Source organism: Histomonas meleagridis (genome assembly GCF_020186115.1).
Source record: "Histomonas meleagridis strain 2922-C6/04-10x chromosome Unknown contig_32, whole genome shotgun sequence".
Lineage (NCBI taxonomy): Eukaryota > Parabasalia > Tritrichomonadida > Dientamoebidae > Histomonas > Histomonas meleagridis.
Window position 1 is genome coordinate 519,355 of NW_027150863.1, and position 144,179 is coordinate 663,533.

The 144,179-nt window shown below is 28.0% G+C and overlaps 41 protein-coding genes across 41 annotated transcripts; 19 read left to right on the top strand and 22 right to left on the bottom strand.

The window, feature by feature from the left end:
- Nucleotides 1-882: 882 nt before the first annotated feature.
- On the bottom strand, nt 883-3,435 carry GO595_005185 (viral A-type inclusion protein; the record flags this gene model as incomplete). Its single annotated transcript, XM_067918400.1, has 1 exon — nt 883-3,435. The coding sequence occupies one exon, from the start codon at nt 3,433-3,435 to the stop codon at nt 883-885; it is 2,553 nt and encodes an 850-aa protein (XP_067774735.1).
- A 151-nt stretch (nt 3,436-3,586) lies between these two features.
- On the bottom strand, nt 3,587-5,155 carry GO595_005186 (ABC transporter family protein; the record flags this gene model as incomplete). The annotated part of the gene is made up of 1 exon (XM_067918401.1): nt 3,587-5,155. The coding sequence occupies one exon, from the start codon at nt 5,153-5,155 to the stop codon at nt 3,587-3,589; it is 1,569 nt and encodes a 522-aa protein (XP_067774736.1).
- A 1,025-nt stretch (nt 5,156-6,180) lies between these two features.
- On the top strand, nt 6,181-7,371 carry GO595_005187 (ABC transporter family protein; the record flags this gene model as incomplete). Its single annotated transcript, XM_067918402.1, has 1 exon — nt 6,181-7,371. The coding sequence occupies one exon, from the start codon at nt 6,181-6,183 to the stop codon at nt 7,369-7,371; it is 1,191 nt and encodes a 396-aa protein (XP_067774737.1).
- A 290-nt stretch (nt 7,372-7,661) lies between these two features.
- Nucleotides 7,662-8,573, top strand: GO595_005188 (Serine/threonine-protein phosphatase ppe1; the record flags this gene model as incomplete). The annotated part of the gene is made up of 1 exon (XM_067918403.1): nt 7,662-8,573. The coding sequence occupies one exon, from the start codon at nt 7,662-7,664 to the stop codon at nt 8,571-8,573; it is 912 nt and encodes a 303-aa protein (XP_067774738.1).
- An 835-nt stretch (nt 8,574-9,408) lies between these two features.
- GO595_005189 (Drug/Metabolite Transporter (DMT) Superfamily) lies at nt 9,409-9,915 on the bottom strand (the record flags this gene model as incomplete). The annotated part of the gene is made up of 1 exon (XM_067918404.1): nt 9,409-9,915. One exon carries the CDS (start codon nt 9,913-9,915, stop codon nt 9,409-9,411), a length of 507 nt encoding a protein of 168 aa, XP_067774739.1.
- Nucleotides 9,916-20,050: 10,135 nt separating this feature from the next.
- GO595_005190 (PIKK family atypical protein kinase) lies at nt 20,051-20,872 on the top strand (the record flags this gene model as incomplete). The annotated part of the gene is made up of 1 exon (XM_067918405.1): nt 20,051-20,872. The coding sequence occupies one exon, from the start codon at nt 20,051-20,053 to the stop codon at nt 20,870-20,872; it is 822 nt and encodes a 273-aa protein (XP_067774740.1).
- A 3,771-nt stretch (nt 20,873-24,643) lies between these two features.
- On the bottom strand, nt 24,644-25,878 carry GO595_005191 (putative importin beta-1; the record flags this gene model as incomplete). Its single annotated transcript, XM_067918406.1, has 2 exons — nt 24,644-24,648; nt 24,756-25,878. 2 exons carry the CDS (start codon nt 25,876-25,878, stop codon nt 24,644-24,646), a joined length of 1,128 nt encoding a protein of 375 aa, XP_067774741.1.
- A 420-nt stretch (nt 25,879-26,298) lies between these two features.
- On the top strand, nt 26,299-26,562 carry GO595_005192 (uncharacterized protein; the record flags this gene model as incomplete). Its single annotated transcript, XM_067918407.1, has 1 exon — nt 26,299-26,562. One exon carries the CDS (start codon nt 26,299-26,301, stop codon nt 26,560-26,562), a length of 264 nt encoding a protein of 87 aa, XP_067774742.1.
- A 168-nt stretch (nt 26,563-26,730) lies between these two features.
- GO595_005193 (TIR domain-containing protein) lies at nt 26,731-27,501 on the top strand (the record flags this gene model as incomplete). Its single annotated transcript, XM_067918408.1, has 1 exon — nt 26,731-27,501. One exon carries the CDS (start codon nt 26,731-26,733, stop codon nt 27,499-27,501), a length of 771 nt encoding a protein of 256 aa, XP_067774743.1.
- A 274-nt stretch (nt 27,502-27,775) lies between these two features.
- On the top strand, nt 27,776-28,633 carry GO595_005194 (transcription initiation factor TFIID subunit 8; the record flags this gene model as incomplete). Its single annotated transcript, XM_067918409.1, has 1 exon — nt 27,776-28,633. The coding sequence occupies one exon, from the start codon at nt 27,776-27,778 to the stop codon at nt 28,631-28,633; it is 858 nt and encodes a 285-aa protein (XP_067774744.1).
- A 333-nt stretch (nt 28,634-28,966) lies between these two features.
- Nucleotides 28,967-29,323, bottom strand: GO595_005195 (uncharacterized protein; the record flags this gene model as incomplete). Its single annotated transcript, XM_067918412.1, has 1 exon — nt 28,967-29,323. The coding sequence occupies one exon, from the start codon at nt 29,321-29,323 to the stop codon at nt 28,967-28,969; it is 357 nt and encodes a 118-aa protein (XP_067774745.1).
- Nucleotides 29,324-33,273: 3,950 nt separating this feature from the next.
- GO595_005196 (DNA repair protein XRCC3-like) lies at nt 33,274-34,293 on the bottom strand (the record flags this gene model as incomplete). The annotated part of the gene is made up of 1 exon (XM_067918413.1): nt 33,274-34,293. One exon carries the CDS (start codon nt 34,291-34,293, stop codon nt 33,274-33,276), a length of 1,020 nt encoding a protein of 339 aa, XP_067774746.1.
- A 159-nt stretch (nt 34,294-34,452) lies between these two features.
- GO595_005197 (Protein transport protein Sec61 subunit gamma) lies at nt 34,453-34,671 on the bottom strand (the record flags this gene model as incomplete). The annotated part of the gene is made up of 1 exon (XM_067918414.1): nt 34,453-34,671. One exon carries the CDS (start codon nt 34,669-34,671, stop codon nt 34,453-34,455), a length of 219 nt encoding a protein of 72 aa, XP_067774747.1.
- Nucleotides 34,672-35,043: 372 nt separating this feature from the next.
- GO595_005198 (small GTPase) lies at nt 35,044-35,625 on the bottom strand (the record flags this gene model as incomplete). The annotated part of the gene is made up of 1 exon (XM_067918415.1): nt 35,044-35,625. The coding sequence occupies one exon, from the start codon at nt 35,623-35,625 to the stop codon at nt 35,044-35,046; it is 582 nt and encodes a 193-aa protein (XP_067774748.1).
- A 12,331-nt stretch (nt 35,626-47,956) lies between these two features.
- Nucleotides 47,957-48,364, bottom strand: GO595_005199 (uncharacterized protein; the record flags this gene model as incomplete). The annotated part of the gene is made up of 1 exon (XM_067918416.1): nt 47,957-48,364. One exon carries the CDS (start codon nt 48,362-48,364, stop codon nt 47,957-47,959), a length of 408 nt encoding a protein of 135 aa, XP_067774749.1.
- A 2,571-nt stretch (nt 48,365-50,935) lies between these two features.
- GO595_005200 (GAF domain containing protein) lies at nt 50,936-54,286 on the bottom strand (the record flags this gene model as incomplete). The annotated part of the gene is made up of 1 exon (XM_067918417.1): nt 50,936-54,286. The coding sequence occupies one exon, from the start codon at nt 54,284-54,286 to the stop codon at nt 50,936-50,938; it is 3,351 nt and encodes a 1,116-aa protein (XP_067774750.1).
- Nucleotides 54,287-55,965: 1,679 nt separating this feature from the next.
- On the bottom strand, nt 55,966-56,568 carry GO595_005201 (Ras family protein; the record flags this gene model as incomplete). Its single annotated transcript, XM_067918418.1, has 1 exon — nt 55,966-56,568. The coding sequence occupies one exon, from the start codon at nt 56,566-56,568 to the stop codon at nt 55,966-55,968; it is 603 nt and encodes a 200-aa protein (XP_067774751.1).
- A 2,442-nt stretch (nt 56,569-59,010) lies between these two features.
- On the top strand, nt 59,011-59,943 carry GO595_005202 (uncharacterized protein; the record flags this gene model as incomplete). Its single annotated transcript, XM_067918419.1, has 1 exon — nt 59,011-59,943. The coding sequence occupies one exon, from the start codon at nt 59,011-59,013 to the stop codon at nt 59,941-59,943; it is 933 nt and encodes a 310-aa protein (XP_067774752.1).
- A 686-nt stretch (nt 59,944-60,629) lies between these two features.
- GO595_005203 (TBC domain containing protein) lies at nt 60,630-61,751 on the top strand (the record flags this gene model as incomplete). Its single annotated transcript, XM_067918420.1, has 1 exon — nt 60,630-61,751. The coding sequence occupies one exon, from the start codon at nt 60,630-60,632 to the stop codon at nt 61,749-61,751; it is 1,122 nt and encodes a 373-aa protein (XP_067774753.1).
- Nucleotides 61,752-78,808: 17,057 nt separating this feature from the next.
- On the bottom strand, nt 78,809-80,146 carry GO595_005204 (nucleoside phosphatase GDA1/CD39; the record flags this gene model as incomplete). The annotated part of the gene is made up of 1 exon (XM_067918421.1): nt 78,809-80,146. The coding sequence occupies one exon, from the start codon at nt 80,144-80,146 to the stop codon at nt 78,809-78,811; it is 1,338 nt and encodes a 445-aa protein (XP_067774754.1).
- A 564-nt stretch (nt 80,147-80,710) lies between these two features.
- GO595_005205 (haloacid dehalogenase-like hydrolase family protein) lies at nt 80,711-84,269 on the bottom strand (the record flags this gene model as incomplete). Its single annotated transcript, XM_067918423.1, has 2 exons — nt 80,711-83,260; nt 83,418-84,269. 2 exons carry the CDS (start codon nt 84,267-84,269, stop codon nt 80,711-80,713), a joined length of 3,402 nt encoding a protein of 1,133 aa, XP_067774755.1.
- Nucleotides 84,270-84,403: 134 nt separating this feature from the next.
- GO595_005206 (uncharacterized protein) lies at nt 84,404-84,835 on the top strand (the record flags this gene model as incomplete). Its single annotated transcript, XM_067918424.1, has 1 exon — nt 84,404-84,835. The coding sequence occupies one exon, from the start codon at nt 84,404-84,406 to the stop codon at nt 84,833-84,835; it is 432 nt and encodes a 143-aa protein (XP_067774756.1).
- Nucleotides 84,836-87,464: 2,629 nt separating this feature from the next.
- On the top strand, nt 87,465-88,097 carry GO595_005207 (uncharacterized protein; the record flags this gene model as incomplete). The annotated part of the gene is made up of 1 exon (XM_067918425.1): nt 87,465-88,097. One exon carries the CDS (start codon nt 87,465-87,467, stop codon nt 88,095-88,097), a length of 633 nt encoding a protein of 210 aa, XP_067774757.1.
- A 371-nt stretch (nt 88,098-88,468) lies between these two features.
- Nucleotides 88,469-88,684, bottom strand: GO595_005208 (uncharacterized protein; the record flags this gene model as incomplete). Its single annotated transcript, XM_067918426.1, has 1 exon — nt 88,469-88,684. One exon carries the CDS (start codon nt 88,682-88,684, stop codon nt 88,469-88,471), a length of 216 nt encoding a protein of 71 aa, XP_067774758.1.
- A 1,943-nt stretch (nt 88,685-90,627) lies between these two features.
- Nucleotides 90,628-92,442, bottom strand: GO595_005209 (uncharacterized protein; the record flags this gene model as incomplete). The annotated part of the gene is made up of 1 exon (XM_067918427.1): nt 90,628-92,442. The coding sequence occupies one exon, from the start codon at nt 92,440-92,442 to the stop codon at nt 90,628-90,630; it is 1,815 nt and encodes a 604-aa protein (XP_067774759.1).
- A 5,013-nt stretch (nt 92,443-97,455) lies between these two features.
- GO595_005210 (uncharacterized protein) lies at nt 97,456-98,160 on the top strand (the record flags this gene model as incomplete). The annotated part of the gene is made up of 1 exon (XM_067918428.1): nt 97,456-98,160. The coding sequence occupies one exon, from the start codon at nt 97,456-97,458 to the stop codon at nt 98,158-98,160; it is 705 nt and encodes a 234-aa protein (XP_067774760.1).
- A 2,854-nt stretch (nt 98,161-101,014) lies between these two features.
- Nucleotides 101,015-104,098, top strand: GO595_005211 (uncharacterized protein; the record flags this gene model as incomplete). The annotated part of the gene is made up of 1 exon (XM_067918429.1): nt 101,015-104,098. The coding sequence occupies one exon, from the start codon at nt 101,015-101,017 to the stop codon at nt 104,096-104,098; it is 3,084 nt and encodes a 1,027-aa protein (XP_067774761.1).
- A 79-nt stretch (nt 104,099-104,177) lies between these two features.
- Nucleotides 104,178-104,723, bottom strand: GO595_005212 (uncharacterized protein; the record flags this gene model as incomplete). Its single annotated transcript, XM_067918430.1, has 1 exon — nt 104,178-104,723. The coding sequence occupies one exon, from the start codon at nt 104,721-104,723 to the stop codon at nt 104,178-104,180; it is 546 nt and encodes a 181-aa protein (XP_067774762.1).
- Nucleotides 104,724-106,599: 1,876 nt separating this feature from the next.
- GO595_005213 (histone H3.2) lies at nt 106,600-107,016 on the bottom strand (the record flags this gene model as incomplete). Its single annotated transcript, XM_067918431.1, has 1 exon — nt 106,600-107,016. The coding sequence occupies one exon, from the start codon at nt 107,014-107,016 to the stop codon at nt 106,600-106,602; it is 417 nt and encodes a 138-aa protein (XP_067774763.1).
- Nucleotides 107,017-107,170: 154 nt separating this feature from the next.
- On the top strand, nt 107,171-107,476 carry GO595_005214 (histone H4-3; the record flags this gene model as incomplete). The annotated part of the gene is made up of 1 exon (XM_067918432.1): nt 107,171-107,476. One exon carries the CDS (start codon nt 107,171-107,173, stop codon nt 107,474-107,476), a length of 306 nt encoding a protein of 101 aa, XP_067774764.1.
- Nucleotides 107,477-107,732: 256 nt separating this feature from the next.
- Nucleotides 107,733-108,728, bottom strand: GO595_005215 (CAMK family protein kinase; the record flags this gene model as incomplete). Its single annotated transcript, XM_067918434.1, has 1 exon — nt 107,733-108,728. The coding sequence occupies one exon, from the start codon at nt 108,726-108,728 to the stop codon at nt 107,733-107,735; it is 996 nt and encodes a 331-aa protein (XP_067774765.1).
- A 508-nt stretch (nt 108,729-109,236) lies between these two features.
- GO595_005216 (uncharacterized protein) lies at nt 109,237-110,706 on the top strand (the record flags this gene model as incomplete). The annotated part of the gene is made up of 1 exon (XM_067918435.1): nt 109,237-110,706. One exon carries the CDS (start codon nt 109,237-109,239, stop codon nt 110,704-110,706), a length of 1,470 nt encoding a protein of 489 aa, XP_067774766.1.
- A 369-nt stretch (nt 110,707-111,075) lies between these two features.
- GO595_005217 (uncharacterized protein) lies at nt 111,076-112,578 on the top strand (the record flags this gene model as incomplete). Its single annotated transcript, XM_067918436.1, has 1 exon — nt 111,076-112,578. One exon carries the CDS (start codon nt 111,076-111,078, stop codon nt 112,576-112,578), a length of 1,503 nt encoding a protein of 500 aa, XP_067774767.1.
- A 4,537-nt stretch (nt 112,579-117,115) lies between these two features.
- Nucleotides 117,116-120,223, bottom strand: GO595_005218 (uncharacterized protein; the record flags this gene model as incomplete). The annotated part of the gene is made up of 1 exon (XM_067918437.1): nt 117,116-120,223. The coding sequence occupies one exon, from the start codon at nt 120,221-120,223 to the stop codon at nt 117,116-117,118; it is 3,108 nt and encodes a 1,035-aa protein (XP_067774768.1).
- Nucleotides 120,224-120,989: 766 nt separating this feature from the next.
- GO595_005219 (putative beta-amylase) lies at nt 120,990-122,261 on the top strand (the record flags this gene model as incomplete). The annotated part of the gene is made up of 1 exon (XM_067918438.1): nt 120,990-122,261. The coding sequence occupies one exon, from the start codon at nt 120,990-120,992 to the stop codon at nt 122,259-122,261; it is 1,272 nt and encodes a 423-aa protein (XP_067774769.1).
- Nucleotides 122,262-123,183: 922 nt separating this feature from the next.
- GO595_005220 (vacuolar protein sorting-associated protein 4B-like) lies at nt 123,184-124,683 on the bottom strand (the record flags this gene model as incomplete). Its single annotated transcript, XM_067918439.1, has 1 exon — nt 123,184-124,683. The coding sequence occupies one exon, from the start codon at nt 124,681-124,683 to the stop codon at nt 123,184-123,186; it is 1,500 nt and encodes a 499-aa protein (XP_067774770.1).
- A 549-nt stretch (nt 124,684-125,232) lies between these two features.
- GO595_005221 (uncharacterized protein) lies at nt 125,233-126,315 on the top strand (the record flags this gene model as incomplete). Its single annotated transcript, XM_067918440.1, has 1 exon — nt 125,233-126,315. One exon carries the CDS (start codon nt 125,233-125,235, stop codon nt 126,313-126,315), a length of 1,083 nt encoding a protein of 360 aa, XP_067774771.1.
- Nucleotides 126,316-126,874: 559 nt separating this feature from the next.
- GO595_005222 (DNA-directed RNA polymerase II subunit J) lies at nt 126,875-127,252 on the bottom strand (the record flags this gene model as incomplete). Its single annotated transcript, XM_067918441.1, has 1 exon — nt 126,875-127,252. One exon carries the CDS (start codon nt 127,250-127,252, stop codon nt 126,875-126,877), a length of 378 nt encoding a protein of 125 aa, XP_067774772.1.
- Nucleotides 127,253-127,908: 656 nt separating this feature from the next.
- GO595_005223 (GTPase KRas) lies at nt 127,909-128,499 on the top strand (the record flags this gene model as incomplete). The annotated part of the gene is made up of 1 exon (XM_067918442.1): nt 127,909-128,499. One exon carries the CDS (start codon nt 127,909-127,911, stop codon nt 128,497-128,499), a length of 591 nt encoding a protein of 196 aa, XP_067774773.1.
- A 4,499-nt stretch (nt 128,500-132,998) lies between these two features.
- GO595_005224 (vacuolar protein sorting-associated protein 52 A) lies at nt 132,999-135,077 on the top strand (the record flags this gene model as incomplete). Its single annotated transcript, XM_067918443.1, has 1 exon — nt 132,999-135,077. One exon carries the CDS (start codon nt 132,999-133,001, stop codon nt 135,075-135,077), a length of 2,079 nt encoding a protein of 692 aa, XP_067774774.1.
- Nucleotides 135,078-136,353: 1,276 nt separating this feature from the next.
- On the bottom strand, nt 136,354-137,076 carry GO595_005225 (uncharacterized protein; the record flags this gene model as incomplete). The annotated part of the gene is made up of 1 exon (XM_067918445.1): nt 136,354-137,076. One exon carries the CDS (start codon nt 137,074-137,076, stop codon nt 136,354-136,356), a length of 723 nt encoding a protein of 240 aa, XP_067774775.1.
- Nucleotides 137,077-144,179: the final 7,103 nt, after the last annotated feature.

Sequence of the window (144,179 nt, forward strand, 5' to 3'; positions counted from 1 at the left end):
CAATAAACTAAATTTAAAAAATATAAATAAAAAAGTATACACATTCTATTCAATGAAATTATCTTAACCAAATTTTGTTATCTTATTTTTTTATTAGCAATCTCCAAAATTTCAAAATGCTTTTTTGGGCTTTAGGATTAAATACAGAAGTTCAAATTAAAAAAATATATAGAACTAATAATAGTCAATATCAATTTATATAATATTTCTATAGTTTTCATTCTGTTTTTAAGTTATACAAGATTTTCTATATCTATAGACCAGAGCAAAAATTCAAAAATCTGTGTTTGCAATTTTTTATAGTTTATATGTGTTATAAAAATCATAATTCTTGAAACAATTTATTCATTATTGAAGGCTCTAAACGAAGAAAAAAAAAACAACTTTTTGAATTAATTTTGCGGTTACAAATCCATCAAGATTCGTTCCTCCACAAGTAAGAGATACTCACAACAAGGAATCACAAAATTAAACAGAAGATAAAAACATTTTAAACATTTTTCCAACAATACTTGTATATACTGGTTTAGATGTGGTTAATTGGTACATCCAGTCTTTTCTTAGATGACCTATTGTGTATTGTATCGTACACGAATTTAAATGGAAAGTGACTAAATTCAAAGGAAATTTTAAAATAATTATTATATCTTAATAAAAATTTGTCTACTGTTCTTATATGTTAAAATCTGATATGTATTAAATACATTACAAATAATTTTAAAATTAAAAAGAAATCTATAAGAGGGAAAGTTGGTTGACCATTTAAGTTTCATATTTTAAAATGAATGGGCCAAAGTAATAATTAGAAACAAAAAAGGAAATGATTATAGTGTTCAGTGCGCCACAAATTCCAATATATATTTTGTTTTATTCAAATATTTATCAAAACAGTCCAAACATTTTTGTTCTTTTTGTATTTTTCCAAGCCTTTTCAGCCTGTTGTATCTGTATTTCCGAGCATCCCACCACGTTCAGTATCACTGGCACCAATCTTTCTTTAGCTGAAGCATCTTGCAAGAAGAATTCCATCATCAGTCTTTGCAAATACGGCAAAGAAACTTCTTCTTTTTTATCATTATCATCATCATCGTTTTTAACATCATTTAAAACGATTTCAAATTCATTCGATTTCGCTTCGAATAACATAATCGAATCTCTTTTTATTTCTATTTCTTTTAGCTTTCGCTTCAATTCGGTATTTTTTTGTTTAATCGATATAACTTCCGCCGAATGATTAGAGCAAGCTTTTCTCATTTCTTCTAATTCGATATTATTCGAGTTTGCTTTGTTTTCAGCAGCTAAAAGCGCTGATTCGATTTCTCTCATTTGCGTTTCATTCTCTTCCATTTTATGTAGAAGTGAATCCGATTTCGACTTTTCCATTTGGAATTGTAAATCACTTTCATTACAACGTTGTTGATAATTATTAACTTGCGTTTGTAAATAATTAATTTTTTGTGATAATACAACTTTATCTGCTTCGAGAATTCTTTTATCTTCTTCTAATAGTTGTAACTTATCAAGAATCGATGCTTTCTCTGATTCTTTTTCTTTTTGCGATTTCAACAAATTATTTATCATTGCTTCGCGATCATTATTACTTTCTTCAAGTGTCGAAATCTTTGTGTTTAATTCGCTTTGATTCGATTCGACTTCTCGAAGTCGTTCATTTTCTTTTTGTAAGTTTTGAAGAAGTTTCTTAAGTTTTCCGCCTTGTGTACGATGTGTTTTAAGTTCTGTTTCATATTCAGTAAGTTTATTATCTTTTTGTATCATATTATCATTAAGTGTTTCGACTTCTTTTCGAAGTTGTTCATTTTCTTTTGTTAATTGCGATTGTATATTTGCTGAATCATTTTGTAATGATATAAATCGTTGTTCAAGTTCGATTTTTGACGAGTTTTCTTCACGTAATTTTTTGTTCTCATTTTGTAATTGGATTTTAGTTTCTTGAAGTGTGGAAATATCAGTAGACATTTGATTTATGGAAGAAGTAAGTTGTTTGTTTTGTGCTTCAAGTGTTGTAATTTGCTTTTGAAGTGTTGAATTAGTTGTCGTAAGTGTATTAAGTTGTTGTGTGTTATCTTCTGTCGTAGATGTATAAAGTGATTTAAATTTGAAATATTCATTTTTGAGTTTTTCGATTTGTTTATTCTTTTTATTTAGTTCAGTAGAAAGTTCATTAATTTTTGTGTCTTTAGATTTAGTATCGTTGTTAAGTTTATTTATAATTTCTTTGGATTTTGTGATTTGCGTTTGTGTTTCTTTAAGTGATTTTTCGAGTTCATTAATTTTTGTTTTAGTTTCGGAGTTAATATCATTGATTTGTTGTGAGTTTTGTTTAAGTAATTGTTCTAATTCATTAATTTTCGATTCTTTGGATTTTATTTCGGAATTTAAATTGTTAATTTGTGAGATTTTTGTTTGAGCTTCTTTAAGCGAGTTTTCTAATTTAATAATTGTTTCATCTTTTTGTTTTGACTCGGTATTTAATTTATTAATTATTTGATCATAATTTGAAATTTTGATTTTCGATTCATTTAATTGTTTTTCTAAATCGGTAAATTCTGAATTTGTTTCATTATTTATCTTCGAGTTAAGTTGTAATATTTTTGCTTCCAATTCTTCAATTTTTTTGTTTTTTGTGTTTAATTCATTTTGTTGGTTTTGTAATGCAGTAATTTTGGAATCTTTAGTTTTGATTTCTTCTTTTAGTTTTTCGATTTCATTAACATTATCATTTTGTTGATAACCAAAAAAGTTATCCAATAAATTCGGTTCAAACTTTTGTTGACTTTGTTGTTGTTGTTTTAGAATATTTTCTAATTCATTAATATGCATGTATTTAAGATCCATTTCTGCTTGAAATTCTTTGCGTACTTCTTCTCTGATCTCTTCAATTTTCGATTGGGAAATTTCGTCACTTTTTGTTTGAGGTGCATTCTGTTGTTGAAGTTTTTTGATTTGGTCTTCAAGTTCAACAATACGCATGTACTTGAAGTTCATTTGTTCGGTGAATTGATCTTCGATTTCTTTTTTGGTGTTTTCATTGGCTTTTTTAAGAGATTCAATTTGTTTTTGTAAATCACTCCTCTCTTCATCAAAAGCAGAAACAAGTTCATCTATTTCTTGCTCTTTTTGTTTTGCCATATTTGCTTCCTTAATTTTAAGTTGGTTTTGTAATTCTTTTTTTTCTTGATTTGATTTTTGAATTACATTTTCTAATTGCTTAAGCTTTTTTTCTTGAGCTTCCTTTTCAGCAATAGATTGTTCAACCAATGGTTCAAGTGTTTGAATTTTTAAATTTTTTGCTTCAATTTCATTTAACAAACGATTTACATCTGCTTCAAGTTCTTTTCTTCTTTCAACAGCTCTTTTTAGATATGCCTTAAGTTTACCTTCATTTGGGGAACTTGGAGTTTCATTTGTTTCCATTTGGACATACCTGACATGGCATATTTATTTTGAAATTTGTATGCCATTTTTAATTGCAGTCAAAAAACCAGTTTGGGCTCTTTATAAAGCATTCAATTTTTTGAAAAGATTACTTCATTTTCATTTTAAATTTAAACAAATAAAAACATTTTTATTGTAGTTGATTCTTCACAAGATTTGCATAAAGTCCGTTTTTCTCTAATAGCTCCTGATGTGTTCCTTCCTCAACAACAGTACCATTCTGGAACAACAAAATTCGATCTGCATTAACAACTGTTGCTAATCTATGCGCCACCAAAATTATTGTTTTCTTATGCCTAAACTTTTCTAACGAGTTGTGAATTAACTTTTCGCTTTCTGTATCTAAAGCTGAAGTCGCTTCATCAAGCAACAAAATTGGAGTATTTGCCAAAATAGCTCTTGAAATACAAATTCTTTGTTTTTGTCCACCGCTTAAACTTGTTTGATTAACAATTGATTGATAACCATTTGGTAACTCCGTGATAAATTCATGTGCATTTCCTATTTGTGCTGCTTTTATGATTTCTTTTTTCTTTGCGTTTTCTTTTGAGAAACAAATGTTATCTGAAATCGAAGTCGAAAATAAAATTGGTGTTTGTGGTACAGAAGAAATATAAGAACGTAAATCAACACCAGAAACTTTAGATATGTCTTGATAATCAATTAGAATTTGTCCGCTTTCGATTTCATAAAATCTTTGAAGTAATTGAAGTGTTGTAGTTTTACCACAACCACTTTCGCCTACGAAAGCTACAGTTTCGCCTTGATTTATTATAAAACTAAGGTTTTGTACTGCATACTTTTCAGTGTTTTGATATTTAAAGAAAACATTTCGAAATTCGATTTTCCCTTTTACATTTTCAAGTTTGCCGCCTTTTTTACGATCGATTTCAGGTTTCATTTCAATAAGTTCGATGATTTTTTGTGCTGATACTGCAGATTTGTTCAAATCATTAGAAATCGATATAGCAAGTGTTAATCCGTCGACAGCTAAAAGCATTGAAAAGAAAGAAATGAAAATTACACTTCCACGATAACCATAATATGATTTGTTAATTGCTAAATCACCACCAATATAACATATACAAGCAACAATTAAGTTAGAAAGAATACAAATAATTCCATCTTTTATACCTTGTGCAATTCCAGTCTTTAAATAAATTTGATCAATGGTCATTAATTGATTTTTATAATTTGATGCTTCATAAAGTTCATTGTCAAATGATTTTATAGTTCGAAATGAAGAAATTGCTTCTTCAACTTTATTATTTGCTAATGTTAAAGATACATTATGTTTAACCCAAATGTTTTGAATAATTTTGTCACCAATAACATATATTATAAGACATATTATGATGATTAATACGCCTGGAAGCGTGATTTTCCAACATTTTACAAAAGAAATAATAATTCCAACTCCTGATTGCCCAATTTTTTGAAATGTAATGAGGAGCTTTTCATAATATGTGCCTTGTATCATGGTGATTTCTTGTGATAAACGTCCAATAAGAACTCCTGTTGGTGTTCGATCAAAAAAATCAATTCCTTGTTCAACTAAATTTTGATAAACTCTGTCTCGTAGATCTCTTACAAATGTTGAGTTGCAGTACGTCTTAATTGCATATGCAACGGATGAAGCTACAAACATGCCTATTACATAATATACCATATTTAAAATTACTGGAACAAAATCATCCATAAAATTGGTACTGGTGAATACATCAACCATGTCTCCTACTAAAATAGTTATTATATCATATAATGCACCAATTGCAAAATATAAAAAAACTGTCAAGATCACTAACCATTTATTTTTAACATATTTCATTATTTTGAAATATTCGCCACCTCTTGTATATTTAATTTTGCTTGAATCTTGAGGCGAATTGCTCATGAAGTGATCTGACTATGGATTTTATTCACATCACATGTCGTGCTATCGTTCTTGTTTGATTTTCTATGAGGTAAAAAAGATTTTGGTTTGAATTTCAATAGCCTTTGAATACATTGTGGAACGTTGAGAGTAAAAAACCCAAAAAACTCCCTGGGATGTCTGAAGATTCTTCAACATCCCAAAATATTTCAGAGAACTCAGATCATATTTTTTTAAACCAGCAAAAAGAATCAGATGATCAACAAAAAAATGAATTTCATTTTCGAATTAGGTTATATAAAATGTTGTTAAGATATCCAAAAGCAATTTTAGGTATACTTCCTTCACTTGTTGCTGGTACAATTCCTATTATTACATTTTATTTTGTAGGCCGTGTTATCAATACAATTAGTGAATATGAAACTTCATATGGTCAACAAAGGAATTTTGATGATGTAAAAAAAGATGCACTCTATCTTGTTATTGTTGCGATTGTTACAGGAATTTGTAAGTTTCTTGGAGTATTTTTATGGACGAAAGTTGGCTCTGAATTTACAAATGGATTAAAATCCGATGTCTTCGAAAAAATTATGAAGAGCGACATTACATTTTTTGATCAAACACCCAATGGTAAAATGTTAACATTACTTGGGCAAGAATCCGAGTCTGTTCAAAATGCATTTGGTCAAACGAAAGGACAACAATTTCAATATATTGGTCAATTTTTAGTTGGAATAATTTTTACTTATTATTATTGTTGGAAAATAGGACTTATCGCTACGTGTTCTATTCCATATTTTATATTTATTGTATATATATTAAGTAAATCTGTTGATCAACATCTGAGTCTTATGTTTCTTCATACAAGTAACTCTATAACTATTGCAGAAGAAACATTATCATCGATGCGAACAGTTCGAGGATTTAATCGAGAAGAATCAGAATATCATCGATTTATGGAAGAAACAAATAAAGCAGTTAAAGAAGATCAGAAAACCGGATTTTATATTTCGCTTATGTATGTTTTAATTGATATTGGGATTTGGTCAATTATTGTTGGGAATTTATATTATGGCGGATTATTAGTTGACCAAGGCGAATTTCAAGTAAGTAATTTAGTATCACTTTTTGGATTTATATTATTTAGTTTAAATGGAATTATTGTATTACAAATGCTTCTACAAGGTGAAGAACATGCAATTCATTCTGGAAAAAATTTGCTTAATATATTAGATAAAGAAACATCAATACCTTTTGATGAAGGAGAAATAATTGAAGATTTTAAAGGACATATTGAATTTAAAAATGTTTCCTTTAAATATCCGACACGTGATGTTTATGTATTAAAAGATGTTTCATTTGAAATTAAACCAGGTGAAATTGGTGCTCTTGTAGGGCATTCAGGTTCAGGTAAATCGACATGTATCCAATTATTAGAACGATTTTATGATGTTAATGAAGGCGTTATTTTATTAGATGGGAAAGATATTAAAAGTCTTAATCCTCATTGGCTTCATCAAAATATTAGTCTTGTTTCACAAGAGCCAATTCTGTTTCAATTATCAATTAAGGATAATATAAAATATGGTAAAAGAAATGCAACTGATGAAATGGTTATTAAAGCTGCTAAAAAGTCAAACGCTTTAGGATTTATTGAAAATTTGGACAATCAATTCGAATATTTTGTTGGTGAAAAAGGTGACGCTGTAAGTGGTGGACAAAGACAAAGAATCGCAATTGCAAGAGCTTTAATTAGAAATCCAGTGATTTTGTTGACAGATGAAGCAACTTCAGCACTTGACGCTGAAAGTGAAAAAGAAGTTCAAATCGCATTAGAAAAGGTTATGAAAGGAAGAACTTCAGTTGTTGTTGCTCATAGATTAAGTACAATCAAAAATGCAAATGTTATTTACGTTTTTGATTCAGGAAAAATCAAAGAAAAAGGAACACATTCTTATTTAATACAGAAAAAAGGTTTCTATTATAAACTTGTTAAAAGACAAATAAAAGAAGAAATAGGAAAGAAAAATAAGAAAAACTAAAATTAGTTACTAAACATAGAATATATGTTTTGAATATATAGTCATGAAATTTGGTAAAAGTATCAGAGTAATATTAAGTTTAGTGGTTGAAAATAAAATAAAAAATGATAATAAAGTTCCCAGAATTGTCTGGGCAAAAATTGAGGTCACCTCACTAATTATCGTGGAATGTCAAAATACGTTAAATCTTTTTTATATAAACGTCTTTTTATTGAAACACTAACTTATTACACACAAATATTTGAGTGTTTTTCTGAGCATTATTTGACATGTGTAGTGAAATTATACAGATGGAAGTTGATTCTTTACTCCAAGAAATTGAGAATGGAAACCATTTACCTGAAAAAGATCTCACACTTATTTTCAAAAAAATGAAAGAAATGTTGTTTGCAGTCGGAACAATACAAAAACTATCTCTTCCAATTACAATATGTGGTGATATCCATGGACAACTATATGATTTATTTGAGCTTTTCCGTGTTTCTGGTGGAGTTGAAAACAATACATATCTTTTTCTTGGTGATTATGTTGATCGTGGCTATTATTCCATAGAAACATTTACATATCTTTGTTTATTAAAGATCAAATATCCAGACCGCATAATCCTCCTTCGTGGTAACCACGAGAGTAGGCAAACAAACCAATGTTATGGCTTTTATGACGAATTTATTCATCTATACAATAATGCCTCTTTATGGAAAACATGTAATGAAGTCTTTGATCTACTTCCTCTTTCAGCCCTTATTGAGAAGAAGATATTTTGTGTTCATGGTGGACTTTCACCAGATATTCATTTAATCCAACAAATCTCCACATTCGAAAGACAAACAGAACTTCCATGTAGCGGTCCAATCTCTGACCTCTGTTGGAGTGATCCCGATGAAATCGAATCGTGGGGAATTAACCAACGTGGCGCAGGATGGCTCTTTGGGAAGCGTCCAACAAATGAATTCTCGCACATGAACAAGCTCGATTTGATTGTTAGAGCTCATCAGGTTGCAATGGATGGGTACAAGTATCATTTTGGAGAGAAGAAACTTATAACTGTTTGGTCGGCGCCAAACTATATGTATCGGACGGGAAACGACGCGTCTGTTTTGAAGATCGATAAAAATATGAACAGACAAATTGTGGTGTTTAAGGCTGTGGAAAATGATAAAAGAGTCATTCCGAATGAACAAATCCCACATTACTTTGCTTGAAAATAAAATGTAAATATGTTTTTGTTGTATAAAAATTAATTAACTAAAATATATTTTTGTTATTATTTTGAATTATAATAGATGGAAAATTTTCATGGAAAATATATTTGGTTATTTGTTAATCTTTCTTTTGGTTATAATTGCTATTCTTTTTTAATATATGAAGCAAATCATGTCTTTGTTATTTTTTCACATGAAATACATTTTTTTTTAATTTTATTCAATCAATTTTTAATATTTTTATTAAAAATTATCTAATTCAATTATCATTTCTCTTATTAAATTGATCATTTGATTCGTGTATAATTTAATGATATTTGTTTTTCCTTCATTTCATTTGAAACATGAATATATATCCGGTATTTTTTTAAGTTAGATTTGTGATATTTCAACTCTGTAAATGTGTTAATGAAATCATATTGATTCAAAAAAAATTGAAAAATTTCCATAGAGTTTGATGTCAACTAAATATTAACTGTATCTGTAAATTGAAATTAAAATATTGATAAATTAAATATTTGTCATGACTCTTAACCTTATATGTTTTAAGACAATTTTATAAGAAATGGATCATTCAATAACCAGAATGTCTAGGTAAAATATATACGAAATTCATTATAATTTTGGTATTCAATGATTAAAATTTAAGATGGACTTACATATCTCAAGATGTTTAACTCAATAAAACTTAATAAAATCATCACAAACAAAAAGATGAATATGATATCATAAATATATATCATATTTATATAACAGAGCAAAATATGACAAACAATATTGTGAAACACATCAATAATCCAAATATTAATACACACAAACAAATTTTATTCTAATATTAAATAAGTGGAGGATCGTTGTTTTGCAAAAGCCTTTCTGTGTCTGTCTGCTTCCGCGCCGGTATCTTCACAATTCCTTGGTACACGTAAGCGCCGAACACCATTACAGCGAATCCGACCATTTGTAGCCACGACCACTTTGTCCATTCTTCGCCAGCTTTTGCGTATTTTTCCTCGTATTCTGTTCCTGTTATAATCCAATGTATAAATATCTGAATTATCCAAACAATAGCAATTGTCAATTGATCGAAAACCATTCGCGCAATTGCGGAAGCGTTTTGCGTAATTTTCAGCGAAAGAATTGTCCAAATTGCAAATATCGCAATGCTTACGATGCTTAATATTAATATAATAGAATTGTTTTTAATCATTATAATTGTATCATATGTATCTTCCATTGTTAATAATAAAAATGTGGAAAACATAAAACTCCAAATTCCACTTAAACCACTGACTTCTGATGGAGATAAATTCATGGAATCCATAACCTTTTCTTCAATAATCATGGAAATGGCTTGAAGTGACTTAGACATAATACGAACAATAACAAAAATTGCAATTGTTACATTAGAAGCAGTTTTATGCGTGGTCTTGGAATTGCTAAGTAATGCAGAGAGAGAAACTAGAAAAATGGCGATAAGAGTAAATATAATACCCATAAATTGATGATCTTGAAGGGGTTTGTGTAAGTAATATTTGGAAATTAAGCCACCAAATATGAGTGTAGATGATCGAAGCATTAAAGAAACAGAATAATCAAGATAAAGTGATGAAACATTTGATAGAGTCCCAGCTACAAGATTAAAAAATGTGGATATTCCAAGTTTTAAAAATGGTTTGAGGTATAATTTTGAAGATAAAAACTTATTAAAAAATAACCGAAGGTTTGCGATTAAGTTAAATAAAAATATTGAAAATAAACCACATGAGCCAAGCCAAGTATAAAAAAATGGTTTTTGAAATTTATGAACAATTGAATTTGAACCAACAGAAGTACACTCAAAAAGAAACTTCTGGACAATGTGAATACTCGCACCAAAGGATGGCATTAGCAAATAAAGCCAATTTGATTTTTCCATTATTTATTTTGCACAAATTGGATGTTTAGATAATGGTATGAAAAAGTGCCAGACACCGTTAAGATTTCTTCAAATTGTTTTTAATAAAAATATAAAAAATTGACTTCTTTTGAATAATATGCGGAATAAACCAAGCAATCAAATTATTTTTCTTATTCTAATCGGAAAATTAAATAATGTTTGTTAATTTGTTAAATCAAAATGATCTTATGTTGATTAAAAAATTATTTTAAATTCCAATTAAATAGGCTCAGCCTTGGAATCATTATAAGTCATCTTTTGATTAATGGATTGCATTATTCTGCAGTAGTCAGATTTGTTTTTTTTGAAAACGTTTGGCATGGATAATTGTGTTGGTATTAAAAGAACTTATAGAAAATTTTGAATAAGATTTTAACGAACTCCATACCTTGTTTTGCTTTCCCTTCTATTACTTTTTGCGAAAGCACAAAGCAATAGTGGGGTCTCAGATGTTATTTTATGTCTCCAAACGCAGTATGTTGATAATATTGGTCGCTCAGAATTTTTTTATAAAATTGGATACATAGGATCTTCTTTTGATATGGTATTTTCAAACAAAACCACAGTCACATCTGACGGCTTCCATATTTATGCGTCTATACCACATTGTTTTCAATTTTTTGATGATAATTATCATTTTCTATCTTTGTCGCGTGTTGTATTTAACTTTAGTGCATATGCTGAATTCACTCCAAAAGCGATTTTTTTGCCAGCTTTTAATATTCTTACAATGCGTTCTTTTTCATTGAATATAACAAATGTTATGAAAAACACATCTTTGATTATCAATGAAATTTATACGACCTCTCGAGAAATTTATATTGTTAATCTAGGTCCAGTTGAAATTCCACCAAATTCCACCGAAACATTTTCATTTTTTATATGTCCAACAGATACAAAATCATGTTCCACCATAATTTTAATATCTACATCCAAAGGCACATTTCCACTTTCAGTCTCATATCGGTCCATAATTACTCCACATGATATTTCATTTCAATCAATATATCATCAATCGTCACATGTTAAAGTTAATTTATCACTTAAATTTCCATTTTTACTTAATGACAAAAATTCGATTATATATGACACAACACTTTTTAATCCGAACAAAACATTATTAACGAATAAGTCATTTCATTTATCATTAATGAACACGAAGAATGGTTTTTATTTAACGTTTGTTCATTTACTTTGCGAAAATATTATTCGATCATTTCCAATGTATATTTTAGTTTCATCAAAATTTTTACAAACATATTATCCATCGATTTTATTAAAACTTGTTACAACTCCAACAGGTAATTCTACTGCTGATATTAAAGTAATTAATACAACTCCATTTAACATTAGTGTTACGTCACTTTCTTTATCAAAAGATGCGCCTTCTAATATACAAATACAAATGAAATCGCAACCAATAATATTTCCTAAGTTTTCATCAATTGTTATTGGGAAAGTTATTTTGTTTGGAAGTAAAGAAGGAGAAATTAAAACATTTGCAACTGTTACATATGAAGTTATGTCGAAAAATATAGTCCATACATTTGATATACCAATTCATGGATCAGTTATATATGGGGAATTAACGCCAAATAAGAAACAAATCCAATTTCTTTTGACATCGAAAAAAATCAAGAAAATTCATTTTGTTAATAATTTTAATGTACCTGTAGCAATTCTTATTGCAAAAATCGATTCAACAATTTTTAAAATTTTAAATTTTACACCTTCACTTGTATTACCAGGTGAAAAGTCACAAGATATTATAGTTAAATATTCTTTAAATCATGAAGATAAATATTCATTTAATGCGAAATTAACAATTATAACAAACGCAACGAACTATGATATCCCTGTTTGTAGTTATAATGGAAAATTAACAATTTCGAAAACAAATGAACATTTTACATCACAAATATTTAAAAATTTCGGAAAAGTTTTTTGTTTAACTACAAACAATTTCACTTTTTATCTAAAGAATTCAAATCCAACAGGTTTTTTAGTTACGAATTATACCGTTTCAAATGGAATTAGTGTAAAAGGTTTTTGGAATGGGAACAAATCACTTCCGATTTTAAATCATGTGATTCCTCCATTTTCTGTTAATAATTTAACAATTTTCATAACGTTTAATAATGTCATATCCGAATTAACACGAATTGATTCATTTATGATCGGAAATAATGAAACAACAATTCAAGTTTTGTTTCAATGGTCTCCAATTTCTGGTAATATTCAAGTTTCAACCACATTACCAGTCATACTTTTATATGGCTGTAATTATTCATCCGAAATATATTTTGAGTCCAATTATTTAACTTCATTTAAATTAAATTCATTTACAACAAATACAAATTCTGTTAATTTAAATGCATTATTGCCAATTATTCGACCAAAATTTAAAACGTCGATAAGTAAAATGAATTTTTTAGTTGATTATAACTTAATGAAATCAATGAATATTTCGAATCTTTTTAATTTCTCACTTGATTTTAATGAACAAATAAAGTTATGGAAAACATGGAAATTACCATATCAACGTAATATACCATTATTTATTGGGATAAAAGGTAATCAAGGGTTTTATAAATCAAAAATCACATTAAACATTTCATATATAATATTTCCTCCGAGTATAATTAATATTGGAACTATTTTCCCAATGAGTTATATTAATGCAACAATAAGAAAAAAGAATTATCTTGATTCTTATGTAGAATTTAGAATCAATGGTAATAATAACACAAAACCTTGGAAAGAATCATTTATAGCAAATCCAAATTCTTATATTGATTTAAACTTTGCAATTCGTTTTTCTGATATTGGGAAACAACATTGTTCAATTCCTATCACAACTAATGCTACACCACCATTTTATGTATATGTTAAAGCGGATATTGTTTTACCAAAGATTTTGTTCATTAATGATATTGGTCAACCTTTAAGCTCATTAAATTTCTCATCAAATAATTCGATAATAAATCGAAATTGGAAAAAAACAATTTTCCTAAGAAACGAAGGGAAAATTAACGTAACAATTGGAAAGTTCATGTTGAATTCGACTGTTTTTTCATTTGTATCTAATTGTAAATCGATTTTACAAAATAATAATTCGTGTGAAGTTAATATTTCTGTTTTGCCATTGAAAATAAAAAATGAATTAGAAGAAAGTATTTTGTCGATTTATTCACATGGAATAAAATTAAGTTGTAACTTAAAAGTCGAAGTTACAAAAAATGATATAAAACTACTTAGAGAAATTGATATATTAATTACTTTTGTTATAATATTATTTGGTTCTTCTGGACAATTGTGTTCTATAGTGTTTTTCTGTAGAAGATCAATGAAGTCAAAAAGAGAAATGAAAAATAGGTTACAAAAATTAGTAAACGAATGTAATAAATTAACAAAATCGACAAAATCTACTACAAGTACACAGACAGAAACTATAAATGAGAATCTCTGCGGAAAATGGATCGATGTTCCAGGATTTCAAATGCAAATTTCAGACGAGGCTTTCTCGCAATTAAATATGCTTTTAGACTAAAACATAAATTGTTTAATATATATTCATTTTTTTGGTTTTAAAAACGTGATTTTTATTTCATTGAAATTAAAAAAATTTTTTTAGTGACCGTTTACTTTGCATGTTTTTTTGACGACAAATTTGGTACAAAAAATTTTGGAATAAATGAAACTAGGGGAAATAAAAATTCCATCAACACTCCCAGAAATCAACCTAGTTTACAAAGAAGAAAAGAGATTATTATTTGAGAGTTGGTGTGTTTTACATTACTCTGATTCATTAAAACAAAAATCCGATTTTTTGGGTCAAATCAAATACTGGTTTTCGAAACCTCTTGATTATAAAACCCAAATTCGTGTGTGTATAGGATGTAGTATTTTAGCACAATTTTGTTATACATTTCAAAATGAATGTTCAAAGATTTTTCTCGAAATTCCCCCACCAAAAGAACAGTTTGCCGCTACTTTTATAGCAAAACGTATTGCACGACATTGTAATCGAATGCGAGTTACCAGCAGTATATTTACGAAATTAATTCTCAAAAAAACAAATGAATATTTACAACCAGGGAAACCACGAACTCATATTTATTATGGCTCTGAGTTAATGTTAAAACTTGCTATATATTCCACACGATCAGTTGATGTTTATTCAGATTTATTTTATGAAAACCTTGTTTTGGAATTTCAAAATCAAGTTCCTGAAATCCGCTTTTCGGCTTTTACATCCTTAATAAAGTATTTTAAACTTACACGCCAAAAACAATATTCATTATATTTATATACACAAGCAATTGAAATGGCCAAAATGGGCATTCAACAAAAACATGGGAGTTTATTAATATTTATTGCTCTTTCATTACATTTTCCCGATTCCTTTTCTGAACAATTAGATCAATTTATGGATTTTGCAAATTCATTTGAAACAAATGATCGATTAATAACAAATACATTATTGATCTTACAAATAATTTTAGGTGGCTTATCATATGAAAAGTTTTCAAGTCAACTTGAGAAAAATATCATTAAATATTGGTCACAACATGAGTTAACTATTGATATTGCAAAAATTATTTCATATTCATTTAAGAAAATTCCATTAATTTTAAACAATAAAATTCCACGCGTTTTAAAGTTAATTACATTTTTATTATCTTCTAATGATGAACAAATGTTATATTATGGGTCGAAACTTATTAAAGAATTTTGTAAATATAATATAAAACAATTTAATTTACATATTAAAGAGATTTGTATTATTCTAGTTAATGCTAAATATATATTAAAATTAGTTACAATCATTAAATATATAATAAATAACTCCGAAATATGGAACGAATTAAAATTAACAATAAAAACTTTATTAATCCGTTTATTTGATGAGAAATCGTTTGAAGTTGTTATTAAAATTATTCCAATATTACCTGAGATACCTATAGATTGTATAAATGAAATATCGCCACGTTTATATTTATTACTTAATGAAGGTGACATTAATTTACGTAAATTAGTTCCATTATCAATTTTAAAGTTATCTAAATATCAATCGTCAATACATTCTTATCGATTAGGTACTAATTTAATTACACATTCATTAATCGATGAATCACAAGAAATGCGATTAGCAATATTAAACTCATTTCATGAACCTTATCCTAAGTTTTTATCATTTCCCGAAGTTTTATCTTCTTTTTCTATTTTATTAAATGAAGAATCATTTAAAGTTCGTCAAGCAGCATTACGAATTTTAGGTGGAGTATCATCAATGAATCCTTTAATGATATATCCAATGATACGAAAGACTTTATTAGATATATTATATATCTGTGAATCATCTAAATCATTAAGAATTCAAGCTGAAGCTACTCAATGTTTACCGATAATCTTCTCGACAATTAATGATATTTTACCAATATATGTTCCTGTGTTTTTACCTATAGCAATCCAATACTTAAAACAAATATCAAAACCAACATCAGAAGAAAATGATTTCGATCAGCCGAAAATTCGTAGTCCTTCTTATCAAACTCAAACAAATAGTTTGAACTTAAGTTCCGTTTATTCAGTATCACAAATTTCGACACTTTCTACAAGTTTCTCATCGACATTTGATACTCGGAATTATATTTTACGATCTTCTTCTAGTAATAATGTTCAAAACCAAATCAATAATGAATTATTATTAAAGCCGAATGTTATTGATGAACAATTATCATTTTTTGAAAATATATTTACAACTAAAATAGGTATACATTATATTAAATCAATTGGTTGTATTTGTAAATCGAATTTTGAATTAATCAAAAATAATTATAAAGAAATTGCAGAATTTTTATTGCAAATTATTGGTAACGCTGCACATAAAAAGATTTTACTTGCTGCACTTTCAACTTTATGTATAATAACTGATAAAATCGGTCCTAAAGAAGCATTACAATTACCTAACATATATCAAACATTATTAAAACTTGGCTCGAGAGTTATATCATCTAAAGTTCATTCAGGACTTTTTAAGTTATTAGGTAGACTTGGACCTTCTTTATCACATCAACAACAATCGAAATCATCAAATTTAAAGAACACAAGTAAAGATCCGAATTATTTTGATTTAAATTTACCATTTGATGATTATTATATTCGTGTAGTTGTTACACATTTATTTTTCATATTAGATGATAAAAGTGAGAAATTAATATATTTCGATGCACATTTAGCATTAGCTAAAACATTTGCTGGTTGTAAGCCATCGAATAACATCAAAAAATTATTTATAAATTATATGAAACGATTATTTATATCAATGAGAGTTAATGATCATCGAATGATATATAATGTTTTTTCGATAATATTAAAAGCACCATCAGAATGGATTCAACCATTTGCTGGTAATTTCTATTCATTAATTGAAGAATTTTGGAATGTTGATCGAAAAGAATTATTAATTTTAATTCCACAATTAGCAAGTTCATTAAAAGAAGGGTTTTCACCATATATACCAAAAATTATTACTATGTTATTAGATGAATTAACTACATCTAGTATATTAGGTAATGAAACACCACGAGAAGTCCTTAAGACATTAACAGAATTAACATCGATCGCATTTGATTTTATCTTTATAATTGTACGAAAAATCATTGAAACTATTTTAAATCCTAATTCACCAATTGATACAATATTTAGTGCATTAGATGCAATACGTTCAATAGTATTAAAATATAATTGTTCATCTTATGCATCGATGATAGTACGTGCATGTTTACATAGTTATGATATTATTCCCGGATATTTTAAAGATATTGTATTACAAATATTATATGCATTAGCAGTAACTATTTCTAATGATTTTAATGTATATATCGAAGAATTAGAAACTCGAAAACTTTATGATCAAAACTTAAAATATATAATAAATTCTAAAGAAAAATTAACATTAGAACAATGTAGTAATTTCATATATTTATTTAAAGATAATGAAGAACAAAATAATATTGTGAATTATAAAATAGATGAAGATGATTTAATATCAATAACTCAAATACCTAATAATACTACAACTAAAGAACAATGGAAAACTTGGATCAAGAAATTTATTTTAGCTTTCATTACACATTCTCCAATTCCAGCGATTCAAAACTGTGTAACAATTGCACAAACTTCACCATTATTTAGTCGTAAGTTATTTAATATTTCGTTTATAAGTTGTTGGAGTAATATGAATGAAAATAAAAAGCCTTTAATACAATCGATAGTATTCCAAGCATTAAATGGTCAATCAACACCAATGTCAGTATTAACGGCATTAATTGGACTTATCGAATTCACTGATAGAGCACGAATGCCTTTTGAAGGTAATTTGTTTATTAGAACACAATTAGCTATGCGAGCAGAGAAATATACATTTGCATTATATTGTGCACAATTAGATTTTGATTCATCTAAAAACTTATCTAATACATCATTAACATTATTATTACAAATATATTCACAACTTGGAATGTTTAATGAAGCTAAAGTTATACAAAACTTATTACAAAAGATAACAAAACGTAAAGAAAACATTTATGATAAATTAATATGTTTAGAAGCATCTGAAAAATGGGATGAAATTACAAAAGAATTTACTACATTAAAAGATATATCAAATCATCCTCGTTTAATATTAGCGAATTCTTTTTTGCATTTATCTCAATGGGATAAATTCGAAAAAATTATTTCGAATTTTCATGATAATCCAGAAGTTATAGTAATGAAATGTATATATGAATTATCGAAGAAAAATGATATTAATAAATTAATTAAAGAAGGTTTCCATTTATTAGGTCAACAAGGAGGACCTTTATTTTTACATGGGTTTACTGCTGTTTCACCATTTATAGTTATTGCGCAAGAATTAATTGAATTAAAAGAGTTTTCATTAAATAATAAATCGATGTGGGAAGAAAGACTTAATAATGTAACATGTCATTTTAATACTATTCGACCTTTATTAAATCTGAGATTATCTATTTTAAATCCTAATGAAAACTTGAGTGAAATGTTATCATTTTTAAAACTTGCTCGTAAATCAAATGAATGGGAATCATTTGAAACGTTTTATAATTGTCATTTCATTAATAATAAGAATTTAATAGTACAATATGAATATTTACATTTGTTACGTAAAAAAGGCTTATTTAAAGAATCATTTAAATTGTTAAATGAATTGATAAATCAAAAAGATAATAACCAACAAATTATTCCACAATTATATTATAAAAAAGCAAGATGGATCGCTCGGAAACCAACGAAAGATACAATAAAACAAATAAACAAAATTAAAAGTCTTTGTGAGAAATCAATTAAAATTCGAGAATTACATTATAACACTAATAATTTATGGGCTTGGTCCAACATGAAATTATATGAAATTAATAAAAATGATGAAATTAGTGCAATTAATGCAATAAAAGGTTTTGTTAAATGTATTGAATTAGAAAGTAAAAATTCATTTTTCGATTTGTTACAATTAACAAGTATTTTATTTAGGTCTTCATCACATCCAAACATTTTTGAACAAACGAAACAAATAATAAAATCGATTCCAATAAAGAAATTCATAAAAATTATTCCACAACTTTTAGTATATCAATTTACGTATTCAAAGGATTTACATGATTTTGTCATCGAACAACTTTCCGAATTATTATATCAATATCCAAACTCAGCAATTTTCGGATTATTATTTTCTGATCAATTTGTCTCTAAAAATAATGAGAACACAAGTTTACATGATTTATTACATAGTTTCTCAATCACGCATAAAGAGTTTTATAATCATGCATTAATTATTACAACTTCTTTACAAAATGCTTGCGTAACATTAAAAGAATATTTCTTCGAAGCTTTAAATAATTTATATCAACTTCTAAAGGAACAAAATATCGAATCAGTGAAAAGACTTTGGAATAACGTGAAAAATAGAATAGAAAACCCAACAAATGAACATGACCAATTGTTTTTACAACATTTTAAAAATGATATCGCAAGATTTTCAGATTCATTTGTTCGCTTTTTCGAAAAAAATGTTTTTTCTGAACATTCGATTAATATACAAAAAATAGAAATTAAAAAGATTTATGCAAGAATTAAACCAAGTATGGATAATGAGTATAAACTTAGTATGAAAGAAGTAGCCCCTGAACTTTATAGTATTAAGTCAACAGATATCGCAGTTTTCGGGACTTTTAATCCTGATTCTTCATTAATAAAAATTATATCTTTTAAAGATGAAATAACTATAAAGGTTACGAAGCAAAGGCCGAGGAAAATAGTTATTAAAGGAAGTGATGGTAATAATTATAAGTTCTTATTAAAAGGGAGAGAAGATCTTAGACTTGACCAAAGAATGATGCAATTCTTTGACCTCGTTAATTCTTTTATACCTTCATATATCCCCAAAATTTTTATTACTTCAATTACACCGCTTTCCCCATGCGTTGGATTGATCCAATGGATTCCTTCTTGCGATACGATGAACAAGTTAATAACCGAAATGAGGAAAATTGATCGTAAACCGTTCGATTCTGAGTCGCAAATGATGATTGAATGCACACACAAAAACATTGAAAAACTGAGGCCGATACAAAGGTTTGAACAAATAAGAACAATAACTGAGCAAACTAAAGCGAATGATTTAAGAGATATAATGTGGTTAAAGGCACCTGACGCAGAATCATGGGTGAAACATATCATTAACTTTAGTAATACAGCTGCATTGATGTCAATTGTAGGTTACATTATTGGATTAGGTGATAGACATCCTTTAAATATTATGATACAAAGATATACAGGAAATGTTATCCACATTGATTTCGGTGATTGTTTTGAGGCTACTAAAGAAAGAGCACAATTTGCTGAAACTATTCCATTTAGATTAACGAGAATGATGATATCAGTTTTAGGTCCTGCATCCGTTGATGGATCATTTCGAAGGTCTTGTGAGGGTACATTAAGATCAATAAGAGATCATCGAGAGGTCGTGATGTCAATTTTGGAAATATTTATCAGAGAACCAATTTCAAAAGGTGGTTTCTTCGATTTAAATGAATCAAATGAAATAATTTCTGGATCTGTGGCTATTAAAGAATGGATTAAAAACCAGGAAAAGGGAGAAAATTCTACACAAGCGCATTTGGCAAAAATAATGGCAAGGATTTCGGATAAAATAGATGCACTGGACTTCGAAAATACAGAGCCATTGACTGTGTCGCAACAAGTGGATTTGTTGATTAAGGCGGCAACAGATAAATATAATTTGTCATGTTTGTATCCACGATGGAATCCATTGTGGTAATTAATAAATTAGAGATTTTAAATTTATGTTTTTTATCATGAGAACGTCATTTGGTTTTATTATAAGTGGACTTGTTTGCTTTGCATTTTTCTCAAAAGAATGTAAGTGATATTTACTTAAATTATTTAGAAACAATTCAACATAAAGAAGAAGAAGAGAACAAAACGTGAAATATGCCTTACGACGATGATAATAACTATATAAGACGCTGTCAACCAAATAAACGGTCGTTTCAAATCAGAAAATCAATTTTTTTCATTTTCCAATGAACTAAATTTAAAAAAAATATAAATAAAAAAGTATACACATTCTATTCAATAAAATTATCTTAACCAAATTTTGTTATCTTATTTTTTTATGAGCAATCTCCAAAATTTCAAAATGCTTTTTTGGGCTCTAGAATTAAATACAGAAGTTCAAATTCAATAAATATATAGAAATAATGATGTTCAATATTAATTTATATAATTTTTCTATAGTTTTCATTCTGTTTTTAAGTTATACAAGATTTTCAATATCTATAGACCAGAGCAAAAACTCAAAAATCTGTCTTTGCAATTTTTTACAATTTATATGTTCTATAAATAGGATAATTCTTGAAGCAATTTATTCATTATTGAAGGCTCTGGACAAAGAAGAAAAAATGACTTTTTGAATTAATTTTGCGGTTACAAATTCATCAAGATTTGACTGCAAATTTTAATACTTTACAAAAAAAATTTGAGAGCAAATCCATCAAGATTCGTTCCTCCACAAGTAAGAGATACTCACAACAAGGTATCACAAAAGTAAACAGAAGATAAAAATATTTTAAACATTTTTCCAACAATACTTGTATATACTGGTTTAGATGTGGTTAATTGGTATATCCAGTCTTTTCTTAGATGACCGATTGTGTATTGTATCGTACAAGAATTTAAATGGAAAGTGACTAAATTCAAAGGAAATTTTAAAAAAATTAATATATCTTAATAAAAATTTGTCTACTGTTCTTATATGTTAAAATCTGATATGTATTAAATACATTACAAATAATTTTAAAATTAAAAAGAAATCCATAAGAGGGAAAGTTGGTTGACAGTGTCTTATGATAATATTGAAATTTTTTCATTTTTACTTGAAGAAGGAATGAAAATCAATGATGATATTATTAATGAATCTGCAAGAATTGGTAACTTATATCTTGTTAAATATTTTCTTCAAAAGTATCAAATTCCAACAAATATTTTATCATTTTCATCAGAATCGGGAAAGATTGAACTTGTTAAAAATATTTTAGAACAAGATGGAATTGATATTAATGCTAAAGGTATATATTTTAATAATATGATATTTCAAAATGAAATTTGAAAATTATTCAAATTTTATAGAACAGCACTTATGTTTGCATCTGAAAATGGTCATACAGAAATAGTTAAATTACTTCTTGAGCAAAAAGGAATGGATGTTAATGCTAAAGATATTTATTTGTTTTGTTTGAAATTTATTTTAATAATTTTCTATTTCAAAAATTCAAGTTATGAAATATTTCATTTTGTTACCCAACTTCATTTTTTTTAAAAAATTCTAGCTAGATCACAACAGAAATTTGGATGAAAAACAGTAAACAATTTTTTTGTAACTTTATGTTTTTTTAAGCAGCTAACGAAAATTATATACTAATTTATTCACATTTTATATACATTTTTCATTCTGAATTATCTGTAACCAATGAACTTTGTGATATTTCTGATATTGACAAAAAATTTTCATCATAACTCAGCATTATCACTTCGCCATTATTTGATATCACCAAAATTTTATTACTTTCTATAAAAGCGAAAATGGAATTTCCCAAGCTTTGTTTTTTCCATTTCATCCCTGATCTTTGATTATCTGATGAAACAGAAAATAAATGCAAAGTATCTTTAGATGAAAGAATCCCAATTAAATTCGATGAAAATGAAAAATCAATCGAAAAAATTGATGCAGGAAATGAGCCGCGTCGAAATTCTTTGAGTGGACTTAAATCATTTGTGTTGAATAAACGGATCAATGTTCCTTGTGAAGACGTAGTTGCTACAAGTGAACCACTGTTACTAAATTTTATATAAGAAAGCTGATGTGATGCTGCATTTGTCTCAATATCTTCTCGAGAATTAAGATTTATTATCTTAAGGTTACCAGGCTTGCTTCCTGTAACGCCAACAAGATACAAATCACTAGTGTGAAGAATGTCACATGGTGAATATTCGTTTTGGTGATGATGAATTTGCATATATAATTCGGGTGGATCAAAATTATAGACACGTGTTTCTGATTTGGATGAAAGTATGAAACTTTTGTCTGTTACAAGGATTTTGTAAACAGGACAAGTAGTTTCAATTTCAATTTGCATTTTATTTTCTGCATAATCAAAAACGCAAATATTTTTATCACTTAAACTATTTTGATTTGAAGTTCCTGTGTAAATAACTTTTGATGTATTTGAAAGAAGAGTAACATTTGAAATTTTATAATCAAAAAATTGTTGATGTTCAAGCTTTAAATTATTAATTGTATATATGCCAAAACCATTTTGGTAATTAATAACAATTTTTGTTCTATCATTGTTTACTTTAATGTTTTGAATTTTCATTTTTTTTGTTGTTCTTCACCACTTTTTAATATATCTGTGAAAAATTTGAATGAAAGCGCCTATTTCCATTGAAATTTGTTTCACAAAAAAAAAAAAGTTTTTTTATTCATTAATATTAACGACTTTTAATGTCATGGATCAATTTCATTGCATCCTTAGCATATTTACTTTTTGATCTTATAATTTTTGTTAAATATTTTTTTACATTATCACTATTTAATAGCATATTATAATTTGTTGTATATTCAAGTGGCAAAGAACTTGCGTCTTTAATGAAGTTTAATATCATTGATACCAAATAATCCTCATGGAACAATTCGTAATATAATTTAGAAGTCTGGAATAAGGAGAACAACATTTTAACATTATTCTTATCTTGAAAGAATTCAACATCTTTAGCAGCGTGGCTTAACTTAAATATCGAACCCGATAAATATAACAACGCTTGCGCCAATTGACTATACTCCATTACATCTCCACTTGAATCAGCATCATACGTAATATTTAAATACACATTAAGTATATTCATTGCTATTCCTCTATATTGGATTACTTCAGCATAATTCGAATTCCGAATGATATCAGCGAAACTTGAAATAGGTTCAATTTTATGTATTATTGTTAATATATCTGATGTAATGTTGGACACTAATAATTCCACAAATTGTGGCGTGAATTGTGACATTAAAGTTGGTACTGATCGATATAAATCACCAATAACAAGTGAACTAGCTGATATTAAGGAAGGCGATTGACTTTGTTGTGATTGAAATAATAAAGGAATAAGTTGTTGGAAATAATTCGATGAATTATCTCGTGAAAATTGGATAACAAATCCTAACGGATCAAATATTTTCTCCCCAAATCGATCATGGAATGTAATACATAAATTATATAATTGATAAAAGAATTTATCACTAATATCAGTTGGGATATCACGTGCAAATCGTATAGAAAAAAGCCCATTTTTTAACAAATTAATTAATGTATGTTGATATATTAATAAATGATGGTCATCAATGTTTGTAAATGTTGTAGTGTTAATAAGTTTATCTAAAATTAAAAAGCATGACTGAATTTTATTTTGTAATAAAGAAATTAGTGGTGAATTCTGGAATAAAAGACGAAATGCTTTACATGCAATATTCATGAATTTAGGCTCAAAGATATCAGGGCGATCGAAAAGTTGGAAAAGAATCGTAAAAAAGTTTTGAAATGATTTTTCTAATGGTGAATAATAAATGTTCTTATATCGTGAAATATAACGTGATATGATGTAACATCCACTTCGTGCTCGAATTGTTTCAAGTGATAAAAGTTGTTGAACAAATTTACCGAGTTCTTCAAGTTCTTGATCATTATCATCTATAAGCTTATGATACTTAATTAAATCGCCAAATAATAGTGCTGCTGATTCACTTACTTTAAGATGCGGATCTGCTAATGATACATTCGCAATTTCGCCAGCTTTTTGACGGAATAATTGGCCCAAATTATCATTATCACATTTGGCAATAAATCGCATTGATGTAAACGCAGAATAACGATCTTCCCATTGTTGTGATTGATAGAATTGGATAAAAAAGTTACAGATTGGTTCTAATAATACTTCAGGCGCTGTTTTACAAAACTCCCGAAGTGCTTCACTTGCAAAAATGCCAATCGATTGGAAATCTTCATCATTGTTTACATCAATATGTGAAATTAATGTCAAAATGAATGGATTTAATTTTGTGACCATAAATTTCGTGACATGTTTGTTTTCAATGCCTGAAATCTCAACACACTCCCTTTCAATTTTTGACACTTTTTTGATAAACTGCAGAAACATTTGAGTGCGCCATTGTGGGTATTGGGGATTTAAATCATTACAAAAACAATCAAAAATAATATCCATAGGAGAAGGACAAATAAATGCATACATAGTCTTGATGTATTGGGTAGTTAAGGTATATATTGATTCATGAAGTTGAATATCTGGAATTGGAAAATTATTTAAAATGCAGGTAACAATTTGTTTGTTAACTTCTTCAAAACCACTTAGAACAAGAGTCCCATAGGACGTCCGAATGGCGTTGTATAAGATATCAACAGTAAGCTTTTTGTAAATTGGAGTACTGTTAGAAGATAAGATATTAAAGCAGATAGAAAATACCATGTCACGAGTTTGAAGATAAGTACCGGTTCTTTTAGTGTGATTAACTAATGGTGGGCGACATGATATTTTGAAAAATTCATTGAGAGTAGTAAGTGCTCCTAAGGGAGCATATTCACCATATTCACCCTTTGTAATTAGTGAGTAAAGAACATCAAAGAAATCTGGCCATAATTTTCTTGTAATTTCAATTTGTTCAATGGTTGCAATTAAATTTGCACAGTTACTTCTCATCACCTCATTTTCAAACATTAAACCACGAACAAGTGCTTGTTTTATTTGCATTCTTTGCTCATCTGGAAGAAATTCTGATAACCAGATATTTGATATGAATAATAAATTCGTTTTTGTTGGTTTTAATAAATTTTTAATTAAAACTGTTGCCATTAATGCAAGATTTTGTGTGACATTTTCAGTTAAAAGAATTCTTGCTAAATAAATCAAATATTTGATTTGATTTGAATTCTTGAAAGCAAGAACTTGGACTAATGCTTCTTGTACGTTTTCGGATTGCTGAGCACTAATTATTGTTATAAGCTGAACAAATTGATTAAATTCATCTTCCATTTGGTCGTATGAAATGTCAAATAAAAAAGTCCGTCTTTCAAACTTTCTAAACGTTCTTTGTAAACGTCTTCAAAAATATTTTAATAAATGGAAGACGAAGTTCAACAATTGCTTCAAGAAATTCGAAACGAACATGGAACTATCATGGCTCATCCAATGATGTATGTAAGTGCATTACATAATCCAGATGGTAGTTATCCTGTTGATCAAACTGATGAGTTCTTTGTTCAAAATGGAATTAAATTTTTAGACCCACCACAAATAAATCCCGATCCACCAGAGTCTTCCTTTATCTATTCAGTTACTATTGATACTGCAGGTTCATTTAATCACTCAATTATACCCAAGTAAAATGTTAATATTTTTAATTTTAGAAAAGCTCTTTCTTTTTAAGCATTTTGTTAAAAATGATATACCATACAAATATAAATTTCTTCCTGAATGGTGATTTTAAAAAATTGGTGAATGATTGTGGTCGCTATTTAACGTACGATAGGAAAGTGACACACCAAGTTCCACATGGAAAAAGGAACCGAAAACAAACTTACAACAGAAGCAATTGATAGATACTCTATGTTTTTAGCTGCTGGATATGAAGATGGAACGATTGTTATGAACCTTCTTAGTGATGGAAATATTATTAAGTCAACATACTTATTCGGTCATAAGAGCCCAATTTCAGGATTAGAATTTTCCACCTCTGATGGAACTATTAGGTTGGCATCTTCAAGCTATAATTCTGTGATTGTATGGGTTCTAACAAAAGGAAAATGGAAATATCAAAAAGAATTAGAGTTTGATGAAGAATGTACATCGATTTCATTTTCTCCAGATGGTGGCAGGGTTGCAATTAGTTTTAGAAACGGTAAAATCGAAATTCGAGAAGCATTTAATGATTTTGATATCGTAAAAGTTATCAATGCCAATGCAGATGAAGTGTCTTGCGTTTCTTTCGTTCCTGGGGAAAGTGACATTTTGTGCGCTACTTCTAATGGAAGTTTAATGAAACATAATCTCGATGGAAAATTAATAATGGAGAAGCAAATCAAAGCTCTTCCAATCATTTGGGCCCAACCATCAGGTGATGGAAGTATTGCAGCTGTTTGTGATGACTCAACGATTATTGTTTTTGATCCAAATGAGCAAATGTTCGAAATTCCATTTTCAAAAAAATCAAAACCATTAAAATGTGGATGGAATAACATAACAAACTCACTGCTCATAATAGATGATAAAGGGTTAAAATCTATATTTATGCAATTTCCAAATGGAAGTTGGAAATGTATTTAAAATAAAATTTATATATCTTAAACTCTTTAAATTTGCATAATCGTTATAAAATATAATTTTATTTATTCTTTATCTGAAGTTCTATTGATGCTATTATGTTTATTTTTGAAAAAAAAATATTTTTATTACATGTTTAAAGATAACAATTTGCGAATTGTTTTCAGAAGTCCTGGATAAAATAATGAAATCATTTGAAACAAAAAACTCCTCAAATATTATGGCTCGTGAATCATTTTTTGAAAATAAACGAACGAAAAATTAACGTCCTTCAATCATGACAGACGAATTCACAAGACAAGTAATCAAAATGGTAATAGCGAAATCAGCCCAGTCACAAGGATTTGGATCTATTTCCGAAGTAGCTCTAGAAATTTTCGCTGATGTTGTGATTGAACGTTTATCAAATTATGCAAGATTTTCGGCAGTTATAACCACTCACTGCGGGAGAACAGATACAAATGGATATGATGTATTTTCTGGCTTGAACAAATTTCGTGAAACTCCTGAATCACTTGCCAATTATTTAAATTCCATGCATACAATTCCACCCTTTGAATACATAGTTGACCCATATCCAGTTTCCACAATGCCCAAATTTTATTTTCATTTTAGTAATTTTCGAATTCCAAAATATCCTTTTCGTGCTAACTATACTGAAATCCCTGTGCTTGGTCCAACGCCAGAAGGACTCACATATATACCACCATTTTTTCCTCCTCCACCTGACCAAAGTATTAAGGTGAATCCAGAAAATCGAGATAAGCAACCAATTGACAATCAAATGATGGGTCATTTTATGGAAAACAAACAGACTCCGCTCCAAAGGTCGTTATACAGCTTGATTACAGGTCAAGAAAATGAACAAACATTAGTCAACATTGATTGCGAACTTACCAAACTTGTATCAAATGAACTGGTGGCAAACCCCAATGAGCTCCTTGATTCATCACTGTATTCTATAGAGAGGTTTCAGAATGTTACTAATGATCCTGAAATGCTTCCAATCAAAAGCATCACAGAAAATGACAAAGAGAACAAAACAGTGTTAGCGATTGTGCGCGGACAATGCGATAAAGCAGTAATTAAAAGTTCATCAGAACAAAGAATCAATAGTGAAGATGAAAGCGAATGAGTTTATGTATGTATATTATTTTTCAAGTAATAAAATATAGAGGTGAAATAAATGTTATAACGTATGATAGTAGAACTTGTTATTCATTACGTAATTTAAATAATGGCAAAAGTAAATGTATAAATTTATGTGCAATTCCTTCATCACCATTGAAGTGCTATCGTTAAAAACAAGGGTTGAGTAAACTATTCAAAAGCGGATTGCAAATGAAAACTTGAGAATTTTCTTTTTTAGGAAATATTATCAATCAGGAAAAAAATTACTTACATGTGATTTCATTGTGTTTATAAGATGTGTGTGGAATTTAAGAATAATTAGTCATTTATTAATAATTTATCCTAATCTGGGGATATAGCCACCGCCTAATGAAGATAAGCTTTTTTGGGCGCTATTACACATAAAGCTCCATATACAACTATGGCAATTTCCAGTGCATTGCTGTGTTTGGGCCGGATTGGTTTGTGCTGAATATGTTGGTGTAGTAATTGTTGTATCATCAAATCCTTTTTTTTCAAAGAGATTATTTGAAAATCCTCCAAAATCTTGGGAAAACATTGATTTGTTTGAACGCACATTATTATTTAGATTAAGATTAAAGAACACTCCTGGATCATTAACATCAGCGTTGACTGTAAAGTTTCCATCAACCACATTGAGGTCATCTTCTGGTTGGTAGTCTGAATTAATCATATTAAAAACTAAAATAACCGAAAATTATAGTTGTCCATTTTCATCGTCCAAATAATCAAAAGTGTCATGTGTCCATTCAAGACCGTTTATTTCATCAGTGTACGTTAACATATAAACCCTAATGTCAACTCCTATAAATCGCAAAAGAACTCCTAAAAGAAGTTCTTCTGTATCTCATAATATGTCATCATCGTCTTTCAGATATTCTACCACAACACCTATTTCTTATCGATCAAATGATATCGATCAAAAATATCAAAAACTTAAGACTTCATATCAAAATAATCTTAAAGAGCTTGCTGAATATCAATCAATCAATGCTAAGTTAAGAAGTGAAAATCAAAAACTTTCAAAACTTGTTATTGAACATAAAAAGAAAATCATATTTCTTAATACAAATAATACCAAACTCAAAGATGAACTTCAAGCCGTAAATGCCTATAAAATGCAAGAAGTTGAAAATTACAAAAAAGAAAAAGAGACTGTACAAATTTTAGAAGAGCAAAATCAAAGTCTTCAAGACGACTTAAACAAAAGTATCCAAATATTATCAAAAGTCCAAGTTGCCATGGAACAATTAAAAACGAAATATTTGTCAAAAAAACAGAAATTAGATGAGTTCGATTCTTCAATTCAAACACACCAAAGTATTATTCAACAAGTTTCTAATGCACTCCAAGTTATGAGAAATGATAATGAAAACTTTCGGAAATCTATTAAAAAGAACCAAATTGGCCAATCAGAAACTCTCCAAAACTTAAATAAGTTTACAAAACAAATCGATCAAATTGATGAAATTTTACATAATACCAAAGTACATAATGTTCCTACTCGGCAACGAAAGCAACGAACTAAAGAACGAATCACGTGGCAAATACAAAGTCCAAATCAAAGAAGCAAAGAACAAAACAATGAAAACGACATATTAAAGGAAATACTAAAGACTATCAAAAACGAAAACGATAGAAATAATATAAACATCAAAGATATTCCAAAAGTAATATCGGAAATGAAGAAAAATGGAACAATTGAAGCGCAGAAATATAAAGCGAAAAATAAAGCATTGAAAATGAGAATAGACGAACTGGAAAGAATGAGCTCAAATAATCTGTCAGAACTTGCTTTCCAATATGATGCTTATGAATTGCTGAATGACGAATATAAGAAGTCCCTTGAATTGATTAACGAGCTTAAAAACGAAGCATGAATGTATGTTTATTAATAAACTAAGTTTATGATAAATCATTCGGTTTGTTCTTAAAATATTTTTATCGTTTGTAAATTATTGAAAACCATTAATTTTTGTAAGCAAATGGAAGAAACAAAGTTTTTAAAGATTCACCTTATCCATGAGATAAAAAAAACTATTTTCCAACTTGAACAAAACAATATCAATTTAATTGTACAATTCACTATGCAATACTTTGATAAAGAATTAATGAATTCATTTAATCTTATTATTTGTCAATGTATTTATTCAGCTTTTGTTTCAAAAAGAAATGAAATTTCAACTTACTTTCTTTACTTAAGAGAGATTGCAAAAATTGAAGAAGAAATTGTTAAACAAAATATCCATTTTTTAATACATTTGAACAATATCTTTTAAAATTTGATACATATGAATCTGATTATATTCTTGCTCAAATGTTAGAAGAAAATTTAATTCAATTTGACTTTTATCACAAAAAGAAATCGAAACATTATTTTGCACACTATATGACTGATTCTCAATTCCAGCATTTATTGAAGATATATGGTTCTTGGACGATTGATAAAAATCTTTGCTTTGATAGTAAACATCTTACATCTTCACATAAACAACTTGTGCATGCTGGAGTAAATCCAAATGAAATTGCAAAAATAATTAGAAATGATGACATTGAAAATCTTCAAAAAATCGCATCACAAGAAGATTTTGATTTTAATCAAATTATTGAACCAACAATTTATGAAAGATATTCTTTTATTAATCATTGGAATGTATCACTTATTTGTTTTGCTGCATTTTTTGGATCGATTAAATGCTTTAAATTTTTAATGTTAAATGGCGCTGATTTAAAAAGAGCAGGAAAATATGCAATTGCTGGTGGGAACACAGAAATATTTCATATTTGTGAACAAAATCATTCAACTTTTCCAGGATCTTATATTACAGCTATTGAATTCCACAGAAATAAAATTTTTCATTACCTTTATGAAAATAAGTTTAATGGATTAAATAATATAAATGAATTGATACAAAAATGTATAAAATGTGGTAATTTTGAGATTTTTTCATTTTTGGTAAAAGAAATGAAAATTGATGATGATATTATTAAGGTAATATTTAGATATGAAAATGTTTTCCTTATAAAAGATTTACATATAACAAAAATCCCCAAAGATATATTAGTTTATATGGATTTTGTAAACATTGATCTCGTAAAATATTTTCTAGAATATAAAGAAATTGATATTAATGCGAAAGATATTTATTTGTTTTGTTTTATATTTATTTTAATAATTTTATATTTCAAAATAATATTTGGAAATTATTTAAAATATTTAATACAGCACTTATGAAAGCATTTTCAAATGGTCATACAGAAATCGTTGAATTACTTCTTGAACAAGAAGAAATTCATGTTAATGCTAAAGATATTTATTTGTTTTATTTAAATATTATTTTAATAATTTAATATTAAAGTAATATTTGAAAATTATTTAAATTATTTCAAACAGCACTTATTTTGGCATCTAAAAATGGTCATACAGAAATAGTCAAATTACTTCTTGTAAAAGAAGGAATTGATGTTAATGCTAAAGATATTTTTTCGTTTTATTTCGAATTTATTTTAATAATTTTATATTTCAAAATAATATTTGGAAATTATTTAAATTATTTGATACAGCACTTATTTGGGCATGTATAAAGGGTCATACAGAAATTGTTAAATTACTTCTTGAGCAAGAAGGAATTGATATTAATGCTAAAAATATTTATTTGTTTTATTTAATCTGAGTTAAATTAATTTCCAATTTCAAAATTAGATTTGGAAATTATTAAAATTATTTGAAACAGCACTTACGTATGCATCTAGAAATGGTTATATAGAAATAGTTAAGTTACTTCTTAAAAAAGAAGGAATTGATGTTAATGCTAAAAATATTTATTTGTTTTATTTCGATTTTATTTTAATAATTTTATGATATTTCAAAATAATATTTGGAAATTATTTAAATTATTTTATACAGCACTTATTTTGGCATCTAAAAATGGTCATACAGAAATAGTCAAATTACTTCTTGAGCAAGAAGGAATTGATATTAGTGTTAAAGATATTTATTCGTTTTATTTCGAATTTATTTTAATAATTTTATGATATTTCAAAATAATATTTGAAAATTATTTAAACTATTTGAAACAGCACTTATTTATGCATCTAGAGAAGGTCATACAGAAATAGTTAAATTACTTCTTAAACAAGAAGAAATTGATGTTAATGCTAAAAATATTTATTTGTTTTATTTGATATTTGTTTTAATAAATTAAAATTTCAAAATAATGTTTGGAAATTATTTAAATTAATTTGTAATGCACTTATGATCGCATCTTCACCAATATTCCAATCTTTAAAAGAAAGCAATTACTTGTACTCAAGAATAAATAAAGAAAAAAATACTAACATTAAATTTGATTTAATAAATATACAAAAATAAATTGAAATCAGCTCTAGAAGAATATCACCTTTTCAAAGGAGGAGTTATCACTTTGTTCAAATGCAAAAAAGAATATGAATCAAATAATGATTGGAAACTTCACGAATAAAGAATTCACCCAATGAACTAATGCAAACGACTTCTAACAGTAAAAAAAATCGCAAAGCATCAACAAAAACAAATTTTGATTTTAATCAAAACAAATTAAATTCTTATATTTAAACAAAAAGCTTCTTCCATACTAAAAGACTTTATATTCCGTGTATTCCTGCGTTATCGATATAGAACTCAGCTCTTGTATCCTGATGATATGGCGATATTTCAACATATATTGTTCTCACAGGCGCAGTCCTCGTCACCGCAGTCAGCATCGCTCCCATTTGGTTCGTTGTTATTGGTTGCGTTTGTTCAATTTCGTGTCGCATCTGCGTCTTGTTCACTCTCAGCCGCACATTTATACAGTTCGACCATGAGAATCCGAGTGCTGGAAGCCAATCGTTGGAGTACGAGGAGAATGCGGACATGTTTGCGGTGGCCTGATTCGATACTAAGACAAGTGCGTTATATGACGAACAAAGCCATTTAAGTGTCGTGGTGATATCGAAAAGCATTTTGGACTTGGCCGGCGCTGAGTTTATGTCATATTCTATGCGAAAAAGTGCGGCAATACTATCGATGATAATCAGTGATGGAGATGGATTCTCGGTGGAAAGGAAAAGCTCTGGAATGGAACTTTGGACAATGTCAAGAAGTTCCTCAACACAATTAGCTTCGGTAATTATTATGCCATTCAAGATTTCATCTTGACTGTATGGAGATTGGGTAAATTCGGCAATCTGAAAGAGGCGTTGAGTGGGAACTTTACCTTCGGTGGCAACAAAAATGACATTCCGAGAAATGTCAAAAATTCGTTGATTGATGGCAAGTTGAAATAAAAGATTTGATTTACCGGAACCTGCAAGACCACAAAACTCTACAATGCCTGAATCAGGAATAAAAATTGAATTATCGAGAATTGGATCATTAAACTTTCCACGAGGTGGTGTATATGTAAAATCTACAATATCTGGAAGAATAGTTTGTGCTACTGTGTCTAATATTTGCTGGCAAATATCAAGTGGAACTGAGGTTTGGTATGAAATTGAAAAGATTGGAGTTGAAAAAAGACGGGATGCATTTAACATCCCTTTATCCATAAGATTCTTTTTATATGTCCCTATGTTTAACTTACGGTCTATAATTGATATAATTGATTCGTCATTTTCTTCCATTGATTAAAGTGAACTTCACTTTACAGAAAGAAAAATGAATTCACACAATAGAAAGATGAAGAATCCACTGTTTAAAGAGTGCATTATATTAAACAATTTAGGAAAAAACGGAGTAATAATTAATTCTGAAAAATGGAAATTAGTGAAAAGGATTATTATTTAGTTATGAAGCATCCCACCGAGGATAACGTTGTTGATTGGGATAGAAACAAGCTTGAAAACAAAGCCGATCGTACCCAATACTGCAAAACCAACTCCTGTTGCAATTGCTGTCTTTTTGATTGTCTTCATGCTAGGAAGTGTACACCTTTTGAGAACGCGTTTGCAATCTTGTGTGAACTTCTTTGCTGGTGCATAAACAAGGTCGAATGCTTCCATTTATATTTTATGAGTTTTGACAATCTTTGTTTGGTTACATGTCTTCTCAATTTGTGGTAAATGACACCCCGCCACGGTTGTTATGAAAAAGTTCCATGGTTCGTATGGTTTTTTTGGCAAACAGGTTATTTTTAAGTCTTCCAAAACAGCATTATTTATCATATTTGGACATGATAATAGGATTTGATGATGTGTGAGAACATTAATGTTAAACATAATATTGAGTTTTAATTCTAATTTCATAATTTTTCGTTTTGTTTGATTATAAAAATAATTATAACTTACTCAATGATTGCTAAGATTATAGCATACACAAATCGTTCGTTTTAATCTTATAAAAAAAAAATATTAATAAATCCAAAGTCAATAATTTTAAAAAATGACAACGGGTTTACTTGGATCATCAACCTTCTCAACTTTAAGGTTAAGTCCAAAAACGGAACCAACAACGATTTGGAATAATTTTTTGACGTTGATGGAATGTGTGTTTGAACAGTAAACAAGAGGAGCTCCAATGGCACTTGCAAACTTCTTTGCTTTGTTTGTAATGGCAATTCTTTCTTGTTCAGGCAATTCAAAGTATTTATCAAATTTATTACCTACCAAAAAAACGCGAGCAGTTTGGTTACATTGATAAGCAGCTTTGTACCAATCACGAAGGGCTGTTAATGATTTAACATTTGATAAATCAAACATAAAAATCATTGCGTGAGCTCCTTCACAACAAATATTGAGCATATCCATGAAATTTTTTTGTCCTCCTATATCCCATATAACTAAGTTTACTGGTGTATTTTTAACGTTAATTGTTTTTTCAAGGAATTGAACACCAAGTGTTGCAATGTAATCTTCACTAAATGTTCCTTTGCAATATTTCACCATAAGGGATGTTTTACCAACCATTGTACTACCAATAAGAGCTATTTTTACTGTAACATTTCCTTCATTCGACATTGAACCAATTCCACTTTTTATGAGATTTACAACGTACTTTTGTATTTACACTTTTGTGAAATGAAATCAAATTGAATGAACGCGTTCATTAAACTCACTTTTTGTTTGAAAAACCGCAGACAAAAAATTAACTAAAAACATTTTTTTAGAAATAATCAGGAACTTGACAAACAATTTCAACACCGTTTGCGATTAACTGTTGTTCATTCACATCAGCCTTTAAAGGAATATGCCATTGTAAGTTTGTATCTTTAATATTTTCATATTTTACATCATTTAATATTAAAGTTCTATAAATAGGACAATTAAAAGTATTTAATTCTTTAGTAACTTTCTCCATTATAACGAATTTACATTTAGGTAACTTTGAAATAGGTAAAGTTTTAGCATTTGGTTGAATTATTTTGTTAGCATTTAAATCCCAATTTGCGCCAACAATATATAAACCATCTAAAACTATTCCTCCTTTAATATCATTTTTATCACCATCGAAAAAGAATTTATAATTCAAATTCTCAATTAATAATTTCCGTTGAATTGCAATTTCATTTAAGTAAGAAATTAATAAACTTTCCAAACTTGAAATCAATTTAATATTAATTGAAGAAGGAATTAATTTATTTCGATCCCAATTCATTAATAAATCTTCTTTTTCTTTTAGATATTTTAAGAATTCCGATAATTTTTTAGTTCCGAAATATTTAATGATATTACACCATTCGAAAGGAATTGAATTCTTTAAAATATTTTTGAAAATTCGTTCATCTTCTTTAGAGTTAAGTAAATTAATTAATTGTTTACGTATAAATGTTATTATGTTATTTAATAATATAATTTCATCATAAAAGAATAATTGTATTGGCGTTATAAATTTATCTTTTGTAATAACAAGAATGTTCGGAAGTTTATTTTTTAGAATATTTTGGATTTTTTGATTTACTTTTATTATATTTATATCATTATTAACTTTATATAACAATTTAAATGGTTGTGATATCCAACGTGATAAATTCCAATATAAAAAAGGTATAGAAATATATTTATTCATTTGTAAAATATCACATTTTGGGAACAATGGAATTCTATCCAAATTATTTAATTGGAAATCATTCGATAGTTTCCAAATATCAAATTCATCTGAAGAATTATTTACTAATGAAAATTCATCTTCTGAAATTCCATTATTAACAAATGAATTTATATATAATTTTATTTTTTTTAAGTCATAATGATTAATATTTGAACAACCGAAATATTTTTCATATATAAAATCGGAAATATTACGAATTTGGACATCATTTGAATTGATTGAATCGAATAAATCTTTAATTTTTAACATTAAATTCTTTAGTTGAATTTCATCGATATTTATTAAGTCATAAAATCCAATCGGTTTAATGAAGTTACGATAATTTAATAAAGAATATATTAATGATATACAAAATGTTAACTTTTTCATTAATTTTGGATTACTTGATGATTGGATATAAGAATAATGATGTTGATAAAACTCTAAAAGTTGTGTTTTTATTGATGGGAAATCTTCATAATTAAATTGTTCACATTTTAATAAGAATTCTTTTGATAAACCTTTTGTAGTATTACATAATAAAATTAATTTCGAAGTTGTTGTTGAATCATTTTGATATTCATTAAATATATTATATATTAAAGAAGAAATTTTTATATTTGATTTCGTATAATGAAAAATTATTATTTTATCATTTTTTATTGATTCTTTTATAACGTTTTCGATTGATGAAATATGTTCATAATCATTTATTAAAGAAAATGATATTGTTGAATCCCATTTATTTCGCATATTTATGTAATGATCAAGTAAATTTGTTGGATCACGTTTACCTTTAATTTTTATTAAAATTGGCGTTTTAGAATTTGTTATATTAAAAGATTCGATTTTAAAATAAGACAAATTTTTAATGAATTCATTACCAAAAGTTTCAATCACAAAATTATAAATAAAATTAAAAACATTTAAAACATTTGTAAATTTTAATTGATTTAAATAATCGTTTGAATTAAAATCGATTCCATGAAAATCAATTTTATTATTATATTCTTCATTTATATGTTTTAATATTAAATCGAATTCATTTCTTTTAATTTTATTTTGTGATATTTTTAATAGAAAACCAGTAATAAATAAGAAACAAAATGATTCTTTAAAAGTTATCATAGATAAAAATGATTTTGTAATGTTTTGTATTAATAATGAATTTAATATTACATGTTGACCTTCATTTAATATATTTTGATGAAAACCACTTGAATTAATTGAATTTTTAATTGATTTCAAAAATAAATTTAATGAATATATATCATTTGAATTAATTTTATACATAAAACGTGTTAAAGATTCCCAAAAACTTATACAAAGTTGGATTTCATTCTTAAATATATTTTTATTCATTTTGATTTCAGATTTAATTATGGATAAATTCGATGATATATTATTAGTAGCAAAATATGATTCTTTCGATTGTAATAATTGATCAATTATTTTATCATTAGAAGAATTAATAAAATCAAAATTTTGATTATTTTCATATTCTTTAATAATGTTCGAAATGATATTTAATGTTTCATTTTCATATAAATTAATTTGATTAATATGAACAATTTCATTTTTTAATGAAGATATATAACGTGGAATTAATTCAGGTTCGAAATAATCGAAAAAACATTTTTGTATTTGTTTTTTAATCGAACTTAAAGTAAAATAAGTTGAATTTATTATAATTGTTCTTGAAGATAAATTTATTGGAATTTTATTTATGTCAAAAACATTTGTAAATAAATAAACTTTTTTCATCGAAATTAAATTACTAACTTTTTTCGATTCATTAATTTGTAATATTAATTCTACTTCATAAGTTAATTTATCAACATCGAAAAGTATTAAAGTTTTTCCATATTTTGTACATTCGAAAATTATTTTATTTAAATCATTTGATAAAATCGAAGTTACAATTAAATCTTTTTCTGCATTTTTTATTAATGAAAATATAATTCCATCAGGATCAATAATTAATGGAGTTCTTTTTACATTAGTAATTAATTTATATATTAATTTAATTGAATCATTTATATAATAATTCGAATCGATTAACTCATTATTTAATTTTAACTCAGTTGAGATGAAATGTAATGGATCATTAACATTTATATTAATTTTATATTTATTAAACTCTTGAAATATTAATTCGAATATTTCATTTTGTTCATTTTTCGACATTATTCCAAAATAAGCTAAAAAAATCGAAACAATTAAAGAATTTCCAATTATATTATTAATATTTCGTTCTATTTCTTCTAAATCAAATTTCCATTTTAGATATAATGAATCTAAACCTTTAAATATTATATCAAATTTACGTTTTCGTGATTCGAAAATCGTTTTTTCTTGTTCTAATTCATTACGTTTTTTAATAGAATTTTGGAATAATTCATATTCTTTATCAAGATCATTCGAATGATTTGTTAAAAGTGTTTTTTCATTTAATGAATCATTTAAGAAATCTTGAAGATTTACCATTTTATCTTCATAATCTTTAGTTTTCTCTTTAATTTTCTCATTAAGAGATATATATCGATAAGCATTATCAATCCAATTAAATAATATTTCAATTGAAGAATTTTCAAATGTTAAATTTTGTGAATGATTAAAAATTGGTTTTGCTTTAGTTATAAATTCGGAATCAAATGATTCTAAATCAATTTTAGAAATTAAATTAATGAAATTCGGATCTTTTAAAAGTCGTTTACCAAATATTTCATATCGTGAATTATGAAATATAAAAATGGAATACATATTCATAATTGTTTTAATTGTTGATTCATTAGAATATTCTTTTAAGTCAAATAGAATTTTATCTTTATTATCTTCAATGATTTTATAATAATGATTAATATTAGTCTTATAATTAATAAGTTCTTGTTGTAATTGATTAATATCATCGCCAAGTTTTTTGGTTTCAACTGTTTTTTGTCGTTCTTCATCTTCAATTTTCGATATTTTTGTTGTGATTTCTTCTTTTTGTTCAAGGAAATTTTGTTTTAATAATTTATCATCTTGATTAAAAGTTTGTAATATTGTTTTAATTGATGAAATCTTTTCATTAATTTCATTAATTTCAGTTTTAATTTTATCAATAAAAAGTAACGAATTTTTGAATTTGATTTGATCGTTTTTCAATTTTTCGGAATTTTTAATTATAAAATTCATAAAATAATGAACGAAATCATAAAAATGATTTGTTTTAATAATAGGGAATCTTTGTATAATAATTTGATGAATTTTAGAAATTAATTCATATAAATTATTTGGAATTAAATTTTGTATTAATTCATATTGTTTAAAATGTATAATATCATTTGAAGAATTTTCATAAAAATCAATTGAATCATTTAATAACTTAAATCGATAATACGAAGGCAATAAATTATAATCAAAAGTGTTATCATCATCAATAGAAATAACAAAATGAAGATAATATTTTAATATTAAACAAATCTCATTATAAATCAAAAGTTTATTATCGAAATCAATATTTTTAATTTTCGAAATTTTATTATATAAATCATTTAATTCTTCTTTATTAAAGAATTTATTGAAGTTATAATTATTAAATAAACTTTCTAAATAAATAAAATCTTTTTTAGTCTCTTTTGAATATCTAAAAAATATCACAGTAGGCTTATACATATATATACAATCTAATAAAGCAGAAGATAAAAATTTTCGATAATAATTTTTCTTCGGAATATTTTTTAATTGATTTTTAGGATTTATTAATATAAATCGATAATTTTTTAATAAAGAAATGAAATTTGTTAATGTATATTTTCCGATTGAAGTTTGACCTTCTAAAATTATATTACCAAATGGATATGTTAAAGCTCTTAATATTAAAAAACATTCTTCAATTATAGGTTTAGTTAAATTTAATATTATTTTCGTTTGACTTTTAGTTTTATTAATGTTTTGAAGTTCTTCTTGAAGATTTTGTTGAACATTTTCAAATTTTTCTTTTTGAAGAATTGCATTACATGTAAAATCTGTTTTGATTTCAATCATTGGATATATAAATTCATTACTTTTAGTTAATTTATGATCTTTAAATAATAATTTCAAAAATGTTTCAACTTCTTCTTTAAATGTTTTGTTTTTCATATTATTATAACATAAAAATTTGATTTCATATAAAAACATATAAAAAGAATTTGTTATATCTTCTTCATTAACACAATTTTTATTTTCTAATATCGAAAGAACATCAAGAATATGAAAATTATAAAAATTATCATTCGAAAATTTATCAATGAAAGAACATATTGAATTAATTAATAAATTTGATATATTAAAATGTAACGCAATATTTTTAATAATATAATTTTTTATTTTTTTATTTGGTGAACTTAATTGTATTATATTAAAATGTTTTAAAAAATTTGTTGGAAAGTTTTTAATTGTTTCTGTTATTACAATAACAAAAAATTTATGAATATTTGAAAAAGATATAAATTTTGAATCTTTTCTAGAAAATGTAATTAATTTCTTTGTTGCAATTAACATTCTGATGAATTCAATTGCATGAATATTATTCACAGGCACATTATCGAAGATTAAACAAAACGTTTTTTCTTCTTCTAAAGAAATCACAAATTTATTTGTAATAATTTTTGTATGTAATGATATAAATGATTGAAGAGATTTTCCAGTAGAATTTTGATTTACTGGAATTATTATTGGTATTATATCATTAACATTTTGTAATATATATTTTAATAATGAAGTTTTTCCACTATTTCGTGGTCCATGAATTATAAAATTTTGATTATTTTTTATTAATATTTTTGTTTGGAATAAAATTGGTAAAAATTGTGCAGTACAAATAGTTATATCATTTGGTAAACTTCCAGTTATTATTGGCTTTTCATTTAATTGATTTGATTCATAAGGAATTAATTTCCCTTTATAAAATCGTAATGATGATAATGAAGGCCTTGGAAATATATCCCAATAATGATCAGGCACTGAGAACATTGTCCAATCAGAAGGTATTTCAATCAAAAAAGATTTACACATCCATGATTCAAATGTTGATACATGTGTACTTTTGGAATATATAACACCGGAATAATTTATGAAAAATGATAATAATAAAATTATTTTTAATTGTTTCTTATCATAAATATCATCAATAACATTTTCTTCTTGTATGTAATATAATGTATATTTTAATGATAAATATGGTAAATGATCGGCTAATATATATTCTCCATTACCAATTTTTATGTTTGATTCAAAATAACATAAAAAATTCGGTATATGAAATATAAAATCAACAATTTCTAAATAAATTTTCTCAAATAATTTAGATAAAATTTTTATTAGTTTTTGATCATTAATATTCATTTCATTGATGACTCGCTCAAATATATTCTCAGGATATTTAATACTAAACATTAATTGTGTTCGATCGATTTGTAAATTATTCATTGCTAAAATTCCAAATCGATGAAAACAAGACGGAGTAAAATTTTCAATTGACGTCGTTTCGAAAATTAAATGAAAATTCTTATTACAAAAAATCGTATCCATTAAATTCGTTCTAAAAATCAAAGAATCATCAGAATTAATCATTTGAGAGATGAAATTTATGAATTTTTTAGTTAACTTGCCTTGGAAACGTAAGATATTATGATTTAAAGAATTATTATATAATAAATTATTTAAATATGAATGAAATTGACCTGATAACCAAACATAATCATTTGAATTTTTCTTTAATTCGCCAAAAATTCGTTTCCATTTCTCAGTTAAATAATAAAAATCTTGAATTTTAATTGGTAATAATTCCGGAAATTGATTTTTATATTCGTTATTATTTAAAATATTTTGTATAACATTTAAATACATTTCAACAATTAATGATTTACCACTATTAATTGGTCCATAAATTATAATACAATTATATTTTTGTATTAAATGATGAAGTTGAATCACTTTATCAATTAAATAATTTAATAAATTTTTATTATATTTTTTATTATAATTCATTAAAATTATTTCAGAAATAATTTTTTCTTGATTTAAATTATCAAATAAATCTTTTTTAACTATAAATGATTTAAATTGTTCATAATCATCAAAGATTTGGAAGTTTATATATAAAACTTTAAAAAATAATTCAATTTCTAACTCGGAAATTAAATCTTTATAATAATAATAACACGATCTTGCAATAACAAATTCTTCTTTTAATTTATTATTATTATTTAAAAATGATAAACAATTATCTCTTAAAGATATTCGTAAAATTTCATGCGCTTCATCAATTATATTTAACATTGATATAAACTTTGATTTAATTTGTAAATTTTGAAATATTTTTAATAAGCTTTTTATGAAATTATTTAATTTATTTGATATTTGTTTATTCGATTTAAATCCAAGAGAATTTAATTTGATTTCTATAAATGTCTTTAAATTCGGTATGTTAATTGCTATCGGCTTTAAATATGTATGTAAATAACTTGGAATTTTTTCGTTATTTAAAAAAGTTTTATTCGAAGTTATAAAAATATTCGAATTTTGATCAAATTTACATTTTTGATTTTCATAATTCCATTCTTTTATATTTAAACTTTTCACATGTTGATATTCACGTAATATATTATGTAAATAACTTAAAGTCTTTTTATCATATTGATGAATATTATGAAATATTAACCAATTTCCTGTTTGAATTGTTCCAAGTATTAATCTTTTTAAATTAATAATATTATTATCATTAAATGAAGGAATAGAAAATATAAATCTTCCGAATATTGAAGCTAAATAAGTAATCAAATGTTTTTTACCTGAATTTGAATCACCGATTAAATAACAAATATCTTTATCAATAATCGATTTACTTATATTATTAATAAATTTATCTGTTGTTTGAATATATAATATACTTTTGCCCCAATATTCATAACCATGTTCAATAACATTTTCATTAATATCAATGAATAATTGTTTTGTTTGTTTATTAAATCGTAACTTTAAACATTCTTTCCATTTTAAAAGTGATTTTTTCTCATTTAATGATTTTATTATTTTGATTTGGTTTTGAAATATGATTATAATAATTGATAACTTTTGTAACTCAATAGAACTTAATTGTGAATCTGTTAAATTTATTATGTTTTCGATATTTTTTAATAATTTTTTTTCATAATTATCAAAAGAATGAGGATTCTCATGATTATTAAAACATTCTTCTACATCATTAGTAAAAACAATTTGTAATGTTAACATTATAATATAAATTGGCGTTTTTAAAACCCAATCATTTAATGAATCTTTTTCATATGAATTTATTGAAGTAAAAATTTCATATCTTAAAGATGATTGCATTGTTTCGATTATTAAATTCGTCCATTTCTCAATTGGTCCTCTACAATGTATAGGATCAGGGAATGTTAATGAATCTGTTGAATTACCAATCATTCCATAAATTTTATATCTTTGGAAATCTTGTGTATTCGATAGATATAATAAAACATAAGGAGATTGATAATCGAAATTTTTTATATACATGAAAATTTTTCTTAAATGTTCAACTAAAATGGAAAAATCAGAAGTCGAAAACATATTAATTAATTCTTCATTACTTAAATAAAAAAATCGTGGAAAAGAATTTCGTTTTTCATCCAAAATTTTCATTGATGAGTTTAATATCTTCTCGACAATTTTATTATTTTCTTGTAATACTTCAAGTAATGAAGGATATGAACAAACATGTTTTAAAGTTTTATTTTCATTTGTATGTTTTATTAATGAAATCCAATATCTTTTAATTAAAAGGATTTCTTTAGTTTGTGACTCGAGAATTATTTTTACTTTTTCTTGTGAGAAAAATGATGATAATATTAACCAATTTGATTGAAATGTTTTCCAAGCTTCTAAAACTTTTGCATAATATTCTAATGAAGAAGATATATTTAAAATTTCGGATTCGATTTCTTTTGAATAAGGACTTGATAAAATTCGTTTAAGAGTTAATTGTGTATCAGAAATATCATTAAATAAAGGCTCTAAATTGTCTAAAATTAAAGTTTCATCGGATTTATTTTGTGAATCAATTATAGGTAATTGTGTTGAATTCCATTTAATTTTTATATATTCGAAATCATTTAATAATTTCGATTCATTAATACAATCATTAGTAATAATTTTAATTGTTTCTTTTTGATTTAAAATACCGAATTTAATTAAATCAGAAATTGTAATTTGAGGATTATAATGATTTGTTTGATTACATTTATCGAATAAAATATTCCAATATTTTAAATTCATTTTACTATTTGAAAGATTTTCTAATTCATTTAAACTTAAATATATTTTATTAGTTTCATTTATTAATTCTTGATAAAGTTTATTATCATTTAATTGAATTTTCTCTAATTGATTATGCAAATCAATTACAATTTTCGAGAAGTTATTCATTGATATATTGGAAAATGGTATATTTTCTATTTGATCTTTTAATTCTTTATAATCTTTGACTGATTGATATAATATTTGATTTAAGTTAATAAGATTTTGTAAGTTATAATATGAAGAAATATCAAATAATTTTATCCCTAAAATTTCTTGATATGATTGTAATGTTAAAACTTCTGGTTTAAGATCTTCGATTTTCTTTTTAATTGATATAATTTGTGGTATAATTATATCTGTTTTCGATGAATTAATTGTTGTTGGATATTCCGAAATAATATTTGAATATTTTTGTAACTTTTGTTCACTTTTTAACAATCGTTTTTGAAGTGTTAATATAAATGTATCAGAATAAACAAATTTAATATTTTTCGCATCATTTATAGATTCTTTAAATATTTTAAATTTATCATGAAGGAAATTTTGTGAATCTGAAACAGATTTCGAGATTTGTATATTATTTTCATTAAAGAAATGATTAAGTTCATCAATTAAAGTAATTTCTTGTGATAAATATATTGTAATTTCATCAATACCATTTAAAAAATTACAAAACGCTGCATAATCATCAAGTGTTATTGGGATCATTTTAATTTTTTTATTACAATAATCAAATATTTCTGTTAAAGTATTTGATTTATCTTTTGTTAAATTAATTAATAAATCTTTTAGTTTTTGTATAGTGTTTTTAGGTATTGGTATTAAATGATTTCGTAATTCTTTAATATCGATAAATAATGAATCATAAATAAAACATGAATGAAGTGTTTCAAGTTTCTTTTCATATTTCTTAAATCGTTGAATATCATTTTTAACCATTTGGAAATCAACATTTAATTGTTCACTTGGACAAAATATTATTTGGTTAACTATACCCTTATCATTTATCATATCGGATAAGTTATAAACTTTTTTATTATTTCCTTCACGTTTTTTTAGATATATATTTGAATTCCAATCTTTTTCAAGTTTATAAATTTTATAATATTTAGATAATGATTTACAAAATTGTTCTGCTTGATGATAAGAATTAGTTATTGAATCGATAATAATTTTTTCATATTTATTAATTTTTGTTTTATTTTTTATTAAGAAATTATATAAATTTTCATTATAATTATCATCAATTTCTTCAATTATAAATTCTTGAGTTTTATTATTCGTTATTAGTTTTGGTAATTCTGATATGATTAAAAATGTCTTTTTTAATGTAGTTTTAACATCATCAATTAAAGTCTCAAGATTTGGAGTATATTTTGGATTCCCATTTTCATCAAACCAAACTTCTATTTTAAATATTGATGATTGATCTTGAATTATATTATTTGAAGCGATTTTTAAACAACTTGTACAAACTTTTATTAATTCTTCTTGTAAGATATAATCAATTAATCGAATATAATGTCCAATAGATTTTAATTCATTATCAACCATTTGAATTCTTCTTTCTTTTTCTTTTTCGATTTTTTGTTCAAGAATAATTAATTGTTCAATGTTTGGATTCTTTCTTTTTATTTCATGGAATTCATTATCATTTACTATTAATCGTTTTGGATCTTTAATTTCATTTATAAATTTCAAAATTAAATTTACAATTTCATCAATGAATTTTCCATATTTTTCTCTTAAAAGTTTTTCATTAATGTTTATTGTGTTACGAAATTCTTCAATGGAATACTTCTTTTGTGGAATATAAAACACTAAATATTCTTTAATCATTTGTACTTGTTCTAATTTTAATGGAATTTTCGATAAATATGAAAAAAAATTGGAATTATTAAAATATGGATTGATATAAATCTTTTCACGTATTTGTTGATATCGTCGTTGCATAACATAATTCCTTAATAAACGAAATGGTTTCCAATAATAATAAAGTGAAAATGTTCGGAGTTTTCGAATGGATTCAAAAATTGATGATTCTTTTACCCATGTTTCAAGTGAAATTTGTTCGGTATTGCCATCTGGTTGTATACGTGTAATACCATTGGCTGACATAGTGAAATATTCTGGATTTATCTCTTGATATGTGACTTTCTTAAGTTCATATGGTGAAAAATGGGGATCTGATTGATCCATGGAATAATTTAAATATATAAATGGATGACCAGATCCATCTTTTCGTTTGGAATAATATGCAATAGGATCTTCTGAAAATGATATGGTGGATAAATCATCTTTTTCTTGAATTTGTTGCATTTTAGAAACCCCAATAGGATGTGGTATTAATTGGGATTTATGATGGCGTGTTATAGGAGTAGGCTGACGATTGGTTTTATTTGAAATTGGCTGCGTTATTATTTTTGTCTTATTTCGTATCGCTAAAAGACTGGGATTTTGTGTTTTAAGGAGATCATCTGGTTTCTTATTCGAAGGGTTTCCTAGTTCATATTCATTGCAAATAGAATCAATTTTTGTTGTATTAAATAGTTTTCCTGATTTATATGATTCTTTAATAGATGTTTTTATAGGCCTTCTAATAGTTGTTTTTAAGTGCTTTGGAATACTAATATCATCATTTTCATTGTTTTTCATACAAGAAATAAACCCAAAATCAATTTTTTTCCAAACGTTCTTCTTATATAACGGATTTTTAATGGGGTGTCCCTAAACCCAAATTAATCTTTTTTGGAGTCATTTCTTTTGTGGAAAATAAAATCTTTGAATATCGATAAACATAAAAATATAATATTAAAGATAACAAAACGCAAAATTTCAGTGTTACAAATGAAAGGTAACATTGATATCATTTTACTCAAGTATAATTTATAGAAATAAGAAAATGCATTTCTATAAACAAAGTAATAATATTATTGTTTACTTCTTTTTGCAGCCACCAGTAACGATTGCAACAATGATCATAACAACACCAATGATCATTTGCATTGATCCTGCAGCAATTCCAAGATCAGCTGCAACACCTAAAGTTGCAATACCATTAAGTGCATAGTATACACCTCGGAGAATTGGTGAATCGACAAAACTAAAGTATTTTGGAACAAAGATAAGACCAAGTTCTGCGATTGCAAATACTAAGTTAATTAATCCAAAACAAAGATAAGAATATGAGACATAGTAAAGTACGTTTCTATTTGATTTTGGTTTCCATCCTGCTTTGACTGTACCGCCAGTTTCAAAGACGCAAAAGTATGCTGCACCTGCAATAACCTCAATGCAAAAGGCTAATATGGATATTACTGTTTGGATAGAAAATTGGAACCCCATTAATAAATAATAAATTCGTTATTATTTTTTCTGAAAAATACGTTTTTTCGCAAAAGTGCCGAAAAATTCAAGGAATTTGAACAAACTCGTGCACGATATCATCCGCTTTTCTTGTTGATTTCACAAATTGTCTTGAAATTCAATATATAAAGTAAAGCAATTAATCGCGAGACTATTTTTATTTTATATATAATTGTATTATTATGGGTTAAAATATTTTCTTCCGAAATCTTAAACTCATTCTAGAATTTTCTAGAAAAAGATTATTTCATAATTTAAACTTTGGTTGATGATTATATTTATTTGTTGATTTTACTAAATGTATCATTCGTTAATTTGATATTTACATAATATTCCTTTTTTTATGTTGACCAAAATGTATAAAACCAAATTAAGTTCAATAAAAAATGAATGAAGATGATCATAGAATTTCGATTCAACTTCCATTAAATCGTGGAGAATCATTCACAGTTAGATCAAATAAAGTGACATTAAAAGATAAAAATTTAAGAACAAGAATTTCAAGAACAAATTCAAAAAAATCATGTAAGTTGCTAAATATGAATCTAAAGCCGATGCCTAAAGAAAATCCAGAGGAATATACAGTAAATAATTTAAGCTTATTAAAGACATTCTATATAAATCTTTCGTTAAATGAAGAAGAAATTAATTTAGCAAATAATATTAACAAAAATTTATATAAAGATCCAAAAGAGTTTAAAATGAATGAGAATGAAGAAGTCGAATGTGCTTCATACTCTCAACTAGTTTTATATCTTACTAATCCAGAATCAAAAGTCATTTTTCAAAAGCAATTTTTATTTTCATTTACATGTTTTTCAAATCCTCCTTTACTTCTTGCAATGGTTATTACAAGATATTTTGCAAATACTGAAAGTATTTCAAGTGAAGAACTTTTAGAGCAAATAAGAAATAGAATTGTTCGTATATTATGTTCATGGATTAAAATGGCGTCAAGTCAATTTACTTTATCAATGATGGAGGTACTTCAAAAATTTCTTCTTGTTTTAGAGGAACCGAATATAGCTCAAACACAACAATCGAGTCAATATTTAATTTTAAAAAAAGAAGTTGATAAATTAAAAAACGGAACCATTCGAATTCGGGAAAAATCACAACAATTAATTCCTCCCATCCTTCCAAATATTCCAAAAGATAAAAGGGATTCATTTAATTGTTTTGCTCCTGAAGAAGTTGCAAGACAATTTACTTTAATTCATCTTAAAATTTTTCAACAGATTGAACCTTATGAATTATTAGAAGGAATTTGGAGTAATAAATGTATTCAACATATTCAAGAATTAATTAAATATTTTAATTCTTTTTCTGGTTATGTTTCTTTATCTATAATTTGTGGTGAAACACCAAAAGATCGATCGAAAATGTTTAAATTTTGGATTGATGTTTGTACAGAGTTTGAAAAATTACAAAATTTTCATGGAATGTTTTCAATTATTTGTGGTCTTCAACATAAATCTGTTACACGTCTTACAAAGACAGTTAAAATAATAACAAATAATAAAAATGAAAGAAAAGCAAATTTTGAAAGGATGTTAGAAAAATGTGATCTTTCGAATGATTATAGTAAATATAGAGAAATTATTTCAAATGCTGTTGAACCGTGTGTTCCTTTTATTGGGTGTTTCCAAAAAGATCTTGTTTATATTCAAGAAACATATCCAAGTAAAATTGATGGGTTAATTAACTTCAAAAAATGTATTGCTAGTTATGCTTTACTAAAAATAATACAAAAATTTCAGAAAAGTGTATATAATTTCACAATAGTTCCAGAACTTCAAAATTTAATTGAAGAGCTACCAGAACCATCAGAGAGCGTTGATTTAATGAAATTATCAATTGCTAAAGAAAAAAAGAAATAAAACTTTAATTATTAAATATGAATTTACTTGTTACATGTTTTTTTTTTTTTTTTTTTTTTTTCCATCGCTAAAAAAAATTAATAAAAAAGTCCACTTACAAGACTTATCATATTGTGGGGAAAATTTGATCCATGAAACATATTTTCAATTGCATTATTAACTTAGCTAAAGTGAATGGTGCATCTTAAGAGGTTCGACAAGTAATTACTCAGAGTTGTGTTGTATTTGTGAAAATATCGATATTCTTGAGTTAACACATTCTAATTTTTAATATAAAATGAATATAAAGTAATATAAATAATGAAAAAGAGTAATCAATCATAATAAACACGACTTTTTACAACACAATTTTGAAAAGATGCATATTATACTCAAAAACGATCATTTTTTTTAAAATCTTGAATATAAAGATTTACTATATAAAACGGAAAATGGCCAACATGATGTGAAAATGGTATAGATGAATTTATGTTTAATTTTTAAATTTATGTTTATGTTTGTCGCAACTAATAGTTATTGTTGTGATGAATACAGAATTCCATTACATTGTGAAAATGTTATATACGAATTTATGTTTAATCTTTCAATTTATGTTTACGTTTTTCGCAACTAATAGCTATTGTCGTGATGAACACAGAATTCCATTACATCCAATTTATTAAATATATTATCAGTTTTGTCTTGTTGCTTCTTTCCATCTTCGCATATTATCGAGCAGCTGCTGTCTCAACACGTCTGTTGCCTTCCATTTCGACGCCGCTATTTCGATCAGTGGCATTACGTATTTCTCTGCGAACCTCAACTCGGAGACTTCTATTTTCTCGTCCAAATTGTTCTGCATGTTTTTTGTTGGCATTATTCCGTATTTAATTTTCTCTTCTTGCATCAGTTGTTTCATTTCCTTTCGTAACAGCATTGCGTTTTTCATTGCTATGTTATAAGGCCTTGCGACGTTTGATAAGTTTGCGATTTTAATGAATAATCGCATTAAGTTCATATTACTATGGTCACCGCTTTTCCACAATTGTACGAAGTCATCTTGTTTATATATACCTGCGCTTAATATCAATTGGATGAACACGTTCCAAAACTTTTGTTTCTCTGCTTGATTAAAGTTTTCGATGAAACACATTTTCTTATTAGTTAATATTTGTATTGTATATTTCGCATACGCCGTTTCTTTTGCTGATTGATTCTTGAATAATATGTTTAATGGTAATTGCGATAATGATATTGATCCTTCATTTTCATCATCGACGCCAAGGTTATGCATTAACGAAGCTAAAAGTAACGCAAATAATTCGATGTCATCTAAGTTTCGATCTTCTTTCGTCATTTTCAGTAAACAGAAAACAGATTGGATCGTGTCGAATGAATGATGAAAGTTATGATATGGTAAATCACTTGAAATGGCTTGTAACAACATAATCAATTGATAAAAAACTATTTGCGAAATCTTCAGCTTTTCCAATAAGTTAAAATATGTAAAACAATATAACACTAATTGTAAAATTCGATCTGAACGTGTAATACGTGTATCGACTGATGGGTTCTGCATAAAAAGTTCTTCTTCTTCATAGATTTGAACTTTCTTTTGACTCGCAATGATTTGTTCCGATTTACTATTAAATAAATCAAAGATGGAAGTGGATTGGACATTGGTATGTAATAACGCTTTGGAGATAGCAAACCCTGCAAATGATGCCATTGCAGTCACTACTTTCTCATCGTCTTCCGAAAAAACTACGCCATCATAGCCAGGGATTTTGTTGATTAACATAACAACGCCAATCGATGAGCCTTCTTTGGGATCAATTATAGGTGCGGCTAAAAGATTATGTGTAACAAAACTCGGAGTATGTTGATCTAATGATGGATCCCAACGCATATCTTTCGTGACGTCATGAATGTTGATGATTTTCTTTTCATTTACAACTTCTTTAAAGATTCCAACATTAGATGATAATTTATCACGTGAAATTAAGCCAGCACTTCTTAAGCGTGTTCGATCTGATTCAATTAAAAAAACTACACAACGTTCGGAATTAATTAATGCAATACCACTCTCGGCTATATGCTCCATGATAAGTGGTAATGATTGTTCACGTGACATAGACATTGTTAGATTTAAAAGTTCTTCAACTCTATCTTTCATTGTGTTTGTATCATCAAATAAATTTGCATTTGATAATGCAATCCCACAAAATACATTAAAGGCTTTCATTAAGTCTATATCGTTTGCTGTAAAAACTCCTTCTTTTCCTTGTTTGTTTATCATTTGAGTTACACCAATAATAGTTTCAGCTCTACCTATAATTGGCAAACATAAAATTGATTTAGTCCTATAACCTGTTGATTGATCGACTTCATTATTAAATCTAGAGTCTTGATAAGCATCTTGAATATTTAAAAGTTGTCCTGTAGTAGCTACATGTCCTGCTATACCTTGTGAAATCGGTAATACAATTGAACGTGAAGTTCCATATGCCACTTTTGATAATAAATATTCTCTTTTTCTATCTGTTATAAACAACGAGCACCTATCGGCCGAAACTAAACTTCTCGATCTCGTCATAATCATTTCAAAAAGTTGGTCCTTGTCTATAACCGATGACAAAGATTCTGCGGTTGTAAGTAATTCTATATAATGATCCTGAGCCGTTAAAACACGTTTTAAATTTAATACTTCACTTCTATATCTTTGGAAATTAGAGAAAGTTCGAGCTGTCACTGCTGACAAACTTCCTAAAAGGATAGCGTCATGTTGATTAAATATTGTACTCCCACGTTTTCCTCTACATATAGCTACACCGAAAATTTCATGATTTGGTGAACTTTCATTTATCATTGGAGCAGCTATAACAGATCTGGATCGATATTCATCATCAAGTACCTTATTAAAGTGTGGATGTTCAGAAGCTATAGCGATATTAACGATTTCACCTTCTTGTGCAACAAATGATGCAATTCCTCCTTGTCGAAGTGGAACTCTATGCTTTTTCCCACTTCCTCCTGCATAAAACTCTAAAACTCCATGTTGCCAGTCGACGAAAAATATTTGTGCGACTTCACAATTAAGAGCTGATTTCAAAGATTGACAAGCATTCGATATTAATGACCTTTGCTTAAGCTCATTACCTGTTGCGGAATATACTATCGCAAGGATTGAGCGGATTTTTGATGCACTAATTTTTAATGTTGCTAAAAGTGGCGGAAGTTTTGTTTCTAAATGATCTAATAATAAGTTATCAAACTCAGTCCAAATGGTTCGTGATGAAATTGATACTATGGCTATAAGTTGATGTGTAAGTGGGTCTAAAAGAGGTAAACAAACAACACATACTGATGATTCAAAAAATGCTGAATCGGTTTCTGAATTATACCAATCACTTTCTTTCGGATTGGAGATAATTCGTCGCTTCATATTTTGGGCTGTTTTACCAACAATTCCGGTATTTGGTTCAACACGAGTTTTTTGTGTGGGTGAATATAAGATGTGCGCTGTTGGAATATTAAGCCAAATTGTAATCTTACGTTGATTAAAGGCTGTAGATAAACTTGTTTCTAATTCGAAAATATCAATATCAACATTTTGTAAATGACCCATTGTGGAACAAAGTGAATCAATGATGGCAAGGCGCTTCATTTGATCCGTAATTTCCGTGAGAGCTGCACCAAAGGTATCATTTGAATTAAATGATGTGAAATATCTATATACATCATCTTGAGAAAAACCTTCGCCATTAACAAATGGACTCATTAAAAAAGTGTCGTCGTTGAGCTTGGAAACAACTTCTTCTGGCGTCATTTTATATTGATTAATTCCAACATGATTTTCTGATGAGTTGAATAGACGAAATGTTGGAGATAAAACATTGATCTCGGAATTACCAGTATTTGGATCGAATATAAAATCTTCTTGTTTATTATCCAAATCAATTTTTCTGATTCTATCAAAAATGTTTTCATTTTCTTCAACAGGAAGAGGAGATAATGGCCCTTTCCCTGTTAAAGGTCTCATTCCGATTGTTGGGCTTATTATGCTTCTTTCCCCAAAGCTCATTTGAACGGTTTGTTCGTTATTAATGTGAAACGTAATTAAAAAATGCGAAATAATTCATAATACAAATTAGAGAAAATTATTAATTATCCCACATTGCTATACTTGGGTAAAAGCTTGATGTTAAATATGGGAAAGAATCTTTATTACAGATTAGGTAAATTGATAAACTATCATAAACAATCACACAATATTTTAGTAAATATGTTCAATGATATAGTAATGGGACAAAATCAAGATGTCAACAAAATCCTAATTAGAAATGCAATAAGCCCCCAAACCATTACGTCAAATCTCTTGCAAAAAAGTGAAGCTAAAGCCAAAAAAATTAATGCTTATCCTATGGAAACAAATTGTATAACAGGAGATGGTGTTGATAATATTTTTGATTTTTGTTGTACTAAAATGCATGACAAAACAATGAGTCCAACAAATGAAAATGATAACAATAGCAGTAATTATGGTGATAACAGCAGAAACATCAATAATAATAACACTCCAAAAGAAGTTTGTATCACTCAATAAAAAATAATTAATATTAAATTTGTTTCAATATCATTTTGTACTCATCAAAATTTTCTATTTAACTATCGAAGCAAAATTATGTTTTATTAATTATTCATGAAAATCTTATTCATGCCTTTTGTAAATTTTTCTTTTGTATTAATTTAGTGTATTAATGTAAGCCTTAAATTTTTGAAATACTGAAAAAAATGATTTCTGGTGAGTGTACAGCAAAAACTCTATTGAAGGGGGTACCCACTTAACGGTTTATATCAACTGTTTTTTAATATGGAACTTAAAAATGCTCCTGAAAAAGCACTAAAAGTTGTTCTGACCGGCGACACCAACACAGGAAAAACATTGATTATGCACAGGATAATGGGTTTTGATGAACCGGTATGCAAAACTATTGGCTTAGATTTTTTTTCAAAAACAGTTTCTTATAAAGATATAAACGTAAAAATTGCTATTTTCGATACATCAGGGTGTGAAAAGTATTTTTCAATTGTCGAACCTTATTTCAAGAATGGTGACATATTTCTAATTGTATTTAGCATTGAAAATGAAAGATCATTTCAATTAGTAAATATATTTAATGACTTAGCGATGAGACAAAGTCGAAAGGCCGCCAAAATCCTAATTGGAAATGCGATAAATTCTGAACCATTACGTCAAATCTCTCGCGAAGAAGGTGAAGCTAAAGCTCGAGAAATCAATGCTGACTACATGGAAACGAATTGTGCAACAGGCGGTGGTATTGATAATATATTAGATTTTTGTTGTACTAAAATGCATGATAAAATAATGAATCCAACAAATGAAAATGACAACAACAGCGCTAATGACGTTGATGATAAAAACAATAATGATAATGACGATAAAAATAAAAATAATTACAACAATAAGAAGAATAAGAACAATCAAAATGTAAAAGAGGTTTGTTCAATTCATTAAAAAATAATACGATGAATGAAATTTTGTTTATGCATAAAAAATTGTAAATACCAAATATGAATTAAACAATATTTTTGGGATTGAAGATATATAAAAATTAATAATTTACTACAGTTTTTGTTGTCGGTCTACAGGTTTTTCATCAGAAAAAGCAAATTTATTTTAGATAATTATTTAATTACTTAGCACTTACAACCACCAGAGTTCCCTTCATTAGTGGTATCTGTTATTTCAACTTCATCCTCTATTTCCTGTGGAGCAAGAGATAAAAGTTCTTTTGCAAGATCAGTAAATAATTCTCGTATACCTTCTCCACTTAGTGCTGATGTATCTCTAATGTACTCAATCTGTTTTTCTATTGCAAATTCTTCGCCTGCTTTCTTTGTTACCTGTCTTTGTGATTCGAGATCACATTTATTTGCGGCACATACAACTATTGCGTTTGGTTGTCCTCTTTCTCTGAATTCAGAGTACCATTGTTCTGCTTCTTGGAATGATGTTTCATTCGTTACATCATACACAAGGACTGCTGCTCGAGCATCTCGGTAATACATTGGCACAAGAGAACGATACCTTTCAGAACCACCTGTATCCCATATTTCGAGTTTAACATCAGTATCATCAACTGTGATAATTTTCTGTACAAAAGATGCTCCAATTGTGGCTTCAGTTAAAGTTGAAAAACGATCATGAACAAACCTTGTAAGCAAAGAAGTTTTACCAGTGGAAGCTGATCCTATTAGAACAACTTTTTCGCTCCTGATTCTGTTTGTCGCTCCTCTCATTGAATTGCAGTTTATAACTGCAAAACGATTAAAATTAACAGAAAATTTCCTCGCTTTTCAGAATATTTAAAAAGTTAGCGTTGAAACTATCGAAAAAAATGAAATAATGGCTTTTCGCAGCAAAACATGAATTTCGGATGTGCAATTTTCCTTTTTTAAATGCAATTTTAAGAGGCAACTAAAGCAACAACAAAGTGTTTCTAAATAGCATAAAATTACTATGCTTTCAAAATTTGAATAAATAGATCACTCAAGTGTATCCATTCTAACATGAAATAACTAGAAACCAAGATAATTATTTGAATGGAAGAATGTGCTATTATTACTAATCACTTTTAATTCTGCTTAATCAAATGAATTTCAAAAAAATTCAAATACAATGAATCTTCATGCGATTTTTGATATTGCTATTGAAACGCAAATACTTTGTACATGTTTTTCAAGAAATATTAGGGAAAGTTTTAATCAATATTCAAAAATGTCGACATACAAATTTTTATTAACAACATTACAAGACTACTTACTTCTTTGAGATACATTTTCCAGGTATCCTAAGGATATCACCGTTTTCCATTTGAAATTCCACAAAAATCTTTGTGGAATTTTGCAAAAAATTTAAATTAGGACATTTAGGTTTTGTACCAACGTCATCTGATGCTTTTTGAGCCATCAGATTCTCAGTGTACTCTTGTTGAAATTTTTTTTTCTCATCATCAGATGCTGTCTTCCACTTATCTGCCAACATTTTAGTAATTAATCTACTGGGGAGCGTTGGGTTTTCTTTTTGAAGCTCCGTTCTATACGCTTTGCAAAATAAAATATATGGATTTGATAATCTATTTTTTTCATATTTCCTCTTTTTTTTACATGATGAATTCATTGAATCATTTGAAGGCAATGAAAACACTACTTCATTATTAAATTCAAGAAGTTTTGTGCTTGTGTTTTCTTTCATTTTGCTTATTTTTAATATTTAAGCATGATTCGAAAATGTAAAGAATATAAATTTCCCAATACCTAATGTATAAAAATTAGATTATTTCTAAAAAAATGGAGAATATCATATGTTGATAATAAAAATGCGTATTATTTTGATTTCTGGCAAATTCTGGTGGAGATATTTCTGTTTGAATATTTTCAACAGGTTAACCGAACTCTGTTGTAAAAAGAGCGTCCATATGCGCAATGCAAACTTTTTTTCTTTGAAAAAAGGATAACAAATATATTCAAAATGACGAAATCTAGAACATATTACAGTCATTATATAATTGGTTATTGTAATAGCTGAAATCCAGTATTTTCATATTTTCATTGGAATTCAAGTATTCAAAATTTGTGAGTGCGCTCAGAATTATGATGCATAAATATTCAAAAATCAAATTTTTATATACAACCCAACGGATTCGAATCCTAGAATTTGCTGTAAAGTAATGAAATGTTTCTGTCAGCCAAACAAATTTCAGAACACTAACTCACTTTTTTTCCATAACCGTTTAATAGAATCAGTTCACTTGATCGGCGTCTATTAATGACTGAAAGCACTTCCCAGTGCTTGATGAGAGATCAACAAAAAAATATGTTATTAGTGATTATTTCATCGTCTTGTTCAATTATGATCACAATAGACCAAAACATATGTTTGAAAAGATTTTAAGAACGTGAAAATTCCTGATTCAAATTTAACGGTCAAGTAGAGATGCAGCCAAAATTTAAAAATGAATATTTTTGATCCATTATAACATAAGAGATCACATCACCATAAATTAAAATTATAATATTATTTTATGCATACAATATTTTTTATTGATTTTTGAATTCTTAATTTAATATAATTGAAGATGTTCAGATAATAATGTTTACCTTATTATTAATAGAATATATAAAGATATGCTAAAATAACTTTTTATCACTTATGTATGTACTTTACAAAAATAGTATTATTATTCTCAAGACTCATTATCAATCATAATAGATCCGTTTTTTGAAAGTTCGATTTTTCTCCATAATACACAGAAGAAATCTAAAAAAAAAATATGTTCATAGACATATAAATATATCCCTCTATTTACGGTGAAAGTTTCGAGAAATTTCAATTGTATATTTTTTCGATTGCGCCAATTTATCATGTTCTTTGTTTTTATTCAGATTCATAAAAAATAATATTATTCAAGTAATCAATAATTATAATGTTTATCTGATGGGCACAGTCAAATATGAAAAAAGCTTACTGGATTGAAATTTTTTTTTCGTTCCTGTATGTCTGGAGTCTAAGGTTCATTTCTTCAAGTTACAACTTTTTCGAACAAATTAACGGTTATTTTATTTCAATTTATTCAATTAACGGTATTTATAAAGCATTTATTTTTTTGAACGCATAAACGGTCACATCACCATTGTGAACTGTCAACATGCGCCCGTTTGTTTTAACCACCATTTTTTGGAATGGATTTGATCCCATATGAAAAAGTAGGGAAAAAAATTCTCAAACCTCTGGACACAGGAAATATTTCACTAAAAGCTAATGTTTCAAATGGTAATTTTGAAATAAGTCAAAATTTAGATAATGGAAATATTTCATATTCAATTCATCATGAAATATACAACAAAAAATTTGATATTAAATCATCTAAAAAAGGAATTGAATTTAAGGTTAACATAGAAAAACTTGGAGGAAATGCATCACTTTCTTTCCAACCATTCCAAAAAGGTAATATTACTTATTCACTTCCAGGCAAATTTGAAATTGGCAAAAGAATTCCAAGCAAGTTCTCTTTGAGTGGCACATTTGATTTTGATCCTCCAATATTTAAAGGGAAATTCGGACATTCTTTCTCCTCTGAAGGCGCAGAGTTTGGTCTTTCACTTGCTTACGATCCCAAAGCAATCAAAGCTGCAATAACAACCAAATACAAAAAGCTTCAAATTGGAATCGAATCACAGAATGCTAAATCAACACATACAATTAACTATTATCCAAATAAAAACCTTTGCTTTGGAATTCAATCATCAATGGAAAAGAGTGACATAAAATCATTCCAAATTGCATCTCTTACAAAGGTTGATGGATTGAATATTGCATTTTTTAGTGAACTCATCAAACCAACGATCGGTGCAAAAGGAGAAATCAGCTCAAAGATTTTTGGTTGCAAACCTTCTGCTGCAATTAGCTACATTTACTCAATAAATGACAAAAAGCAAAAGTTCTCATGCGGATGCACAATTGGTAAGGGCAACACGGACCTCCGCTTACTTATGAAAGACAATGTGTATCAATGCGCAATTTCTACAAAAGCAGGCAGCAACATAAACATAACATTTGGTTACACTTTAGACAAAAAAGTGTCATCCATATCGGCCCAATTTGAATTAAAGTAAAGCTTTGAATTATCAACTTTTAATTAAAAACCAAAAAAGCAGTTCAAATGGTGATTCGAGCCTTGAATGTTGTTTTTAGTTTTAGAGTTGAGAACCCAATGCTTTGTTATAACGATTGGCTGTTCTATTGTCATTTGTAATATTTTTTATCGAAAGTTAATTCCATGGAATTAAAATCATGTGCTCAATCAGTTTTTAGAAAGATAACTATGAACTAGGCAAACAATATGCCAATGCTATTTGATATAATCATAATGTTAATATTTCATTATTTATATTTTTACAAAATTATTGTTTAGCTGGCACTTTTCACCTCAATGAAACGATTTTCAATGAAAGACGTTTAATTGATTATCAAAAAGTGGTTCTCAAATTTTGCATCAATTTTTGATGTACAAATCATTTTTATGAATGATGATGACGGTGAACTTATCATAAATAAAATACAAAAAACAAATGAAAGAATCGAAAGAGTAATGAATTCTTATGAAATTGTTCAATGCATTTGGAATACTGAACAATCAATTTATGATTTACAACAGAAACTAATCATGGAAGATAACCCGCAATTAGCAGATGAGCTCCACTCCATGATATCTAAAATTGCTTCGATGATTAATAAAATTTTTAGCTCATAACTTCTTCGAAGACAATATATTTCATATCAAATGTCTTCACGTTACCAAATGGAAGGGAAAAGACACATCAAATCTGTTGCTTCAAATCTCGGTGGGTCGCAAACAAAAAATGTCCAAATTGTGCCACATTCTCCACCACCAAAAGAAAAGGCCAATATTAAAAGAGAAAAATGTTTTATGGAACTTCTATCAGATCCAGTAATTAATCTTGATAAGATTCGCGGGATATCATGGGCTGGAATACCTGATCAATTCCGTGCCAAAGTATGGCGATTATTTTTAGACTATGAGCCAGTCAATTCATCAATTCGAGACGTCACATTAGAGCACAAAAGAAATGATTATTTTGATTGTCTTGATCGTACCTTTAGCGAACCTCAACGTCATTTATGGACGAATGCCCAAAAGCAAACAGAACTTCAAATCCTTCGAGATCTTCCACGTACCCATAGTCCATTACTACGTAACCAAAGAGTTCAACTTCTTTTTGAACGGGTATTATTTGTATGGTCTGTTCGTCATCCAGCCTCAGGATATGTTCAAGGGATGAATGATCTTCTCCAACCATTTTTCTTTGCATTTCTTGTTCCACATTGTCCGAACAAAGCGGTGACAGAGATAATCACTCTTAATGACTTAGACTTCCTTAGCGAAGAAGTTCTCAAAGAAGTTGAAGCCGATTGTTTTTGGTGTTTCTCTAAGCTTCTTGACGGGCTACAAGATCTATACACTAAAGATCAGCCCGGCCTATATAAAATGCTTGATCAATTATCGAAAGTTATTGATCGAGTTGATCCCAAACTAAATGAGCACTTAAGAGAAGAAGAGATTGAATACCAAGAGTTTGCGTTTCGATGGATGAATTGTTTACTTGTTCGAGAATTCTCAATACCTTTGATTTTTAGGCTATGGGATTCATATTTAAGCAATCACACAAAAATCTCGTCAACACATGTATACACGTGCGCTGCTCTAATGGTGGCGTTATCGCCAAAAATCATTAAGTTACAACATTCAGATTTCGTAATGAAAATACAATCGATAGACCCCGAAAGTTGGACATTAAACGACATGGAAATGATAATTGCGCAGGCGTATGTGTATGAAAAAATGTTCTCTCATTCCCCTTCACATTTACGTTCTTCATCAATGCCTGTTTTACCCCATTGAATAATAAATATTAATTATCTTTTTTTACATCATAATTTACCGTTAAAAATGACTTCACCGGGAAATGTGAATTGAAATGAAGTGATCATCTATTTATATCATAACCTTTTCCTCTTGAAGAGTACTCTTCAATCAGTGGGAGTTTTGCTGAAAGATTTGGAGCAATGTTTTCAGGGTCACTAAAAGAAACATAATGCACCTCGTGTATTTCTTATGCAAACATAACTTATTGTGGAGCCAAAGCTTACACTGCTAGCGTATGTTTCGAGCTCACAGTACCAATAATGAAATTTGTTATAATCAAAAATACTTATGCTCCTAATTTTGATGCAGTTCGTGACTGATCTAAAAAAATTGTATTAGTACAATATCATCACTGTCAATTTTATAATAATACATCTGGATCTGAAGGATCAATAATTACTTTATTTCACTGGATGAACAGACGACATGTTGGAGATTGCTTCTTTTCAGGTTCCAACGGCAGATCACCAAGTTATATCTCTGTTTATAGCTCAGAGTGCTTCATAAAAATTCAAAATTGTGTTTTTGATAAACTTCAGAATGAGTCCGTTGGCGAACGATAAGAAGGAAACACAGTTTTGTAAAAAAAAATACATTTAGATAATTTTTTATCTGAATTTAATTCAAATTGTGATAGAAAATTAATTTTTATATGTGTAAACTTTTTAGAAAAGGAATTTATGAGCAAATCAATTCTAGAATTTTTCGATTTGAGAATTTAATAGGTCAAATATTTCTTTGTGACCTTTATAAGATGCTCTAATAAGTGCTGTTTCAAATAATTTAAGTAATTTCCAAATATTATTTTGAAATCCAAAAATATTAAAATAAATATTAAATAAAACAAATAAATATCTTTATCATTAACATCAATTTCTTCTTTTTAAGAAGTAATTTAACTATTTTTGTATGACCATTTGAAAATGCTTTCATAAGTGATGTATTAAATTTTTGTAATAATTTCCAAATTTTATTTTGAAATATAATAAAATTATTAAAATAAATTCTAAATAAAACAAATAAAAATCTTTAGCATTAATATCAATTCCTTCTTGTTCAAGAAGTAATTTAACGATTTCTGTATATCCATAATAAGATGCCCATATAAGTGCTGTTTTAAATAATTTAAATAATTTCCAAATATTATTTTGAAATATAAAATTATTAAAATAAATTCTAAATAAAACAAATAAATATCTTTAGCATTAATGTTAATTCCTTTTTGTTCAAGAAGTAACTTAACCATTTCAAAATATCTATTTAAAACTGCTCTAATAAGTGGAGTTTGAAATAACTTGATTAAATTCCGAATATTGTTTTTAAATTGCAAATTGTTGAAATATATATTAAAGAAGACAAATAAACATCTTTAACATTAATATTAATTTTTTCTTGTGCAAGAAGTAATTTCACCATTTCGATGTGATTTTTTTCAGTTTCAAAATATAATATTGATTTAAATTTTGAAAATAATTACCTAATACAAATTTAAAATATCAATTTATTGTAATAAACATAAAATAAACAAAAACAATGTTGATATTATTAATGTTCTCTTCTTTTTTAAGAAGTATTTTAAATATTTCAGTTTGATCATTTCGAGATGCCAAAAAAAGTGCGGTATCAAATATAACAATTAAATTCCAGATTTCTGATTAAAACCCAAAATTTTTAATATCAATTTTGTGTAATACAAACGAATATCTTTTAATTTTAAGTTAATTCCTTCTTGTTCTATAAGAAATTGAACAATTCCTATATAACCTTTTATAGTTGCTATCATTAAAGATGTTCTAAATAATTTTATAAAATTCCAAATATTATTTTAAAATATCAAAACATTAAAACATATTTTAATACAAACAAATTAATATTTTTAGCATTAATATCAATCCCTTCTTGTTTAATAATATATTGAACAAGTTCAATATTTCCTGATTTTAATGCAAAAACTAAAATGTTTTTCGGAATTTGATTATGATCAAGAAAATATTCGACAAGATATAAATAACCTGTTTTCGCTGATACATTAATTATATATTCATCGAATTTGATTTCTTCTTCTAAAAATGAAAGAATTCCATAAATGCCAATATTAATACATTGATAAATTTGTTCTTGGAATTTAATATCAGATAATGTTTTGTTACTTATATTATATCCAAAGTTTTTAAATGGAATTTTGTTTGTACTTACATATGTTAATAAATGTTGTTGATTGTTTTGATCTAATTTTTCGATTTTGTTTTCATAAATATATTTAAAGATATCATTTCGATGAAATTTAATTGCTATTTCATAAACACTGTTAAATGTCGAATGATTTTGTTCACATAAATGAATAATTTCAAGATTTCCACCTGCAATTGCATATTTTCCTGTGCTTTCGACTTTTGCGTTGTTCAATAATAAATATTTAAAACATTGAATTGCTCCAAAAAATGCTGCAAAATCAATTAATGTAACATTTTCTTTGTTAATAAATGAATATCTTTCATAAAGTGATGGTTTAATGATTTGATTAAAATCGAAATCTTCTTGTGTTGATATTTCTTGAAGTTTCTCTATATCATCATTTCGAATGATTTTTGATATTTCATTCGGATTAACTCCTTCTTTAACTAATTGCTTATGAAGTTCCCAATCATTCTTTGATAATTTTTCATAATTATTTTTAAATTCTTTATTTAATGGATCTTTAGAATCGTTTTTCTTGTTTTCTTCTTCAGTTTTATAATGTGAAAAATAATTGGTATTAAAGTTTTTGGTAATATTTATATTAATTAATTCTTTTTCAATCATTTTTTCAATGATATAATATGTTTCCTGTGTATTAAATTCTGATATATAATTAGTAAATATTTCAATAATTTTTGGATTGTTGTGAAATATTGCTTCTTCTTGTGTTTGAATTTCTTGTAAATAATTGAAATATGTTTGGATTGATTCTCTTTAAGATGAAAATGCTGAATAAATTATAACAATTATACAATGATTAAATGTAAAAGGAAAATCTTTATCAAATAAATTCATTGTTTTTGCAACGCAAATTTCAAAGTTTTTTTCTGTAAGATTAAATATAACCTGTTCTAAAGAAATCAATCTTTGCATATATATCAATTGGCTTTTGATCGATGTATTATTTGCTTCATTTCCTGGTTCAAGTGTTTGTGTGCTTTCGATCATTGAAATGTAACTTTGATTTCAAATAAACGATATGTATCGTCCTCCTGAAAGATATTTTTTGAAAAGTGATTGGAACAGTTTACATTCTTCATATTATGATTTTGATGTTATTTTTCTTCAAAACAAAATCAAATCCAAAGATATCAACAAAATTTCAGAGAACACATTAAGTTGAAAAAACAAAAACTAACATATTTGCAAAATCTCTCAAGATAAAAATTAATCAAATTTCACAAAAACATCTCGAATAATGAAAAGCAAAGATAATTTAATTCTCAGTATAGCAACTATTAGAATACTACTATTAAATAATTATTTTTAGCGGGTTTGCTATAATATATTGTCGAAGACTAAAAAATTTAGAAAGAAATAAAAACGTAAACTCAGATAACCCAGTACAAATGAGTTTGGTAGCATTTGCGATTATTTTCGTAACAATAAAAATTATTTATCATGAGGTTAGTTAAGTGGTATATATCTAAAAGGCTCAATAATTTCCAGATTAGATATTTTGTTTGTTACTATTCTTTTATTCTTGGACTTACATTTCAAGGTCCATATGTATATCAAAGATACTTAGATTGTGATTTCAAGAGTTCTCAAATTAGCATTGTGATGTCAACATGTATGTTTTTCATTTCTTCGTTAATAATTTATTTCTTTTTACCTGAAACTAAAAACATAGAAATCAAAACACGTAAACAAAGTTACTTACATACAGTTAAACTTATTTTTCATCATATCCAACAATCGAAAGAATTGGCGCTTGTAATACTTATCGATTTTCTTTATAATACATTTGTTTTATTATATACTCTGCGTTGGTTACGAATTCATCAAGGAGATAAAAAGGAAAAACTTCGGTTGTCACAAATGAATACTGCAAGTAGTTTAGCGCTTATGAATGGAGCTCATATATTAGGTGTTTTTTCAAACGTGTTGTTACAGAAAAATATTTTGTTTATTTGTTTTCTTTTTGATACGTTTTGTATGTATGGAATTATGATCTTTTTTGTAAATAAAAATCTTGTTTTCGCATGTTATGTAATCGCTGTGATATGTGATGGGGGCGCAGGAACTTTCATGCGTATACTTCAGTCTAATACTTACCCGAAAGATGAGCGTGGTTATATCTTGGGATTGTTGAGAGTTCCAACTTCGGCATGCGTGTCGATAATATTGGTGTCATTAAAAGATGCTGACGTGATAGCAATATTTAAGGTGGCAAATGTGTTCATTTCGTTGGTTACTTTACTGACATATTTGATATTAGATATTTGGTTGAGATTTCTTTAATGACCAAACAGTTATAGAAAGATATCTTTAGAAGTTGTATTTAAATATTTCGTTGAAGACACAATTATACTATGTGACAATAAATTTTGTCTTTTCGAGTTAATTAGTTTAACATTAATGTTATAATCATTAATTTGGTATATTCTAATGATTGAATCTATTGAAGAAGTTTCAAAGAATAATTTCTTTTCTTTACAATAAGAAAATGATTTTTCGATAAGTAAATCATATTTATACATTGATTTAATTTTGATTCTATTATGTTATTATAATTTAAATTTCCATCTTCAGTAACTATAATTATATTATCATTTTTACTTTTGATGAAAATTGGTTTCAAATTTAATTCATATTGTATAAATCATAACTCTTCAAATTTAATATATTTAAATATAACAAATTTGTTTTCTCACGTGAAGGATGCTGAGTTTTAAATAATTGATTTGGTATAACACCAAATAATGCAATTGTTTACATTGTTGAAGTTTATTTTGATCATACTGGAATAGAAGAAAAGATTCGAATTTATTGTATCGCATTTTTATATTAATTGTAGTATAAGGTTTTAAACGTAATAAATAATATATAACAAAATATGAATCAGAATAATGTACTTCATATAAGAATTTGTTTTCTTCATCCATTTCTTTAACTAATTCTAATAAATGTTCTAATTGTTCATCATTTAATGCTCCAATTGGTTTTCTTATATCTCGATAAACATTTGGATTATTTAAATAAATTGTTTTACTTGTATAACATTTAAGACCCGAGGGAAGATTTGATATTGCGTTAAATCATTAAAACTTCGGCCAGAGAATAAATTTACTATATATATTCACAACTTGATATTTTCCCAATTAATTAATCTTCTGTTAAATTTGATTCTTCATTCAATGAATAATTATTATTAACAAAAAAAATTATATAAATTAATATTGACTATTATTAGTTATATTTGAACTTCTGTTTTTCATTCTAAAGTCCAAAAAAGACTTTTGAAATTTTTGAGATTTCTCACAAAAAAATAAGATAACAAAATTTGGTTAAGATAATTTTATTGAATAGAATATATATACTTATTTATTTATATTTCTTTAAATTTAGTTCAGTGGAGAATGAAAAAAAAAATGATTTTCTGATTTGAAACGACCGTTTATTTGGTTAACAGTGTTTTGTTTCAAACTTGATAAAACAGAACACATTTCTCAGGCTGTGGTTTTGTTAGCATGTGTGGGCTTTATATGTTTAAAGAGAAATTATCTGAAAGAATTTCGAAGCGTATAGTGCACACTGCCATACGTTTGGTTATGAAGAAGCTATATTGAATATTGACGTCTTTGTAAATCTTTCTAGGTTACGTGCACAATGATTTAGGGATTTTTGTTCTTGTTGTTAGAATTCAAGACAAAGTATTGTGGAATATTACTTCGTAAATGACTTCTTGTGATAACATTTGAAAATGCAACAAATTCATCTTTGTATCGACTCCATTTTTTGAATATGAAAACCGATCAAAAAACATGTAAACTTTTGTTTGTAGCAACTCGAAAAATTTTCTCAAAAATTAAATGCAAGGATTCAATTATTTTTAATAATGTCAACTATAAACACAAGTTATTCCAATAAAGAACTTGAAACTCAATCAACTGTGCAAAATGACGATGATAATCAAATCACTTCAAATGCCCAACCATTGCTTCCAGTAGATGGGTTTCCGTCAGCCACAGATAACAATCAAAATAATACCAAAATCTTACCGAAAAATATAAATATTCAAATAAACAGGATAAAACACACATTGCCCAGGTACTCAACCAAACGAGACCTTGGGAAAACATTTTTTGATAATCCAAAATCTCGAATGAATTTATATCCTTTCCAACGATTAAACCTTCGTGATTACAAGCTACCCTTTGAAGATGACTTAAAGCAACTAAAAAGCGAGTGTGTACTTACTCCAGTTATGATTTATGAATATAGATTATTTGATAGCATCATACATCTACACAGTATTGGTATTAATGACTTTTTTGGTGGTGCTAGGATTGTGACGTTTAGACGTTTTTATGATGGGTTTTTACGACAAAAATGTAGAAAAACAAATATGTTTACCAAAAAACTTTATGCAGTTCTAAAAATATGTTCTTACTGCCCCGACCTTTATCCACTGTTAGGGGCTATATGGGTATCTGACTTTTATTTCAAGGTTAATTCGACAACATTTGGTATGGCATTAAACACCGTTGGAGGTAGGACGAATTCTGCAATATTTAACAACTGTGGACTATTCAACAAGCACGGGTTTGTTGAAGTATTGAAGAAAGAAGTCGTCGATACTATTGAGCCAGAAAAATTAGAAGATGTGAATGATTTAAATGTACGAATAATTACTGATCCAGAACATAAATTTGGAAAAGACTCTCTAATAGATGAATTGTTTTCAGAAAGGTTCAATTTTAGGAAGAAAGTTTAAATGAAAGCTTCTTTCCAAAAAACTCATATAACGGTTTTATTGAATTATAATAAACCATTCAATTCAATAACGTTCTCTTATCTTTTTGTTTGGTCAAAATTCAATGCTCAAAACTGAAAGAGACCGTTAAGAAGCACTTTATTAGGGAGAGGGGAATTGGTAATACATGTCTATTATTGACTTACATGCAAGGAACTTTTCTAAGAGAGTATATTCCAATATGTTTTGATATATTTAATAAGAGTTATTCAATTAATTTTATGATGATAGTAATTATGAATTAACTAACAAATCATATTCAATGTATATAAAGAAAAAAACTAATTGTTTGATTTAAACATAATCAAACCATCAATTTATGAAAGATATTATTCATAATGTTACGTTAATTGTCTATTTTTTGGTTCAATCAAATGTTTTATATATTCACTTATGAATGGTGCTAATATAGAAAACACAGGCAAATACGCAATCTCAAAAAAATAATTAAATAATGTTTACATAAAGGATATTCCTTATATTTTTATATATTTCAGAAAAATATTTTTGTTTTGTTTGAATACTTTATTTCATTTTTCAATAGAATGAACCGTATTTAAATTTTATTTCAGCTTTCAGAACTTGTTTGGTTTCTACCATCTTTTTCTTGTGTTTCCCCTTGTTCTTGCACTTGTAATATCAATTCCTTCTTGTTCATTAAATAATTTAACAATTTCTTTCTGACGGTTATAATATGCTTTTTGAAGTGCTGTTATAAATAACTTAAATGATTCCCAAATATCGTTTTGAAAATTTAAATTATTAAAATAAAATTTAAACAAAGCAAATAAATATCTTTAGCATTAATATCAATTCCTTCTTGTTCAAGAAGTAATTTAACGATTTCTGTATATCCATAATAAGATGCCCATATAAGTGCTGTCCAAAAAAATTTAAATAATTTCCAGATATTATTTTGAAATCCAAAATTATTAAAATAATTTTTAAATAAAACAAATAAATATTTTTAGCATTAATATCAATTCCTTTTTGTTCAAGAAGTAATTTAACTATTTCTGATTTAGATGCATTCATAAGTGCTGTTCTAAATAATTTAAACAATTTCCAAATATTACTTTGAAATAATAAATTATTAAAATAAATTTCAAATGAAACAAATAAATATCTTTTGCATTAATATCAATTCCTTCTTGTTGAAGAAGTAATTTAACTATTTCTGTATAGCTATTTTCTGCTGCCATGATAAGTGCTGTATTATATAATATCAATAATTTTCAAATCTTAATTTCAAATAAAAAATTATTATAAAAAATACAAAATAAAACAAATAAATATCCTTAGCATTTACATCGGTTCCTTTTTGTTCAAGAAGTGATTTAACTATTTCAATATAACCATTACAAGATGCTACAAAAAGTACTGATCTAAATCATATAAATAATTTCCAAATATTATTAGAAAATACCAAATTATTAAAATAAACACAAAATAAAACAAATAAATATCTTTAGCATTAATATCAATTCCTTTTTGTTCAAGAAATAATTTAACTATTTTTATATTACCTTTTTCAGATGCATACATAAGTGCTGTTTTAAATATTTTAAATAATTTCCAAATATTATTTTGAAATTTCAAATTATTATAAAAATTACAAAATAAAACAAATAAATATCTTTTGCATTAATATCAATTCCTTTTTGTTCAAGAAGTATTTTAACTATTTCTATATAGCTATTTTCTGCTGCCATGATAAGTGCTGTATTATATAATATCAATAATTTTCAAATCTTAATTTCAAATAAAAAATTATTATAAAAAATACAAAATAAAACAAATAAATATCTTTTGCATTAATATCAATTCCTTCTTGTTCAAGAAGTAATTTTACTATTTCTATATTTCCTTGATCAGATGCAATCATAAGTGATGTATTAAATATTATAAGTAGTTTCCAAATATTGATAAAAAATATCAAATTAATAAAATAAATATCAAATAAAACAAATAAATATCTTTTGCATTAATATCAATTTTTTCTTGTTCAAGAAGTAATTTAACTATTTCTATATTTCCATGATCAGATGCAATCATAAGTGCTGTCCAAAATAACTCAAATAATTCTCAAATATTATTTTGAAATTTCAAATTATTAAAGTAAATTTCAATTAAAACAAATAAATATCTTTTGCATTAATATCGATTCCTTCTTGTTCAAGAAGTAATTTAACTATTTCTATATTTCCTTTTTCAGAAGCATATATAAGTGCTGTTCTAAATAATTTAAACAATTTCCAAATATTACTTTGAAATAATAAATTATTAAAATAAATTTCAAATGAAACAAATAAATATCTTTTGCATTAATATCAATTCCTTCTTGTTGAAGAAGTAATTTAACTATTTCTGTATGATCATTTTCTGATTCTCTAATAAGTAATGTTTTAAATAATTTAAATAATTTCCTAATATTATTTTGAAATCCAAAATTATTAAAATAAAGACTATTCATAGCAAATAAATATATTTCAAATTTACATCAATTATTTTTTGTTCAAGCAAAAAATCAAATATTTTAAAATTCATAAATTTATAAGAAAAAATTAAATCAATAATTTTTTCGACAGAATTTTTGATTTCAACAATTTTGTTTTCATAAAGAAAGTGAAAAACATCATTTCGATGAAACTCAAATGCTGCTTTATATGCACCTTCAAATGATGAATGATTTTGTTCACATAAATGAATAATTTCTTCATTTCCACCTGCAACTGCATATTTACCTGTGTTTGATACATTTGCATTGTTCATAAGTAAATATTTAAAACATTTAATTGATCCAAAAAATGCTGCATAATCAATTAATGTAACATTTTTTTTGTTAATAAATGAACATCTTTCATAAAGCGATGGTTCAATGATTTGATTAAAATCAAAATTTGCTTGTGATGATATTTCTTGAAGTTTTTCGATTTCATCATTTCGAATTATCTTTGCAATTTCACTTGGATTATGTCCTTCTTTAATTAATTTTTTATGTAATTCCCAATCATTCTTTGAAAGTTCTTCATAATTTACAAAAAGTTCGCTGTAATTTTTATAGAAGGCATCACTATTTTCACCTAAGTAATTTATTTTTTTGTGTTCTTCTTCTGTTTTATAATGCGCAAAATATTTTGAATTTTTGTTTTGAATCACATCTTTATCAATTAAATTATTTTCAATCATTCTTTCAATAAGATAATATGCTTCGGATGCGTTAATACTAAGAAGAAAATCTCGAAACGTATTAATCAATTCATAATTACTTTGATTAATTTCGTTTTCTTTGCTTATTATTTGCTTCATGAAATCAATATATATGTCAAAATCTTTCATTTTTGAAAAAATTGCGGAATATATCAATCGACTTAGAACCAATGTTGAATATGATGATATCTCTTTGTTATTTATTAAATTTATGGTCGTTTTTACAGAATCAATAATGTTATCTTCACTTAGATCAAAAATAATTTCTTCCAGATCTTCTAATTTTTGCGTAATCTTTGTAAAACAATTATCTGATTGATTAAGAGTTGTATTATTTTCCATTGTGGCCAAATCTTAGATTTATATATCGGTGAATTCAAAATTCTATCGTAAACGCATAGCCGAGATCACTTTTCACATCACAATTCATATTACAAACACAAAAGTGCTACTATTTACCTTGAACAGAAGCGAAAAAAACACCCAAAAAATGAACCTTATCCTTAATAAAATCAAGCCAAATTTTTTCTATGTTACAGAGGTACCATAATAAATATAATTTTGTATTTTATTTTATCAAAAATTGAAATCGCAAATTTATTGATTTTTTCGAAATTCTCAAAATATTGAAATATTTTTATTATAATTGAATATTTTTGGTTCATTTATTATCAAATAATAGTAAAGTTAAAATAGAATTGTTTTTATATAGAATTTTACACCATGTTTAATTTTTTTCATATGATATTATTTCTATTTGTTACAAAAAATTCCACAATGGTATTTTAAAATTTGAAGTACTATTAAATAGAATACAATCAATATTTTGTATTTATAAATATTTTATCGAAATTCTTTTGTACATTTTAGAGAAATTTTCCATATAAGCAACAACAAATTTCAATATAATGATGTGACATGTGAATTGAAAAATATTTTTAAACATCACAAAAACATGAAAAAAAGATTTAAATGAAATTAATGCATACTCTTTATAATAAGAATCAGAATAATTTTGATCATTCAATAAAGTTATCCATTAAAATAATGCATTTCAATAAAGAAATGCAATTATTTTAAATTTTGATAAAAATAGAAAATAAATTGAATTTAATGTGATTACATCAGCAACTTCAAATCAGAAACATATATTGAATAATTTTTACAAAAAACGATTATGTTATATCAACAAAAATGAACAAAAGGTTGTGGCAACATGTTGAAAGATCACATTGACATACCACCAGAACTCCGAATTTATGATGCTGCATTTTCTAACGATCTCAAAACTAAAGAAATCGAATCTTTATTTAACCCAATCGATAGTACTAACTATTATACTTCTGCATTACTTTTCGCTCGATATACTCCGATTTCAAATTCGGCAAAACATATGAATCCTGAAGTTGTTCAATCAATTAGGAAAATGATCGAAGCGCCGCCATCGCTAACAGCAGCATATGTTCCAAGTTCAGAAATTGATCAATCACTTATAGATTCGATTCATGAAATGATCGAACATAATCAAATTAATGATTTGTTGAAAGTAATTCCTAATCGAATCATTTGACATTGTTTTTATTTTTGTAATAAAATTTGATTTTGTTTTATTTTTATTGATATTTTCTTAAATCCTAAAACATCAGATAAAAAATATTTCGAATTATATCAATTTGTTACATATTTGCTTTAACCAATTTAATGAAAATCGTATTGTTGTTCATTATTTTAAGTCGGCAAAGTTTATAAAGGACTTTGGGCAATGCAAATTATCCAATTGGTGATGTTATTTCTGGTCAGGTAGCATCAACTAGTGAAACTTTAAATATTTCTAATGTTTATGATGATCCACGATTTAATTACCAGTATTTTTCATAGCATTTATATCAAATCAGATTGGTTGAATTTTTGTTTTAACTCAAATTGATATAATTAAGATAATAATTTTCTTCAATTTAAATTGTGGATTTTTTCATATTATTTTCAAGAAAAATAAATTTATTCGCATTTAGATGTTTTATTATATTTAAAAATTTAAAGAAAGATGATTGGAAAAAAGTTTCTTTATTCATGATTCTGGATTTGCAACAGCTTTCTCATTACCAAAACCCAAAACATGGGAATAACTAAAAGAAGTGGTATTTTTTTCAGGTATTTTGATTCCTTTTTGACTTTTAAGGAGATTAATAATTTTTTGGTAATTTTCTTCATTTTTATTTGGAACGCGATATGCAAGTTGTATTGCTGTATTACCTGCATTATTCATAGCATTAATATCAATTCCTTTTTGCTCAAGAAGGAATTCAACAATTTCATAATGACCATTACTAGATGCGCCCATCAAAGAACTCATAAAATCTTTAAGCAAATACCAAATAGAAATAGTAAACTTGAAATAAGTAAAAAAATCATTGTATGAATAAAAATAATATTTTTTGCATTGATATCAACACCACCTTTATCAAGTAATAACTTTGCAATTTCTAAATGACCATTAAAACATGCGGCCATGAATGGTGTACCAAATCTTTTAAGAAAACACCAAATAATAAATTTGATTTCCATTTTATTGTAACAAATATATAATAATATAATTAAATACCACAAAAGTTGGTATCAATTTCCTTAAAATGTTCAAGAAGTAATTTAACAATTTCTGTTCTACCTTCAGTACATGCATTCAATAGTATAGTTTGAAATATATAAAACTTAACACCAAATTAATAAATACAACAAAAATATTTTACAAACATTATAGAATATAATAAATTAACAGATTTTATATTAACGTTAACTTCTTTTTTAGCAAGAATTAATTTAAAAATTTCTAATTGATTAGCTTCAATTATTTTTAAATGTTCAGGATAAATTTTATTGGAAACCTCAATTTAATTGAATAAACTTTGTAAGCTATATGATTAAAATTCGTTGTTGTTCCTATTTGTATTAAATAATTTTTTTTTATGAATTCAATTTGATTGGTTTTGGATGCACTCGCATAAGAATGTATAAAAAAATTAAATAAAATTTTTATATAAAAATAAAATACTAAAAATTAGAAACAAACATCAAATACTTAAATCAAATGTAATAGCTATATAATTCTTCTTGCTTAGTTGTAAAAAATTTTAATTTATGAAGTACAGTTTCAAATAAATTCAAAAAATTCCAAATATTTATATGAAATTTTAAATAATTAGAAGAAATTATTTATATAATAAATTAATATTTCTAACATTCAAATCAATATCTTTGTCAATAAGTAATTTTGCTATTTCAACATAACCTGCAATTGTTGCATACATTAATGGTGTACCAAAAATATTTAACATATTTCATATATTATTTTGAAATAAGAATTTAATAAAAATAATATTAAATCAAATAAATTATCATCAGCAGAATTAATATCAATTCCTTTTTGCTCAAGAAGTAATTTAACTATATCAATATAATTATTTCGAACTGCAAATGTTAGAGCAGTTTCAAATATTGTTAATATTTTCCAAATAATATATTGAAATATCAGATTATATAAATTAGTATTAAATATATGAAATAAATAGTTCTAATATTAATATCAATTCCTTTATGTTGGAGAAGTAATTTAACAATTTCTATATTTCCTTTCCATGTTGCATGTATTAATGGTGTTTCAAAAAATTAAAATAATTTCCAAATTTTTTAAATAAATGAAAAATTCCAAAAACAAATAATTTATTAATTAAATAAATATTTCGTTTATTAACATCAATTCCATCATAATTAATAATTAGTTTTACAATCTTAAGTTTATTTGCTTTACATGCATATAACAAAGGAGTCATAAAACTATTATATAAATTCCAAAATATATTTTGAAATATCAAATATGATATACGAACAATGAATAAAACAAAAATATATCTTCAGTATTTATATCAATATTTCTACATTTAAGAAAAAGTTTAGCAATATCAGTTTTGTAAAATGATAATAATATTGCTGATTCTCCATGATTGTTTTGTATAAAAATATTTATTCCTTTTTGTTCAAGAAGTAATTTAACTATTTCTTTGCGACCATGTAAAGATGCTTTCATAAGTGCTGTTACAAATAATTTAAACTATTTCCAAATATTGCTTTAAAACATTAAATAAAAAATATAAATATCATTTTTAGCATTAATATCAATTCCTTCTTGTTCAAGAAGTAATTTAACTATTTCTATATAACCATTTGAAGATGCCAAAATAAGTGCTGTATCAAATAATTTAAATAATTTCCAAATATTATTTTGAAATAATAAATTATTAAAACAAGCATTAAACAAAAGAATTTAATATTTTTAATATTTATATTAATTCCTTTTTGTTTGAGAAGTAATTTAACTATTTCAACATCATCATTATTACAAGCACATAACAATGGAGTTAAATATAAATATTAAAAAACTTTAAAAAAAGCTTTATATTAACAAACAAACAAAATTAATATTATCTGCGATGTTAACATCTATTCCTTTTTTACCAAGAACGTAATTTACAAGTTCTTTATTTCTTGATGTAACAGCATATGGTAATGCTTCTACTGGAAATTCTAGACCTTCAAATAGATATTTTGCAATATATATATTACCACTTGAAAAAACTTCTTTTATTAGTGGATCATTAATTGAGATTCCTTTTTTTTCTAAAAATGTAAATATTTCATAATTATTACATTTAATACATTTAGTTGCTAATGAAGTTAAACAATCCTTTTCGTTGAATAAGTTTATATGATTACCTATAAATTGATTTTGTGGAAAGACATCAAAATTCATTTGACTAGATTCGTTCTGTAATTCTTCAGGATTTTGATCTGATGAAAACATATCATTAGTTTCACATGAATCATTTTTAGGTCTACTAAAACTTTGATTAATTGTTGAAATATCAAATTTTATTTCTTTTGATTCATCAACATTTTGATTTTGATTTAGTGAAAATGAATCTATCATTGTAAATATGCTTTGAGATTCATCAGTATTTGGATTTGATAATAGTAATCCATAATTTGATTTATTTGGTTTGTATTGAGAATTTATGAAATTAAAATTATTAAAATTCCTTTTCAAAAGAATATTAGATTTTTTATAATTGTCTTCATTATGAAGATAACCCTTTTCATAGAGATAATAAAAAATATTATTTTGATGAAATTTAATTGCTGCTTTAAATGCACCTTGAAATGAAGCTCCATTTTGTTCACATAAATGAATAATTTCTATATTTCCACCCGCAACTGCATATTTACCAGTGTTTTCTATATTTGATCCATTCATTAACAAAAACTTGAAACATTTTTCTGCACCATAAAATGCAGCATAATTTATAATACTTACTAAATGCTTCTCTACACAGTAACATTTTGAAAATTTTTCATATATTGAACTTGGAATAAATTGATCAAAATCAAATTCACTTTGAGATGAAATTTCTTGAAGCTTACTAATATCATCGTTTCGAATTATTTTTGCCATTTCCGAAGGATTTCCTTCTAAAATATACTTTTTATGAAGCTCAAAATCATTTTCTTTATTTTTTAAAATTTCTTTTAATGGATTACTTTCTATCGCATTACGATGACCTCCGAAAACTTGTACTCCATTAAATGAAGTACCATCTTCATCTGATATTTTTCATTTTTTATTAAATATTCAATTTCATCTTTTGATAATAAATGTGCAAAATAAAACCTATGAATATTATACATATCTCCACGGTAATATAATTCTATAAAGAAATCACCATTAATTAACTTGCTTTCAATCATTTGAGATATAAAATAATGCGATTCTTTTGAACCAAGTTCTTCAAGATATTGGAAAAATATTTTAAAAATTTGTGGATTTTTATGCAGAATTTCTTCTTCTTTGATTTCTATTGATTTTAAATATTGAAAATATATATTAATATCTTTCCTTAGAGAAAGAAATGATGAGTAAACACTTTGAACAATAACTAAATTAAAAGAAATTGGAAAATTAGGATCAAATAAATCCATCGTTAATTTAACAATGCTTTGAATGTTTTCTTGATCTAGATTTAATAATACATGGTTAATATCTTGTAGGTATTTGAGTTCTTCTTCCATTTGTGAAGTTGAATGCAAAAGTGCCAAACAATCTGGACGGCCAAATGTTTAACCTTCATTCTTGCTAAAATGAGTTGGAAAAAAGAAAAGTGTTATGGTTTCAAGTGTTTATTAAGAACTTATGTGGATTTTTTTAAATCAATTTTCAGTCAAATGTTTCCAAGAATTCCCAATCACATCATTGGGAATATCCTCCCATGCATCTAATAGGATTACAATAGCATCAATGATATAATAACCATCAATGCTTTTGTTTATTAGATATTTTTCAAATTCGTAGTGACATTTTTTTTTTTTAATTTCCAAAGATGCTGTCTAACAATCACCTGTTTGACCAGCTGGAATGATGAATTCTGAAAAAATTTAATTTTCAAAAACAAAGAAAATGTTATGAGAATCTCATTTTTTCACTAAAAATTTATTTTGATCTTTAATAATCTTGATTATTATTTCCACACCAAACAGCAAGAATAATTTGACTTTGGGTTAATTTCCCTCCCAGAGCGAAAAAAAAAATCACTCGTTTACAGCATTGACATATCCAACAACAAAAAGTATTGTTGTTAATCAGAAACAACTTTAAGAATGAATATATATATATATATATATATATATATATATATATATACATTTTTATTAAAAATTTGTTTCTTTTTCGACAATTAAGTGCTTAAAAACAAAAGATATTTGATGTTTATTTCTCGATTTTTCATAACTGCTCTAATGGCACATATTTTGATGTTTTCCTTTCCTTTTTACTCCTTATTACCAAAAATGTTACCAAAGCAATTATTACTATTCCAGCTATAACACTTCCTATAACCCATATTTTCACGTTATTATTATTTTGTTGATAACTTTCCTCTTCTTCTTCGTTATTTTCGTCATCATTTACATCCTTTTCTATATTATAAAGGTCATTAATTAAGGCGCCTAAAGTCCAACTTGATTTGATTCCATTAATTTTCTTTGTAAATACGAAATCTTCGTCTGAAAATCCATAGCCATCCTTTAAGATATTATATTGTAATATTCCTGATAAACAAAATGTTGCTGTATCTTCTTGTGATCTTTTGAATGCTTCATCATAATTTAGTTTGCACATATATTTCGATAAATCCTTAAGTTGATTTAATTTAATGTCTTCACTAACACTCGCAAATAAAACATAATCAGCAAAGTTTCCAACTGCATAAAATTTGGTAATTTTGTGGTTATATTTTGGTATCGTCACGCCTTTAAATTTTGGTATTAATACGCTTTTGATTATTGTTTCACATTTGTCATAATTCGTTTTGCCAATAATTTTGCGATCTAAATAATTCTCTTCATACCCTTCAAAATAACAAGGATTCTCAATGACATTTGTTGTGGAGGACGACTCATTAATGAGAAACTCTTTAATTGTTTTATCAGATTCCATTAAACCAACTCCAAGAAAAGAATGCGAAAAAAGTGGATATGTTTGATCCTTAATATCAATGGAAAAATAGTCAACATCGTCCTTCCTTTCATAGTTATCTTCGGTTTCAAGAGTAATTTGTGCTGAAGCACCTCCAAAATCTAATGCGCCAACTGCACTATCTCCATTAAATTTATAAATAAGATCATTTAATGCAAGCCACAAGAAAAGACCTTCGTCTGTTCCTGTGATAACTTTAATGTGCTTCTTTTTAACAATAAATTTCGTTTGTTTAGAAAGTTCTTTTTTAAGATCTGACATAATTTGGTCTTGTTTAAGTTTTGGTAAAAGCCTCATCCCTGCCGTAGCATATACATAAATTGGTGTATCATCTAGAGAACTTTTCTCGATCTTCTTTTTTGTAAATTTATATATTTGGCTAACAAGTTCTGGTATAACGTTATCATCATCTGCTGCATTCGTTAAAGGAATTTTTATCTTTTTATGATCAATATATTTAATATCTGGATATTTATCTTTATCATTATATTTGTAAACATAAGGGCGAGATCCACTACTTCCACAGTCAACAACAACTGTGTACTTTGTTTTTGAAGCAACAAGTGCACACAACAAACAAAGCATTTAAATAACGCTGTTTTTTGACTTTAATAGAGATATCTCCATTCAAAAGAGTTATAAATTTTGAAAGGCAAAAGTTGATATTTCAATAGCAAATTTAACGCTGAATTTTCAATGAGGGTGATCGACTGTTGTATGCATTTTTCGGTTTTTATGGTCGGTCAAGTGACTTCATTTAAATGCTTTACAAAAAAGAAAAATTTCTAAATCAAAATAATATCAATTGACATGAAACAATAAGTATCAGAAAAACTATACAATACATCCAAGAGATGATGATGGAACTAGAGGCAAAATTGTTTTAATGAAAATTAAATTGAAGAAATGTATCTTGAAAATGAATTTTAGTTTGATTCTTTATTTCATGAAATAAAATGTGATTAAATAATCAACACCTTATGCTTATAGGATATGCAATAACGCTACATAAATTACATCATATTAAAAAATTTATAAATTTAATTATTCATTAATTTATATTAAATATTTAATAAATGTATTAAATATTATGAAATTTGTAATTTATACGAAGAAAAAATTTACTTAAAACAAAAAATTTTATTTCTATCATTTCCCAAGGAACATTGGGTTTATATTTGTTGCGAGTAATTTTTCATCAAATTTAATATCTTCGCCATTATTCTGTTTCATCTTCTGTAAGTTATTATGCAATATTTTATTCTCTGAAACAAGTGATCGAACAGCGGCGTTACGAATGTTTCCTTCTTCGCGTTGTTTGTGTAATATTCGCTCGAGTGCAACAATTTCATTTATTTTGTCTTGTGATATTTTTTCGATTCTTTCGATTTCTTTTTCGTAAAACAAATTTTTCGTTTGAATTGTTTCGATTTTATTTGTTTTATCTTCAAGTTGATTCTTCAAATTAATAATTTCTGTTTTATATGAAGCGATTTGTTCATTTTGTTCATGAATTTCATTTTGTAATTTATCGTTTTGTGCATTTATTTCATTAAATTTGTCTTTAAGTTGTTCATTAGATTTAATTATTTCCGAATATGCATTTGGTGAAATTAATGTTGAAAGCTCTTGTTGAAGTTCATTGATTCGATTTTCTGAATGTTTAAGTTTGAGTTGAATTATTTGATTTTCATTTGTAATTGAATTAAATGAATTTCGCATTTCATCACGTTCATTAGAAACTTGATTTAGTTGTTGTATGTTATCAAGTAAATTTTGTTTTGATGTCAAAAGATCTTGACTAAGTCTATAAAATGCATTTCGTAAATTAGAAATAAATGAAACGGTCTTAACCGCGTAAACCATTGAAAATGCACTATCGTTTTCGAAATTTTTTAAATTTTTAATTCGTTTTATAAATATGAAAGAAAGAATTAAAGGACGTAAATTATGAAAATTAGTTTCACAAACAGAAGAATATAAATCTTTAATATCAAATAAAAGGTGAGTAAGTGTTTCTATTATTACATTACTTAAAATATTTTTACTTTTGTAATAATTAAATTTAATTTCTTTTTGTTCGATTTCTTTCTTAAGTTTTTTATGAACTTCAATAAGTTCTTCATTAGAATTCGCTTTATTATTTTCAAGTGCGGCATTAATTCGCTTATTAAGTATTTCGTTTTCATTCTTTAAATTTGTTACTTCATTTGATGTATTTATAAGTTCATTAAGTCTTATTAAAGCTTTTCGTGGATCAAAGCTTCCACAAAGTTTATCAAAAATTGGAAATGTTTGCGATTTAAGTTCACCAATGTATGAAATGTTTTTATGAATCTGTGATTTAAGTGTTGAATATTTAGAATAAAGAAGACAGTTGTCACTTTTTAGGTGTGAAATAACGGTTTCACTCTCTTTGAGAGATGAAATGACGCGATCGTTGTCTGCTGTGAGGCTATCGAGCCGAGCTTGCTTGCACACAAGCTTACGTTGGAGATCAGATAATTGTGTTGAAAGAGACTTGATTTGGGATTCAAGTTCGCTGATTTGTGATGATGTGCTGAGACGTGAAGAAGATAGTTCTCTGGAAAGAGTTGTGATTTGCTCTTTGTAATTTATGTTTTCCTTAAGAAGTTGCTCTGATGATGAATTTGAATCATGTTTTTGATCTTTAGAACGATTTTTCCATTTGTTATACTTATTACGAAGTGATTGAATTTCGTTATCTTTATCATTAAGGCCTTGACGAAGGCTGTCAATTTCAGCTGATAGTTCTTGCTTTGATTTTTCTAATTCATTGATTTTCTGATTTGAAGATATTTCTTGTTCCTTTGAAAGATTTTTCCATTTGTTGTATTTGTGTAAAAGGATTTGATTTTCTTTTTCTTTTGCTTCAAGAGCTTTATGAAGATCATCAATTTCGGATGTTAAATTTTTCTTTGTTTTTGTTGATTCACTGATTTTCTGATTTGAAGATATTTCTTGTTCTTTCGAACGATTTTTCCATTTGTTATACTTATTACGAAGTGATTGAATTTCGTTATCTTTATCATTAAGGCCTTGACGAAGGCTGTCAATTTCAGCTGATAGTTCTTGCTTTGATTTTTCTAATTCATTGATTTTCTGATTTGAAGATATTTCTTGTTCCTTTGAAAGATTTTTCCATTTGTTGTATTTGTGTAAAAGGATTTGATTTTCTTTTTCTTTTGCTTCAAGAGCTTTATGAAGATCATCAATTTCGGATGTTAAATTTTTCTTTGTTTTTGTTGATTCACTGATTTTCTGATTTGAAGATATTTCTTGTTCTTTCGAACGATTTTTCCATTTGTTATACTTATTATGAAATGATTTAATTTCGTTATCTTTATCATCAATTGTTTGACGAAAAATATTAATTTCATCCTTTAAATTTTGTTCTGTTTTTGATAATTCATTGTTTTTTGTTTTGAGATCATTGATTTGCCTTTGGGTTTCGAGAAGTGCATTTCTTAATTTTTCTTGGATTTTATTTAAATGCATAATTTCATTTTCGTATTCTTTTCTCCTGAACGCAAATTCGGCTTGTTGTAATTCTGTTTCCTCTTTTGCCAATTTAAGTTTGCAACGTAACTCTATACATGCTTCTTCTGCTTTCAATGCATCACCCATTTTTCGTACAGCGCATGAAAGTAATGATGCACGAGCTGATTGAGGCTGAAACTTTCCAAGATCAGAATTCACAAAAATTACCAAAAATCCGTTTAAAAATTGGGAAAAGTGCGCGGCACTTTTAGAATAAACAAACATATTAAATATTATTAAAACTAATTATTTATTTTTAAATTACATTTCAAGTTACTTGTGTGAATCAATTGACCTTAGAATTGATTTCTGCAACCAAATCTGGGATATCTGCAACAGAATCACAAATAAAGTCAGGTCTTTCTGAAGGTTGTGCTGCATGTACATCATCCCTTGTTGTGATTCCTGTAAGCACAAGTGCACTACGTGCTCCAATATTTTTTGCAAAAAGAATATCTGTGTTCAGTCGGTCACCAACCATTAAAGTTTCATTTTCATCCAAATTCTTCAACTTTTTCAATGGTTCAAACATCAATTTTGAAGGTTTTCCTAAAATTGTTGCTTTGCGCCCCGAAGAAGATTGTAAGGCCAAGATATTTGGCATTGCATCAGGAACAAATATCCCATTTCCAAGCGGGAGAGACGTATCACAATTTGTTCCAATTAGCATTGCATCATTTTCAACAATAATTCGATTTCCAATTGCCATTTTCCTATAAGTAAGTGTAAAGTCTAATGCAACAACAACCGCATGAATATCATCATCAATTTTTAACTCTGCTAATGGAAGATTTGGAAAGTCATCAACACCTAAAGCTGAAATTCCATTTTGGCGCATTTCACGAATAAGACCTTCTTCACCAACTATGAATACTTTTCTGTTTTTATCGCTATATCCAATAGAGAGTAAATATTGTGCAGATACATATCCAGCTGAAACAATCATATCATCTGGTACGTTGTGAAATCCTTTTTTCATAAGTTTTAATGCAATATCATGCCGAGTATGAGTTGGATTATTTGTGACTACATATGGAGTTACACCCATTTCTCTAAGTTTGTCAATTGTTTCTGGTGCACCTGGTATAAGTTTATCACCAACCCAAAGGACACCATCTGCATCAAATAAAACAGTTTTGATTCTCATCTTTTCTTGGCTTGATTTTAAAACCGTTTCCGATGGAATTGAATGGTTTATGCCTTCGTTTCTGTAAGTCGATAAGTTTTTTAAACGACTTGAAATAGACATTTTTGTCAAAACTTTTTGTTAGCAAATTATTTATGTCAGGCGAAAAGATAGATGTTCTTTTCCATAAATACAACACAGATGAACCAAATATCACAGTGTCTTTGGGGAAAGAGGAAACAGTAGAATCGGCTAAATCTAAAATAGCACAAGAACTTAAATTAAATCCGAATCTTATTTATTTTATTGTTAGAGGTCAAATAATGAAGAATAAAACTAAGTTTTCTCAGCTACAAACAACACCTGACGTCGTTTTTGAAGTATACGAAAGAGCAAATTATAAAGTTTCATCAGTTCAAAACAAAAAGACAGACAAAAAAGCAGATCCAAATATGCTGGCAGGACTTTCAGCACTAAAGGTTCCGAGTGAACCCCCAGAAATTGGTCTTCATCAAACACCAGCAACACCATTTTTGCTCTCTCAATTCTCAAGTTTTCTCAATGACACAGAATTTGATGACCTTTGAAGTTGTTCACGATTAAACCTTATTTCGATTAAAAATTATAATTTTTTCACCTCACATAAAAATTTATTTTATGCTTGTGATTCTAAAACTAGCTCGCCCATATGAAATGTGAAAGAATCATTTCTTGCTCCTGAATTAAGCAATTGTTTTGTGCAAATGTGTGAAATTCACTTTGTCTGTCCGAATTAACATAGTCAAAATACATGATAACAGATTTTAAAAATCTTTTGGAGGAATTGATAAATAATGAAGATTTATCTTTAGAAGATGTTGTAAATCATCAATGCTTCTTTCAGTCTCTACAAAATCATGAAAAATTTTTGCTGGAATTTTTAAATTTGCCGAAAAATCTTTCTCAACTTGTTGAAAATTTAGTGAATCTAAAAAGTGGAATATATCTTAAAATTCTTCGAATTCCTAAATGTCCTATTTTTCCCTTTATTCTTAAATCTAATCTTTTAGTGGATTCGTTATTCAAAGATTTGAATAACATAAGCAATTTTCCACAAAAAATTACAATTTCTCAATTCTTTTATTCCTCTATTTATGATTTTCCAGATTTATTTATACCGTACATTCCAAAATATATAGATACATTACTTAAAAATATAGAACTTGACCCTATTTATCAACTGCTAACAGAGCTACTACAAATAGATTCTATCAATAGCATATGGATTGTTTGGGTAAGTCATCTTCTACTAACTCATAATCTCATAATTCCAAATTATTTTCATTCAAAGCGATCACTTATCACAAACACATATAACAAACTCGAATCAAATCAATTTAGCGAAACATTTTGTACAAACGTATTACGTTTAGAAAAATTTTCATTAAATAACAATTTTTTGCCAAAAGAAATTTTCAATGATTTCGCAAATGATTTACTTTCACTGTTTAATAAATGTACAAATGTAACTCAAAAACTCTTAATTTTCAAGATTTCGACGCATTTATTTACTGATCAAAACTTAACAAATTCATTTATCGAAATCCTTCGAAACACAAAAAATTTTGGCGAATTAGAAGTTAACATATTTAAGAAATTTGCAATTCATCCTAAAGAAGAGATCATTGAAGTTATACCTTTACTTGTTGATTATTTTTTTAATGATAATACGAATAGTTTTTTCTGTAATGTTTTTTGTTTGTTTGTTGAGAATTGTATGAGAAATAATAAAAATAATAATAAAGTCAAAGATTTATTGATTAAATTACTTCCTTTAAAGATAATAAACAAAATTGAGGAAAAAAATTGGTTTAACACTGTATATATTGAGTGTTTTGTCATGAAAGTTGCTGAATCAATTGATCCATTTGTGGATTCGGAACAATGGAAAACATTTAGAAAAAATGTTTTGTCGAATTGGAATATGAAAAAAATATCTAAAAAACGTGAAGCGAGTAAATTTGTTTATGATTTTGAGGATGATTTATTTGAGGATAATATTGAGGAAGAAGAAAAAGTAGAAAAAGAACATGTGAAAGAAGAAAATAAAAAATTGTTCGATTTCGTTTCGGGTATAAATATTAATGCATTCCATACAGATGAAATGAATGATGTTTTTGATTTTTGAAGAGTTAATAAATTTTTCTTTCCTAAAATTTATATTATTAATTAATACGACATTTAGAAATTTTATATCATATAACAATTTTTTTACACTTGATCGAGTTGATCTTGTACAAGCTGATTATCGCTAATTTGCGATGGCAAGGAAAATTGATTTTGCGGACTCTTTAAAGAAGCATACCATCTATTTTTTACTGCACCAGAACTTCTTCCTGGCAAAGATTGGGCAATAAGTGACCATTTGTTTCCGAGTTCTTTTTGTTTTGAGATAATGATTTGATCTTCCCAAGGTTCGAAAGGAACGTGCTTAAGCTCAGGAGAAAGCCTGTTATGCCACCTTTCTCTGCATTGTTTTGGTGATCTGGAAGGAACCAATTTAGCAATTTCTATCCATTTACATGTACCAATTTTTTCGACGGCATCTTTTAAGAGCTCATCTTCTTGAACTGTCCACGCTCCCTTTGTTTCGGATGAATCTCCTTTGTCAATTAACTGATTTTGAATCAATCCAATGTAATAACTAAGCATATCTGGAGTTATATTTATCCGAAGAGGTGCACCACCTATGTTTTGAGGTATACCTCTGGTTTGATTCATTGGGGTTCGGCGCGGATATTGAACAGTTGATTTTACGTCGGTTAATGGTAGACCGTTTATTCCTCAACGAGCTGAACTTTTGCACAAAAGAGAATCTTTTCCCTCATAAAAGAATTAATTTCTCCTCAAACTCCACCTTAGCGTTTCTAAAAGAATATTTCAGGAATCAAAATCCCAAAAGAACAAAAGGTTAAAACTTGAATTAATGTTTTTTTTTAATTACTCAGAAATATCAGTTCATTCAATTAATTGCAACGGTTTATATCAAGAGGTTTGTTTAATATGTAAAAAATTGTAATATCTCCATAAACTAAGGATTAAAAGCTATTAATATTTATACATATATAATATTAAATGTTTTAAATATTTTTTGAAAGTGAATTATTTCTGTTTAAACAAATACTAGAAATATTTTCATTTTAAAAAATCAAACCGTTAGAACACGTCAATATTGGAATGGGGTTCCAACTCACTTCAGACAATCTTGATTATCAACCATATGGGAAATTATATGTCCTATTCATTGTAATTCAATCGGTTTTAGGAGTTGTAAATATTATAATGAATATTGTTACTTGTGCCAAGACATGGGAAGACGAATATCGCATTGGAACAGATATTTTCGGAATTTATTCTGCTTTATTAATTGGTTTCTCTGTTGTATATTGGGCTGTTATCATTCTCCAATTTGTTCCATCATATCATCTAATGAGAGCTCCTTTCTACGCATACGTTCTTGTTGGTGTAGTTCAATTTATTCCTTACGCATTCATGTTGTTGTATTTGAATGATGATGTAAAAAATACTATTTGGAACATGGCAATCGTTAACTGGAGAGTAGATGATGCGTTCTTGACTTTTGAATATGAAAAATCGTGTGTTGGTCTGCTCGAAACTGGTGACAACACTACAAAGCCTCTTTGCAATGATTTATTTATCTCATACTTAGATTCCACATTTTCAAATACACTCACATACACAATAGTTTCATTTGTATTCTTTGCCATTTCCTTCATCATTGGACCATTGTTCCAAATGTTCTATCGTATTTTCCATTGTATTGATTTTAAGTATGAACTTGATGAATAAATAATTTATCATTTCCGATATGCAAATTTGTGAAACGTTATATTTTGTTAAATCAATCACCAAATTATTTTATTTGTTTTTCGAGTGCCAAGTTTATGGTCTCAAAATTGAGTAGAAAACAATCGTTTACTATTCAATTATCAGCTCAACACTTTGCGTTATCAATCATTAAAATTATCTTTCCGAAATCTCATTTCTAGAAATTTATAATGAAATTAACCAAAATGATTTTTTTACCGTTCGTAAAAAGCTTTTTAAGTGAAATTATCTTCTAATTATTATCTATTCATTTATTTCAAATAAAAGAATTTTTCGATTAATCAAACAGAAAGAATGTAAACTTTTATTTACGAAAAGTTATAACTTTTTTTTTAATAATCTTCTTCTTCTATTTCATTACATTCTTCTTCTTCTTCTGTTTCATTCCATTCTTCTTCTTCTTCTGTTTCATTCCATTCTTCTTCTTCTGTTTCATTCCATTCTTCTTCTTCTTCCTCTTCTATTTCCATTTTCGCACCTTCGACCTGGTTTAAATAATCAAGGATTTCATCGGCCGAAACTTTTTGGCAATATTCCGCGTAAGACATTTTGTAGCATCTTGATTTTTTTGCAACTGCAACACCGTTATCGTTCTTGAAATAATCATTTTCTACCAAAAGTTTCACCACATCCAAATTTTTTGTTTTAATAGCTAAAGTCAAAGATTTTTTTATTTTAACATAAGGGTCACAATTCTCTGTCGTATCTAATGTTCTCATTGCGCCAAGATGTATATTTATTTTATCTTTTTGAAGAAGATATTTCATTAATTCAATGTTTTCTGATTGGATTGCTAATCCTAAATAACTTGTACTCACATCTTCAAAGTGATAATTTTCGATATGGATATAATTTAGATCAATCATATTTATATTGAGTAAAAAATCAAACAATTTTAAGTCTTTGAGTAATGAAGTTTTGACATCATCTGTGAAATAAAATTCAGAATCTAACTTTTCGCCCATTAAGTATGAACACCATTTAGTGTTGTTATCAGAAAATATCGTAAGTAAATTATAATCATGATATTCATGTACTTTCATACCTTGTTGAACTAAGAATGAGAAAATTTCAAAATTAGAATTTTGAACACATTTCTTTCCTAATTTTTCGAAATTCTCTAATTTGCCAATTTTGTTTTCATAAAGATATTTAAAAATCTCATTTTGATGGTATTTAATTGCTGTCTCATATGCATCTTTAAATGATGAATGATTTTGTTCACATAAATGAATGATTTCTTCATTTCCACCTGCAACCGCATATTTGCCTGTGTTTTTTACATTCGCATTATTCATAAGTAAATATTTAAAACATTGAACTGATCCAAAAAATGCTGCATAATCAATTAATGTAACATCTTTTTGATTGATAAACGAATGTCTTTCATAAATTGAACGTCTAATTATTTGGTTAAAATCAAAATCATTTTGTGATGATATTTCTTGAAGTTTTTCGATTTCATCATTCCGAATTATCTTCGCAAGTTCATTTGGATTTACTCCTTCTTTGATTAATTGCTTATGAAGTTCCCAATTGTTCTTTTTAAGCTTATCTAAATTCTTTTTAAAATATTTATCGTGCATGGATGATGAAAAATAGTGACGCTCTCCTTGATTATAATGAGAGAAAAATCTTGGAATTACTAATTGATGAATAAATATGTCTTCAGTTTTCATATTATTATTAATCATTGCTTCAAGAAAGTATTTTGATTCTTGAGTGTTAATTAGAAGCATCAAATCACTAAAATAATCTGTTATAAATTTATCTTGCATTTTCTTACTTTTACTTGAATCATTTTCTAACATATAAATTTTTTTCAAAAATTCTATACATACATTGATTTCTTTTTGTCTGTAAGCATATGCAAAATAAACAATTTTGCAAACATAAAGATAAAATGAAATTGGTTTCTTATTCGAATAATTCCATAGTTTTTTTGTCATTATTTCGATGTTTGTTTCGTTTAGTTCTTCGAAAATGATTTTATGAAGTTCTTGAGCATTTATAGGGTCTGAATTGATCCCTTGCATTTTGTTAATGGCATTTTTTCAGGATAACCTATTCAATATTGGAAGGATTGGTCCGAACTTTATAATCTTCTTTTTATAACGACGGTTTCGCCCTCTCAAAACGTAATCCTTATTAATAAGACTACTTTTGAAAGAAATTCAATGGATTTTTAGGTCAAGTAAACTCGTTAAAAAGTCAAAATAAAGCATTGAATTACAGGGTTTTTGATTTCGAGCTAGACAACATGTTGTATTAATGGTCTAATGCTTTGGGAATGAGCATCCTAACAAGAACTTCCAGCAAACCACAATTTTAGATGTGTATGGTTGATAAAAAAAATTGATGTTTTGATATATTTTTCGAACCGAAAACAAAGTGTTTTTACCGCGTTCACTTCTTCTTGTTTCAATGCTATTTCAATGTGCTACAAAACCCATTTGAAATTTTATGGAAATAGAGTAAACCATTCAAATAACTAATTTTTATTAACGTCATCCAGTTCTTGTTCTTTGCTTTTCTTATTATTTTTCAACGCTTTCTGAGGTCTAAATCTCAGCTTCTTAAATGTTGCCTCTATGTCTATGTTATTTAATTCCTGCACCAATTTCTCCTTACGTGACAACAAAAGCTGTATTGAATTAAAGAACAAGCACCAAAGCTCTACATCAGTTTTGCAGAGTATGTTCGACAGCCCCAAGTCAGGGAATATCAAGTTTGCGAAGAACAAATATACGTCCAATGCAATTGGCGAATTTGTTGATGAGTATAACGTATTAAAGTAGACTGAGAAATCCATTGTAGTTCTTGATATTCGATAGTTATACATCAATCGAACCTTATGGAAGAAGTCTGTGTACACTCTAAACGCATTACCTATTCGCATTTCCTTTAAACTATTTATCAAATTCACCAAATATAAAACATATTTATAACTTGGCGAATCTCTAAATTCTCGTACGAATATGTTCGAGTTTTCTGTTTGGATACTTAAGAACTCTTTTCGCTTTTTGTCCGGTATAATTTGCGGGTTATATATTATGTCATTTAAGAACACTGGATATATATATAGTATTAATGTTTCTGGTTTAGGACATGCTTCAACTATACGTGAAAGATATCTTCCGACTGTTTTAATGCTGTTCTTTATTTTGTCTTGTGTATATAACTTGGATAATAATGAAGAAAATGTTTTGTTCCGTTGCGACGTTATATTAATTAAATAATTTGTCGATTGTTTAATATGATATAATATGTCATTGATTTCTTTGATAATGAAATATGAGTTCCAATGATCATTAATCTCTTTACGTAATAAATATTCATTAAGTTCTCGTGATGTTTCAGCATTTACATTTTTGTTAAATTTTAGTAAATTCTCAAATTTAGAATCCATTTGATATGTACATCGATTTAAATCTGGTGGTAATGGGATAATGAGATCGATAAATGAATCATCTCGTTCTCTTGTCTCAGGAAAATATTCAAGTGAATATGTAAATAAAAATTCATTCTTTGTAACAAGTGGTAAACGCTTGATTAATTGATATAATGGAGTGTCTGGAAATGTCTTAGATATAAAAAGAAAGTCTGCATGGGAAAAATAAAGAATAAGTGAAAAATGACCAACATCATGATAACTCGGAATTTCTGGGACATGTGATCGTAAGTTTATGAAAAGTGACGCAAATTCATGGGCGTGAGTTTCCTTGTATCCTTCGGGAATAGAGTTCTGTAGGAACTTAAGGACACGTTCAGAAAGTTGGAAGGTATTGCCTTCGGATGTAAAATTACTCCAAATCTTAAAGATGGTGATTAAATAAATGATGATCACTTCAGCAGTGATTAAACTACCATCCTTGTGGTTGAAAATAAAGCTAAGAAGATCAGGAATATAATCGGGTATTAATCGAGAAACTTGGTTGATGGAATGAGTAAGATTACTGGTGATCGTCCAATCCAGAATCCATGTTTTTTGACCAATCCTAGACTTGAAGTCATTCCAGAGAGTCTCAGAAAAAGAAAAGGCAGAAAACATTATGGATAATGTAAACGTAAATATTAAATCATGGTATTTTTCGCTATCTTGGAATGAACCTTTTTTAACAAGAGCTTTGATAAAGTTACATGCATAAACTGCAAACTCGTGATTAGTAAAAAAGCCAAACATGGAAGGAAATGTAGAAAACGCATAAAAACTTATGGGTATTTCATCATCTTTCAAAAATTCTTCAATCATAGGTTGTACATATTCCGTAGGGTCAAAATGTAATTGCTTAAGAAGTTTTAACATAACTTGTGCTGTTAAAGGTTGTGGATGATTTACAGTATTTGTTGAATCTAAAAGTGTGTTTTTAATGATCTCGCTAACAGGGCATATCCCATAATTTTTGTAAAAATATGTGTAATACAAAAAAAGATAATATGCTCTTGATTGAAGTACACTATTTTTTTGAAGTGAACGAAGTTTATTACGTACCCCAGCGAGCTTGATGTTAGCATCGCTCATAGAGTAACGTGATATTATTTCTTTTTGCTGCTCAAGTGATAACAATGGAATTAATTTAAATTAACCGTTATTTCTCAATTGTTTGAAAAAGAAATAATCGTAAACTGTGGAATGCAACACGTTAATATCCATAAATGCATTTGTTAGAATTGGTTTATTATACAAATAAATTGTTTGAATGAATATAACAGGAAAGAATTTAATTATGTTTTTATCTCAAAATTATCGAATTTTTTTGATTTTGAAAAAATTATCGTTACATAGCAATTGAAACAAAAAATGAGACAACCTCGTCCTCTTTCTTATGATTTTACACAATATCATAATATTATATGAAATGTATGAAGTTTGTGCTTTTGTGATATTATAAATCTTAGGCCACAATTAATTTTTTATCAAGATATTTCTCGTGCATTTTGATTGTTTTTGAATTGACAATATAATAAACTATTCAATTATCCAAAAAGTGAAAAAATTAAGCAATCAATTTTGTCTGGGCGCAAGTTAAATATAAACGTTTTCAGAGAACGTTATTTTATTGATCCAAAAAATCTATTTAATTTTACATGAGAAATTATGCATTAAATATTTGATCTTCAGAATGATTTTTTGCAAACCATTCGGAGTCACCAAAACGTGTTAGATAGATCTTTCGATTAATTTTAATTAACACTTTCATGATTTATTTTTTTTTTAAAGTTTTTTGTGAAGGGTGTGATCCTTGATCAAAATAACGAAATTATGTTAATCTTGAGATCTCTTTCTTGAAAATTTTCGAGCAATTGCGACAATATGAAATTCTTTACGTCATGCTTCATAAGTAAATGGAATAATGGAAAAAAATCAAAGATATTAAATATTGTGATAATTTCTATTTTTTGATGCCAATACTGAGTGAGGGCATTAGGTTGGTCGTTTATTTACTCAACTTTACTTAGAACCAGTCAATTAGCTATGAAAAAGTTAAACTTGTCGAATTGTCACTTTTCGTTTTGTGTGACAAATATTCGACTTTTTAATGAAAAACATAAGAAAATTTTCATAGAAGCAATTAATTATTTCGATTGAAAGTCAACTACATAGAACTGCCAAATACTTTTACTCAAAGTAGTACATTCACTAAGTCAAACACATATACACAATCAAATACATATTCTCAAAGAAATACATTCCAAATTCATTTATATATTCTCAAAGTAATACATTTTCATGTTCAATTACAGAAACATATTTATTAATAACAATGTCAACAAACACTATTATTATGTCGATGTTTAACTTGGAACACACATACATTAATACGATTATTTATTATGAATATGTAATTTTTGGATATTCCTCTTATTATCAATTTTATTCCGATTTTTATACGATAATAAATCAAAATGAAAATATAAATAATACGAATAATAATAATTATATCATTATTGGTGTAATTATTGGAATTGTTATAGTTTTAATTGTATTATTTCTTGTTATTTATCTTATTCGTAAATATAAATATAAAAATAAACGAAATATTTTTGAAGAAGAAGAAGAAAAATATTCAGAAAAAGAACAAGAAATTAATAACAATTTCAATTTTGGTAAAAAAGTATCTAATGTTGAAGAAGATCCATTTGCAGTAGATTTTAACGAAGATAATCTTAATGTACATATATAAATAAAACATGAGTAAATATCTTTCAAATTAAAACTTTTTTAAAAATATTTTATTACTATATAATTGAACTTATTGTTGAAATAATATGAATTAAATTGTAATCTACTTATGTCTTTAAAATCAGTTACATAATTTGTTAAATTTTTTTTTTCAATTAAAAATAACAAATATATATACAAAAAGATTTATTAAAATTAATTTTGTTGATATGTAATTTCATGACCATATTCATGCAAGTGTGCAATTTTTTCATAGTTTCGTGTTTGAAATTCCTTATGATAATTCTTAATCAATGAATTTCTTGCGTTTCCTTTTCTCAATTCCACAAATTTTTTTATCGAATTATTAATCTTTTGATTTTCTACACCTAAGTTCTCTCTATTTATAATTCGTTTTAAATGTTCTCTATAAATTTCAGCATTTAATTTTTTGCAGTCAACAACACTGTCAAAAAGTGTCTGATATAAACCTATCGAATCTGCGTTCTCAATTCTGACTATCGTATCATTCAATGATTCAATTAAACTGACAATTTCCACTTTTTGAAGCGACTGTGTATCGTCTATTTCAATTTCCTTTTTGATTACAGTTGTAATTGGGTGAAACAGACTCTAAAAAAGTATCATTTTCAGTTGTAAATTCGACAAAAAATTTTGGTTTCGCAGATTTGATTACTTTGAAACCAAAAAAAATTTTATGTTCGATTTGGAACGTAATATAATTTCCAGGAACAAAAACATCGATAATCATTTTCCCTATTGTATCATCTGGCAAATTAAATAAAATGTTTTGTGTTGATGTTATAGGCATATTCATTTCGAAAACAACGAAACTGTTTCCATTTTTAGTTGGACATTCAATGTTTGTGCCCAAAATTACATTCAGGTTTCGTATTTAGGCGTAATTCAATACAACCTAAGTAGTATGACAGAGAAGATACGTATCTGGTTAACATCTGTTAATGTAATTCAATCACAACAATAATAAACCTCATGATTTTGAGGATGTGCTTTGGTTTATCTTAGTTTTTAACAAAGCAAAACTTTTTTTCCATATTTGTTTTTTTGGTTTCACTATAATAGAATCAAAATATGAAGCAACAATATTTAGAGAAAGTATTTCATATTAATTAAACAAGCCAAAAACAAAATTTCATTAAAATTAAAATTATCAACAAAATTTCAAATCCTCAAGAATCAACAGTTACTCAAAGTTGATTTTCGAAATTTTGAAACTTTCTTTAAATGTGGAAAATTTGTTTTATATATAATTTTCGTTTTGACCAATATTAGAAAATTAAGTTGATCAATCTTGGAAGTATTCCAATTGACGTTTTTTCTTTCGTTTACTCATATCGTTCTATCTTTCACTGAACTCATTAACAGTTAATAATAATTACACGAAACACAAACAACGCATATGAAAAAACAATAATAAATACAAATATTTTTGAGTAAAACTAATAAGTAAAGGAAGAAATTGTTTTGACTCATCGATTTAACTGATATGATATATTGGATATGTGGATATTGTCACTACTCACTACCGATGAAGAATAATGAGTTAAAATATATAAAATCATGGTTTCAAAATAATAACTTCTGGAGTGAGTTTTGATTGAAGTCTTCAGTTGCAAGTGATTTGTAAACTTCTCAAATCAATTTTTTCCAACGTGAAAAATCATTTCATGTCATATGTCATATAATAAACGGAAAGAGAATGGAAAAGAAAAAAACAAAATATTTCACATATAAAATACACCACGCACAAGTACTTGATGATATTTTAAACAAAAATATTGTTGATAAATATATCACAAAAAATCCATCAATAAAAAATCGATTACAAACATCAGATAATATAAATCAAACAAAATACAAAACTCAAACATCAAAATACATCAACAAAGAAAAAGACAATAACCAGCTTTTTACGAAAACCGTTCATGAATATTCAACACGAAAGTATCATATTGAAAAATCAGATTACAAAAATTATAATCATTTAATAAATGCAAGATCATATAAAAGCACAATGAATTCTACTTTAAAATCATTTACTTTAAATCAACACAAAAATAATGATTTTGATTTTAATCATAATAACATAAATGTATTTCATGATACATTTCATCACAATTCAAATAAAAGTAATACACAATACAATGAAAAATCGCAAAATATTATTTCAAGAATTCAAAATGATTATCATCATAAAAATTCCAATCAAAAAATAAAGAAGAAACTTGCAAAAGTAAACAACGAAAATATTGAAACGAACAAATTATCAATTTCTAATATGGGAATTATTGATTTATCTCCAGTTACCATTCATAAGAAAACAAAAACAAAGGAAGCAAATCAAAATCAAAAACGCATTAAAAAGAAAATCAATTCAAGAACAAACGAAATTGATGACAATGAAATTCATGAAACAAAAAATATTAATTACAATCAAATTCCATCAAAAATATTAAATCAAAAAATTAACAATAAAATTCCAATTATTGAAACCGAATCAAATGTTTCATCATTTGCTTCTCATTCATTCTTTGACCGTAAATATGAAAGTGATAGTTATTTAATATCACCACGAAAAGACTCGAATCAAAAATTTGTTGTTCCAAATAAAAATTTTCTTGAATTAAATAATGAAAAATTAAATAAAAATGATGAAACTTTTAATCATGAAGAAGAACTTCTTGAACTTAGTGATATTGACATAAGTGATTTTGAAGAAGTGGAAAGAAAAATTCTCCTTCAAAACTCATCTTCTGATGAAATGTTTTTGGATGAAGAAGAACTGAGCGAAGGATCAGTAATGAACTCTTCTGAAATTGATCGATTTGTTGAAGAAGAATGTGTTGATGAAAGAATTGATCAGCAAATCATTGATTTAATTCATAGATGTAAAAATGATTCATATTCTATGAAGTTAATCGATGAAAATGATGAATTAGATATAAATACATATGAAATCTTTGACATGGCAGATAAGATACTTGCGAAAGAGCTATGTAACATATTATATTGTTTGTAAATATTAAAATGTTTAAGATCTGAATTTTAACTATCGCATTGTCACTTTTTACTTCGTGTGCCGTTTATTTTTTTGTTTTTGAACGTTAATTTGCAATGGATTTGCAAGCAATGGACAGAGAATTTGTGAGGGAACAACTCACAAAACTAGGCTATAAAGATCTAACAGATGAACTAATTGACGAGTTTTTGGAAAGACTTCAAGAAGACGACGATCTTGATTATTCTTATTCCAAACAAAATACCACATCTACATCAAAAGAATCAACTCCAAACAAACAACAGAATAAAACCTCACCAGAAAAAACTAGGGTATCAATTGATGATAATTCAGTTGATGATTACGAAAGTAAAAGTCAACAAAATACATCACACAGTAGCTCTCAATCACCACGTAAGCAAAGGTCACCTAAAAGAAATAAAGATGATGATGATGAAATCACTGAATGGACAAAAAGGATTCAACGTCTCAACAAAAAAGCAAAAGGCCTTGATCTCCAAATTGAAGAGTGCAGGTCTGCAATAATGGATCCACCAACTGAGCATGTAGATGTTCCTTTATACTTTGGGACTTCAGAACGAAAGCTGGATCCATATCCATCCGTTCCATACAGAAACGCTGGATTTATCCGGCCGCCTCCGATAAGGTCAAGTCGGAAAGGGATCAAAAAGAAGGGAAGGAAGTTGTTATATAATGAAAAATTTCCTGATTATGTTCCTCCGCCTGAAAGAAGGAGAGATGCTCTCAGATGGCAAATACGACAAAAATTGGTGTACAGTGATCCTAAGTATCGACAATGATCCATATATTTAATGCTTTTTATTTCTATAATTTATAATTTCTTACCAATAAAAAAGTAATTTATTTATTTAGATCTTCTTTTTATCTTTTTAAAAGTTTTTCCTTGAAGTAATTTAACTATTTCTCTATGACCTTTTTTTGATGCTAACCGAAGTGCTGTTTCAAACATTAAAAATAATTTCCAAATATTATTTTGAAATATAAAATTATTAAAATAAATATAAAATAAAACAAGTGAATATCTTTAGCATTAATATCAATTCCTTCTTGTTCAAGAAGTAATTTAACTATTTCTGTATAACCATTTTTAGATGCTAATATAAGTGCTGTATTAAATAATTTATACAATTTTTGAATATTATTTTGATATGTCAAATTATTAATATAAATTAAAAATAAGATGAATAAATATCTCTAGCATTAATATTCACATTATTTTGTTCTAAAATATATTTAACAAGTTCAATATTTCCAGATTGTACTGAAAAAATTAAAATATTTTTTGGGATGATATTTAATTTCATTAAATCCTTAATAAGGAAAATATTACCAAATTTAACTGATTCACAAAAAAATTTTTCATTAATTTTCATTCCTTCATTTAATAAGAAAGAAAAAATCTCGAAATTACATAAAGCAATACATTTTATCCCTAATTTATATAAATCGTTTAAACTAGGAGTATTATTTTGATAAAAATAATGAAATATTTGATTTTGATGAAATTTAATTGTATCGAAAAATCTTGAAAAAGAAATCTCATTATTTTCACATAGATGATAAATTTCTATGTTTCCACCTGCAATTGCATATTTAATTGTTCTATTTGTTATAGAAGTATTTAACATTAGGAATCTAAAACATTTAATGGAACCAAAAAATGCAGCATAATCAATAAGTGAAACATTCCAATTATTAATGAATGAAAATCTTTCATATAGTGATGGTTCAATTTTTTGTTTAAAATTAAAATCTGTTTGTGATGATAATTTTTGAAGTTCCTCTACATCATCTTCACGAATTACTTTTGCAATTTCTGATGGATTTACTCCTTCATGAATTAAATGTTTGTGTAATTCCCAATTGTTTGCACAAAGTTTTTGTTTATTATCAAAGAAATATTTCGTAAATTGAGTAAAATATTTACTCATCTTTTCAAATTGCATTTTTGTCATATAATGAACAAAATATGGACTTGATGTAGTTTTAAAAATAAAATCAGGTTGGATTAATTTCCTTTCAAGCATTTGGTTAAGAATGTAATTTGATTCACACGTATTAAAAATAAGTAGAAATTGTTTAAACACTTCAAAAGTTTTTGGATTTTGATTAAGAATTTTTTCTTCAGTATTTTCAATTTCTTTTAAGTATTGAAAATAAAGATTAATTTCATTCTTCTTAGCAATAAAAGCAGAATAAATAAAATGACAAAGAATAGTGTTGAATGAGTATGTTAAATCCTTATCATAGTATTGCATTGACAATTGCGTCATATGTTCAACATTACTTTCTTCTATATCGAAAACAATTTGGTATATATTTTGAAGAATTTTTGTTTCTTCCATGACAAAAATATGTTTTTCAATAGTTTAAATTTTAGGGCACGATAGGGTTTATAGACTTATTTTAAATAGTTTACTTTCTCACTACCATGTTAAACTTTCGTAATATTTTTTATATCAAATAAATTTTTGTGCATCTTATTTTTTCAAAAATAAGATTTTTTTTGCTGAACATAACTTTATCTAATGATACTATACTCAAATTACAAAAGCTTCTATGTGATTAATGCTGGCATCTCCTAATTTATGAAGTTTAAGAGCGTTAACAAATCTTTTTTCAACATGTTTTGAAAATTAGGAATACTTTGAATTTAATTTCAACTAATATAAATAAACTTTACTTAGTCTCTAAAACCCAGGTTTGATAAACATATTTGGATGTTTAAAAAGTTTTAGTTCCCTATCAATGTATCAACTAAAAAAATGTAGAAAAATTTGCTTTCTCGGAGACAACTCAACAGGAAAAACATCTCTAATTTATACGGCTTATGAAGGAAGCCTACCAAAACGGTGTATTCCTAATGTTTCTGATAACATTTTATTGGAAATAAAAATCAACGATTTTTTGCTTAATGTTCAGGTATGGGACACAAATTGCCAATGTGACAACGATAAATTTCGACTGTTTTGCTATGTTCTGCAAACAGATATATTTATACTTTGCTTTTCAATAGCTGATAGACGTTCTTTTGAAAGAATTAAAATACAATGGCTCATGGAAATCAAAAGTTTTGCGAAAAATTCAAAAATCCTTCTTATTGGTACAAAATCAGATTTACGAAAAAGCATGCCACCAGGGCAATGTATTTCGAATGAAGAGGCTTTATCTCTTGCAAGCGAAATTCACGCATTTGATTATGTTGAATGCTCATCCATTTTAAATGAAGGTGTGAAAGAAGCATTTACCAAAATCTATACAATGTTATACAGTATGGAAACAAAATCAAAAAAATGCAATGTTTCATAGAAATAATAAGAGAACCAAATCTACTTTAATAAATTTGCAACCATCCAAAATTATCAATGAAAGCTTCACAAAAATGTGCATAATGGAGTTGATTTAATCAACTGATTTTTTTGAGGTTGCTCATCGATTTAAATATTTTTATCGAAAAAAATTGTTAAATGATTTTTTCCCAAACCAAAATGTTCGCACAGTTTGAAAAATCAGTTTTTGAAAGTTATCGTTGTCTGGATACATTCAATTTTTTCATTGAACTATCGGCCTTATTATCGGAGACCATTGGATGCCACAAGTAAATCTCTCAAATTTGAATGTTGCAACAATTAAATGTTTTTTGCGCTCTATTGCTTGTTTGCGCAAGCAACCGATCAATTATTCTCATCTTTATATCCCACTGAACTTGGAATTTGTAGTGCTAATATTAATGGGACTGAATATAATTTCCAAGAAATGGGTAATTTAAGAGGTGTTGATACTTTTCATCCTGATGGTGAACCTTATACATATTACATTAAAATGTGCAGTGAAATTGATCCAGAAAAAGATAACATTCCAGATTTTGATACCTCACTTAACACACATGATGTATTTATTGCACGATGTAATGATCAAACACATGCTTGTCAATCCCTCATTACTTCAAACTCATGGGATTGGAAATTTGCAACATCCAAACATAATGATGGAGCAATATATTATGCACAAGGTGAACCATATCAAATTCCAGGCACTCAATATCATGCCACATTCGACATAGAAATTGTTGTTAACTGTGACTCGACTATTGTTGATCCAAAAGTTGAAGCAATTTATGAATATAATAATGAAGACGTTTATAAAACATCACTTAAAATGACGATTACCAATTCGTATGGATGTGGTAAATCAGTTAAACCACCCACACCAACGCCCACACCATATGCTCCAGATTGTTCATTTCGAGAACGTGATCATGTTACTGGCTTAGGTCTTGACATCAACATTGTTGATCTTAATGTTGGTTCATTTGGTTCCCGAACCCCCATAAGTATTAATGGTGTTGGTGGTTATATATTATTTATGCAACCATGTGAGCGTATGAAGTGTCCATTAGGATATCAATGTCCATCCCCAGATATGTACTCGTCTTCATGGCTCTGTAATGAAGCTGACTTACAATGTGTTTCTTATGGTGTCAGTGAATCCACAGCATATATAAGCAAAGTTAGTGAAAATTTGGACGATGGAATTCAGGTCACATTAAACAACCTCCAAGAAAGGAAATCGACACAACTCAAACTCAAGTGTCAAAAGACATATCCACGTGGTCATATTAACTTTGGACATAATGCAACACTTGATGAAGAAGGCACATTAGTCGTTACAGGTTTCAGTGAAGAAATCTGTCCGAAGATTATCCCTGAACCACAACCTAAACCAGAAGGAATGTGCTCATTTAACAGCACTGTTGGCAAACAACAAATGCTAATTAATATAGAAAATTATAACAAAGGTGATAACATTGGATGGACATCTGAAGTTGACATGTATGGAATTTTAGGCACACCCAAAGGTTTATTAATGTATGAGCCATGTAACAATATCTATTGTCCTGATAATTCTTATTGTAATGGTGATGAAGATGCAACAGTTTTCATCTGTACAAATGTCACAAACGAAATCGAAAAAGAATGTATAGCATATGGGTTATTCCATAAGAACATCAATATCAAGCTCAAAGACGCACAAGACCCGAGCAAAGGAATAAAAGTCAACTACTTTGGCGACTTGGATAAGCTGGTGACCGTTAACTGGCATTGTGACAAAACGCTGGAGAAGAATCAGTTAAAACTGCCAAACAATATCACAATAATTGACTCGAAGACGATAGAGTTTGATGTGTATTCATTTGATGCGTGCGCTACTGGCGAACCTACTCCTGCACCTAAGCCATGGTATCCACCTAAGCCTGTTAAGCCTACGGAGCCTACGCCTACACCTATAGCATCACCAAATCCATTACATTTCCATATCATTAATGATACACATTATATTGTAGCAGATTTAGACAGTTATCGACAAGAGATTTATAGGAATAATTTCACTATTGTATCAGGTCCAGCAACTGGTACTATTTATTTTGAATATCATCCTTGGGAATTCATTACTTGTCCTACTGGTTATCATTGTAGTGAACATTTTACTGAAACCAATTTATGGATTTGTTGGACTGAAGATGATGGATCGAAATATTGTCATAATGGTGGCGACAAAAGAATTTATGTAAATTTGTTACCTTATGATAATCCTGATAAAGGTGTTAGCTTACAATTTGGTGGTGTTTATGATTTATCAACTGAAATTTATGTACAATGTGATCCTAATGAAGATATTAATGCAATCACTTTCGATCATTCAACTTACTTTAGATATTTCCATTCAATGGTAGGTACTCAGTTTATAATATACACTGATTCCGGTGCAATATGTCCAAGGAAATTTGTTAAACCTATTAAACCTGATATACAAACACCAACGCCTACACCTGATCCTTATTATAACCCATCATTTTCTTATGTTTCCAAAGTCATTAACAATCAATTTGTTATGTTAAATCTTGACGATATTGATAATGTTTACAATATCGAACTTGGTATTAATTACGCTAGAAATGGTTACCAAAGAAATGTAATAGTGTTAAGTCCTGTAAGAACTATTAAAGGTCTTGTGAACTTCACAATTCTGGATGATTTAGAAGAATATAATAATAACAATGCTGTTTCTTCATTTGCCAATGCATGGCGTTGTTTTAATGCCTCCGATGGTATTAATTATTGCCATTCAATCGGTAATTCGAAGTACGGAGTTACAATGGATTTAATCGATCAAAATGATTTTGACGCTGGAATTTTGTTACATTATATCGGTGGTTACGACGGTTATGAAGTGAAAATCAACATCAAATGTGACACAACCGTCGAGGGAAGTGACATCAAGTTTGAGAACGTAGGTGGAATAGACTCTGGAAATACGATTGTTGTGAATGCTTTTACTTCATTGGTATGCCCTAAAGATGCATCTGAATATCCAACGCCAACTACAACTGTAACTCACACTCATACAAATACTCCAACAAAAACACCAACTAAAGTTCCGACACCAACAAAGGAACCAGAACCTTCAGTAGAACCAGAGCCTCCTGAATATGTAGTATCTGTATCTGGTGGATCAGTATTTTTGATTATTTTGTTCATCGGGTTCATTGGTTACTTTGTTTTGTTCGTTCTAATAGGATATATTAGGAACGGAACCGTAGAAATACCTCATTACGAGTTTTGGCATGAATTGGGTAATTGCATTTTAACCGGTTTTCTCTTCTTAGTAACATGTGGAAAAAGGAGGTCAATTGAGTATGACTATGCAAACATTTGATTCTTCATTAGAATCAAAAATAAAAATAAATGATAATTAAGTACCATTTTTATATTTATTGATACACACAATGTAATGCTCATTGTGTTTCTTGTTTTGGCGCATCGGCGTGCTGAGGCTCATCGATTTGAACGCCGAAATATTCGAGATAGCGATAGCACGAAAGAGCGAAAAGATCAGTGACTCCGATGCCGGAGAGCGAGCTCACCTCATGGAAGTGTGCGCCTAATTGGTTGGCCATGTTCAATCCTTCTTCATGGGAAACTTGGCGTTCTTCTGGTTCAGTCTCGCATTTGTTAGCTACAAGTACAAATTCTGCGTGGTCACTTGTTAATGAAGACAAAGCAATGTTGTGGTATTCTGAAACGTTTTCAAATGAAGTCCTATCTCTGACATCATATATTATCATGACAATTTGTGCATCGAGTATGTGTAACTGTCCGGATCGTGTGGAGCTCACACTTCCTTCTGTATCCCAAATTCCTAATTCAATGTCAAAACCTGAAACGGAAATAGTGTGCTTGGTAAAAGTGGCTCCTGAGGTTAAAGGAAGAGGGCTTGGAATAAAATTTTGTGTCAATCTATAAAGAATACTTGTTTTTCCAGCTTTTGAATCCCCAATCATAACAATCTTAATTGAAGAAGGTGGATCGGGTACATTAACTTTGTTTTCTTTTGGTGTTGGCTTGCCTTTAAAAAAATCCCTAAATTTATTTTTCCAATTCCCTTTCGTTTTAAATTTTTGGTACCAAGCTATCGTCAATTCATTTGATCAGTTTTTCGTTAACGGACTACTTCATAATCAATCCACCAGACCACACACTTTTCATTTGCTAAAATTTGCAACATGATTAAAATTTATTGATTTCTATTCATTAATTTTAACATTTATGATGTATTGTTTGCATGATTAATTTGACAACTTTGGTTTTATTTAAATAATACTATTTTATGTTTTTATTAAAAAATATATCCAAATATTATTTGAAATATTTTTGTCATACAACAAATAAGTATTGCTATAATATTTTTTTGTAAAATTATTTAGTGGTGATATATTTCTTGAAGTCTTTCTATTTCATCATTTCTTGTCATACGATTTCTTTCTAATATTCCTTCTTCTATTAATTTTTAAAGAAACACTCAAATATATTTAGAATTGAATTTTTTTTCTTTCTTTTTCTGATTTATAATGTGAGTTTTATTTATTGTAAATAAAAGTAACTAAAACCAAATATAAGCTCACAATAATTATCTATTTTAGCGCCTTTTAAAGTTATCACATTTGATTTTCTAAATTAATTAATTACAGAAATTTTCTATAAAATTAGAAAAAAAATCAATTATTATATATACAAATTCATAACTAAGTTAGAACCAATTAAAGTCTCTGCATATGTTTGGAGGAAAGCATTCTTCATCTGATTGAGCCGCTGGGTCGCATTTATCAAAATTACAAAATCGTTCATAAAAATGAGGGGTATCTTGACCTCTTAGTACTCTCTGCAAAGAGTACTTTGGTGTTATAGGCAAAACAATGTCTTCTGGAATCGATTTTTCGAGTTCATTATAAAATGCAGTGTCACTTTTTTGTAATCTGCACGCGCAAGTGTAGGAAAACGAATACAAAATCAAAACATTTCTTTGGTCGCTCTGTTGGATGGGGTTCTTTAATATGTCTTTGATAAAAGGTTTCAGGTACTTTTCAAAGATGTCTTTTTTGGAAAATACAAAAATGCAAAAATATAAAATGTAAGTAGCAACTTGTTGATCTAATGGCCATCGATCACTAATCTTTTTAATGCAATCGATTGTTTTTTCATAGAATAGTTGTGAAATTGGATCATTGAGATTTCCAAAAATGTGTGTAAAAATATAACCATAATGGAATAGAGAATTCCAATCTAAATAATTCACTTTGAGGCTTGCTTGTCCTGGGAATGATTGTGTCAATATGAAATTTATGACTTCAGGTCGATAATCAATGTTAAATTCCTTAAAGTTATTGGAATCAAGAAGATCTTTAATCTGCGCCTGGAAATTTGGAAACAAGGCAACATTATTAACAATACTTCCAAAGATGCTTTGAACCTTTAAGGTATCAACTTTGTAATTTTTAATTTTCTCAAGCATTTCCTGTCTTTGACGTTCTTTTTCTTCTTTTTGAAGTCTTTCTATTTCTTTTCTTTTAGATTCATCTTTTAAATTTTGAATTAAAATATTTGTTTCTAAATATGGAAAATTTACTCGAGTGCTCTGTAATGTAATTTTTTCTGTTTTCTTAGGTGTTTTTGTGTGAAGCAGATCTGCAATTATCCGCATATTCCTACTCATTGCAACTCTCTTTTGTTTTCCCTGCTTCTGTTCCAATGAACTATAGAGAAAATTGTGTGAAAATATGCTATCGTAGTTCGACAAGAATATTCATAACAATTTTTCCTGCCATGTTAAAAGAAACAAGTTTAATTATTGAAAAGACTGTTTAATCATGATACCGCAATTTAGTTGCGCTCACCACGAATTCTTTGTGCTAGTTGAACATCACGTTCCATGATTGTAACACGGTTAGCATGGATTGCACAAAGGTTTGTATCTTCAAAGAGACCTACAAGATAAGCTTCTGATGCTTCTTGAAGAGCTGCAATAGCTGATGATTGGAAACGAAGATCACCACGGAAACCAGATGCGATTTCACGAACAAGACGTTGGAATGGAAGCTTACGGATTAAAAGATCTGTACTCTTTTGATATTTACGAATTTCACGAAGAGCAACTGTACCTGGTCTGAAACGATGTTGCTTCTTAGCACCTTGTGAATCAACAACTGGTGTTGACTTACGAGCTGCCTTAGCACCGAGTGACTTACGTGGAGTCTTACCACCAGTAGACTTACGTGCTGTTTGTTTTGTACGAGCCATTTAAAGAAATGATGAGATAAATTTTACCGCCATCTATCTTTTTGAGTGAAAGTATCTAAGAAAAATACATTCAATATTAAGGGTTTTAAAACGGCATTTTGCGTTGTGATTTTGGCGCTAAAAAATGTTGGTTTGGAAAGTGGCATTTTAACAAATGTCTGGCAGAGGAAAAGGTGGTAAAGGTCTCGGTAAGGGAGGTGCTAAGCGTCATAGGAAGGTTATGCGTGAAAACATTCAAGGTATTACAAAGCCGGCCATCAGAAGATTAGCTCGTAGAGGTGGTGTCAAACGTATCAGTGGTGATATATATGAAGAAATCCGTGGCGTTCTTCGTCACTTCCTTGAAAATGTTATTCGAGATTCAGTCACATATACAGAACATGCAAGAAGGAAGACAGTTACAGCAATGGATGTTGTTTATGCACTTAAGCGCCAAGGCAGAACACTTTATGGTTTCTAAATAATGATATATATATCATTTTTATTATTTTAAAATTTGTTTACTTCATACATATCGAATTTTAAAGAAAACCATTTTCTATTTGTATTCATCAAGCTTAGCTAAACTTTATCATTTTATTAAATAATGATAAATTTATGTAATCTAATTTGATAGATTCCATAATTGTTAACAGCATATAATCAATTTTTTTGTTTTGAACAAATGATAACAAAAAACATGTTTTAATAATGATGCAAATCCAATAACAACATTATTACATACATCTTACATTTTCATCCCAAACGTTCGCCTTTATGTTCACAATTTGATTCAATTTTTCTTTGATCTTTTTCGGTTTGAAATCAAAATGTATCAAATCTTCTGCCTGATCGAAAAATGAGTGTTTCCGTACTTCCTCTAGTGAACACCTTTCGCTTGGGTGTACTACCAACATTTTCATGATTAAGTCTAAAAGACTTTCAGAATAATGATGAGATTCAGGGATCTTCAATTTTGTGGTTTTGATTTTGTTGACAATTTCATAAACATTTGATCCATCATATGGCAGCTTACCAAATACTGTTTGATATAAAGTAACTCCTAAGCTCCATACATCTTCTTTTGTTGGGTCATTTGTATCATATTCATCTTCTTCCTCGTCTTCAAAAAGCTCTGGAGCTTGGTACGCAGGCGACCCAATAACCGTGTCTGCGCTTTGGAATGTGTGGCCGATTCCGAAGTCCGATAATTTTGCGTATCCTTTTGAGAATAAAATAATGTTTGATGGTTTGATGTCTCTATGAACAATGTTTTCCTTTTCATGAAGATACGTAAGCCCGCTAACGATTTGTTTGAATATTGACGCAATTGTCACCTCTGTAAATTCCATATGATTTGATATTGCATTTTCAAGGGAACCACAGTCAGCATATTCTAGAAACATGTAAACTGTACCTCGCTGTTGTGAGCGAAGAACGTCATGTAATTTAATAATGTTTGGATGAGAAAATTTCTTTAATAATCTTATTTCTCTTTGAAGTAAAAGTAGTCCGTTTCCGCTTGCACCTCGTTCTGAGACTTTAATTATTTTTGCTGCATAGTAGCTTCCATCTGTTGTGTCTTTAGCTAAGTAAACTTTTGAAGAAGATCCATATCCTATTTTAGAAATCAGTAAATACTGATTAACTTTCTCTGTTGTTTTGATTTTATTTTCAACTATAAAAGTATGCTTGAAGGGTCCTGTTGGAAGAGTGGCCCTTCGAACTATCATTATGTTGCCAGATGAATTGATTTTGTTTTGTTTGAATTCACTTTTATTGTCGATACAACAGAATTCAATTGGTATGTTTGGTCGCGCATTCTTTAATTTTTTTCAAATTACTTTTTCTGTGCGTTTGAGAGATATGGTTGGCGTCGAAATTAATTTCTGGTATTTTCATCTCAAAATTCAATTCAATATTGTATCGTAATTATCTTCTATGTGCCGGAAGACGTTACATTATCATCAGATTGATTTTAAGTCAATTTCTTTGTGTTTAAAGAAAACAAACCAGCCTTTTCTCTAAATGTGTTAACACCACAACATTAGACACAATTTCCATCAAAATAAACAAATTAGTAATTGATAATAATATGTTAAAAAACTATTACCCGGCATCATATCTTACATGTAATACATAACCATTATTTTTTTTAGTGATATCAACACTTTATTTATTACTTACGAAAAGATTTTTTATCTCATAATCAGGAGAACGTTAAACTACGAAAACTTTAAAATGAGAGCAAGCGAAGATGACGCACAATCCTTTTTCTCAACAGTTACAGAGGATTCATCTTTTCTTTCCACATCAGAAACAACACAATTTTATTCTGCTATTTTCGAATATGCTCAAGGCAAACCACCACAAATACTTTGGGATGTTGGAATTCCACAATTTAAATCTCTTGATTCTTTCAAGTTTTATATTGCTTCTACACCTTTTGCATCGCAGGATGAAGTTTTTATTCTCAAACCCACAATAATTCTTTCCTCGTATGAAAATTTCCATTATATTGCTCTTTATACTCAATTATTTGACATTGAAGCACGTGGATTTTCCCGTTCTATTGCCTACGTTATTGTTCATCAATCATCTGAAATGATCCAAAACATTTATTACACGCATCTTCAAAAGATGGTTGATCTTATCAATTCTCTCCAACGCAAAACCATTGAATCCGCATCACATGATCTTTCAATCTATGCACTTCAACTTGAGAAAACCAATGAAAAATATCCAGAAAATGAGCCACTTTTCAAATCCAAGCTTAAAGAACTTCAACTTTACCTTGATTGCTTTAATGTTAAAATAGACCGAACACTCCAAGCAGAGCCCAAAGATGTTGAGTTCTTCTCGATAATCAGGAACGATCTCCGCCCCATTTTTGACATCACCAACTTCACCGGTGAATTTTCTAAACGGTTCGAGGACCTCCATAACGAAGTATCAAATCTTTCGTTTAATGGCCATGTTTCATCGCTCGGGAATTATCGTGAGTCGAATCCTAAGATATGTTTTGGTGCAGATAATTTCCCTGCATTTGTTGCACAAATGAAATCATTTTCAGATGAAGAGAAACTTACAAGTAATGATGAAGCTATCTTTGAAGCTGTATTTCGGAGCGAAGTCTTTTATCATTGTTCATTTTCAATTCTTTCAGGGAAAACTCTTTGTATAATATCGACAAAGAACAAATTAGCTTCATATATTTGCGAACGATTCTCCATATGTATTCCATTTTACAAAGACAATTACATACGGATTATGCCAGGCACAATTGAGTCCATTGATTGTTTAAGATATTCAATTGTCGTTGCAGAGAAAATTAATCAGCAAAAAGGTATAAACTTGAACGTGTTGGATTTAGATAATCTGATTTACAGTGGAGAAAAATGTCCAATTAATTCATTCATAAGGAAATTTGATATAAATGATAGAACATATTCATATAACATATTCTTTAAGACTTTGTTCTTAAAGTTAAAAACAAAATCGTTTGCATTCATGATGAAATTGGCTGAATTAGGCGAACAAAAAAATTTACAAAAAGATAAAATTTTTAGTAAATCTGAATCAGGCTTTACGAAAGATGATGAGCCAATTCTAAGGTATTGGATATTATCTTACTTTAACAAATCCAACTTAAGGCCAATATATAACGGATGTGCTGTAGAACAGCCAAAAGCAGGTGAAGTGAAATTCTGATGTTTATTTAAACGTTCTTGTGTAATGTGATATGAAATATGTAAAAAATTTTAATTTGGAATTTTTTTTAAAATAACGCGAATAGAAAATGCTTTAGTAGCCACGTGTCTGTGGCATCAGTATTAAAAAATCGTTTTGCTTTTAAAAAAATACTTTTTATTGATGCATTGTTAAATTTAACCATTTTGTAAATATTTCATTATGTCTATTTTGAAATAATTTTTACTCGTGAGTAATTCAAGTGATTTAGATATGAATATCTTTGGTGTGAATACTAATTTTCGTTTTCTTCTGTTGGATGGGGTGCGCCAATAATTTGAATCAAAAGCAATCGTTAAATTCTGGTTAAATAAGAAAAAAATTATTTTAATGATAAACCCTTTCGATCTCCCAGACGAAAACGAAAATGGAGAAGCAAATGACCAATTTAGTTTTACTTTCCCTGCTGAAGAAAGTAATTTTTCAACAAATGATCAATTTACATTCACATTTCCCAATGAATCTGAAAATACAAATACAAACTCATTCACATTTACTTTCCCAGATGATGGGAATGAAAATAAATATGACAATCAAATCGAAAGTAATAATGGCGTCGATGATACAAATGGAATTGCAAATGTTAATTCAGTAAACTCAACTGAATCTTCTGCAGTTCAGAGCAATAATGCATATTCGAAAGAAATCCAAATAAATATGGATTCTCAAGAAGGAAAATTACCAATAGAATCACAAGAATCCCCAAAAATCCTTAGTGCAGACAAAGATCATCAGCCAAAATTTAGTGAAATTGAATCAGATACTTCAGATAACAATTCACATGTTCGCAATGATGAAGCCGAAACAACACAAAATAAATCTCTTTTCGATGATGTTAATGCTGGTAGTGATCAAAATCGCAAATCTTTATTTAGCGATGACAATGATACAGAATCAGCAAACAAATCTTTTGAATCTCTGTTTGTTAACGAGTCGAACAAAGAAAATATCAAAAAACGCAAATCACTTTTCGACGACGAGGAAGAAGAACCGAATCAGAAAACACTTTTTAATGAAAATGAAACAAAAGCAATTTCTAATGAACAACCAAAAGAGGAAAATAAAAACATTTTTGTAGACGAGAAAGAATTAGATCCGAATGGTAAAGAAGGTCAAAATAATTCAAATATAACTGAAAATGAAACTAAAATCAATTTAAGCATTAATGAACATCATAACGAAAACGAAACAAAAGCAATTTCTAATGAACAACCAAAAGAAGAAAATAAAAACATTTTTGTTGAAGAAAGAAAATCAGTACCTAATGAAGAAGATCAAAATAAAACAATTCTTACCAGCAACATTAACGAAAACACTAAAAATGAATCGCTTTTCGTAGATAATATCGAAAAACCAAAAGTTTCTAATGACAACAATTCGCTTTTCGTAGATAATAACGAAAAATCACAAATTTCTAATGACAATAATTCGCTTTTCGTAGATAATAACGAAAAATCACAAATTCCTAATGATGATAATTCGATTTTCGTAGATAATAACGAAAAATCACAAATTCCTAATGATGATAATGCGCATGCTGACGAAACTTTCGCCGACTCATTCTCGTTCACATCTCCGAGCAGCGACACTTCGTTTACATTCACATTTCCGACTGATTTCACCGCAGTAAACAATTCGAACAATTTCACGTTTACATTTTCTGATGAAGCAATTCAAGAAGAGGCAGCGAATGACTCGGAACTGTATAAAGAATTTATGAATTTGATAAAGGACCCAATTTTTAACAAGTCAAAGTCAGAAATATATAAATTATTTGATTATGAAGATCCAAAAGACAATTGCAATGAATGCATAAAAATGTTACTTGCATAATAATATAATTAATAAAAATGTTCTTTCGTTAACTTTTTCAAAAACAAACTTTTAAATGTATTAAATTATAAATAATTAATTTGGTTTTGTATAATATGTATTTTTGTTTAAAAAAAATAAATTTTTAAAAAAATATGGGCGTTTTTAAAAAAAGCGTTCAATAGTTTTTCAATAGATCCCAGTCAATTGGAAATGTTGGGATTCATTTATACTATGAGCCAGCCTGTCTGAGGATTCGGATTCATCAATTTTACATTATTCTCCATTTTTTGAGAAAAAAAATTGAATAATTTACAATTGTAAATAGACTATGATAGAGAAACTTTTTGAATTCATACGGTTTCTTTATCCAATATTTCAATGTGTATAGAAATTTGTGTTGTTAACTTCATTTTTTATGTTTCAATTAAAAAATCAAGAATGTCTATAATGAAAGAAAAGACTATAAAGATTCATCGTTGACAGAACCCTCCTTTTTATATCAGTATTTTTGAATCATAATATAAATTGATGGTTTTAATATTAATGGTGAAAATGAAGAAGATTTAAAAATATAAATTCACTGAAGCCATGAAATAAATATCGATTCGCTTGGGTAAAAGAAAATAGGAAAAGAAAATTTAATTTTTTTACTTGAATTTCTTTTCAATTGATATTTTTTAAGAACAAAATAATTTGAAAAAAATTTTTTTATTATGATTCAAAAAAAAGTATGGTCGAAATCAGATCGAAATTTCATAACAAGGATTTGAAGATTGAGTACCTCTCGTAAAAATACTTATTTTGGCTCGTTTTTGTAAGGTATTAACTTTCGATTGAAGAAAATTAAATTCCAAAAAACACAAATACTTATGTTTAATTTTGTTTTAATAAAACAATAATGTAATATTGAACAATCTTTCTTAATGTTTTTCACCAGTAAAAAATCGTGGGATCATCATATTTTTCCGAATCATTGAAAAAATTCCGAAATATTATTTTGAAATATAAAATTAGTAAAATGAATTTTAAATAAAATAAATAAAAACGAATAGTAGGATCAATTCCATCTTGTTCAAGAAGTAATTTAGTGATTTCTTTGTGACCATTTTTAGATGCCCAATTAAGTGCTGTCCAAAATAATTTAAATAATTTCCAAATATAATTTTGAAATCCAAAATTATTAAAATAAATTTCAAATAAAATAAATAAATTTCTTTAGCATTAATATCATTTCCTTCTTGTTCAAGAAGTAATTGAACTATTTCTGTATGACCATTCCAAGATGCAAACATAAGTGCTGTATAAAATAATTTAAATAATTTCCAAATATTATTTTGAAATATAAAATTATTAAAATAAATATAAAATAAAACAAATAAATATCTTTGGCATTATTATCAATTCCTTCTTGTTCAAGAAGCAATTTAAATATTTCTATGTGACCATTGTAAGATGCTCTAATAAGTGCTGTTTTAAATAATTTAAATAATTTCCAAATATTATTTTCAAACATTAAATTATTAAAATAAACATTAAATAAAACAATTAAATATCTTTAGCATTAACATCAATTCCGTTTTGTTCTAAAATATATTTAATAAGTTCAATGTTTCCTGATTCTAAAGCAAATAACAAAATATTTTTCGGGATTTGATTATTTTGCAGAAAATATTCAACGAGATATAGGTTTCCAATTTCTGCTGATGCATTAATAATGAGATTATTAATTTTCATTCCTTTCTCTTCTAAAAATGTTAAAATATCATAGTTATAATATAAAACGCATATACTTCCTAATTTTTCGATTATTTTAATTTCTTCGGTTTATTATCATAAAGATAATAAAAGATATCGTTTTTATGGAATTCAATTGCTGTTTCAAATGCACCTTCAAACGATGAATGATTTTGTTCACATAAATGAATTACCTCTATATTTCCACCTGCAGTTGCATATTTACCTGTGTCTGATACATTTGCATTGTTCATAAGTAAATATTTAAAACATTTAATTGATCCAAAAAATACTGCATAATCAATTAATGTAACATTTTTTTTGTTAATAAATGAACATCTTTCATAAAGTGATGGTTCAATGATTTGATTAAAATCAAAATTTGCTTGTGATGATATATCTTGAAGTTTTTCTATTTCATCATTTCGAATTATTTTTGCAATTTCGTTTGGATTTACTCCTTCATGAATTAATCGTTTATGAAGTTCCAAATCATTCTTTTTTAGTTCTTCACTATACGCAATGATTTGATTAATAACTTTCTCATTATAATCTAAAATCATTTGTTCAGTTTCTTTATCTATTTTATAATATTTTATAGAATTTTTTTCTTGATTAAAAAAGTCATATAAAAATTTAACATTCAAAAAAAAAATGACTTATTTTCTATTTCAGTTTGAAAAAGATCAAAAAATTCCTTTTCATAATTTGAAGTGATGCTTTTATCAATTAGTTTTTTTTCTATCATTTTTTCAAGTAAATAATATGCTACCAGCGGTTCAAGATTGGATATGCAATCAATAAAAACATCCATTACTTTTGGATTACTTAAAAAATCATGATATTGATTTTCATGTTTATTTAAATTTTCAATATAACTTGAATCAAGAATATAGGGGGTTCCAAAAGTTCGTGTAATCCATTTTATTTCAATGAGTAAACATTGATGTAATTTTATATTTAATATATATTATATTCATAAAGTGTTCTATAATTTATATATGTATTAATTTGAGTTTTGTCGATTGTGAATCGAAATATTCACATTTTAAAAACGATAGCGACCGTTTGAGTCCACTTATGAACCAGTTGGGTCGGTATATCGTTATTGTTATCTTAGAGGATTATCTCCAAGAGAAGCACATGAATAAATGATACGAGCGTATGGAGAAGATTGTCCTCATCAAAATACTATAAGAAAATGTTTAAAATATTTGAAGAAGGCTCAAAATCACTTGATGACGAACACCGTACAGGGAGACGTAAAAATACCTCATTTGTTCCAAAAGTGCAGGATCTTTTAATGAACTATCCATTTTTATCAGCAAAAGCTATTGCCAATATGTTGGGAACTCTTAAGACAACAATTCTTGAGATTTTACATGATAAAATGGGTTATGTAAAGTTGAATTTTCGATGGATCCCCCATCAACTCAATGATGATCAAAAAGCCGATAGGGTTCAGGCTGCACACGGAATGTTAGAAATTCTCAGAAACAATAAAAATCCCTGGTGCAACATAATTACAGGTGATGAAACATGTATATATTGGGAAAACAACAATACAAGTCAATGGCTTCCAATTGGAAGCAAAAGGCCAGAAATTCTTAAAAGAATTATGACGGTTAACAAAACGATGATTAGCGTATACCTAAGTACGGCAGGGATTATCTCAATAGATCCTTTATTAAATAATATAAAATTTAGTGCACAGTATATGATACAAGGTATACTTCAGAAGTCAAATAATAATGTAAAACAAAGTAGAAAAAGGTTGGGAGTTTCAGGTTGTTTTTTACATATCGACAATGCACCGTCACACAACGCGACCGTTACTTTAGACGAGATCCGAAAATTAGGCATTAAAAGAATGTCTCACCCTGCTTATTCACCAGATATTGCTGTTTGTGATTTTCGGCTATTCGGTGTTGTAAAAGAACGGATCAAAGGCTACACATTCAATAAAGAGAACGAATTAATTCAAAAAATTTCTGAAATTCTCAATGGAATATCAACACAAGAAATTGAAGATGTATATGAAAAATGGTACCGCCGTCTCGAATGAGTTATTAATAACAAAGGGGAGTACTACACAAATTAATAAAAAGATTTTCTATATCTTGTTTATTTATTGAGAAAAAGTTGAATTACACGAACTTTTGGACCCCCCTATATTTTGTTCATTCATCTTATTCATAATATAAAAGTGATTCGTATCGGGGCTTTTTGTCGAAAAATTGTGAAAACATTTGAAGGATTTTTGGTTTAATTTTATTGTTTTCTTCAAATGCTTCAATTCCTTTAAGAAATTCTAAATAGATGTCAATATCATTTATGTTCATACCAAGTTTAATATATATCATTTGGATGATAACAGTATTAAAACATAATGGATAATTAATATCAAAAATATCAACTATCGAATTAATTGATTGATCAGTGTTTTTTGAGTTTAAGTTGAAAATTATTTGTTTGATTGATAAATATGTTTCCCATTCATTCTGATTTTGGCTTTTCATTTTTATGATTTGTCACAAAAAAGTGCTGCAGCAAACGTTCAACAGCATACAAAAAAATACTGTTTTAGAAACCGTTTAATGCTAATGCCAACGATAGGGATTTCAAAATGACGATAATGTTTTTTCTGTTGAAACGATCATTCAATTTCAACGACGAATTGACGCTAATTTTCATGAAATTTAGATATGTCATATGAAAACAATAAAAAAATGACAACGATAAAAATGTCATATAAAAAAATAATAATAAAAAAATATTTCATTTTTTAGTTCAATTCATGTTTATCAAAGCATTTAAATATTTACTTCTTGAACTTCTTCTTCTTCTTTTCAGCCTCTGCATCTGGGTCCAAGCCTCTTAAATAGTCCACGGCTCTTTGATTCTTCAGTTCCTTACAATAATCGATTAATTCCATTACTATATCAGGCTTAGCCTCCTGTATCAGAAGCTTAATTACGTCCATATTATTAAACTTAAGTGCAGTGAATAATCGTTTCCAATAAGATTCTTCAGGTGTCATTTGTAATATTTTTTGTGCTTCTAATATCTTTGCTGAATTATTATACAAAACAATTTGTTCGAATATTTCAAGTGGCGTCATCAAATCAAACTCATCTTTCGGTGGTATCGGCTTCGGTGGAGGTTGGTCAGGTGATCCATCCTTACTTGCGCCTGTTTCCTCAGTCGTTTGTGGTGGTTCTATTGGCACAAGGTTCGCATCGGGCTTCTCCTCTTCCGGCGGTTTTTCCTCTGGCGGTTTCGCATCAACCGGCGGTTTCGCATCATCGCCTTCTTTCTTTTCTTCATCGCCTTCCTTCTTCGGCTCCTCAGCGCCTTCCTTCTTCTCCTCCTCAGCGCCTTCCTTCTTGGGCTCTTCATCGCCTTCCTTCTTAGGCTCTTCTTCACCTTCCTTCTTAGGCTCTTCTTCGCCTTCTTTCTTCTCTTCTTCATCTTCTTTCTTACCTTTCTTACCTTTCTTCTTCGATTTTTCTTCTTCTTCAGAAGATTCATCTTCATCACTTTCATCCTTTTTACCTTTCTTACCTTTCTTATTATTCTTTTTACCTTTCTTAGGCTTTTCTTCCTCCGATGATTCATCATCTTCATCTTCATCACTATCATCTTTCTTACCTTTCTTCCCTTTCTTATTATTCTTCTTCCCTTTCTTACCTTTCTTAGGTTTTTCATCTTCAGAATAATCATCGTCATCATCATCACTATCATCTTTCTTACCTTTCTTCCCTTTCTTATTATTCTTCTTCTTCTTATTCTCTTCATTTTCCTTATTCTTTTCATTTCTTTTTTGATCAATTGCTTCTTTAGCTTCTTTCACTTTACCGAATATCTTCGAAAATATTGATTCCTTAGGTGGAGGAGGAGGTTCTTCGATACCATTTTTCTTATTTCTTAACCATTTCCTTAAAGGCTCCACTGCTTTATATATACTTAATGCCTGATTTACCAATTGGTTCTTATTCTTCTTTAAAGAAGCTCTTAATTCATCTTCACCTTCATTATAAGTCAACAAATATTTAAACATTTCCAAATCTTCCTTACCCATTGTCTTTAAGAATTCTATTTTCTCATCACCTTTTAACATCTTCACCCATAAATCACGAGCGATTTGATTCTTATTAAATATTTCTTGCATTTCAGTGTCCCTTTCTTGTTTCCGTGCTTCTTCAAATGCATATAATATTAATGACATATCATTTGATGAAATAGCAAAAGCTAAAGCTTCATCCCATTTCTCTCTTTTCAATAACAATGGTACCCCACGAGACTTCGCAGTATTTGTATCTAATAATGTTATAGCTACATCTTCATTCTCAATATCAAATGCAGTTGTAGCTAAATCAATTAAATCAGTTGGTTGATCCATTTCTAATAATTTATTTTTGATTTCTTCAGATGGTAAATCAGTTCTAATCAAACAATTCGCCCAATGTGCTGCAATGAATTCTGAATCAATACCCATAAAATTAGCAATACGAAATGCTTCGAAATGTAATGAACGATTACATAATCTTTTCAACAATATTGACGGAGTTAAGTTATTAAATTGTGCATAAGTTATAGGTATATTATAAGGTGCATGAAATAATTGTTCACAAATACGTAACATCGATAAATGATCTGCATATTTATCGAAATCTCGTAACTGCATTAACTTATCACTAAGTTCTGTCCCATCATCTTTAGGAACGTCAATAATAGCCATTAATCTGGATATAGCTGTTAGTAATGGTAATCGTTGATCATATTGCGTGAAGAATAATGCTGCTTCATCGAGTCCATTTAAAGCCTTTTCTAACTCATCCAATGTGAAATCTTTCATTGGCTCTTGTACAGCTAAATATTTAACATCTAACATACAATTAAATAACTTAACAGGTAATGACTTCAAGTTCCATAATCCGAATTGTGTAGCAGAGTTATTAAATGCGCGTAATAAATACACTCCATCCTTCGCAAAGATACGTGCGCCATCAACTTCTGTAATTGCAGCAACAGGTGATATCATATTCCATTGTAACACTAATTCGGATGTACCAATCATAGCTATAGTTCGATTCGCAATCAATAATGCGGTATCATCGCCACACCAAATGACTTGTCGTGGATCAATATCTTGGAAATTAATACGTAATAACATCTCTGATAACGTAACATTCATAAAGAAATACCATTCGCCGGAATGAATCAGACAATATTTCCGAGATGGCGAAAAAACAATTTGTTCAATGTTATAACAATACCCATCATATTGGAGAGTAAATGACTGGACATTGTCCTGCTGAACTAAGATGATTTGGCTACCGCTCCATCCATACAATACTGGTCCGGTGCCTCTGTTCGGGTCAGGCGCCACAGCTGTGCACCCTACGATGTTGGGTGTGCCCATGGTCTTGGCGAACAAGCGGATGTTGAGAGTGGCAATGTCATCGCATATGAATACTTTCTTCGAATAGGTGCAGAGGAAAAAGCCACTGGACCAGAACGAACAAGAGATGATGGACTCGTATTGGCTTCCCCCAGCATCGCCTTCTTCGCGCTTGGGATTGAACTCATATTGACCAAGTTGATCACCGCGCAAGTTGAAGGTTTGGAGTTCGGCATTAGCAAAGAGAATAACAACGCACTCCTCGGGAGTGATGTAGAGAGCTTTGATGTTCTCTTCGACATCTAATGGAATTCTATTTAACATAATGCCAGTGCTGTCATAGATGGTAATATGCGAATAGCCTTTGTTTTCTGGTAAAAGATCATTGCTATGTGCCATAACTATGGCACCGCCATTGGGTGCTATTGCCCACTTATCTCGATGGAAATCTGCATTGTCCTCAAAAAAAGAACGGTCGGCATCATCAAACTTGAAGGCTTCCAGTGAAAATGTGGACCCTTCCATTTGTCGTGAGTCTTTGAGTGATTCGGTGAAAACTTGTTTGTATTCCATTCGAGCGCAAATTTGTCACTTTTGACTTCCTCCTTCAAATGAATTCTTTCAATTAGCGATAGAGAACTACTTTTATATGGTTTACGTAGCGGTTTGTGAAATTTTACGTTTGATGGAATTTGATGTGATATTAAATAAAAAAAAATATATTTATTATCGAAACAAAATTGAAATTTGGTTTAAACTGAATGACGTTTGGTGTTCTCTTTGACTGTTTTATAATATCAAAAGATTCGATTTCGAATTACATTTGTCAATGATATTTGTGATCAATAAACTGTAATGAAAAAATATAACGCGACAGTGACTCTGTGTAATTTTTGGATATTGACAATATGAATACTTTAAGATGTACATTTTTTCTAATAGTATCAATTTGGGGTGCCCTGATTTAATTCAAAAATGATCGGTCATAACCCAAAAATGAAATGCTTCGAATGGAATGAAACTTTTGCTCATTATTTATTTTATTTGGCTATTGAAAATAGAAACATTTTGATATTGAGAACATTATTTAAGATGTTTGAAAGTTTTAATTTGGATGTGGGCAACGACCAAATAAATCATAAAAAAGTTTAAAATTCATTGTATCGTTATGTAAAATTAACAAAATATTTTTTTGAATTCGCACACAAAAATTTTTAAGAAATCGAACTTCTGCCCACTTAAATTTGACTTGTTTCTGTTCAATGTAAATTTTCATATCATATTTAAGAACATGTTCGCGTTACTATTTCAATGCATTTTTTCTGGATGCGATGTCTATGTTATGGCACCTCTTGAAATGTTTGAATCAAATCAAAATCTTCTTTTTTCAGGCAAATTTGAATATTGGCTTAGTCAACTTCAAAGCGCTAATGTCAAAGGTATTAGAATCGATGTTTGGTGGGGCCTTTGTGAACAAGAACAAAAGGTATATAAATTTTCAGGATATAAAACTGTTTTTAATATGGCCAAAAATAAAGGTCTTAAGATCATTCCAATTATGTCCTTCCATCGTTGTGGTGGGAATGCTGGTGACACGTGTAACATACCAATTCCAGAATTTGTATTTCAAGGATCAATGAAACCATATTTTGTTGATCTTTTTGGTAACAAAAACTCAGAATATATATCATGTGCATATGATAATATTGAAATCAATGGTCGTACTCCACTACAAATGTATCATGATTTTATGACAAAATTCAAGGAAGAATTTATTGATTTCATTAATGATGGAACGATTGTTGAGATCGATGTTGGCACAGGTCCATGTGGTGAACTTCGATATCCATCATATCAAATCGATAAATGGGCATATTCAGGTTGTGGTGCCTATCAAAGTTATGATCCATTAATGAAATCCAAGTTTAAACAAGCAGCCAATTTAGCGGGCTATACACATTACAACTCACCTCCAACAGATACAGGCGATTATAATGTTCGACCTGGAGGCTCATCATATTGGAATGATGGCTGGAACAGTGAATATGGCAAATTCTTTAATAAATGGTACTCCAACCTTCTCATCGAACATGGCGCTAATGTCCTTAAAGATGCGCGTGAAATCTTCGGAAGTAACATTCGTATTTCATGCAAAATATCAGGAGTGCATTGGCAATACACTACAAGTTGTCACTGCGCAGAACTCACTGCTGGTTATTATAACATTTGGGAATATGACGGATATCAAGTGATGATTAATATGTTTAAGCAATATAATATTGAGGTTTGTTTCACGTGTATTGAGATGAATGCGCAAGATTACAGCGCTGGAAGTAACCCGGCGGCACTCGTAGTGCAGGTTTTGAAGGATACAAAAAACGCTGGACTACAATTCAGCGGCGAAAACTCAATCGAAAGATACGATTGGAACGCATACAACCAAATCAAGTCGTGGGTGCCGCAGGGGTTGTCATCTTTCACGTATTTGAGACTATGCGACGAATTAATGGATAATAACTTTGTCGAGTTTAAGAAATTTGTAAATGCTATGAATAACGCGTAAACAAGGTTTTATTTTTATTTTTATTAAAAGATATTTATCGATTCTGTAATTTGAAATTAATTTGATGTTAGATGATTCAATTTAATTCTCCTCTCTCTAAATGCTTAGCTATTTATTTGTTTATAACTGATCTAATTTTACTTTTCATTTAATTAAAAAAATTGGGTTAATACTATTTGATATTTTAACATTAAATTTTTGCTAACTTTCATCTAATCTTAAGATCGAAAACAATGTTCAAAAGTATAATATGTGCTATACTTCAATAACAAACTTTTGCTTTCCATTTCATATCATTTAAAAGTCATCACATTCACTTCAATAACAAACTTTTGCTTTCCATTTCATATCATTTAAAGTCATAACATTCACTTCAATAACAAAACATTTACTTTCCATTTCATATCATTTAAAGTCATAACATTTACTTCAATAACAAACTTTTGCTTTCCATTTCATATCATTTAAAGTCATCACATTCACTTCAATAACAAAACATTTACTTCAATAACAAAACATTTGCTTTCCATTTCATATCATTTAAAGTCATCACATTCACTTCAATAACAAAACATTTACTTCAATAACAAAACATTTGCTTTCCATTTCATATCATTTAAAGTCATCACATTTACTTCAAAAACAAACTTTTGCCTTCCATTTCATATCCTTTAAAGTCATAACATTCACTTCAATAACAAACTTTTGCTTGACATTTCATATCCTTTAAAGTCATCACATTTACTTCAATAACAAACTTTTGCTTTCCATTTCATATCATTTAAAGTCATCACATTCACTTCAATAACAAAACATTTACTTTCCATTTCATATCATTTAAAGTCATCACATTCACTTCAATAACAAAACATTTCAATTTCGATTCGAATATTTTTATAATATCATTTCATAACATTTCACATCAATTTCCTTCCTGTCCGAATTCCTCTGTCCATCTTTCGTACCTCTCCAAGTCGTCCGGGGACACGCTCGGCCGCACCTTCATCAGCGCCTGCTTGAAGTCGTCCATTGTCACTAGCGGCGGGTGCAGCAGCATCGGATCGACCTCCCTCCAGCCCATTCTGACTGCGCCGGGCTGGTCGGGGTTGCACGGCCACATCATTCCCTGGTACTCGCAGAAGTACTGCGCAGACTGCAAGTTGCGCAACGATACGAACGATGCCTCTCGTGTCAAGATTTTTATGTCGGCACCTGAGAACCCCTCTGTGAGTTGTCCGAGCTCGTGGAAATCGTTTTGTGTCAGTGAATGCGGCGTTTCTGTCATTCGATTGATCAATAGATATTCCCGAGATGCAATGTCAGGTAATGGAATATAGATTTTCTTCTCAAAGCGACGACGGACTGCGGGATCTAATGACCATGGAGTGTTCGTGGCAGCTAATAAAAGTATCCCTTCCATGGATTTACCAACACCATCTAATTGGACTAAAAATTCGGTCTTGATGCGTCGGGAGGCTTCGGAATCATTGTCTGTGCGTTCGGATAAAAGAGAATCGATTTCATCAATAAATATAATGGACGGCTTTCGCTCACGAGCTGTGTTAAATAAGGCTCGAATAAGCTTCTCGGAGTCGCCAAGGTACTTGGAAACAAGATCGGAGGTAGAAACTGTGAGAAATGTAGAATTGTCAGATTCGGTGGCAGTGGCTTTGGCTAAAAAGGACTTCCCTGTGCCGGGAGGACCATATAAGAGGATGCCGTGCCATGGAGAGCGCTCGCCAGTGAAGAATTGAGGAAGGCGCAATGGCAAAATTACGGCTTCTTCTAGTGCTTGCTTGGCAGATGAAAGGCCTGCAACATCATCGAACTTAATGTTGGGTTTTTCGATAAGAATGGCACTAGAAATTTTGTCTTTGAATTCATTCGATTCTTTGTCAGCTGCTGTGTTGACTGGATTAGATGCATTATTGTTTGTAGTATTGTTGGGAATATTAGGAGGAGGATTGGATGGGATATTGTTATTGTTAGAATCAAATGTATTAGGTGTAGTATTGGGATTTAAAGCATTTGGCGTTGTGTTCGGAGTTGTGGGATTTGTAAAACTTGCCTTAGGATTGAATGTATTTGGAGTCGTGTTAGGATTAATAGGACCGGAATAACTTGCACTGAGATCAGTTGGTGCTTGTTGTATGCCAGAAGCTCTGAGAACATTTGAACTACTTAAAGTTTCAACTCTTTGCTTACATTTTAATAGATAGTCATTTAGTGCGACAGATATTGGCTCTACAAATTTTTGTGGTTGTTGTTGAGCTAAATTAAACATACCAATTGCTTGACGATAATGTAATAAAGCTTGTGCATAATTTCTTGCATTATCCAATGAAATGGCGCTTGAAAGACATCTGATTCCTCTATCAAAGTATTCTTTTGCAGGGTTTTTATCAAAGTAACTAGGCTTCATTTTGTTATCGATTGTCATAACCGCTGAGATTTTGCAGTAAAACTGAAAAGAAAAAAAGTGTCATATGACACTATAAGTGTTTAACATATACAAGATGCCTAATTACTCATCATCATATCCAGTTTTCCCTGCGTTAAAGATAGATGCAAAAGAATGAACATGAAGTTAGAGCGAACACTTATTTTGCAATTATTTCATCCTTCCTTTGAAACTTTTTGTAAGATAATTCAATGATCGTTTTTATTAACACCATTTTTCAAAAATGTTTATAACTATTAATTTGATTAAAAATTATAAATTTAATGCTTTACTTAATGGGATACGAGAGTGTGTTAATTCATTATTTGATATACAAAAATTATGAAATCAGATTAATTTTCTTTTGAAATAAAATTTAGTCAAACCACAAAATTATAATAGATGATAAGAATTTATAAATAATGCATTAAATTAGCATTCAGAGGGAAATATTTTTCGAGATATTTTTATTTTAAACAATTCTACGGTTTTGACATTCAGAAACAATTGTTTTTTTTCATTCTTTTTGTCATGCAAAATTCACAATTTTCTACAGGCAGAGAATGGTTTGAAAGGCTTTTTGGCATTCGCGAAGATCCTTTACATGCTTATGATAGCTTTGAATGTACTGAAGAAAAAGATACAGCAATCTTACATTCCAAAGCTAACAACAAAACTTTTAAAGCTGGAAACTTCCAAGTTCGTAATGTTTCTTCTTTTAACCATCTCCTTTCAAATCCACGTAATGGCGGTAAGTTATTTTTAATCAAAGGAAATGGATCAATGTCGAAACATTTTGAGCTCATTGATGTCCTCGAAAACCAAGGTCTTCCAGAGAATGATGGTGCGACTTATCTTGCTGCATCTAATTTCAATTGCCTTGAATTTGTAGGAGCTGGCCAAAGCGCACAAGATGGAGTTACCAACTATGTATATGATCAAACCCAAGGGCCATATTGTTCTCTTGGTTCAGGACCAGCCATTGTTTATCGCAACTATTTTGTCAAACATCCCACAGGCGAAATTGGCCAATTCACACGTGAAGTTGAACTATTATCAAAGACACCGATTACTGTTGTCCATGGTTACCCCAAGATTTACGAAACCAAATCATTAGAAAAAATAGATTTCGATTGGACAAATCCAGACAATTATCCTGTTGGAGTCCATAGAAATTGTCAATTGACTATGTCACGTAATCGGGATGGCTTTTATTTCATTGATGAGAAAGAAGATCGTATTGTTCATCACATTTTTGCAGCAGCGTTTAACTTCGCTGGAACTGTCGTATACAACAAGTTCACCCAAATGGTCTCCAAAAATATGCTTGCAGCTGAGTATCGCGGCGCAATTCTTGGTGCATGGGAAAATTCTTTGATGTTTCCCAATCGTAAAGGTTCAAATAAGTTATACCTGACATTGCTTGGCGGAGGAGTCTTTAACAACCCGCACGAAATAATTTATGGCGCAATTAAGGAAAATATCGATTTGATAATTATGTCCGGTTTGGATGTTTACGTGGTTTGCTTTAGCCCAAGAGACTTCAGTGAGGTGAATGGAGTTCTTGGAGAATACGTGGAAAAAACTGGTGGAAAAATAATTGAAACGAATTAATTAGTAAAAGATATTTAAAACCAATAAATATTGTGTCTTTTGTATGAGCATATGATGAAATAAAGCAAGTTCGCTAAGAACTGTGGCGCCTTTTATGTTCTATAATTCTAACCATGAAAGTGGCTGTAAGAGATAGGACAGCCGTAATAGCAAGAATTAAAACAGACATAAAAATACTACAGTTAATAAACGAGTTTAGAACACTTAAGGTAAATATATCAATCATTGAATTGAGAAGGTTCATGAACCTGTTGCAACAGATGAAACTATGTGAGCTTGTTCTGAACTTTCTTCTTCCTCAAGCTTTTGAAGGTCTTTTTGGGTATATGGTTCTTCATGAGGATTAATTGGACTATGAGGCAGAACATCTCCTATTGAGGGTTTCCGATCTTTCTAATGAGAAGTATAGATATTGGCGGATCAAGAATATCTTGTATTTGTTCAAAGTTTTATCAATATAATTTATATAAAATTTTTTTTATTTAATGTTCTACGAATTAATTCGGGAAAAGGGTGGAGGTGATATGAAACGCTTGAGCAGCTATGATGTTCATACTTCTTATCTGCGTTTATCTTGATTTCTAATGAAATTATCAACTTGACGAGTAAAATCTTGCTCTAATATTTTAAATTGGTTTTGAAGATTTCTTATTGTTCCTTCAACAAGTTCATCAGGTCCTTGAATTGCATCTGAAACGTTCACTCTCATTATAATTAAATCACTCATCGGGTGAACAATCCTGTACCCAGCAAACAATACGCGTGGTTCTTTAAGAAGTTCTTGTGTGAGTAAATTTCCAATTGTATGGTCTTCTTTTAAAATCGTGAAAGTGTAACAGTTACTAATACCAGGATCCTTTTCTGTTTTAACACGCAAAATGTTTGGGTCGTGTGATGAATTGTTATAACCAGGGGGAAACATCATAAGATTAGTCATTGGAGAATAGTGATTGTCACTTTTTGCTAATGGTTTTATATGTCAGTTTTTAGGGGGTGCCCTGCAATATAACGGTCTCCTTATATGTTGAAGGCAAACGATCAGTTGTGATTGAAATAAACGGCCAATTAGTAAACATCAGAAATAAATTGTACAACTGGTTTGTTCAGAAAAATCGATATCTGAAAGAATTATAATATATTTAAATGAAAATAAGTTTCGGTGATAAAAATCCATAATATGGATTATAATTACTTCTGAGGGATTTATGTTTTCTGATCAAATGATCAAAAAGTAAAATGTTAAATATTTATGAGTTTCAAATTAATTTAAAAATAGTTAATCAAAAAGATAATCGAACAGATATTTTACTCTGATAAAATATGGCTGAAGATAATATTTTTGAATAAACTTTTTTTAATTCTTTGTGTACCGGAAGACGATCATTTTTTCAGTACTTTATAAATATAATTTATTCAATAGAATGATTTCAGTATAACCTGACTTTACCCCTTGGTCATATCGACCGTTAAAATCATTTAAAAACCTGCACTTTTTGAATTAATCATCATTTGATTTTATGAAACAACGTAGACCAAAACAGGGTCAGCCAATTTTTTTATAGCTTTTTGAAAGAAGCACTTCACAATTCAATTATGGAAACATATAAGGTTGTGGTCCTCGGTGCAGGTGGTGTCGGAAAGTCTGCATTGACGATTATGCTCGCCCAAGGTCGTTTCGTGACAACTTATGATCCAACAATCGAAGATAGCTACAAGAAAACGATCGTTGTTGATGATAAAGACGTTACACTCGATATTCTTGATACCGCAGGTCAGGATGATTTTGCTGCCATCCGTTCAACATACATGAGAAGTGGTCAAGGATTCATTGTCGTTTTTGCCGTTAATGATCCAACATCTTTCGACTCAGTAGAAAGATTCCAAAAAGATATCAGAGTAACAAGTGGCAAAGATGATATCCCAATCATTGTTTGTGGAAATAAGTGCGATTTAGAAGGACGTCAGATCAAAAAAGAAGATGCTGAACAACTTTGTCAAAGCTATAACATCAAATACTTCGAAACATCTGCCAAGACTAACTACAATGTTACTGAAGTATTCGCAGAAATTACTCGTATGATGAGAGAACAAAATCCAGCCCTTAATGCATCTGGTTCTAAGAAAGAAGAAAAGAAAGAAGCCGGAGGCGAAGGAGGCGGTGGTAGTTGCTGCAACATTTTCTAAAATCTAAAGTAAATTCGAATATTTCTTTTAGATCCTCGAAGATGGCAATCATAGAAAAAGCTCAAATAAATAAAACACAAAAAATTCTGATGTTTTTCTATGATGTAGATGTTATTCTCTGAAAATTCAGTAGAAGAAAAATTTTTCCAGAAGTATTAAACGATGAAAATTTCCTGGAATTCAAACATGTTTAACAGAGTTAAATATATGGCGAACGTTAAGGGCGAGTGTTAAATGTGATCATTGTTTTTGACTAGTTTATAATCTTTTTGTGTAATATCAGAAAAGTGACAAAGTTAGGGAGAAAAAACAGAGCTTCAAATCAATTAAGGGTGAAAATAATGAAAAAAATGGAATTCCTGACAACACAAGAAGCGACAGATTTCTTATATAAATCATTCAAAGATTGACTTCAATTAATGTTATATGATATTAATCGGCGGAAAATCTATTTCACAGGCACAAAAATGATACAAACCCAGTGCCTTTGAACTTGTGCTAACTAAAGAGTAGTTAAATGAGTCCAAACTGAACCAAAATGGAATTTTTTGAAGGTGCTCCTAACCAGTGATTTACAAATTTATTGATAATTTTATTTTATATGAAAAAGTGGAATCAAGGTGCCCTTGCTTTGAATTTCTCTCAAAAGTGGCTCCATTGAAATTTTTCTGGCACGATTTGAATGTTGTTTTTGGGGTTTCAAATGTTACAGCTTATGTTAATCTTAAGTTTATGCATAAAATATTTTATTTAACAATATCCGATTTTGTCATATTTGCGATTATATAAATATTTTTTTCTGAGTAATAAATAAAATTTGATAAAAACAAGGTCGATAATATAAACTATCAAAGCTGAAATACAATCCGAATGAAAAGTATAAGATAAACATGTGAACAGTGATAAGGACAAAATGGATAATGTGATTTCAATACCATTTAGCATCGAATTTGCGAAATTTGATTTTGAACATTTTATAAAAATTGATTCGCCTAATGGAACAGGTTTTATACCAAATACTTTATTTCCAACATTCATTTCTTCTATTTTATATTGATGTATTTTATCTTTTTTGTTTAAGAAATCTTTTAATGAATTGTTGAACATTTCGAATTCATCACTAATTGATTCCATAGAACTTTCTTCTTCATCTTCATCTGTTAATCCAAATAATTTTTCTTCATGTTTTTTAATGTAATAAAAGAAATCTGGATCAAACATTACTTCAAAAGAAATTCCGGAATTTTTTGATTGTGGTAATGGCTCAATTATTGGTAAAGTATCTTCATATTCATATTCAAATTTATTTTGTATATTCTGATTTGATTCAGAATATGATTCGTATTCTTCTTCTTCTTCTTCATTAATTGTTTGTGTGTATGATGTATCTGAACTAATTAGACCAACATCAGATGTTTTAGGTGAATCAACATCAAGAGATACAGATATTGTCGATGAATCAGTGTCTTGAGAAGTGGAATCTGATTTTGTGTTTGAATTATTTTTGGTACTTAATTTTTCAGTATTGGCTGAAGTTGAATTTATTTCTTTTTTATTGATTTCATGTGAAGATAAATTTGATTTGCTTTTAGATGAAGATTGTGTTCCTTTTAAGCTTGCTTGGGAATTGTTTATTAATTCAGATTGAGAATTTTTTGATGTTTTATCATTAATGATTTCTTTGTTTGTTTCATTAACATTTATTTGTGTTTCTTTTACCGATTTATTACTTCTTCGAGAGTTTTGACTTTTTTCGCTATGTTCGGTATTAAAATTTTCATTTGTTTTATCTTTAATGTTTTCTTTGTTAGATTCATTTACATTTGTTGAATGAGTTTCTTTATCTGATTTGTTGCTTCTTTGAGAAACAATACTTATTTCAATATGTTCAGATGAAGATTTCTCAATTGATTTATCTTTTTCTTTATTATTCATAGTTAATTTTATATCATTTCCGGATTTTTTGCTTCCTTTAGTAACAATTAATTCAATTGAATTCTTTTCTTCTGTAATCGATTTTTCATCAACAATTTCAGTATCTGATCCATCATCATAATCATATGAATCATCAATTGTTAAATTGTTCATATTTTTGTTTTTTCCATGAATTAAAAATCCATATGTGTTTGATTTCATTATAAACACTGATATATTTAATGAAATGCAAAGATTTCGAAAGTTATGAAAAGGATTTGTTGAACATTTCCAAATTAATCTTTTTACTAACCAAAAAACAATAGTTATAATTATCCAAATAAAAGAAGTTAATCCCACTTTAATTATTTCATAATTCTCTCCATTATTTACAAGTTCAATTGATGGAATTGAAGATGTATAAAGTTTTACATTTAATCCTTCCATAATAAAAACAATTAAAATTAATGTAAAACTCAGAGATGTTGAACGCAATTTTGATAATTTAATCCACTCATTACATATAACAGTTCTTCTTTGATGGTTTAAATAAGAATTTTTTGTATCATTTTGTTCCCAATCAATAATATAAAAAGTTCCAATTGATAAATAAAGAATTAATAAAAATCCACCAATAAATTTAAATATTGCACAAATCCAAAGCATTACAAAGAAAAAATTATAATCAGAAATTTCAAGCAAAAATATATTCACAGATTTTGACCATTTATATGCACATAAAATATAAAAACTAATTAAAAAACTTGAAACAAAAAATGCGTTTCCGAAATAATCAAAAAATTTTCCAAAAAAATCAATTATGAAATATCGATTAAATCCATCAGAAATATTCGAACGGATATTAAAAACAGTATGAAACAACAAAAAAGATATTGCAATAATTGCTGAAACAACATATATAACAATAACTAATGTCCAAAAATAATCATTTTGAAGTTCATAACTTACATGAAAAGAAAATCTTTGATCATATGAACTAAGTTCTTCTAAATACATTTGCTCATAATCAATTTCAATATAAGGTGGGTAAATTCTTTTATGATCATCTTTATGAACTTCAAATACTAATGAAATATCTTTTGCATATTGAATAATTCGATTGCTTTCTCTTGTTGAATAATTATCAAATAAAAAAAATCTTCTGAAAAATTGATAATTGTTTTTGTTGTTTTCGCGATTCACATTAATTCCGTTTTGTCGGTATGTTTTTACCAAAACTGGAATTGGCCGAAGAAAATTATTGTCATTTCCATCTGAAATAAAAGGTTCAAAAAAATCAGTAGTTTCCTCATCAATAATTTCTGTGAGGTTAAAGTTACATTTGCTATTGTAGTTATTTCCAAATTTACGCCAAATTTGTCCAATGAAATCACGATAACCACATTTTTGAAGATTGGACTTGAGTTGCATCATTCCTTTATATTCTCCATGACGTGAAAAGCGCGCAAGGTAAATATCAATTTGGGAATTGTAATCGAAATTATTTGATACATAATCTTCGGATTGAATTTGATTGAAACTCTGTCTGAATTTATAAAAAATTGAATTGGTTGGCCAATCGCGGTAGTTGTATTGACCAGTTATTATGTTATCAGAAAAGATTATTTTCATTATTTGGCAATATGTAGATTCCTCTGAAAATGCATTTAGAACGCATGCATTAAGGAGTGCTTCGCAACTGTTTTGGCTGTAATGGTTTAAATAACATTCTTTTGCTGAATCTTCAATAAATTTTTGATAACTCAAATCTATCAAGCAACTTATTTGAGTTCCTTCTCTCCCATTATGATTTAAATCATAAAAAATCATGTTTTCTTCATTGTGCATTAACGAATCAATTTCTTGTGTATCATTTTCTGATAATAGGCAAACATATCCAGCTGTTAAATTTTTTTGGCAATTTGAAACACATGAGTTATTTGATGGATTATAAAAAGGAGTAGTTTCAGAGCATTGACATTTTCCATTAAAAGATGTAAATGGTGAAGGGCAATTTTTACATTGATATTCATATATGTCGAAATATTTTGTTAAATCTATGGAGCAATTTTCTTGAATTAAAGGTTTGTTATCGACAACAGAAAGTGAGATAACAAAAAAAGCATTCAACATATTAAGTACGTTTAGAAAATCACACTTAAAATCTCAACAGCAAACAGAAGCATTTATCTCGAAATTCATATTATCTCTCAATCTACGCTCAGCTTTTTTCCACAAATTGTTGATGTTGCGTTCTGATGCAATCCAATAAGATCTGATGAAAATCAAAAAAAAATCCTTTGATCAAAAAGTTTTAACTCTAAGAGATCTTATGGAATTTTGTAAGAAAAGTTGTTTTTTACTTTCTAAAAGATTACTGATTAATAATTAAGTAATGTATTACAATTCATTTTTTTAATAAACTATTTTTTATCTTGTCTTGGAAGTTGACAAATGTTATGTATGTGCGAAGAAGACTACTTATCTCCTATCCGATAAATGGATAAATTCTTTTATATTAATTAACGGTCGTTTCAGCGAGGGAATTTGTATCGTCGATATTAAACGGTTTTGACAATAATTGGATGGAAGAAGGAGAGTTTGAACTCCCACAAACGCTTGATATTACATCTAAAGAAGTCGATTTTAATGAAATGGAACAAGATATTGAGCGTTTTGCTTCTGAACCTTCTGTTCGTGAAGTCCTTGAAGTTGGTGTTGATCTTCAAAATTATAACAAAGATATTCAAAAAGAGCTCGAAATAGCAGAATTAAAATCCATTGATGATTACCTTCGACAAATTCCACGTGTTGAACGTCTTCATGATGAAATTGCATCTTGTGATAACATTCTTGAATCCATGGAAGATTTACTTGTACAATTCAAGCGCTCACTAGGACAACTTTCATCAGACATGTGTAATCTTCAAAATCAATCACAAGAGATAACCATCAAATTAAATAATCGAAAAGCACTTGATGTATGTCTTAGTGAGTTTACACGTAATTGTTGTGTAACTCGCGAATTTGTTGATAAAATCACCAATATGGAAGTTGGTCCAGCATATCAACAATTAGTTCAAGAACTCGTTACCAAAATCCAATTTATTCAGCGCAAAGACATCTGCAACAGCCAAGCAGTTCAAGATGCCAAAGTCACCATCAATGTACTTCGATCTCGCGCAACTGATCATATTCGAAAATGGATCATTTCATGCGTCAATGAGCTCCAATCATATCACGACCCAAAGCGCTCGCGCGATAACACTAAGCCACCGCCACGCGACAAACTTTCCATCCAAAATGCGATGATGCGATGCAGCAAACTTTTCACATTCCTCAAAGACAATTCGCCCGACGTAGAGCACTCCACGCGCCAATACTATGTTGACATTGTTTCGCAAATCTATTCCAGCACATTTAAATCGAAAACGAAAAAACTATCGAAACAAATGGCGCAAATTTCGATGTCGGACGAAACGATTGTTCCATCATCGCAAAAAGGATTTTTCAGGACAAAGAAGATATCGTCAAATGAATCGACATTGTTTTTTTCTCTTGGTGATCGACAACGCCTTTTAAATGATGCACTTGCGCCACCGCAAATATTCACTGAAGATTCATATCCAGTGGAAGCTCTTGTTAGGTCACTTTATCAATCTTTAATTGATGATGTTACCGCTGAACATGTTTTTGCTTCTGAATTCTTTAGCGATGAAAACATTACTGCTCCTATTTTCGCACCGACAACAAAATACTTGGAAGGGTTTATGGATGATTTAATAGCTAAGATTACTGATCCTGTTTGCGTCATTTTGTTACTTCGGTTCGCAATTGCTCATAAGGCCGAAATGGAAAGAAGGAAAATCTTCAAAATCGATCAGCATTTGACATCAGTTCAACACAAATTGTCCGAACGGTTTGACTCAATTATTGCGTTGAATTTAGCGGCTATCGAAAATGCTGATCTCAGAATCTTCCATCAAAACGAAGCTACAGATCATTATGCGAGTGCGATGGCCCGAAGGTTTTCAGAGTTTTCCGCTTCATTATCACAACTTATGATTGATGATATTTCTGATATGATGACGTCACAATTACATGCGATAAGTGCATCAGTTATTGACTTATTAGAAAGAGCTGCAAGAGGATTTAAGTCACCAGAATTATCGGTTATTTTTTTAATTAACAATTATTATTTAATATTATCAACACTACAAACAATCAATGGTTGCGTATTATTAGAATTATTCCAACAAAAACTAAATGATTGTACAATGCATTTTGTTGATTTGGAACTCGTTACAAACTTCAAGAAACTCGTGGAGACCGTTAGGCAGGCGTTTACGAAATTGGAATCGAGAGAAGAACCGTTGCCGATAGCTATCGGCGAAAGTGAGCTGAAGGAGATAGCGGTGGAATTCAAGGAAAACCATGTAAAGAAGATGAAGCAAATTGCGGAATCACAAATTATGAAGTTCGACGATTTTCAAAACGGAATGGCGATCTTACAATTGTTAGCGAAAAGACTTGTTTTGTATTGGGCAAAGTTCGACCAGCTGTGTAGATCAGTGGTAAGAGGTGCTTCGCCTCCATGGCTCGTAAATATGCTTTCGGCACAACAACTTGTGTGCAATATCCGCCCTTTGACAGAGTCGTTTTAATAAAGTTTAATATTTTTTTAATGTTTTTCATTTGGTTTTGTAAATAATTTTAAAACTTTTTTTGTGTATTTGTAATTAAAATGATAAACAAAAAAAATTTTTTGTGTTATAAAAGATGAAAATAATAAAAATTCGTCGTTTTTATGTTATTTTTTTTCAAGGATTTTGTTATGTTGACAAAGAAATTACATAAAATATGAAATGGTTAATTTTTAACTTTTTAATAATTATTAAAATATAGATGCAGAGGTTTCTTAGGAAAACAAAAAAAAGATTTGTTATAGGAATTGGTACAATAAAAGATAAAGAAAATGATTTGTTATTTGATGAAAAAGAGAAAATTCTAAAGGATTATCAGGAGATGTTATCTACTTTTCAAGATGCGGTGAATGATTATATGGGAATGATTAAAAGAATAGGAAATGTTTCGAGTAAATTGGGTGATGTTATGAGTCATTCATCACTAATTGATGAAGATACAAAAAAACACAAATTTGAAGGAGAACAGATGAGAGCTTTATGTTTAAAAATATGTAATTTGATTGAAGTATTTACGAGAAATATTTTTGATGAACAACAACAAATTATTAACTCGATAAAAGTTATTAGGGAAAAAAGAAAGAAAAACAAAATATTAAAAGTTCAAGAAGCTAAAAATTATGAAAAAGCAAAAAAGAATAAAAAAGACATACAAAAATATGAAGAAGCTTATAGAAGAAGAACCCAAAAATTTGAAAATTATCAATATCAATTTGTTTATGACGTTGAAATGTTAAATAATGGAAAAACAGAATTCATTAAAAAAATTTTTGGAGCTATTCTTTTTTATTCTAAGGAAATTATCGAAGTGCAAAATAATGTGATAGACTCAATATTTATAAAATATTGTAGTGAACCTATTAAATCATTGTTTCCTACATGTAATGCAGCTGAACCAAAATTCGAAGAAATTAGTTATGGTAATGATGAAAATTTAATTTAAATAAAAAGAAAACCATTTATTAATAAATTACATTTTCATAAATTTAAAAAATTCTTTAAACTTTTAGATAATCAAGGCGAATAACTCATATTTGCATAAACATATGCAATAATTAAAAATGAAGTAAATGTTGAATAAAAATTTTCATTAAAACAAAAATATGGATCAAAATGCATAATGTTCAACAAAATTTGGTTTTTCCCTTTATTTCATGTGATTAAATAGTAAAAAAATCAAAAAAATTATTTGTATCATTTATTATTAATTATCAATTTTTACTTTGCAAACACTTAGTTAAAATTCATCTTTTTCAGAATCAATTATAATCTGGCGAATATCATCATAAAGTGAATATGGAATTTTGTTTGCATTTATCGCAGGTCTCATATCAGTATCAGTCATAACTTCCAAAATCGCATATGAAAACGCGTCCTTGAGAGTATCGTCTGCCTCAAGGAGTATGCTTGGATCTTTTGTATTAATATTTCCGAAGAAGAAGAGATTATCTGGTGTTCGTTTGAGAGTTACGCCAACAGGTCTTAGACGCTCATTAGTCATCGTGAATATTTTCTCTTGCGCTTCTGATAATCCTTTTAATGGCATAACTTTAAAACCTCCGAACCAACGTTCGATTTGATTCAGATGATCTCGATATGGACCAACACGAACATTATACCCATCTATTTCTGTGGAGCGAGCTGATTTAAGTGGTTTTGGAGGTTTTTGATCTGAGAATTTTTCTATAATTGGTCCAATGGTATCATCTGTTTTTTGTGGGCATAAACTAGATTTAAATTGTTGACTATTAAATTGACATTCTTGTGAGCAGAATATAGGGGCATCATGCCAATCTTTACAAACAACAGGATTTGGACATTTTGCCCATCCACAAAGTTGACACATATTCCTCTCAACAACATAATCTTTATATGAATCGAATGTTAAAAGTGGATTAGTAAGAACATCATCGGCTACAACTGGTTCTGTAAAAGCTTCAATAAAATCAAGTTCCTCCATATAGAAAAGTGACATTTCATATAAAGTTTTCAAATCACAGTCAATGTTCAATGAACATTGGCTACAAAGCAAAGCTCAAAATAGGGAAAATAAGCAAAACAAGATTTGTCAGAAATGTACCTAAGGAACCAGAAGAAAAGAAAGAATTGTATTATGAAGAAATGCCATATTCTTATGAACAGTTTGTTGAACTTGAAGGTCCAAGAATCGTGGATTCCATAATAAATGCACATTGTATTGAAAGTGATATGGAAAATCTCATGAAATGCATATGTTATCCAGAATTTACTTTTGACATTTCATTTTTTCAAAATCCTTTTATTGATGGACTTCTTCTCATACTTAAATCAGCCGAGCCAGGCCTATGCAAGCAAACTCTTCATTTTATTCAATATATGTGGTATTTACATCCAGAGAATTTCACACCCCCAGAACTAATTGATGCAGTTTTTTGTTGTTTTAATTATGTTGAAATGAACATCAGAAAGCGAGCACTTCATGCACTTTTTAATTATGCATCAATTAGTCCTGAATGTCAATATTATTTAATTCGACAACATGACATTTTTGATTATCTTAGGAAATATCTCCTTAGTTGCACATATCATAAAGAATATTCGCCTGGTTATAAAATGCTTTTCTTGCTCATCAACGATCGCACAGAGGAATTTCACTACCAAATTCAACAGTTTATTCCAATTCTGAAGTTTACATTGATGAACAGTTCGACGATTGTTCGAAGGATGACGTTATGGTCACTTGCGCCAATATTAGAGTCGCCCAGACTATTCCAATATTGTTCTCATTTTGAAATTCATAACGAACTTAGTCAAATTTGCACATCTGTAATTGATCCTGAGTATGCGTATTATTATTATCGTTGTGTTTTTGCATATGTACATGACGGATATACATTTATATTTAGTCAGCGAACATTTTTAAATTGTTTTCGTCCAATTTTAGCGAAAAAGTTGACGGACAATATATCTCCTGTTTTTTATACAATTGCATGTTTAATACCTAGAAACTGGGAATACATTGTGGTACAACAAAATCTCGATGAGTTATTTATCGAATATGCCCTGAATAGTTCCACAGATAACAAAATTTCGGCATCGTTGTGTATTTCGCAATTAATTATCTATTCCCATCCGCAGCTTAAAGATCAAATAGCGTTGAATGGTGGTCTTGAATCGATTTGTGATTTGTTCGAATGCTTTTCTGAGGAAGAATTAATTTCAGCTCTCCGAGCGCTGTATGAGTTACTTGAGCTAAACCTTGTGCAGTACCAAGAGAAACTTCTGAGCGAGCAAATGGGCGAAAGAATTTACTCGATCGAAGCGGTAAACGGCTCCGCTTTAGAAAAGCTGAAAAGTGCCGTTTTAGAAAAGCTGAGCACCGAAATCGAAGAATTGGACGAAAAAAGCGATTTTTGACGCAGACAATTTGGGGAATGTGCGCAAAAATGAGTGAACGGAATGTTTTGTAACATCAAATGAAATTTCATAAAATGTAATTTAATTATCTGAAATGAAAATATTATTTGTTTATTATATATACGTGAAATTGTTGTTACTTATGACTCGTTTTACCATTACGACATCGATAATTAACAAAATATGTCCGTATTTGGCGGGTGGTGAGATTCGTTTGCTTCGAAAGAATTTTGGTCTCTGACTTAGAAAGATATGGCGTGTCGTGATTTCTTATCCAATCATTTAATATTGTGCGCTGTTCATTTGTGAAATTTTTCCTTCTTCTAATTGCTTTTTGTGCTTCAGGAGCAGTTGGACATTTGGGAGCTTCATTTGGTACCATATCAAAATGTTTGATTTGATTCATTATTTCAGGACTGAAGAAAATATCACCAAAGATGTCAAATTGTTCTTGTTGTGGTTCCTGTTCGACTGGGTCAGGATATGTACAATTAGTTTCTTGTTCCAGAATGTTTGGGAAGCCATCATCAATTTTTTCAATGACATTATCAAATATAAATTCGTCACTTCCAAAGCTAAAGTCGAAGAATGTTTCCATTAATATAACTAAATGAAGTAATCCATCAGAGAGCGTTTGTAACACAATTCGAAGACTCAGTTGCACATTACAAACCGTTATTTTGTTTGAATTTTTCTATTCAATAACCGATTGATGACTCACTTAGAGTCGACCGTTAAAATCATCTTCAACTTTTTCAGTTGTTATATGGTTTGGACGATGAAAAGAAGTAATGATTTGGTGAACTTTGTAATCTTCTTGTTAATGAATGTACAGGCGTAAGTATTAGCAAATTATTAAATGTTGTTTTTGTTTTTTGAAAATCAGGTAGAACGTTAATTATTTCGAAATTTGATATATCAAATGTTTTCTTAGGCTTTTGATCTATAGATATTATTATCTGTTTTTGTATATTTGATATTGATTCTGTCATTGTTTGTATTTTATTTGATAAAATATCTTTTTCTGTTTTAAGTTTTTGAATTGATTCTTCGTAATTATTAATTTTTTGTTCAAGTTTTCTGTTTTCTTCTTTGACTTTATGTTGAATTTCTTGATGGAGTTCTTGTTTGGCCTTTAAAAAATTAACAACTCTTTGTTTTTTAAGTTGTTCGATTTGTTCTTTTTGGAAATTGTTACAACGCATTTGAAAGTTATTTTCAACTGTTTTTGTGAATTGTGTATAGTTTTCTATTTGCTTCTTTAAAGTTTCTCGTTTAGAACTTATTTCATTCATTGTATTTTTACATATTTTTTTCTTTTCATTTATTTGCTCTGTTAAAAATGTTATTCGTTGAAGTTGTGCTTCAATATATTTTTCTTCTTCTTTTACTAAAATTCGATTTAAACTTCGTTCACATTCAGTCATTCTTTGTTTAATAAACTTTGAATAACATTCTTCAAGATCGACATTTTGTTGATTTATTAAATTTAATTTTTCTTCAATCTTTTTTGTCAATTTATCAATTTTAATTCTGGTTTCATTTGTTTTTTGTTGTATCCATTGAGTGATTTCTTCCATTCGTTGAGCTTGAATATTGGAATCAATATCAAATGGGAAAACATTAAACATTTTGATTTGGACATCAAGTTAAGCATCAAAAAAGCGATATGCGACGGTTATTGATCGTCAAATATTTTTCACGAAAATTCCTTCAAACTAAACATATTTAAATAAAACATTTGTAAAAATAAGAATTTACACGATATATGGCATGCATTTGTCTATAAGTTTAAATTCGTTAATCAATCTCTGAGTCATTCTTTTCATTTCAGGCATGTTCAATACTAACCGTAGATTTATCTGGTCGGGTGAGCTCACCGTTTCACAAAATTTTAATAAAGGGATTTTCAATAGTTTACAAATAAATGAAATTCGATTTCTCTCCATTTTCTCCAATCACAGTTGTTGATCTTTTCGCACGGATTTTCCTATTTTTATTTTCAATATGTTATCATTTTGTTATTTCATATTACATTTTTGTTCCTTTGTTTACCATTTCAAATAATACCAGAATTGTTTTTTATGTTTTTTTACCAATATATTGTATAGTGGCAATTATTTGGTACTGGGCATATGTTCGCACTTCATGGCTTGATGCTGGATCATTAGCACGTGAATTACATCAAAAAGGATTTCTTGACGAAGATGGAAATTTACATGATTTAACCACAGAACTTGAAGCGCTTCCACGATGTGAAAAATGTGGTTTGCCTAAACCTCAAAGAACTCATCATTGTTCGATATGCAAAAAATGTTATTTTCGATTTGACCATCATTGTCCAGCAATGGGGAATTGTATTGCATTATACAACATGAAATCCTTTTTACTTGTAATTTTTTACTCAACAATATTATTCATAATTGGTGGGATTTTATTAGTTATCGCTGTTTCAATGGGATATAATGTACCACTTGTCATAACAATAATAATTGAAATAGTTATAGTTGTTATAATAATATCACTCGTATCATTTGGATATTCTTATATACCACAAATTTGTTCCAATATAACAACATTAGAAACAATAGCAAACGTTGAGCCTTCGACTTTTAACGAAGGGAAATTAAATAACTTTAAACAAATTTTCGGAAATTCAATTTGTTTATGGTTTTTCCCCACACTGCCTCCTGTGTCTGGTTTCGAGTGGTCGCACTATCTTTTAAATCAAGAAGTGTGATTTGAATTATTTAAAATATTTCGTTTGTTTCGAGGTAATTTTGAATAAAATGTTTTTAAACGACTTTTTTGTTTTGAAAAACGATTAAATATCACACAATATTCTTTCACAACGATAGAAATAAATGAATGAGAAATCATCGTACTTGCTTTCAAAAATTTGATGAAAATGAGGTATCTTTATTATTAATCATATGACTTTCAAATATATTTATCTGTAAAACCCCTTTTTTTCTTGAAACTTTGTAGTTACTTAATAATGTAACGATATCTCAATGATGATTTTTAGATGTGATCATTTTTTCTGTTTCATATATGAAAGAATTAATTTAACAATTTCTCTATGACCTTTTTTTGATGCTAACCGAAGTGCTGTTTCAAACATTTTAAATAATTTCCGAATAATATTTTGAAATATTAAATTATTAAAATAATTATTAAATAAAACAAATAAATATCTTTAGTATTAATATCAATTCCTTTTTGTTCAAGAAGTAATTTAACAATTTCTTTATGACCATTTTCAGATGCGTAAATAAGTGCTGTATTAAATTATTTAAATAATTTCTAAATATTATTTTGAAATATAATAAAATTATTAAAACAAATTTTAAATAAAACTAATAAATATCTTTAGCATTAATATCAATTCCATTTTGTTCAAGAAGTAATTTAACTATTTCTGTATGACCATTTGAAGATGCTTTCATAAGTGCTGTTCTAAATAATTTAAATAATTTCCAAATATTATTTTGGAATATCAAATTATTGAAATAAATTTCAAATAAAACAAATAAATATCTTTAGCATTAATATCAATTCCTTCTTGTTCAAGAAGTAATTTAACTATTTCTATATGACCATTTTTAGATGCAAACATAAGTGCTGTTTTAAATAATTTCAATAATTTTCACATATCATTAATAAAATCTAAATGAGTATTATAAATTTCGAAAGATAAAAATTAATATTTTTAGCATTTATCTTTATAATTTTTTGCTGGAGGAGCAGTTTTATAATTTCTATGTTTCCACTTATAGAAGCATACATTAAAGGTGTTCTAAATACTTTAAATTAATTCCAAATAATGAAGTGATATTCTAAATTATTATCATAAACATCATATAAAAAAAATTTATATCACATATGTTGATATTCAATCCTTTTTGCTCTAAAAAATATTTAAAAATTTCAAAATTATTTCTTTTAACAACCGAAATTTGCAAATAACTTGATATCTGATTTCCTTCAGTAAAATGTATGATTATATATAAGTTACCACATTTAATTGATTCATCAATAAGTATATCATCTAATTTCATGTTATTTTCTTCTAAAAATGATAAAATTTCAAAGTTATGACATAAAATACATTTCTTTCCTAATTCTTTTAATTTTTTATAAGGATATTTAAAATTATTGTAAATGTATTTAAAGATATCATTTCGATGATATTCGATTGCTGTTTTATATGCTTTCTCAAATGATGAATGATTTTGTTCACATAAATGAATGATTTCAAGATTTCCACCTGCAACTGCATATTTACCTGTTTTTTCTACTTTTGCACCATTGATAAGTAAATATTTGAAACATTGAACTGATCCAAAAAATGCTGCATAATCAATTAATGTAACATTTTTTTTATTAATGAATGAACATCTTTCATAAAGTGATGGCTCAATTGTTTGATTAAAATCAAAGTTTGTTTGTGATGATATTTCTTGAAGTTTTTCTATTTCATCATTCCGAATTATTTTTGCAATACTATTTGGGTTAACTCCTTCTCTCACATATTTCCTATGAAGCTTCCAATTGTTTTTTGAAAGTTCTTCACGATTTTTATCAAACTGTTCCCAAAACAATGTGTATCGTTTTTGCAAATTTTCGTTAGTGGACATATTGTGTGCAAAATATAATGTTCCAGAATTTTTATTCTCGGATCGATTAATTGTTCTTCAATCAATTTTTCCAAAAGAAAATTTGATTCTTGTGTATGTAATTTAATTAAAAGCTGTGAGAAATATTCAAAAATATTAATATTCTTTGGATTTTTATTACTTTCTTGAACTTTTACTTCAAATAATTTTAAAAAAATTATATATAAACTTGGATTTTTATTGTGAATTTTATATGATGAATATAATAAACTACAAATAATATAAAGAAATGTTTCTGGATAACGATTATCATAATGCATTAATGAAGATTCAACTGATTTTTCAACATTTTCAATCTGTAGATTCATAAAAATTTGTTCAAGTATTAAAGATTTTGCTAAGAATTCTTTCTCACTTGGTGTTTGGAAACCATGATAAATATTTTCTCTTTCCCATTCTATTCTTTTTCTTCTTTTAATCACCCACCTACGAGGAGGTAAACCCATTTTATGACAAACGAATCAAATGTGTTGATATTAAACGGTTTCTTCAAAAATGGGAAATTTTAACATTAAAACATAAACAACAAGCAATCATTTTTTTTAAGATTCAAATATCATCTCATGATGTAAATGGGTTGGTTTTTTTCACCCGAGGAGAGAAATTAACCAAATTTTCATTTGATTGGGGATCAAAATTTTAAACGGTCACTATAATTTTTCTTAATTAAAGATATTTAATTTTTTGCTGAAAAAATGATATTCTCATAATGATTATTTTGTTTTTTTTAGAAACTATTTGCCTACTTTGGAAGTGGTGAATAATAATTTATCAATTTAAAGATATTGAAAAAATCATTACTCTATTACATTGAAGGGAATTGATTTATATTGCGCTTAGTATGCAATTTTATTTTTTCTGAAATATACTAATTGTTTTTAATTTGTTTAAAATCAAAAAATCAAAAAAATTTAAGCTCGGGATAGCTATGAATATTATATGAATATTATGTATATAATAAATTTTTTTAATTTCCTATCATTTTAAA